This window comes from Dermacentor silvarum, chromosome 3, assembly GCF_013339745.2.
Source record: "Dermacentor silvarum isolate Dsil-2018 chromosome 3, BIME_Dsil_1.4, whole genome shotgun sequence".
Taxonomy (NCBI): Eukaryota; Metazoa; Arthropoda; class Arachnida; order Ixodida; family Ixodidae; genus Dermacentor; species Dermacentor silvarum.
In genome coordinates this window covers 81,250,412-81,394,590 of record NC_051156.1, presented here as the reverse complement: position 1 = coordinate 81,394,590, position 144,179 = coordinate 81,250,412, and positions in this window count along the sequence as shown.

Genomic DNA, 144,179 nt, shown 5'->3' with positions numbered 1-144,179 from the left:
AATAATATCACACATATTGCTAATAAAAAAACCTTGCACTCGGCCGCGCAACGCTTGAAACAGCGAAGCTGTGTGATCGTAGCCCAGCATTTTCCAGAAGTGCGCGCGAACTTTTCATCTTATTACTCATGTAGACGATAATTTCTTTTCGCGCGTCTCGGACTTACGGCCGACACCGCGCGTTGCACAGCGCAGCTTGCAACACCGTTCCAGGAGACCCGCTCCGTGAATGCGTCGCTCTCTCTCTCGCTCTCATAGCACTCAAAACCTCTTCACCTCGCAGAGCACGAGCGTACAAACGCGCCAGCTGTGGACGAATACGACGACGCTCGAACGCAATCATATGGTTAGCATCAATGCATGTTCTGGCAGCGTGGCCGTATAGCCTAGTGGTTCCGACGCTCGCTTTGGGACCGGAGGTACGCGGGCTCGAAGCCCACCTCGGCAAGAAAGTTTATTTTCTTTCTTGGCAGTTTCTTGATACGCACCACAAATTACGGCTGGCTTAAACAGCTTCGCTGTCAAAAAAAAAACGAAGAAATTCGGCAGACACATTTCAAACTGTTTACGTGTGGGTATGCGAAAGCGATATATTCCCTTTGGTGCAGTGTTGTACGGAACGGCGTTCCAGGAACTAGTTCCTTTTGGGAGGAACGGAGGAATGCCACCATTGCTTTAAGGGCCGGTGGAACTGTAACGGTAACTTGTTATTTTTACGAAGGAATGGCAGAGGGAACGGCGTTCCTTCTGTAAACCTTCCACGGCACTAAACAGGTGCACCGACGCACGCACGTAGGCAGCACATCATGCAGGGCGCAAAGAACTACCGCTTGTCTGTCACTTGACTACTGTGCATTTTCTTTCGCGAATTCTGCAGTATATTTTTTTATGACTAGGCTTCAAGATTGTCACGTGACGCTCCCTTCTGTAGTTTCTTTCCGCCATGGCGGCCTGTCGGACACTAACATCGATATGTAACTCTTGCCGAGTTCAAACAAGGGTCTTTACTAAATTGAGAATATATATTGGACATTTCTTTTTCTACTCATACTGCAATATTGAATCAGCATTAATTAAACGCCTAAGTGTTGTTCCTTTCGATGCGGTTTCTTTTGCAAACATTGAGGTATATCCTGCTGATACCCCTTGTACAATACATTGCACATTGCCTCCCACTTGTTTTCGAAATTCACTCGGAAGTGATTACGCAAAATATTCACTCTGGGTTTGAAGTACGATGCATGTGTAACTACTGTAAAGAAGTGGCTTACTCATATTCTTGTCATCCACTTTCGAGAAATTTGACAATAAATTGGTCTAGATCTCTGTGTCGTCCCACACGGCCGAAAGACGTTGAGGCGTATTTCGAAGTCACCGAGATTTTATGAAAATACCGGACGCGGCAGCAATATGGCAATGTATTACACGTAGTTCCATCTTCATCTCAGCTTTTAAACAATGAAATGCAGTTTTTACCGCAGCTAACATGAGGAGATGATAGAGATAGTCATTTTTTTCACTTACACGGAGACGGAGCTTTTGGCATCTATCAGATACCGGCTCAGCCGGGTCTGGAGAACGTGCTCCATAAGCTTGCCCACACAGGACGTAAGGGATATGGGACGGAGATTATCGGGTCGAAGTGGTTTGCCTGATTTGGCAATGAAAACTACCTTAGCGTCCTTTACTTGGGGTTGGGAGGGTGCCGCGCACCTAGCATTCATTGAAGTAGTCGGTTAGGGCTGTGATGGAGGGGGAATCGAGGTTGCGTAGTGCCTTGTTGTGCACTCCGTCGGGACCGGGAGCTGAGGACGTATTCAGGCGCTGAAGTTCTGCCCTAACTTTTGTCTCTCTGATGGTTTTGTCGAGGAGGTCGTTGGGGGAGCCTGTATAGTGGGTGGTCTCCGGGGGGATATGCGGGGAAGTGTAGACCACGAAGCGTCTGGAGGAGTTCCTGCGGGGAGGCTTCGGATGCGTCTATGAGCTTCGTCATGATCTGTGTCTGGTGTGTCTTGGACTGAGTCGAATCAATGAGATGGTGGAATAGGTTCCATGTCTGGGGCAGGCTCATGTTGTGCTCCAGCCTGTTACAGAGGGATCCCCAATTTTGGCGAGAGAGAGTCGCAGCATGCGTCTCAGTCTCCTTGTTGAGTTGGGTCAGCCGGCGTCTGAATGTTGTATTCCAGCGCTGGCGCTGCCACCTCCGCTCGAGTCCCGCCTTAGCTTTCCAGAGCTGCAGGAGATGGGAATCCATTGCGTCCGCGGGGCAGTCCTCTGGGAGGGGACGAGTCACGGCGCGGACGTCGCACTAGAGCTGGTTGGACCAAGTAGCTATGTCTGAGATGGTGTGTAGAGTGCGGGCTGCTCGGAAACTGCGTAACGAGTCCCACTTCGTGATAGCAGCACCACGAGCGGGTCTGCGTGCTGGGCCTGCTTGTAGGAGAATCTCAATAATGTAGTGATCACTACCCAGATTATCCCGGGTGTTACACCACCTGCTTGAGGTAGGCGGTGGGTAAATGTCAGGTAGGGAGTCTACTGTGTCAGGTAGGGGGTCTACTACGTGTGAGGTAGGGGGTCTACTACTAATGTGAGGTAGGGGGTCTACTTGTTCACAGCCAGAGCAGCGGCGTTGCTTGGGAGCCGGGCACACATCCGCGTGGTGGCCGAGTGCGCCGCGGTTAGGGCAGTGCTCGATATCCTTTTTGAGGAGGGAGCACCTATAGAGTACGGAGGAGAGGTAGATGTGCTTGGGCACCCAGTCTTGTTCGAAAAGGATGATGATGGACTCCGTGGAGCCTATGCGTATAAAGTCGAGGATGGGAGGGTTCTGCTCGCGATTGAGACAATCCTGAATGTCTTCGTAAGAGTGGGCGAGAGGGACCCCGTGAACCCCACCGCGGGCGCAGTCTTACGGGGCCGCTTGGTAGGAGTAGTCGTAGGCAGTGTCTTTGATGAGTACGGACTTGATGGCGAGGTAGTGGTGTCGGCGTTGCGGGTCGGGAGTGTTGATGAGGACGACGTGTTGGAGGGTGTTGATGATTACGGTGCTTGGCTTGGCCTCTTGGTGTCCGAGGCGGGCTGCTTGCAGAATGGCATCGCGAAGCGCAACGCTGTTCACGGTCCGAAGGTTGAGGCCGCCATGGGGACGGAGGGTGATTTTATGATCGTCGATGGGCAGCTTGGGGTGGCGTAGGGCAGAGAGTTGGGGCGGCCAGTGCTGGTGCCTCGCCAGAGCTTGAGGCGTAGATGGCTGCATACATTTCTCGGCAGCGGCAAAATTCGGAGTAGTGGTGGGGCGGGAGTTGCGAGTCGAGCTAGGATGAGTTTATCCGGTCGTACGGGACAAAGTCGGGTCTCCTCCGCGCCCCGGAGGCCCGGTTTCGATTCCCGCCCAGATCAAAATTTACCTATTTTTTATTTCAAAGGGATTAGTTTACTTTGTTTACATGAACCTGCCTGCTAAATTTGTCATCAATTCGAGCATTTTTTACGCGTTTTTACTCTTTGCCGTCGGCCATTTTTGGTAGCGTCGCCGACTACAACGTATACGGGTTTTCGCGTAAGGGGGCATATAATGCTTTCGCATTAAAAAAATGAAAAGGAATCAGCCCCCACACGGAGCCTTGCGGCACACCAGACGTAGCAGCAACATCATCTGAGCAACTCCCATTCAAAACAGCTCTTCGACGTGCTTACTTAACAACACGCAGTTACAGCCTGTATATTCATAAAAGTATTCACGTATTCATAGGACGGCTAATCTTACATGGCATATCGAGATTAGTAACAATGCGGATCGAACGTTGGGTTATTGGCTCCTGTACACTTATAATGCCACCATCCTCTCTCATGTTACTACTATAGAAAACACTAATAGGACAAAATTTGAGTATACATCCAATGCGTGAAATTCCATTGTATTTATATGTTCAACTTATGATCGAAAAGCTACTCTAACCCCAAATAAAACTAAACTTGAATTTGTAACCCGTAAACTGATACACTCGAACCCGGATATATCGAATCTGAAGGGGATCACAAAAAGTTCGTTATATATATATAATAATAGGCCCTCAGGTAAACGGTGGCTTACCGATTAGTGCATCCGAGAGCCGCTAACTTACTGCACGCAACTCGGGGAAAAAAAGCAAGCACACTTTATTTACCCGCAAAAAAAAAAAAATTGCTGGTTCACTTTCAACTTCACTCAAAAGTTCAAGCTGATTCTTTTCTTTACACTTGTAGGGGCCATCGCTTGCGGAAATAAACTCATGAATAGGCACTCAACCCACACGACGACGCCTCGAAAATCGGATAGAAGGAATGTTGACTTCCGAGGTAGCATGAGGGCTAGCCGAACAGGCTGACAGGGCTCAACTGACTGCACTATCTCTTCTCCACCTACAGGTGCCAGAATACCTCAAAGTGTACAAATAAATGCACTATGAGGTCTTCTGCGTGGCACCGCGTTCGATATATCGAATGTGCTGGTGAACGAGCGTTCTTTATACGCGTGCACCAGCCCGATACATTTGCATGAAATTTTCAAGGGTATCTTACAGCTGTTCGATGTACAGAATAATTCGTTATAAGTTGGCTTGATATATCCGAGGAAGACTGTATCTCCGTCACCACATATATGGCATCGCATTGATCAGCTGTACAAAATACGTATCAGATGTAGTCACATTAACTTCCTTCAGCTCTTTCTGGCCTCGAACAGCCCTTGAATGGTATCGCCTCCCCAAAGAAATCCTAAAGAGTACTAATAAACGCAAGTTTCATGCAACATCAACTAGCGTACGTTGTGTAATCTGAATTTCTTAATTACTTACTATGTTCCTTTTAAATTCTTTGTAAGGTCAGGTAATATGGTATAATTGTAAAGCTGCCTTCGTCGTGCGCACTAAACTTTTTCCACGTACCACCAGCTAAAAGTATATGATTAGAAAGTTACTTTTTAATAATTGCATTATTTGTTTAGCCTGCTCAACCCACTTCCTTCCGTAATGCCTTCGAGTGCTGACGGCACAAATAAATAAATTATTAAACTGTAAAATATATTTCTTGGATGAGGGGTGGTCACCTCCGGCAATGTTTCATCATCAGACTATATTTATGTCCATGGCAGAACGAAGGCCTCGCCCAGCGATCTCCAATGACACCTATCCTGCGATATATAAAATGTGTGCATTATTTAAAGCTCCATAGTTTAACACTACATAACCAAACTCAGTTATTCTTCAGAAATGACTTGTCAGCTGTTCCTCTTAGCCGCTTATTTTGTCTGTGCATGAAAGTCTCTCGTTTTATTTGAACAAATTACAACCTAATTAACGAGCTCTTGAAACTCATATCGCTTTGGTATATAAGTTGCTATGTGTTTTTGGACTCGCGCTAAAATAAAAAAAAACGTACATTGCTTTATAAATGCAGTGGATGAAATTGCCACGAAAAGACAAAGCCGTGTAATACATTTGAACTTTTCATTACATGCCTATAGCCAGGAAGTTTATGCAACCAAATGATTGTGTATTATTACATTTTCAAATTCCTACGGCATTTACCCTATGTGGAGAAGCCAGTTAAACTTTTAAATGATTCACAATTCGACTTTGGGATGTTTCGACCATATATTCGATAGAGAGAAATGTGCATGACCAATAAGAACATATGTTGGAGGCAAAAATTATTATCAAATTTTGCAAAATAATCTGTGTTTACCAACTGAACAGCATATTTCTACCCTGGAACAGATAGGAAATTGAAATGAATCGCATGCATAAAAGTTTGCAGTGCTAGTATTATGAAGTAGAGTTTCAGTTTTATTTCTTTCAATTTATGATATATGATAGTTCATGTGATGACTTCAATTTCCTGTTTTATGTTTAGGCTACACTGACACTGCACAAACTATATTTTTTCTCATAATACGGAATACAGGCCGCAGAGTGCGGCTCATAAACACATCGGGATAATGAGGTGTAATTTCTGGATTCATTTCTCGCTATGGGTAATATAGGAGCCCCTTTCTCGCAAATATGTCTTGGTTGGGCGCGCGTTTGCTGAAAGTGGACTGATTGTCCGCGCTTTCCGTGCAGCTACCGAAGCGACTGTGACAGCCTTTCGCTGTTTAAAGCTTTAAGCCTTTCGATGCCAAGCGCGCCTTAAATATACACAAACAACGCGCTTGTGCGGAACCAGAAAGGTCGCAAGCATCATGGGAAGGGAGGGATTACCCTTCTACGGGTTAGTCGCGTCCTTGAGCAAAAAGGAAAAAACCGGGGAGTGACAAGTCATTTTTAACTACGGGCTGTCGCTCTTATCGTTATCACAAATGACGACTTGCGCCAACGTACTGCGCTTTGTCGGGAAGCTGTTATGGTTCGTTCTTTAGAAAGGGTATTTATTTTTTGCCGCAACGTAACTTACGTCATCGGGGCAGATTTTAAATATAAAAGTCATGTGTCAGGCGGTGGTACCTAGGTGACATGAACGCCCGAGAAAGATGGACTTGTACAGTCACTTTCTTTTGGAAGCGCTGATAACGTTGCAATTTAAACCACATTAGAACGTCGTACATGGTATTTTTCCTAGCTGCTTAACAGAAGGCTATTCAGTCCTGATATTATTAAACTTATTACTTTTTAGGAGAGACACTCTCCAATGACTTCAATATATAAACAATAAAGGGCTCTGTAATTTCCACCGTGACTTTAGGTAGGTACGTTGGCGCACTTCATGTAATAATCCCAGTCAGCCTACTAACATATACCGCACTACTAATCACATCTACCATGGCCTCGGCTACCTCCCAAGAAGCAATTGCTTACCTATTTTGATTACTTGAAACTCGGTAAGCTTAAAAATTACTGAAGAATTGTACCAGTAATTATATCATGGTGCTGCGATCTGATTCAGCAATACAGTTAGTTAAGAACAGAACAGCAGAATGCCATAGCAACTTTGGTGATTCTAGCCGAAAACAATGTCTTTTTGCAACACTTTGTGGGCATATCTCAAAAAGGGTGTGGTCTGTGATTGGAATCGTTCTCTATTTTTACACGACAAACTACATTAACACGTCCCGGCGTCTTTTCGTATAATTTTCAATACTCCTCTGCGTACGTCGTGGTAAAAGGATATGAAGACCTTTAGTATTTCTGGAATTTCGTAAAGGTACATGGGAATGGCTCAAATGAAAAGACACGTGCGCTGCATATTGAGGATAGAATGTTTATATTTCGAGGTATTGGTTTGTACTAAGCAAAAAAGCTTGTGAAATAATTCGGACAGCCTTCATTTGCACCGAAGATCCGGTACGCAAAAATTCTGCTTTGATATAATGCAAATATACTCAGTCAAATAGCTTCTGTATTCCTTTGTAAGAATACTACGTCTGGGGCTGCAGCCAAGTTTTCTACTTCTGCGTCTTTTAATTGCACACACTGGACACTGTTTATGTTTGTGGTACGTTTCAAGCTGCACAAGAATCGCACAAACACGTCGTTTCCATGACATAACTGAAGACGCAAAAATATTTCTTAGTAATGTCTTCATAAATGTTTGCCTTAAGAAAGAAATGAACTTTCAAAACACGTAACCTGGGTTTATTGTCTCAAATACATTACACCTAAAGTGCAAAAGAAGTTTGGAAGCACGTTCGCATGTTCACAAAACCAGCCAGCAATTTTTTTAGGAAGACGTTGGTATAGTAGAAAGATACGAAACAAGAACCGTAACTAAATTACCTGCATTTGGGAATATGCCATCTGGCGGGAAACCACCAAACTAAGCAGCGACAAAGCGATAAAAAAATAGCGGGGCCGCTGGCTTCGAACCTGCGAACTCACAATCGTGGTATCAGCGATCCTAATCTGTGGTCACGCAGAACGCTCGGCTATTGGTTCGACGTGCCACTGGAAGCAAAAACTAGGTTTATATACGTACCACAATAAATTCTGCGACCTTGTTATGAAAACTGCGATTTTGGAACGACTTTTTTGGCCTTTCAAGAGTTGCTGCTGCAACTAGCTGAAAGCCGAGTCATTGAAGTTGATAAATCCCCAATAATACGTCGATCGATGCAATAGGCTCATCGGAAATTGCTTTTTACTGGCCAAAAAAGCCTCCAAAATTTGGCCTTTTCCATAGACTCCCATACTTCGAACTTCGCCCGCAATTTGGAACGGGTTTTCCGTCGTAAGTAATGGTACCGCTTGCATGAGATGTCGGGCTAAGCTCCTAGAGCCTATTTCCACGGTAATATTTTGAAATATGGCTTCTATGATTAGTTATTTGGGAAAAACGACGCTCTCCCATAGAAAATGCGCATGTTTTCAGAGGCGGCCGCTAGAGGCGCTGTTCGGCGATGTCCCAGATTCCTGGTATTGGTACCTTCAATGAAGCAGAGAAGCAGTCATAAAAATCCTTTATCAGGTCATGTATCTGTTTCTTTTGGGCTTCTGGGAGTCTTGGGTTGGCGGTAATTGATCTTTCGACACTGCAGGTTCCTGGCAGAGCAGTTGACGTTGCCCTTAGGCTGATTCGCTCGCTACACAGAACTCGTGGAAAAAGGCAATAGCTGTTCCTTGTGCGATGTGTTGGAATTCATTTCCGAAATTCGTAAGTGCGACATTTGCACGGCCATTGCTTAAGTGCACAAAACCCGAGTCACGCAAATACCTTTGTTCAAAAAGAGCTCCATGTTTCCATCCCCTATGCCTTCGCGGACGCAAAATATTTCATTCTCCACAAGAACCATTACACTGCAGCGTGGCGGCACAGTTACATCATAATCAACGACGCGGAGTGCAGCAAGACGTCGCTCCTCCGATTCTTCCACAGGTATAGCTTGTTTTGTCGAGAAAGACACACTGGACAGACGTAGGTTAATTATGGCGCCGTTAGCTTGTAGAAAATCCATGCCCAATATAAGTTCCTGTGAACATTCTGGCAGTACAATAAAGTCAGAAACATAAGTGAAGCCTTTTATCGTAAGTCTTGCAGTGCATCTGCGGTCCAGTCCACTGCGTCACAACTTTTTTCAGGTTCTTCGCCATCTTGAAGCTTATTACCGAATAATCAGCGCCGGTGTCGACTAAGGCATTCAGCTCGCATCCGTCTATTATCAACCGCAAATCTGATGTAATCGTTTCGTTCCTGCACCTGTTCACTGGAATTATCTCGTCATCGTACTAGAACCGTGTTGGAGGATCTTCGAAACTCTGGTTATCAGCGGCCTCACCTCCACAAGTCGCTTGCTTCAGTTTTCCTGGCGTGGGCTTGGTGAACGACGCCTAGACAATCTTGGAGACGTGTGTGGGCTAGGCGATCGGTAGCGCATGGGCGACGGTGACCGTGATTCATGTTGGCGAGGAGTAATGGGGCTTTGGCGCGTGGACAAGTATTCTTCGATCTCTGCTGGCCGTTCACCGTTTCGCGGGCATGGTACACTTAAGGAAAAACCTCTTAATCCATTCTTCTTTCTGCGGTTTTACGTGCCAAAACCAGTTCTGATTATGAGGCACGCCGTAGTGGAGGGCTCCGGATTAATTTTGACCACCTGGGGTTCTTTAACGTGCACTACAACGTAAGAACACGGGCGTTTTTGCATTTCGCCTCCATCGAAATGCGGCCGCCGAGGCCGGGATTCGATCCCGCGATCTCGTGCTCAGCAGCACAATGCCTTAGCTGACTGAGCCACCCCAGCGGGTAAAACCTCTTAATCCAGCTTGACGTTACGGGCGCAGGCCCCTGTGTTTCCGCAGTGGAAACACAGAGGCCTGCGCTCCTGGTCACGCCAGACGTCACTTTTGCGGGGCCTTTGTTCCACAAAACGAGGTGCACTACGTGCTGGAGACGGATAGGCAGCCGGTGGTTCCAGCAGACGAGGTGCACTGCGTACTGTCGGCGTGTAGGGAATGGTCGTGGCAACTGCTCCACTACTGTGTACCGCAGGTTGCCTGAGTACGTCGGCGTACGTTGGGGTGCGCCGCATCGGCTGTGGCTCCCGCTCTGGACTGCGTATGACCTGCCTCAGTTCGTCCCGGAGAACGTCGACGATAGATAGTGCAGTTGGTGTCTGAGGTGTCTTCACCTTGTTGAGCTCTTCTCTGATCACTGACCGGATGAGCTCCCGCAGGGCTTCAAGGTCATTCGGCACGCCTCCAGAGAAGGCATGGGCAGGTGCACAGCTTGCCTCCCGGTTGTACTGCCGAGCCCGCTGTTCCAGCGTCTTTTCGATGGTCGTTGCTTCGGCTCTGAACTCTGCGACGGTGCGCGCTGGGTTGCGGACGAGAACTGCGAAGAGTTCTTGTTTTACCCCAAGCATGAGATGGCGCAGCTTCTTATCTTCATTCATGGTGGGATCGGCATGCTTCAACAGGCGGGACATGTCCTCAATGTACATCGCCACGTTGTCGTTTGTGAGCTGGTTCCTCGCTTGAAGTGCAATTTCCGCCTTTTCTTTACGATCCGTGCTGGCGTATGTTGCTAGCAGTTGTCGTCGAAATTCCACCCAAGAGGACAGAGAGGGCTCGTGGTTCTCGAATCACGTTTTTGCGAAGTCGTCCAAAGCGAAATATACGTTATGGAGCTTCTGTCTCTCATCCCATTCATTAAAGCTCGCCACTCTCTCGAACAGTTCCAACCAGTCTTCCACGCCTTCAAACGAGTCGCCATGGAATGTTGGCGGCTTGCGAGGTTGACTTACGACCAGCTGTGCCGGTGTTACCTGGCTTGTCATTGTGGCGGCGTCCGTTGTCCGAGTTTCCCTTGGCATGAGAAGAAGAGTGCCGAATTCGGGCGAGTCACCTCGAAGACGGCGGCTGGTCCGCTGGTGCACAGGTGTCAGTTCCACGGGATGGACTCGCTGGTGGTCGGCGCTACGCTGAATTTCGTTCGTGGGGCTTCGACTCATACCCCGCACCTCCACCAGAAATGTAACGATGTTGAGGTACACAGGTTAACAAAACGACGATATTTATTCAGGGCAAAGCTGTGCCCACGACTTAAGGTCACTGCGGTCGTGAACAATACCTGGCAGCCGCGTCCTAAAGCTGGCGTCCAACCATCTTTTTCTTTCTTCTCGAGAGTGCTGCCTCGTGCGGAGGCGCATGCGAGCCCGGTCCAACCGGGTGCTCGTGCCACGAAGAACGCTGCCTGTTGTTGCTGAACAACACCACGGTACGGCGTGCACATTGTCCAATAAGAGGGGCGCGCCACTTGAATGTGGCCAAGTTGTTGCGGCATTATATATATATATATATATATATATATATATATATATATATAGAGATATATATAGATATATATATATATATATATCTGCCACAGGCAACCTTAAATAAATTTGGAAGTGTTCGCTGAAACACCCTGTATATATATATATATATATATATATATATATATATACAGGGTGTTTCAACGAACACTTCCAAATTTATTTAAGGTTGCCTGTGGCAGATATCCCAATTCTAGTTAATGAGCTGGTCTACTCGCAGAGGCGGACATTACTTGCACAAAAAATTGAAATGCAGAATCGACTAATTACCAAAAATTCACTAATTCAGTTTTTAACTAATTACCTGATGGCGCATATTGCAATTCACAAATTGTAGCAGTGGAGTTCACAAGGCGGATCCACTTAGAATTAATTCTCAGGATGACACCAGTTTCGAGATATTAATTCCTAAACTTTGCGGAGAAACGCATTGGCGTTCTAGTAAATTTTTTGCTATAATGCATAAAGCGACGTTTTGTTAAGAACCTTACTGGAACGCCAATGCATTTCTCCACAAAGTTCGCGAATGAATATCTTGAAACTGGTGTCATCCCGAGAATTTGTTGCGAACTCCACGGCTACAATTTGTAAATTGCAATATGGGCCATCAGGTAATTAGTTAAAAATTAAGTAGTGAATTTCTGGTAATTATTCGATTATGCATTTCAATTTCTTCTGGAAGTAATGTCCGCCTATTTGAGTGGACCAGCTCATGAACTAGAATTGTGCTATCTGCCACAGGCAACCTTTAATGATGATTATTGTGGTTTATTGGCGCAAGGGCCAGATGTGGCCAAAGAGCGCCAAGACGATGGTAATGACTTGTTAGTGGTACATGAACAGTGATTTACATGAACATTCGATGTGGCGTGGCTGTAAAGGGGCCTAAAAACAGTCGCTGTAAACTGCGTAAAATCTATACGTAATAATATTATGGCAATGAATAATTATGTGTACTATGGGCATGAACAATGCATTGCGAAGGAATGGTACGACTGGCAAAATATTAAAGATGCCAGGATTGGCCAGAAGCACAAGTGCCTAAACAGAGCGCTTGAAACACAAGGGCCTGGAGGCATGTACTATAAAAAACTATCGCAGCAACATCCTCTGGAGAGAGGATGTACTACGAACTCATTGGGCTAATAACATGTAGCACAACGTCTTTCAAGAAAGCAAGGACTGCGTTGGTGCTAAAAAGTGGTTCTTTACCGAGAAACATAGCGGGATGGAGAGGGACACAATAGCGATATGCTAGCGGGAAATGTTTCTTTCTCTTTCGGCTTCCCGACACTCCAGGAGGATGTGGAGGACGGTAAGCCTCTCGCCACATCTACCACAGGTTGGATGATCATTACCATTCAATTGAAAATTGTGAGTACCATATGTGTGTCTTATTCTGAGACGACAGAATAGGACATCAGTTCGTCGTGTTTTAGTTGTACAGGGCCAGAACCCTACCTGTGGCTTAATCAAGTGGAGCTTATTATTTGCTTCGGCGTCCCACAAGCGTTGCCAGTGGCTTCGCAGTTTGTTTCGTAGGAAAGGCTTCAGATCTGTAGCAGGGACAGCATCAGGAAGACCAATACCTTGCGATGCTGTTCATTTGGCGATTTCGTCGGCAAGCACATTACCCTCGATTCCTCTATGGCCGGGAACCCAGCATATTATTACATGTCTATGAGATAGGTAAATGTTACACAAGAGTGAGTATAGCTCAATAAAAACAGGATTCTTATGCTTTTGTAAAGATGTTAGCGCTTTTACAAGACTTAACGAGTCTGTGAATATTATTGCTTTTTCTAGTTTTAATTTCTTTAATTGTTTCACCGCAGACAGTACTGCGTAGGCTTCTGCTATGAAGATACTTGTTAGGGGGTTCAATACGTCAGATTTAGAAAAAGAGGGCCCAACAGCCGCGTAACATACGCCAGCATGGGACTTAGATGCGTCGGTGTAGAACTCCGAGCACGAGTACTTCGATTGAAGTTCGCGGAAATGCATTGCAATTTCGAGCTCGGGAGCGTGCTTTGTCACCTCTACAAAGGACAGATCACATTCTATCACCTGCCACTCCCAGGGCGGTGACAGCTTAGCTGGAGGCATTAGGCGATGTTCTAGAAGTGGGACATCCATCTCTTCGCTAAGTTCTCTTACATGCAGTGAGAAAGGCCGCCTCATAGAAGGTCGATTATAGAAAAGCGTTGCACACTTCAAATCATTAAGGGTTGTAGAACAAGGATGTTCACGATCGGAGTGTACTTTGAGAAAATAGGTGAAGCTGATGTATGTTCTCTGGAGATGGAGTGACCACTCATTTGATTATACGTATAAACTTTCGACGGGGCTTGTTCTGAATGCGCCAGTGGCCAGGCGGATACCTAGATGATGGACAGGATCTAGCATTTTTAGCGCGCTCGGGGCGGCGGAGTGATATACTACGGCACCATAGTCCAAACGTGACCGAATGAGGCTCTTGTGAAGATTCAGTAAACACTTCCTGTCGCTGCCCCACGATGTGTGAGATAAAATTTTCAGTAAGTTCATTGTTTTTAGGCATTTCGCCTTGAGATGTTTTATGTGGTTAATGAAAGTAAGCTTCGAGTCAAGTATGATGCCTAAGAATTTGTGTTCTTTGTTTATAGGTATTTGTTGTCCATACATTTTGATAGTGGGATCTGCAACGAGTCCTTTCTTCCTGGTGAAAAGAACACAAGAACTTTTGTGGGGGTTTACTTTGAACCCGTTTTCGTGTGCCCACTTGGACACTTTGTTCAGCCCCTGCTGTACCTGTCTCTCGCACACTGCGAGGTTACAGGACTTCAAGCCTATCTGTACATCGTCCACGTAGATGGATTAAAAAATAGCTGGTGGTAACGAAGCACGAAGCGTGTTCATTTTAACGATAAAGAGTGTGCAACTGAGCACGCCTCCTTGGGGTACACCAGTTTCCTGCACAAATGGTCGTGATAAAACATTTCCAACTCGAACACGGAATGTGCGATTCAGCAGATAACTCTCAATCACGTTTAACATATTACCACGTATACCAAAGTGGGAGAGGTCTCTCAGTATGCCAAACCGCCATGCGGTGTCATAGGCCTTTTCCATGTATAAGAATACAGACAGGAAGAACTGCTTGTGAACAAAAGCTTCGCGTATCTGCGCCTAAATACGTATCAAATGGTCAGTGGTGGATCGACCCTCGCGAAAGCCGCACTGGTATGGGTCAAGCAGTTTGTTTGATTCTAGGAAATGTAATAGGCGACGGTTTATCATTTTTTCGAGGACTTTGCAGAGACAGCTTGTTAACGCTATCGGCCGATAACTCGATACAGACGATGGATCCTTCCCCTGCTTCAGGATAGGGATCACTATGGCCGCTTTCCAGGCAGAGGGGATCTCACCGGAAGTCCATATAGAGTTATACAGACAGACAAGGGTTTTCTTCGTTTCAGGGCGCAGGTTCTTCAACATTTCATAAATTATGCGGTCAGAGCCTGGGGCAGATTGGTTGCAACAGGCGAGTGATGCCTGAAGCTCTGCTAAAGAGAAAGGTAAGTTATAAGGCTCGTTCCCGGTGCTCTTTCGGTCTAGTTTTTGTGTTTATATTGCTGCTTTGTATTTTGTAAATTCTGGAGAATAGTGCGGTGAACTGGACACATGTTCAAAATATGCACCCAGGTGGTTCGCTTGGTCTTCCAAGCTGTCGCCATGTGTGTTTACCAAAGGGAGTGAATACGTTTGTCGTCCTCTCACCTTGTTAACCCTGTTCCAGACTTTGGCCTCATCTGTATACGAGTGTACACCTGATAAAAACTTCTGCCAACTCTCTCTCCTGGCCTGTCGGCGCGTTCTCCTGCCTTGTGACTTTATCTTCTTAAAATTTATAAGATTCTCCGCAGTAGGAGAATCGCGTAGCAACCCCCACGCTTTGTTCTGTTTCCTAAGAACGTTCCTACATTCGTCGTTCCACCATGGGACACAGCGTTTGCATGCCGCACCACTTATTTCGGATATGCATTTAGAAGCGGCATCAGTTATAAAGGAAGTAAAATATTCCACAGCAGCATCAATTCCTAACGAAGACATGTTGGCCCAGGAGATACTACTAGTAAGAGTTCGAAATTTCTCCCAATCGGCTGTATCAATCTTCCATCGAGGGGGTTGTGGTGAAGGCTCAGTTTTAGTTGTTCGCAGTAGTATTGGGAAGTGATCGCTCCCGTAAGGATTTTTGGTAACTTCCCATATAAGTTCAGATAATAGAGGCGGGGAAGCTATGCTAAGATCAATAGAGGAAAATGTTCTGTTTGCGAGACAGTAAAATGTAGGTTCCTTGTTGTTCAAGAGACACGCGCCAGAGGAGAAAGGAAATTGTTCAACAAGACGACATCGCGCATCGATACGAGAGTCGCCCCACAGACTGCTGTGTGCATTGAAATCGCCAAGAACAAGATAGGGTTCTGGCAATTCGTCTATAAAGGACTGAAATTCATGTTTATGTAAGTGGTAATGTGGGGGTATGTAAAGTGAGCAGATTGTGATAAGTTTGCTTAGAAGAACAAGTCGAACTACCACTGCTTCAAGGGGCCTTTGTAGCTGCAGACGTTAACATGCTATGCTTTTGTGGATTACAATGGCAACACCACCTGATGATGCGGCAGCATCATCGCGATCTTTACGAAACGTAACATACTGTCGGAGAAAGTTTGTATGTTTCGATTTTAAGTGTGTTTCCTGTACACACAGCACTTTTGGATTGTGTTGGTAAAGAAGTTCTTGGACATCTTCGAGGTTCCTAAGAAGGCCTCTGACGTTCCATTGTATGATTTGTGTATCCATAATGAAAGTAAATTGGTGCTGTGTGTAAAAAGGAAATACTGCTGTAGATTACAGAGCCCTTTCCAGGCTCCCTAACTCGAGATTTGTCCTTTCTGAAGCGGTCGAGGGAGCCTCGCCGCTCCTTAGGCGCTTGGTGCGCCGTCGGGATTGGTGTAGTGTCCATTGCCTCTTGTGAGGCGCCGGACACGCGCTCTTGCGAGCGAGACGTTTCGCGGGAAAGTCTCGCCGCGAAGGACGAGACATTTGCGCCCACCAGCCCGGAGGTTGATGGGGCTGCCTTTGGGCCTGAGCTGCGCCGACTGTTGCCAGCGCTAGCAGGGGCTGGTGTGGGTGAGGCAGCCTTGACTGCACCCACCGTGGGAGCTGCTGGCGGACCTGCGGGTTCGCTACGCGTAGTGCAGGCTGCCACCGAGGATGGTTGTGGTGCCGGCAACCCTTGGGTAACCGGGCCTGTTTGCTGGTTGGGTGGAGTAGACTTAGCTCCTTCCACCCTGAGGGCAGGAGTAACAAGCGACAGCTCGCTGCGCGCGGGCTGGGCAGGTGGCAGTAGCCGCTGCGACGCTGCCCCTTGACGCGCCGCATCAGCATAAGTAGTGTGGAATGGTGAGCACCTTTTGCGTGCTTCCCTGAACGATATGTTTTCACGGACTTTCAGTGTTAGAATTTCTTTCTCTTTTTTCCAGCTTGGACAAGACCGGGAGTACGCTGGATGGTCACCATCGCAATTAACACAGTGAGGTGTGGCCTCGCAATTGTCTGAGGCACGGCCTTGTACTCCACACTTGGCACAGGTGAGTCGACCACGGCAGCTCTGCGAGCCATGGCCGAATCTTTGGCATTGGTAGCATCGCCTAGGATTTGGTATGTATGGTCTTATACCTATCTTTGTGTAGCCTGTTTCAATGGTTTGTGGCAATTCGCTCAATTCAAATGTAAGTATCAGATGTTTCGTGGGGATTTCTTTGTTGTCCCGCCTCATAACAATGCGCTGCACATTCGTGACGTTTTGCTCCTTCCATCTTTCCAACAGTTCAGTTTCAGATAGGTCAATGAGGTCGGCTTCTGATACTACCCCCCGTACTGTGTTCATGGACCGATGCGGTGAAACGGTAACTGGGACATCACCAAAAGTAACAAGCTTGCCGAGTCTATTGTATTGTTCTTTGTCACGTAGTTCAAGAAGAAGGTCCCCGCTTGGCATTTTGGTAACCTTGTAGCCAGGGCCTAGCGTGTTGGTCAAGCTCTTTGCAACTACAAATGGGGATATTGTTCTTGCTAGTTTTTCTGTTCTTTCACTATGCACTACTTGAAATCGCGGGAAAATGTCTTTAGGTCGCGTGAACATGTTCAATATCTCATCGGTGCGTCCCCTCTTGTGAGGGAGACGATCAAGAAGTCGAGGAAAAGCGGGCGTTCCCATAACAGTTTAGTGTTGTTCGGCAGCAATGGCAGCCACCCACCACGGAGTCCAACAAGAGGACGCTGCAGCACTTAACGTGTAAGGCTGCAGGTGCCAGCCGTACATTGCCGCTATAACCTTATATAAAAAACCCAAGAGAGGGCACCTACACAAGGTTAACCCAAGCCGCCTATGAAAAGTGTGGAAGTAACAGAAGATAAGAGGTGACAGGACAGTGAGGACAGAAAAATAGAGAAGAAAAATATCGGAGAGGGGGACAGGAAAAGGCGACCGCCGATTTCCCCCGGGTGGGTCAGTCCGGGGGTGCCGTCTTTGTGAAGCAGAGGCCAAAGAGGTGTGTTGCCTCCACCGGGCGGCCTTAAAGGTCCAAACACCCGACATTAGCTCAACCTCCAGGATTCCCCTTTCCCCAGACACGGCTAAGGCACGCAATGCTAGGCGTGGGAGGGTCCAACCCCCGTGTGCTCAGGTACGTAGTGGCGCAACTCACCAAACGCCTGCTTGCGCAGACGCCCCTGCGGGGACAGGCAACCTTTAAGTGTTCGCTGAGACACCCTATATATATATATATATATATATATATATATATATCGCCTTTTTACTGGTCGCCGCCCTATGAGCCCCCCTCATCCACTGGGAGGAGACGAAGCCCTGCTCACAGCTATCTAATTAACATACCTCGAAGACAAGGCAAAGTTGCGCATCATCTAAGATCATGTTTTCTAAGTGCTCTCACTCCACTCTAAACACTCAACTCGCCTCGAATACAGCAGAGCTCGCAAAACACGGTAAGCATGCAAAGTGGTTCTGGACTGCCAACTGTTGCACTGAAGCCTTCAATATTTCGCATCAGTGCCTCAGCTCATTTACAAACACATCTACATACACAGAACGCACAGCGGTCATTGAAAATCACTTACCGTGGAGTCTTGGGCGTTCAAAATTGCCAGACACAAACGACGGCAGAACAACGCACCGATGCTGCTAATGGCTGCCGCTTGGTCGCTTCGAGCGCGCACACTCCGAAGACCCGTCCGCGAGTCGTTTCAATTGTTTTGGCTTTGGCACGGCATTCCCTACAGCGTCTGCAGCGCTAAGGCGCGGCTACACCAAACACAAAAAGAGCGCGTACAGCTCTTGCGCGATATATTTCTAATCTGGCTGCAGAAATAATTCTACTGAAATTGTCGCTCGGGGTGACAGCCATGTTGGTCATGGCAGGCGGCTGAGCTGTTCTTTTAGCTGCTTGGCTAAATATGGGCGTATTTCGGCACTCCCTATCTACCCGACGTGAGTTATTTTTTGAAAACCCCCATTTTACTGCCGCAATGTCCCCTTAATGCACTGATGAATGAGGTCGGGGATAAAATAATGATTCTAGCTTATTTGGGAGGACGAAGAAGACGACGCTCGAGCCATGGTCCCGCTCGCATCGGCTCTCGCTTTCCGCCAATTTTCTAGTGTTTTTCACCGAGTGCTCACGAACTGTTGTTCGCTTCGGATCCCTGAAGACGTCAGGATTCTATCGATACCATATTTGACCACAGTGAGTGATTGTCCGCCTATTTATGGACATTTTCTTCTCCTGAGGGGCGGCGCTCTCGCTAACCCTAGCGGGCGGCTCGGGAGACCGTGCTTACGCTAGGCTTACTTTTGCCTGCGGCCGGCCTTTCGGACGCCCGGAACACTTAATTTCTTACTCAAGATGCCCTATTATGTGGATGGGGAGGATATCTTCCCGGAAGAGGTTGCCCAAGATCAAGGTTGGCGGTCCGCGGGGTTTAGAAGAGTTGGCGCCAAAACGCGCACGGCTGACTCTAATGCGCCATTGCCGCAGCCGGGAGCGCGCCGTGGCAAATCGGGTGGTGCTGCACTTAAATCCGAGGTGTTACGAGCGGGAAGGATGCCCTCACTTCCTCGAAATGATATCAAGATTGTGATTAGGCCGCGAAGTGGACTGGATATCTCCAAGATTGGCGCGGTTACGGTATCTGACGCAATACTCGCCGCCGCTGGCATCAGCCAGGAAGATCTATGCCAAGATACTCTATGCCCCAATCTACAGCAAAATATTATGGTTGCCGGTACTCCCAAGCGTGAGAATGCGAACCGCTACGTCCGCATGAGGCAGATACTCATCTCAGGCAAGGTACATGAGCTCAGTGCCTACGAGACAATCCCGCCCTCCACGTGCAAGTGGGTGATCCGCAACATCCCCCTTCAAGATGGCCCTGACGTCATCGATGCCAAGATTGTCAACACCAATAATCCACTCGCCTTAGCAGCCAAGCGAATAGCCCAAACCGGCACGGTCATCGTAGCGTTCGATGGACATCATGCACCGAACTTTGTCAGGTATGGACCGCTGTTCATGCAGTGCTCGCTCTACCGCAAGCAAATCGACGTGTGCTATACTTGCGGCCGCCTCGGTCATCGCGCCGACGTGTGTCCCACTCCCGGTGACGCGATTTGCCGTGGCTGTGGTGCTCCTAGCCCCGATGAGCAGCATCAGTGTACCCCTCAGTGTAAACTCTGTGGTGGCCAACATCTCACGGCTAGTAAGGAATGTGCTCAAAGGTTCAAGATCCCATACATCGTGCGTCGTCGTCGCAGTGAGCGCGCTAAGATGGCTGGTGCGGACACCACGGACGAGTTCCAGGCTTCGTCCACCCTGGGTGCTCAGCGTAGAGGACGCTCCCGTTCCAGGAGCCGCTCGAGAGGCCGTTCCGGATCTAGGGGCCGCTCCACCTCCAGGGGACGTTCCGGCTCCCGCTCCAGGTCCAGATGACGCGCCTGTTCCCGGGGACGCTCCGGTTCTCGGTCTCGCTCCAGCTCCAAGCCGGGGCACGACACGTCGGGGCGGATCAGGTCCCGGTCCCGCACGCCCACCTCCCTTAGAAGCAGAAGCCGACGCTCTCCTGGGCCGACATGGCCCGAGGGGGACGTGAATCCCCAGAGGCGACGACCTGCGTCGCGATTCGCACCACGCGAACGAGCTCGAGAAGTTGCGCCGAGATAACGAGCAGTTGAGGAAAGAAAACGCGCGGGTTAAGCAAGAAATGAGCAGGCTAGCTGCGGAGATGGCGGAGATTAGGAAGCTCGCGCTTTCACCCCCCCGGCGCAACCAGCCTCCGTCCCTGTCCCGGTCGTCATGGATACGTCCGAGGCATCCCACGGGTCTAGCGTGCCCAAGCGTCGAGCAGTAGAGAACAGACAGGAACATGAGGCTATAAAATTACTCTAGGAACTCAATAATGCCGCAGCCAGCATGCCGGCTAGCTTAGAAAAGGTATAGGCAGCTATAGCGCACCCCAAAATGGGATGAGGTGCACTCAGCGAGCGCATCAGCAAATTGGAAGAGGTCCATGGCAGGCCGGCTCCTTCGCAGGTTGCAGTACAATGCAATGTTCTAGCACCACCAACGGAAGGCGCGATTCTGAGGGCAGCCTTATCCGCTCAACCCTCCCCTCAGCCTAGACATGGATAGTCCGGACGAGAACTTTAGCATCTGGCAATGAAACTGCGGAGGGTTTCCCAACAAGAAGCCACTTCTGCAGCAATAATTACGAACCCTCGCAAGTAAACCTAAAATTATCGCTATTGACGAAGTTGTATCTAGTACCCCCATCAATCTCGCGGGTTATCTGGTATTATCATCACATTCAGGAGGTAGGGGAGTTGCTACCCTCGTCAACAAAAGGTACAATTGCCTCTCGCGCGACCTCGGCACAGGTAGTGATGGCATCGAGTATGTCATGACCGAAATCCTCATGGACCCACCCAGAAGGGGCCTCAGAAGAAACAGCCTCTTTATCCTTAACGTATACTGCAGTCCCAGCTACCGCAGAGCGAGAGCGGAGTTTCTCCTCAAGAGGGCCGTCAGCCTGGACGGTGGGCACCCCCTTGTCGTAGTCGGGGATTTCAATGCCCCACACAGGGTGTGGGGGTAAACCTATGACACGTCCAAGGGACGCGACCTGTGACAGACTGCGATGGAAGCGGACTTGACACTCATCACCGATAAGGATTTGCCCACAAGGAGAGGCAACTCCACATGCCGGGACACGTGTCATGCCGGGACACATGTCAAGAAGGTCAGGGAAGTGAAGTGAGTAAACACGGCTCCAGACCTCGGAAGTGACCACTACGTCATCGAGGTCTCCTTCACGGTTGCCCGCTGTAGGACGCGGAAATTCAAGATGATCAACTGGGACGTTTTCCGCAAGATCAGAGCGGAGCGTGCACCGACGGCCGTGACAGATTTAGAAAGTTGGTGCAAAGGCATCAGGGATGATGCCGCAGCGGCGACCAAGGAGGTCGTCACTGACCTCGACGTTGACAAGATGGATAACAGGTTGGCGCACCTGCTGGAAGCCAAGCAAGCCGTCCTTACGAGATGGAAGGGACAGAAGCATAACAGGAGGCTCCGCAAGAAGGTTTCCGAGGTCAACAGGGAGATCGAAGAGCGCTGCAAGAACCTGTGTAAACAACAATGGGAGGAGCTCTGCGAATCCGTCGAGGCCCAGCTCAGATCCGGCAAGAGCTCAAACACCTTCTCGATGAGGGCAGCACCAGGTCCAGCCAGAGACGATGCCTTGCGCAAGCCATCCACCTAGTTTCAGACTCTACCCCGGACGAGTTGATTGAGTCGCCGATAGCTCTGCCCCCACCCAGTTCCCAGACTACATGGGGTGTGATGTGACGGAGTTAGACCAGGATTTCACTGCGGTTGAGATCCGACAGGTCCTCTTCTCCCTGAACAGCAAATCCGCCCCTGGCCCAGATGGCGTCACTAATAAGATGCTCAAGAATCTCGATGATGAGTCGATCGACTTCCTCACCGAAAGGATTAATGAAGTCTGGCGCAGTGTACATGTCCCCACACAGTGAAAGACGGCTTGCACGGTCCTCATCCCCTAACCCGGTAAAGCACCAGGAATAGACAATCTGAGACCAATTTCCTTGACGTCCTGTGTAGGTAAAGTCGCAGAGCATGCCCTGCTTAGCCGGCTCACGGTGCACCTCGAGACTAATGGCATATACACCCACAATATGATTGGTTTCAGAGCGGGCCTCTCGACACAGGACGCCATGAAGCTGATAAAGCATCAGGTCATCGACCGGAGCACGAGAGATACCAGAGCAATCCTTGGAATAGACCTGGAGAAGGCTTTCGACAATATCTCACAAGAATTCATTCTCCCGACTATTACCGGCCTCGTGCGATTTCGTCCGATCATTCCTTAGCCAGAGAACTGCCAAGCTCAAGATCGAAGGATACCTCTCGCAAGAAATCACCCTTGGTTCACGCGGCACACCTCAGGGCTCAGTGAGCTCGCCAACATTATTCAACATCGCAATGATCGAGCTTTCCAAGGAGCTCGCCAAGATTCAAGGAATCAACCATACCATCTACGCAGATGACATCACCATCTGGTGCTCTGGCGGGAGTGACGGCCAAGTTGAGGACGCCATGCAGAGCGCCATCGATGCGACCGAGAGCTTCCTACGCCCCACTGGGCTCAGATGTTCTCCATCCAAGTCTGAGCTACTTCTCTACAAGAAAAGACCCAGAGGTGGTGGCCATCGTGATTGGAAACCGGCGTCCGAAAGCGAAATACGGCTTTTCACTGGTGACGGGTCCCCGGTGCCCAGAGTGGAGTCGCTCCGAATATTGGGGATGTATATCGAGTCTAACGGTGCCATTGGTGCCGCACTCAGAAGGATCATCGCCAAAACGGAGAGTGCTCTCGGCCTCATCCGCAGGATCGCCAACAGGACAATCAAGGAATCAAGGAGGATAATCTCATCCGCATTATACATGCTTCTGAGACCTTTCATACTCGGCAGCCATGCATAATTGGTATGTTGCAGAGAGGAACAAGTTAAATTCCCTCATCAGAAAGGTCTTCAAGCTTGCCCTCGGCTTACCTGGGAGCACTCACACCGAATACCTGTTAAAGCTCGGAGTGCACAACACGCTCGAAGAAATAATAGAGGCACAAGAGCGTTCACAGCTGCTCAGGCTATCCGGCACCCCGGTGGGCCGCAAGATACTTGATGAGATGGACACTACCCTGTCGACCACTGCCCCGACGCCGTGCGGAGTGCGGATTCCCAGCGACATCAGATCTCAACTACACATCGCGCCCATTCCCCGCAATATGCACCCCGCACACAACGTCGCCAGACGTCCAGCGAGGGGTAGAGCTCTACTCGAACATGTCCGTAACAACCACATTGAGGCAAGCTTCGTGGATACCGCGGCATATGTCCAACAAGAGGCGTTCGCCGTCTCCATCGTCGACTCTAATTCCAGGATTACTTGCTGCGCTACAGTACGCACTTCGAAGCCATTAGTAGCCGAACAGGTTGCAATCGCACTGGCTGTGCTCGATGGTCGCAGAGAGGTAATATATAGCGATTCTACGGCGGCCATTAAGGCCTACCAAACCGGGATGGTCTCCCCTCAGGCCCTTCGCATTCTCCAAAGCTTGAAAAGTATCTCTCCGCATTCTCTCATTTGGTTTTGCGCTCACTTGGGGTCGACTGAGGGCTCTCCCTCTAACCCTAACGAGAGAGCGCACGAGGCCGCGCGAGGACTCACTGACCGCGCCGCCTCCGCAGTCGCCCTACCCCGCGGGGAACCATTGATGACGTATAAAGGGATCACCAAGCATTATTATCTGTCAAGACGGGTATTCCCCCTCCCGCACCCTGCCTTATGCAGGGCGTGGGCGGTGACCCTTCGACTTTTACGAGCTCGTGCGTATCCTAACCTTGCGGTTCTTCACGCTATATACCCTGAAAGGTATCCCAGTGCGGTCTGCCCTGCCTGTGGACTAACGGCAACATTTAACCATGTGTTGTGGGAGTGTGAAGCCATCGGCTCCGCCTTCAGCAAGGATAGGTGGGCTGCGCTTTTGGGCAGCCCCGAACTCAACGACCAAACCCTGGCCGTCCAGAGTGCCCGTGATCGGGCTGTCAAGCTCGGCTTGCCGGCCCCTACGTGGGACTAGCCGGGTGGCGCGGGGTGTCCCCTGCGTCTTCTCTGGACCTCAATAAAGTTATTTCACTCACTCACTCTAGCTTATTTTACTCCTCGTGTGAGCACCTATTTTGAGCTTGGGTGAAAAAAGGGCATGCCAGCTGTTAAAACCTCCTATGGGCTAATAGGTGTTTACAGTGTAGGCTAAGCACTACCAAGTCATCCCCAGCATTTACCGCAAGTTCTTGATTAATGATCGATTATTGATTAGGTATTGATTGGCTATCGATTGGCTATCGCAAGGTATTGGCCACGTATTTGGGCTATGCTAAGTACTACCAAGTCATCCCCAGCATTTTTCGGAATTTCTTGATTATTGATCGATGATCGATTAGCTGTTTATTGGCTATCGATTGGCTATCGCAAAGTGAAGCGAGGCGAAGCTGTGCCTAGTGACATCATGGCTAGGAGAGTTTTTGCTAACGCTATGCGGGGAAACGAAACGCTTAAACAGCTCCGCTGTTCAAACGATACTTTATTTTAATGGGGTCCGGCGCAAGCCGAAGCCTTCGCCGCCCTCGTCCGCTTGCTAACGGCTCCCCCTATGCTGGCTCATTACGACCCTACTGCTGCAACTGAAATTCACACCGAAGCCAGCGGCCATGGAATATTGGCTGTTCACGTTCAACAGCAGAACAACGCACAGCGCTTCATTGCATACGCTAGCCGCCTTCTCGCCCATAGAACGCAAGTTCTCTGTCGCGGGACGCGAGTGCCTAGCGTTGATTTGGGCAGGAGCAGATAACTTATTATTGCGATAGCAATTATATGGACACTCCAAGCGGATTTTTCCCGTCATCGTCGCCGTCATCGTCGCCGTGAGGTTCCGTATAAAGTCGAAGGGTGATAAAATCTTCGCCGCGCGCTGTATGCTGTATGTTCGCGTGAAAGCAGGCGAGGGACGCGCGCTTTCACTGAGAGCGAACGCACGGATGAGGGGTGCTTGGCACCCCTCATCTTTTGACATGTTGGGGTCGGCGTGCTTGAACAGCTATGTCATCTCCTCCGTAAAAATAGCGATGTTCTCTTTGGGCAGTTGCACCCTGGCTTCTAGAACTGCGGCCCTTTTCTTGCGCACGACGCTTGGAAAGGTCTGCAGGAAGCCCTGGCGGAACAGGTTCCATGATGTCAAGGTCGACTCCCGATTCTCGAACCAGGTCCTGGCGGCATCTTATAATGAGAAGAAGACATGGCGCAGCTTGTCATCGCTGTTCCAGTTAAATACAGCGACACTTTCATACGTCTCCAGCCTTCTTTCCGGATCCTCAAATGTTGATCCGCGGAACATCAGTGACTCCCGGGGGTGCGGTAACACGATGGGTGTAGGTGGCACTGGTGCTGTCATTGTTGATGTGGTCATGGCCGTGCACTTCTTTGTCTTCTCGGGAAGAAGTCCGTACTCTGGTCGCTGGTTTTGTAGCCTGAGGCTAGCTCGATATTCCGGGACGTGCAATTCATTTTCCAGTGCAGCTGGGCCCTCGGACTGTGGCGCCGCCGCACAGGAGAACGTGAACCACGGCGACGCCTCGGATCTCTTTGTGCCCCGGTGACGCAAAAGAAGCCGCGGTGTCGGGTGCCGACGCGAAGCGGCGGTCGTTGGGGTGTTGCGGAGCGCAGCGTAGCAACACCCCAAATAAAAAAATACTGCTCCAGTCAGGTAGAATGCTCCCTCCCTGATAGTGAGATTATATTTGGATCATCAAAACAGGGATGTGTTTATTTAGGAATAGCATCGATCCCTGCCAGCAGCCCACAGTCGTGCCTACAAGTCTGAGAGGTGACAGTAGTCTGCCTTTTCCCTTCCTTCGGCTATGGTAAAAAGGGTTGGCGAGCTTGTCGTGGTGATAAATACCCGCTGACAAATACGATGGTTGTGATAAAAGTTCGCGTTTGTGGTAAATGTTCGCGTTTGAGTGAGTGGTTCAAGAAAAACATTTTATGAAACAGACAAAGACGTGAAATTTTTCTTCTTAAGAGCGAGTTTGGAAGGCCAAGATTAGATTCCATCAGCAAAACACCGGCAGTACGGGAGTAGTTTGATACGATAAAGCGAGCTGCGTGATTCTGAACAGACGCCATTGCAGCTCCAAGGTTACATAAGCCTGGATCTAAGATAGCATACGCACACTCGAGTTTAGGGCTAATTAGCGTTTGATATAGAAGTAATTATAAATGGCTTGGGGCTTCAGCAAAATTGTGGCGTAAGTATCCTAGTGCACGGTTAGCATTGTTAATGATATTGTGATGAAGAAGAACGCCTAGACTTAGACAGCAGGATTGCCAACAGCATCTTGTGCCGCAGAAGCTCGAGCTTAGAGATTGTGCTCGGTGGAACGCTCGACCCGTCATCGGCCTTTCGTCCAATAAACCTGCTTTATAATTGGTGGAGGTGCTGGGTACCGCTCACCTCTACCATCCTGGAACTCCGCACTCGGACACTAACTTCCACCATGCCAGACGCCGAACCACAGACGCTCCCGCCACCGCCCGTTCTCTGCGCTGGGGTTATCCGCCAGCGGGATCCTACCATCTTCAGCGGGACCGACGACAACGACGTTGAAGATTGGCTTGCGTCCTACGAGCGGGTAAGCACTCATAACAAATGGGACGACTGGACCAAGCTAACCAGCGTCGCTTTATATCTCGCGGGCGTGGCCCATATCTGGTTCAGAAACGATGAGGCGGATTTCCGAACGTGGTCTGCGTTCAAAAGAACCTTTACAGAAGTATTTGACCGTCCCGCCGTCCGCAAACTTCGATCTGAGCAGCGCTTGCGCACACGCGCGCCGGTAACCGGTGAAACATTCACCAGGTACATCGAAGACGTTGTCGATTTGTGCAAACGCGTCAATGCCACCATGCCGGAAGGCGACCAAATTAAGCACATCATGAAAGGCATTGATGATGATGCTTTCCAAATGCTCCTGGCCAAGAGCCCGAACAGCGTTGCCGACGTTATTACCCTCTGTGAGAGCTACGACAAGCTACGCAAGCAGCGAGCTTTGATGAGGCCTTTTCCTGCAACCGATGCGTCTATCTCGAGTCTGGCCATTGGTTCCGACCAGGCGTCGCTGCTCACGCACATCAAAGCCTTTGTCCGCGAAGAAGTCTCACGACCGTTGTCCCTGGTACCCTTCACCCAGGTACCTGCCAGTCCATTGCCATCCACTCTGCGCAACGTTATTCAAGGGGAAGTTGCTGAAGCACTGCCGGTTGCGCCCCAGCAGCCGCTTGTGGCCGCTCCGCTCACTTATGCTGCGGTAGCTGCCAGGCCACGCCACGAGCCGGTACCACCTTTCCAGCAGCCGATGTGCCGTCCTCCTCCTCCCGTCTCTTGGGTCGGCGCTCTTGTTGCCAACCCGTGGCGCACGCACAACAATCGGCCTATATGCTTCGCATGTAGATATCCCGGACACCTCGCAAGGTTCTGCCGCCGCGTGCAAACGATCGGCAATGATCTACAGGCGCCTCGTTACCCGGTCGAGTCCAATGCTGACTACACTCCATCCGACTCACCGCCAACTCGTACTCCGATTGATCGTCCTCATTTCGACCATCGCCGCTCGCCATCCCCGCGTCGCCGGTCGCTTTCACCGATGCGTCGGCGGCCCGTATCTAGCGACGAGGGAAACTAGACGACGCAGTTCCCGAGGCAAGAACTGCGCCAGCATCGGCCAAGTCCTAGTTCCTTGCCTGCCAATGTTATTGACGTGTTTGTCGAAGGTGTCGCTACAGTCGCTGTACTCGATACCGGCGCAGCTGTTTCTGTTATGGATGCTAAATTTTGCCGATCACTTCTTAAGATGACGACGCCTCTTTCAGGATTGTCACTTCCGACTGCAAGTGCTCAACCTATCGAACCAACCGCAGCGTGTACGGCTCGCGTGAAGATTCAAGACGTTATGTACACTGTAGAGTTAGTAGTACTATGATCGTGCTCCCACGCAATAATTCTAGGATGGCATTTTCTGTCTCGCCACAACGCTGTCATCGATTGCGCTCGCGCTGAGGTTGAATTCTTCCAACTCAGTGACCTCGCCTACATAGATCCTTATTCTACCGCTAAACTTGTAGTCAAGGAAGACACCAGTATACCGCCAGGCTCATCAGCACTCGTACTGCTCTCATGTGGTGCTATCTGCTACGGAACGGTCTCCTTCACGCCGTCTGATCTCTTCGTTGCCAGAAAAGCCCTTACTCTGCCTCTTGCTACTCTTGACCTCGCCGCCGATTTCAGCACACTGCCCGTTTATAACCCCCTTTCATTCCCGCTCACATTGCTTCGTCACGAATGCCTTGGCCACGTCGAGACCGTCGATTCTATGCAGATTGTCTCCGTTCCCGACGAGGCGCCCTCTACGACTGTTGTTGACCTGAGCGCCCTTTCTGCTACTGACACAACATCTACGGATGTCTTCACCCCATTCATCGATGAGGCTCTCACGCCTTCGCAGCGATCCCAGCTTCTTGCCCTTCTGCAGCATTTCCGAAGTTCTTTCGACTTCGCCCAAGAATTATTAGGCCGCACATCAACAGTCGAGCACCACATCGACACCGGCTCCCATACACCGCTGCGCCAACGTCCGTATCGTGTATCCGCAACGGAACGCCGCGTCATTGCAGACCAGGTCGACGACATGCTCTGTCGAGGTGTGATTCAGCCTTCACAGAGCCCGTGGGCTCCTTCCGTGGTACTTGTCACAAAGAAAGACGGTTCCATACGCTTCTGTGTAGATTTTCGGCGCTTAAACAAGATCACGCTGAAAGATGTTTGCCCACTGCCACGCATTGATGATGCTCTGGACTGCTTACAAGGCGCCGAGTTCTTCTTCTCCTTGGACTTGCGGTCAGGCGACTGGCAGGTCCCGATGGCGGAGGCCGATTGCTGAAAAACTGCCTTCGTTACGCCAGATGGCCTATATGAGTTCACCGTCATGCCTTTCGGACTTTGCAATGCTCCTGCTACATTCGAAAGGATGATGGATAATGTTTTGCGCGGCCTTAAATGGAAGATATGCCTATGTTACCTTGACGACATCGTAGTGTTCGCCCCTGATTTCCCAACACACCTGCGCCGCCTTCAGCACGTACTCAGTTCCTTGACCAACGCCGGTCTGCAGCTTAATCTGCAGAAATGTCGCTTTGCCGCACGCAAGTTGAGGAGCCTCGACCACGTTGTGTCTAAGGATGGCATTCTTCCAGATCTCGAGAAATTACGGGCCGTTTCTGCGTTTCCTAAGCCCACTACAATGAACGAACTTCGCAGTTTCATCGACTTGTGCTCTTATTTCCGGCGCTTCGTTCAAAACATCGCATCTATCCTATCACCCCTCACGCAACTGCTTCGTGGTGCCAAAGACCTCTCATCGTGGTCCCCTGCCTGCGACCATGCGTTCTCCACCTTGCGCCGTCTTCTCACGGCGCCACCTATTCTTCGCCATTTTGACCCTCAAGCATCTACTGAGGTTCATACCGACGCAAGTCGTGTAGGCCTTGGTGCTGTGCTTGCACAGCGTCATCCTGGCCCCGCAGAATAGGTCGTGGCTTATGCGAGCCGCACGCTCACCAAGGCGGAGGACAATTACAGCGTCACGGAAAAGGAGTGCTTGGCCATCGTCTGGGCACTTGGCAAGTTTCGCCCTTTTCTATATGGCCGCTCTTTTGACGTAGTGACCGACCACCATGCGCTGTGTTGGCTTTCGAATTTAAAAGACCTAGCAGGCCGCCTCGCTCGCTGGACTCTGCGAATCCAGGAGTATTGCCACATGCTATACCGTCGCCTCAGGTATGTGCCCGGCCATGGAAACGACGCTGAAGTAGCGCGCGGGTAGAAAAACAGAGACGACAATGACGTTGCGTTTTCTGCTTATATAAAGTGCTTGTATACATGCTGTACGCCGGCTTCCACGTCTCCTGAGAGGTCGTGACACTGGTGGAGGTGCTGGGTAGGATTGCCGCATGCTTAGCACCCCTTCGCGGAGCCATCCATCGAACGCGGAATCGCCTTCGCTCGTCGAAACTCCTGTTCACCGGTACAGCCGCCGCCTGCTAGGCCTGACGCCCGAGTTCAACCCCTTGCAGGATCCTGCCGGACCGCGTCAAAGTACCACCGCCATGGCCACTGCAACTCCATCGCAGGTGACTCTACAGCATCCTATGGTCCCAGAAAATTTCCATGGTGACGCCATTGAAGATGTCCAAGATTGGCTGGACCAGTTCGAGCGTGTCGCCAGTCATAATGAATGGAGCTCGCGGCAAAAGCTGTCTTATGTCTATTTTGCTCTTCGAGAGAGTGCGCGGACATGGTTTGTGAACCAGGAGAGGAGCCTGACCACATGGGATGCCTTCCGCACCCAGCTGCTGGACACATTCACTAGCAGCGAGAGAAAAGACAATGCGCAGCGCCTTCTCGAATCTCGTGTTCAGAAGCCAAATGAGAGCGTTGCCATGTTTGCAGAAGATATGGCCCGCCTTTTCCACAGAGCAGATCCTGAGATGGCCGAAGAAAATAAGTTGCGCTATCTCTTGCGGGGAGTGAAAGAGCAGCTGTTTGTCGGACTCGTGAGGAATCCACCGACGACAGTGGCCGAATTTACCAAGGAGGCTACCGCTATCGAACGGGCACAGCAGCAGCGGTACCGCCAATACGATCGCGCGAACTCGCCATCATATGCTTCACTGCTACCTGAGGGCGGCGGCACATCTCTGCGTGAAGTTATCCGAGAGATTGTGCGAGAGGAGATCCGGCAGCTCGGAATTGCTCCCATGGCACCAGCGGTGGCTTCTGTCGCTGATGTCATCCGGGAGGAAGTTCGACAGGCCTTTTTTTCGCCCGACTGGCAAGCGGCGCCGCGACGATGCACATACGCGGAAGCTCTTTGTCGTCCACCTCCCGCCACTTCGATGCTGCTGACACCGCCGACCACTTCGACGCAGCCACCGCCGCCATCCCCGTCGCCCTATCTTCGACAGTCACAGCCGCCGCCAGCAATGCCGTATCGCCGACAGCCGATCGCTGCGCCGCGGTCTTACGGAGAATTCCCTGCCGGCTATCCGCTACGAAAAACCGATTTGTGGCGCACCGCTGACCGCCGGCCGCTATGCTTTCATTGCGGTGAAGCAGGACATGTTTATCGAGCTTGCCACTGCCGCGCAGCTGGGTTTCCCAGATTTCCCACCAACTATAGTTACCCTAGGTTTGACGCTCCAAGTACATGCGACGACAATCCTTCCAACTTTCGACCGGAAGGTTCAACGACGCCTCGATCGCGTTCCCCATCACCCTCTCGTTACACCCAACCAACCCATCGCGATTTTCCTGACGCCTCTAGGGGCAGGTCTCCTAGCCCGCGCCGGGGCATCTAGAGGCAGCGACCTCCGGGGGTGAGGTTGCAAACCATCCAACTTCCCAAGAGCCCCCATCACCGACGATCGACAACTCTACGATTCCGACGATTCCAACCACACCACATGTAACACACGCCGTCAGCGCCGCTCTTGTCGTTAGCATTGACGGCCACCAAGTGGCCGCTCTCGTTGACACTGGTTCGCATTTTTCGAAAATGAGTCTAAAGCTAGCCGACAGACTAAGAAAAGTGAAGACGCCCTGGACCGGGCCCAACATCAGAACTGCCGGGGGCCAGTTGGTGACGACGATTGGAAAATGCACAGCCAGAATCATAATCGCCGGTTCAGCCTTCGTTGCCACCCTCCTCAATCTCTTTGAGTGCTGTAAAAAACTTATTTTGGGAATGGATTTCTTGAGGGAGTACGGTGCAGTTATTAATGTCCGCGACCGCATGGTGACATTTGCTACGAGCTCCGAAGACGCGGATGACCAGCGACCGCGTTTACGTATCGCCGACGACGACGTCATAAATCCGCCGCGAAGTTGTTCCCTCGTGTCTGTCATCTGCGATTACTTGCACACCGGGCCTGGCGTCGCTGAACACATCAACGCACTAGTACTGAGTCAGGGCGTTTCCGTCGCCAGGGCCGCAATTATTGTACTCGACGGACATGCTGAACTCCTGCTGACGAATTTTAGCAGGGAACGTCGACAGATTGTTAAAGGCACTGCTGCTGCTTACTTTGACGAAATTGCCCCAATACAAGACTGCCTCTCAGTGCAGCACGCGGCGTCCACCACGTCTATGCCGGCACCTGTGGTTGATGTCAATCGAACTTTATCGCCCATCGAACGCAACAGCCTTCTTGAGCTCATCAATGAATTTAACAGCTGCTTCTCATCTACGTCAAGAGTTAGCCAGACGCCGCTCACCAAGCACCGTATTATCACCGAAGACGACGCAAGACCCATCCCGCAGAATCGTTATCGTGTAGCACCGAAAGAGCGGGAGGCAATCCAAAAACAAGTGAAGACGATGCTTGAGGACGGAGTTATTCGGCCATCTAAGAGTCCGTGGGCATCGCCTGTCGTATTGGTGAAAAAGAAGGACGGTAGTCTGCGCTTCTGCGTCGACTATCGAAAACTCAACCAGATCACAGAGAAAGACGTTTATCCGCTACCGCGTATCGATGATTCACTGGACCGGCTACGAAACGCACGTTACTTTTCGTCGATGGACTTGAAAAGCGGCTACTGGCAAATCGAAGTTGATGATCGAGACCGTGAAAAGACCGCTTTTGTGACACCCGATGGGCTTTATGAATTTCAGGTGCTTCTCTTCGGTTTGTGTTCTGCGCCAGCAACGTTTCAACGACTCATGGACACGGTACTCTCAGGCCTCAAATGGCAAACCTGCCTAGTGTACCTCGACGACGTGATTGTTTTCTCCGCCACGTTCGACGAACACTTACGGAGACTGAAGACGGTCTTTGAGGCAATACACTCAGCAGGCCTAACTTTGAAACCGGAAAAGTGTCATTTTGGTTTTGAGGAACTTCAATTCCTCGGTCACGTGGTTAGTCATGAAGGTGCTCGACCTGACCCTGATAAAATCGCTGCCGTCGCTAATTTCCCGACGCCATCTGATAAAAAGACCGTGCGACGTTTTCTGGGCCTTTGCGCCTACTACCGGCGGTTCATTGCGGACTTTTCGCGCATCGCGTGTCCATTAACACATCTCACCCGCGAAGATGTCCCCTTCGTGTGGGGCGAAGAGCAGCAACGGGCATTTGACGAGCTACGGCAGCGGCTGCAGACGCCTCCTGTGCTCGCACACTTTGACGAAGACGCCCCGACGATTCTTCATGCCGATGCTAGCAATGTCGGCCTTGGCGCAGTGCTTCTTCAGCGGCAGGACGGCACCGAAAGAGTGCTTGCTTACGCCAGCACGACCCTATCCAGAACGAAGACTAACTACTCCACTACAGAAAAAGAGTGCCTCGTGGTAGTCTGGGCCATCCTGAAATTTCGCCCATATCCATACGGTCGCTGTTTCACCGTCGTCAGTGATCACCATGCACTTTGCTGGCTGACTAATTCAAAAGATCCAGCTGGTCGGCTAGCACGCTGGAGCCTTCGGCTACAGGAGTTCGACTTCACTGTTGTCTACAAATCGGGGAAGCGGCACGCCGACGCCGACTGCCTGTCTCGGTTGCCTGTTGAGACTGCATTGCATGACGATGATGACGCGGCTTTTCTAGGCATGGTAGACGCTGTCGCCGTTTCACGCCTGCAACGCGAGGACGCCGAACTGGTTCCTCTTATTGATTAGTTAGAGAGAGAAACAAGCTGCGTGCCGAGGTTATTCGCCAGAGCGCTGCCTTCATTTTGCTTGCGTCACGACGTTCTCTACAAAAAGAACTCTTCACCCAGTGGCAGCAGCTACCTACTTGTCGTTCCCGCATCTCTACGGAACGAAGTCCTACACGCCTGTCACAACCAGCCGACCACTGGTCACTTGGGCTACTGCCGCAAATTATCCAGAATTAGGCTAAAGTATTACTGGCCGAGACTTGCGCCGGTCGTGAAACGGTATGTCCAGACATGCCTGGATTTCCAGCGCCGCAAAACACCACCCGTCAAGCCTGCTGGATTGCTGCATTCTGTTCAGATACCACAAGCGCCGTCCGCACAAGTTGGCATGGACCTTTTAGGTCCATTTCCAGTGTCTTCTGCCGGCAATAGTTGAATAATCGTCGTCACAGATTATCTTCCCCCATACGCCGAAACAGGTGCTCTCCAGCGGGGAACAGCAGCCGAAGCAGCACGATTTTTCATCGAAGCCGTCGTCCTAAGGCATGGCGCTCCCGCAGTGGTCATTACCGACAGACGTTCTGCTTTCACGGCCGCGCTTCTGGATACCGTGTTGCGATTAAGTGGTACAACTCACCGAAAGACAACCGCTTATCACCCCCAAACCAATGGGCTGACAGAACGTTTGAATAAGACTCTGGCAGACATGATGAGTATGTACATCGACGTCGACCACAAGAACTGGGACGAGATTTTACCCTATTTTACATTTCAGTACAACACGGCTCGCCAGGAGACAACACGCGTGACACCTTTCAGCCTCGTCTATGGCCGGGAAGTAACAACACTGTTGGACGCGATGCTGCCACACGAGTGTGGTGATCACGAGACTGGTGCCGAGGAGTTTACGCTACGCGCCGAGGAAGCAAGGCAGCTTGCACGCTTGCGCATCCAAGAGCAACAGAACTACGATGCCAGACACTACAATCTTCGACACAGACCCGTCACGTTCAACGTCGGCGACCAGGTGTCGGTTTGGACTCCTATTCGTCGGCGGGGGCTATCTGACAAGCTCCTGCGAAGATACTTCGGGCCGTACACAGTTCTACGCCGCATCAGTGACGTGAATTATGAAGTGGTCCCCGACAGTCCTTACCGCTCCAAACGCCGGCAGCATCTGCCCGAGGTTGTGCACGTGCTTCGTATGAAGCCATATTTTGCATCATGACCTCACTTTTGCACCATCACTGCACTTTCTTGGGCGCTTGGCGCATCGGGACGATGCTTCTTTCAAAGGAGGGGCAAATGCCACATGCTATATCGTCGCCCGGCCATGGAAACGACGCTGAAGTAGCGCGCGGGTAGAAAAACAGAGACGACAACGACGTTGCGTTTTCTGCTTATATAAAGTGCTTGTATACGTGCTGTACGCCGGCTTCCACGTCTCCTGCGAGGTCGTGACAGTATGGCATACGCGTTGTGTATCGTTCCGGGCGGAAGCATTATGACGCTGACGCTCTTTCCCGCTCACCGGTTTCGCCAGAGGTCACTCGTGAGTCCCCCTGTGAGGGCACGTTGTCATCTCTTGACTTCGACACTATTGCTGCCGAACAACACAATGACCCCTGGACTGCATCATATTTAGTCCTTCTTTCGGATACGTCAACAGCTCCGGCTTGTAGAGCACTTCGGCGCCAGGTTCCACATTTTTCGATCCGTGATCAGCTCCTGTACCGGCGCAGCTATGCCCCTGAGGGACGTACGTGGCTGCTAGTCATCCCGAGAGCCTTGAGATCAGAGATCTGTTCCTCTTTCCCCTCGGACCCCCCGTGTGGCCACGCCGGCGCTTTCAAGACGTATGAATGACTTCGGTACCGCTACTACTGGCGGGGTATGTACACCTTCATTCGAAACTTCGTCCATTCTTGCCGTGAATGTCAGCAACGCAAATCTCCGCCGCACCTCTCAGCCGGTGAACTCCAACCCCGGCCATGTCCTTCTTGACCGCATTGGTGTCGATCTATGTGGGCCTTTTCCTTTGACTACGTCCGGCAACCGGTGGAATATAGTTGCCGTTGACCACTTGACACGCTATGCAGAAACTGCTTCTCTCCCAGCTGCTACTGCGCAGGAAGTCGCCACTGTTATACTGCGCCGTTTTGTGCTTCGTCATGGAGGCCCTCGTGAACTCCTAAGCGATCGATGCCGCGCCTTCCTGTCTGAATTTGTCGAGAAATTCCTTGTTGAATGAGCTATAGTTCATCCCACATGCACCGCCTATCATCCCCAAACCAATGGTACCACGGAAAGCGTTAATCGCACCCTTGGTGACGTACTCTCTATGTACATCGCATCCGACCACTCCAATTGGGACCTAGTTCTTCCATTCGTCACCTACGCCTACAATACTGCTACGAAAGCCACTACCGGTTTCTCCCCCTTCTATCTTCTTTATGGCCGTCATACTTCCCATACAATTGATACCATTCTGCCCTACCACCCAGACGCATCAGAATACTGGCCAATCTTGGATGCCGCAAGACAAGCTGAAGAATGTCGTCAGTTGGCCCGCTGTTTTACTTCGGACGATCAGTCACCAAAAGTCAAAACACGATGCCCGCAAATCGACCCCAACTTTTCAACCGGGAGACCTCGTTTGGCTGTCCGTACCGAACCGCACACCAGGACTTGTTTCAAAACTTCTTTCTAAATATGATGGACCACACCGCATTTTGCAGCAAACTTCTCCCGTTAACTACCTGATCGAGCCTCTGACACCGCCTTCAGACATGCGTCGTTGCAACCGAGAAGTCGTCCACGTCCAGCGGCTCAAGCGGTATCATGATTCTGTCGCCTCATCTTCAGACTATGTCGCCAGGATGGCTCCTTTTTCCGATGGGGCAATTGCAATGAAGAAGAACGCCTGGACTTGGGCAGCAGGATTGCCAACAGCATCGCGTGCCGCAGAAGCTCGAGCTTAGACATTGTGCTCGGTGGAACGCTCGACCCGTCATCGGCCTTTCGTCGAATAAACCTCCTTTATAATATAATTAACGTGAGTATGCCATGAGAGGTCATCCGTAATGTGCACACCAAGATACTTATAGGAGGTTACTTGCTCTAATAATGTGCCTTCGATTTCATAAGCTAGGAATTCAGATAGGTGAGAACGGTGCGAGAATGTGATGCTCTTGCATTCATTAGTGTTTAGAGTCATAAACCGTTCGCTACACCAGTTAAAAATATTATCTAAGTCAGACTGGAGGGCAGAGTGGTCAGATTCGTTAGTTATTTCACGGTAAAAAACACAGTCGTCGGCAAATAACCTTATATTAGAAGTAACTGGGTCATAAAGGTCGTTTATATATATTAGGAAAAGCAGCGGGCCCAAAACGGACCCGTGTGGAACGCCAGTTGTTACGTCGTAAGAATTCGAGTAACAGTCGTTACTGGTTAGGTACTGTAAACGATTAGTCAAAAAGCACTCAATCCATTTTAAGATATCGGGGTGAATATTCCGAATGCGCATTTTGCAAAGAAGTAATTGGTGGTTTACTTTGTCAAACGCTTTGGCAAAGTCAAGAAAAACGCAGTCAATAACTGACCCTTTGTCTAAAGTTGATGCTATGTAATTGGTAAACGATAAAAGCTGAGTATCACAGGAATAGTACTTACGAAAGCCGTGCTGAGATTTGCTGAAAAAATAGTTATATTTCAAAAATTAAACAAGATGAGAATAGATGACGGGTTCCAGAAGCTTACAAGGAATGCTCGTTAAAGAAATAGGTCTGTAATTGTGAGCTGACTGAGGGTTACCGTATTTAAAAACAGGAACCACCTTTTCCACTTTCCAATCGTCTGTAATTTCACAGCATTGTAGAGAGTGTGTGAAAAGGTGCGACAGAAAGATGGCGGAATACACTTCAGTATTTTTGAGAATCTTTCAGTTGATGGTATCAATACCAGAGCTAGATGACAATTCCAATCCAGGAATTAACTTGGCAACGCCTGAAAAATCGATGATGACAGGATCCATGGGAAAAACATCGCAACCGTGAAGTGGTGGTGGTACAACAGTAGAGCCCTCTGAAAATGATTTAGCAAGCACTTCATTTATTACATTGCAACAATCTTCTCAGCGTATTGCTTCGTCATCAAAATTTGTAAGAGATATCTTGCTCTTTTTTTTCGCTTAACGCTATTCCAAAATCTTGACGGGTTAGCGGTCAAGAGGGACGGGATTGTATCAATAAAAACGTGTCTGGCCTCTCTGATAGCGGCGCGATAAGTGTTAAGGATATCACTATTGATGAGCCAACGTGCGGGGTTGTTGGCAGGTTTTGCTAGGCGAAATTCTCTTTTCTTATTGTTTAGCAGCCTTTTTAATCTTGAGGTAAACCAACGGGAGCGCTTCTTTTCAAAAATTATACGTGTTGGCACATATTTATTAATCAGTGATACGAATGTGTTTTTCAAAAGCTTCCAGTCATGTTCAACAGTACGATCAAAGAAACCAAGCCTACAATCCTCTAAACACAATTAAAGTACTGTGTTAATTGAAGTATAATCTGCTTTCGTGTAATTGCGTATTGTTTTAGGGGCACTGATTCTGTGTGTGACAGGGGCTCTTATCAAAAAATGAATGTAAGAGTGGTTGCTCAAACCAGTAAACAAACTGAGTGACTCTTTAATATCTGTCGTAAGAACCAGATCGAGTGTGCTAGCTGATATGGGACCCGTTCTAGTTGGTTGGGAAACGAGCTGCGTGAGATTAAAATCTAGGCATAATCTTATGAAGGCTGCGCTTCCGGGTGACGATTCTGTAACAACGGGACGAGAGATGGACGAATTAATTTTAGGGAAATTGAGATCACCTAAGAGTAATAAAGAAGCGCGGGGAAACCGTAATGCTAATGCTAAGTTGTTTAGCATGTCGTGCAACGTTTCACAAAAACCATAACTTGCACTTCGAGGGCGTAACATGCACAGAGTATCAAATTTTGATGTTTCACTCGGATACTAACACAAACGAGCTCCAACGGAGTATTGAGTACAACCAAGCTGGAAACAAGATTGTCGGCCACAGCGATGAGTGCACCGCCACCAGATCTGACATTTGGATTATAGCGATAAATGCCGTATCTTTTGTCACAGTTAAACAATTCGTCATCACCGATTTCGCCGGAGAGCTAGGTTTCCGTGAGTACAACGACATCCCCCAAGCAGGGGTCAACAAAAGAAGATAAAGCGTCACGTTTGCTTAGCATACTCCTAATGCTTGTTAGTAAAAAAGACAAGCCAACGTTAGGTGTATCACGCTGAGCATTGTTAGTTAAGATACCAACCGGTCACTACTGGAAATCGAAGAGCTTGACGCGCCCTTGTCTGTACTCGGGTCACGGCTCTGACGAAGTTCACAGACGGGGTCAGTAGATGTGGGTATGAGCCAATGCATTGTTTGCTGGCTTTCGGAGGTATGAGCCATTGCTCAAGGGGTATGAGCTGTTGATGATGGTAGTTTTGGACATGCTGGTATGTATGTTGTATGCGTGATTCCAAAGAATGTATCCACCGTTTGCTTCATTTTGATAAGTGCTTCTAGCCTCTGCCTTATGGGGCTATGAGCCGTTGCATTTTTAGCTTGCTTACGGGAGTAAAAGTGCTTGCTGGGGTATGAGCCATTGATGATGATAGTTATCTGTCAACAGACGCGAAATGACCCCCGGGATTTTAGCGATATACAGCTTCGCTCTGAAAAGCTGGCTTCTGTAGCAGCGAAACGCCACCTACACTTCCATTGCTTGCAACGCCAGGTCATGTGTGCGCCTCGACGGAGAAGAGCGTGTGAAAGGGTTCACCATGCTGCGGCGCTAGTCCGCCTGGTGTTGCGTGAGCGGAGAGGGCATCGCCGCGAAGCCACGCAGTCATGTTAAACCCCCTCAAACTTAGTAAAGTAGCGACACGCTTTGAGAGAGAGAGAGAGAGAAATAACTTTATTTAGGAAAAATAGGGTTAAGGGGGCCGGAGGGTGGGTCCTTAGTCCAGGACTCCAGTGGCCACCGCCACACGCCGTGCCTGGTCGAGGAGGCTCAATTGAGTCTCCAGGTCAGTCCTTTGAAGAATGCCGCCTGCGCCTCGCTTGCCCTGTCCGATGCCGACGCCGCTTCGCTATTGGCCTAATGGCATCACGTGGGCCCTCACCGGTTTGGTTTGTTTACAGTCGCACTCCATCGCTGTTTTCGTTTGAGTAGCATCTACCGACTGGCGAGGAGCGCTTCTTGGCGCCGTTGTTCTTCCGTATTGTTTTGCTTTGCGAACGCCATGAACTAAGTTTTGCGGTATGTGCGACGTGGTTTCATTGTATTTTCCATCACCATGACCTGCTGCGCCTTTGGATGCCAAAACAGTTACAGGCGTGAGCACGGAGTAAGATAAGACAGGAGCGCCGACTCCGCTCGTCTGGAAGGGACACATTCTGAAACGCCGGTTCTTGCTTCACAGCGTGTTCGCCAGATGGCGCTACGAATGAAGAAAAACTCTGCAGCGGAGAGGCGGGCCCAACAAACCGAAGGAGCAAAGGCGCGGGGACTCTTTCGCGGCACCTGCTTGCCTATCCGTTTTGTCGCCTGCTCCGCGCACGCCCGGACGCCTGTAGCGCACATGGCTCTTGCGGTTCACGAAGTGACGTTAGCAGGAGAAACAAGTCATATATGATTTTATTTAATTTCTTTTATACAGCCCGAATGCAGGGCATCTGTCAGGTGGCATACATGGAACTTTACAAGGCACAAGAACAGAAAATAAACAAATTACGGAAACTAAGACGGAAAGCAAAACTGTAGGAAATGGTAAGGCGACATAACGGCAGTTCGAGTGGTCTCAAGCAATGACAGACGACAGCGAAAAGAAGTTCTTATGCAGAAGCTGACGTTTATCACTCTTTTTTATCTGAGCACGCATCAAGTGCTAAGATGCGTTCGCTGGCTTCTTTTTTTCTCGCGGTGCTTTTCGTGTCGCCCGGTTCTCTTGCGAGCAGAATCGCCACATTCTCATTAAACATAATAATTGGGAATTCCTGCCAGTGTTTCCTGCTCACTATTTCACAAAAGAAGCTCTGATTATGTGCCTGCATAACTGGGGGAATCATCTCGAAAGCGAGGCTGAGAATTTACAGGGTAGCCAGCCGGTATTTACACTGGCTAACCTCCTTGTCTTTCTTTCCTTTTCTTTTTCTCTCTCTACATTACGGCATGTTTCTGGCCAAGGAAAGGCACCTGCACTGTGTGTAGTTGTAGACAAATTTAAATTGAGCTCCTCTCGTCCTTCCGCATTGGCGACTTCTGTTTCCTCCTGGCATTCAGCATCATTGAGCTACGCCAGGCTTCCCTAAACAAATAAAGGAACGGCTCCGCTTCGAAGTCGAGGCACTTTCTTTACATCTAGTAGGACATCACCTTTATCTTTGCTGAAGTAACTATCAAGAATAAGCTGCTTATCGAAGTGTCGCGAACATATTTTGTCCATTGCTTTAAGCGCTCGCTTACCTTCAGGAATTTTTTGACGCCACTGGTGCAGTAGTTGAAGATAAGATGGTGCCGCGAAGAGCGAAAACATCTCGCGTCATTTGCCATACCCAGATTTACAGCCGGGAACAAAACACTGTCCTGTTGCTCAGTCTCTTCACGCACAAGTATCAAGATACCTTGTTCCGTCAGGCATGAATAAACATACTGCAGACATGGTAAACAAAGCGAGGAAGACAAAATTTTCCCACCTTCGCTTCCGCGCACACGTAGAGGAGTGAAAAACGAGAACTTCTGTTGTGTCTGTTTATATAGCATCATTTACCGTCTGTTTCCTCTAAAGACGTCTAAAAATGTTTCGTACGCGTGCATAAAAGCGCTACCGCGTGTCTTTTGCGCTTTTATTATTTGTGCGCATACATTTTTTGTGTTTGATTGCTGCCAAATTGAGACGGCCGAGGGTCCACGTTTCTAGCAGACGACACGCTCTACATGTGCCGCGCTGCCGGTTCTGTGGCGCCGTCGCCGCTGGTCTCCGCCACTCAGCGCATGCGCACATGGAAGCACGCTGTTGAGTGTTTTCCACGCGCCTCGACAGATGGCGATACGCGGTGTATAATTTAGGTTACACGGTTTGTCCCGAGCGAATGCGTTGCGCGGCGGCGGAGTCGGCGTTCCTGTTTATCTTACTCCGTGGGCGTGAGTCAGCGGGCACGCGTCCCTTACAAAAAATTCTAGTAACTTTCAATAAAATTTTTTAGACAAATGTTACTAAAACCTACGAACGGTCTATTGAAAGTTCTCAAACCGTTTTTAAACTTCCTAAGTACTTCATACCAACATCCTGTCGACTATTGGCCACCGATATTCAATTAAAATTTCATTTACAAATTTTCTTAAAACAATGAATGAACATCCTTCAAACATTAAAAGTAGGGCATGTTTTTACTTCTTAGAAACATCCTAGCAACTTTTTTTCTACTTTTTGCCGTTCACCCTAGAAACATACTTGTAACTTTTTTCCAACTTTCTGTTGCTTGACCTAGAAACTTCCTAGTAACTTTTTTCCTACTTTTTGCTGTTCGCCCTAGAAACATCCTTGTAACTTTTTCCCAACTTTCTTTTGCTTGACCTAGAAACATCCTAGTAACTTTTTTCCTACTTTTTGCTGTTCACCCTAGAAACATCCTTGTAACGTTCTTTTAACTTTCTGTTGCTTGCTCTAGAAACATTCTTGTAGCTTTTTTCCAACTTTCTGTTGCTCGCCCTAGAAACATCCTGGTGGCATTTATCGACTTTTTCCAGCATGTTTTAAAAATTGTCTGGTAGTGCTCTGATGCAACCTTGAACATATAAAAGTATGTACCTGTTAGTGAAACACACCAATCTTTTCAAACACTGATGTTTATTTTCCAACCCTTTCATACATGCCCTAAGAAGCCATAAGCAAGCAGTGACTATAATGTGGTCTGGATATCTCCCGTGTTCTTGATATCCCTCTTGCTGCAAGCCTAAAGGAGGAAAAATGCAATAATAGTTAGCCTTATGAATTGTATCTGGTCAAGATAGCATGATGCAGTAATCCACAAGAAGTTGACTTTGAATGACCCACAATCAAAACGAAGATTTCAACTGACTGCCTTGCCACACATACTTAGAATGGCATTCACACCTCTGGGGTGTAAAGCTTCTTTTTGGGCGACGTCCTTGTGGGTATTGGAACGCCACCTAAAAAGTGACTGAAGCATTGCTGAAGCAAAACTGCTGCACATAATATGCATGTGTTACATGTAGGAATCGTACACTTGTATAAAGTAGCTGTAAATCAGTTGCAGTAAAGATACTCAACAGTTTTTAGAATGGCTTCAGCGAGATATGCCGAACTCAATAAATGTGATGACATGCATAAAGCACTTTTTGCCTAAACCATGTCTTTAGGTGGTAGAAAACATTTTTATAGACCCTCTAGTGCGCATTATTCACAGTTTCAAAACTCAATTTGCTAAAACCACAACAAATTATTATATTAAACAGTGACTATTTCAATATTTCCACCAAGTGCAGGGCAGCTTGAGCATGAAGCAAGGTTCCTTGTGACATCTCAGTAAATCCGAGGTAGTGAGCATGTGGTACCACAAACCACAGATGCACAGATGTTCTGGGCAGTAGTCAGCACTGTTACCATGTCACTGGAAGCTTGTGTATTAGGCAGCTGACAAGTAATATGAAAGAAAAGGTAAAAAAGATTGTTTGCATTTCAGATAAGTGACAGCAAAGAACAAGCTTTATCCAATGTCAACTGGAGAAGGGCAGAGACACGCTGAAAAAAATGCCAATGTAAAGGCGAGCGCTCAGTGTTCAGCTGCACTGTCCTGGCTTGCTACTGCCCGCAGAAAAAAAAGTGCCAATGTAACGGCGAACACTCAGCATTCAGCTGCACTGTCGTGGTGGCTTGCAACTACTGCGCTGTGCGGATTGTTGTGATTTAGCAGTTTGCGTTACCACCTCAAATTTCTGTAACATACAAAGGAGGCCAGCTTCCTGCTTGAAGCCAACCTGCACTTCGGGTGCATATTGAACTTGTCACATTAAAAGGTTATTGGTTAGTTATATGCTTGAGGAATTACCTTCTCACACTGTGGCTAGGGATTCAGCAGCTACCTAATAAAGACGAAAATCTTGCTGTTTGTATGCTAATTTTAGGAGATGAAGTACGGTACGCAATACATAAGTGTGAGCGATTAGAGGGAACAATATAGGCGCAATAGGCAATAGTGTGAGAAGTGAGCTTCACAATACTCCATAATAAAAATGACAAAAAGATACACATCTCGAGACCCCATGCTTCTCAACGATTATCTTAAAAAGGCAAACTGACTAGATTAATATACAGTCTGTACAGAGTTTATCATGCAGTTACTCAAGTCAGGGTTATATTTAGCTCAGAGGAGGCTAGTTAAAGATAAGTTCATTAAACTGAGCGCCCCCCAGATGACCAAAAGTGATATGCAAGTGATTAGCCACTAGAAATCATGAAAATGGCACACACAGTAAAATGATTGCATATTACAGAAACATATCCTACAACACACAATGCAATGACAGTTTTGTACGCACCTTTGTAAAAGCATGCAGATCAGGTGCTTTATAGTGGTGCTCTCCAGCTTGCAGCAGTGCTGCAGATTCCTGTGGGATGCCTCCAGAATCCGCACAGTCTTCAACTGCAATGAATAATTTCTTGCAATGTGAATCTGGAAACCTGTCATATCAGTGTAATACTGAATTGCAAAGAGCCTCACACTAGCAGCTACATTAATGCGCGTCTCGTACGAATCTTTCCATTATATCTCAGGAGGTTACACAGTTATGTTGTAACAAGTGAGATTCCATGCGGAAATGCAGCAAACATAAGACTACCAGAAAAATCACCGAAACTCAAATATGTAATAAAGCAAAAGAGCATTGGATTATGAAAAAAAATATTGAGCACATGAAAAGTCTTTTGAACCCTAGGCCGTGTTTGTTTAGCGATGATATTCCTTCTTGCTCTTCGTCAGTGGTTTGACCGACGCGCCGCCCGTGTTATGAACTGGAATAGCCGGCCGTCCACAGTGGGTGGTAAGAGTGACGTAGGATAGAGCGCAAAGTAGCGCCACGAAATCGCAGCCCTTACTTTATTACTACAAGGCACAGTCATTACCTATGACTGGAAGAGCTCGCATACTGTTCTTTAGATGAATATGTATATATAGTAAAAGCCAGCGTCTGATTGGGATGTCTCGATTAAAAAGAAACCTCGTCATTGCAATATCTGCGTATATCTGCCTTGCAATATAGAACACGACAGGTTCTATAGTTCAATATAGAATACAGACAGGTTCTCGCGATGCGGGCTTTGAAAGTGAACAGTAAACAAAAAAGTCTTCATACAAGCTAATATGTCCGCAAGCGTCAAACATAGCTATCCTGTGCCAACGCGTGAAGCCCATGACACATCGACGTATACACACCTGCAGTGTACTCGCGGAAATGCTTAAATATGGAATAATTTTCTGCCGGGAAACTACCCAACAGTAACTTGCAGTGTTTCCATAATTGTGTTCCCATTCAGTCAGAGCTGTTGCGTTTGCGCACCGCTTATCAGCCGGCGCCCAAGTCTGGCTCATCTGTTCCGGACGATAATCTGTTTCGCTCATGTGCGCTAATATGTTTTCACTCGCCCTTTGATCACGGCGTTCCTTTATAAAGGACTGCGGATCACGCCGTTGGCGCTTCTTTTTGTACACCTTCTTTCGGCAAGCATGCCGCATTAAAAGTACTATCGTGAGCAATATTGTCACGTACGAGTTTGTACCGCTGTGGACAAATGACGTTGGTTGGGTAAGAAGAGGCTGAAGTGTCTCGGAGCTCGGTAGATGGTGTCACCCTGGCCACAGAGCTACAACCCTCTGTATATATTGTAAATACATATATTTTCTCCCCGTAACATTTTGGTGGAAGTGCGGGGTAATCTCGCCACAAGCCGGCCCTGGATCTTCGCAGCGGGCGTCACATCGGTTCCGCTGTTATGGCTACTGACGCTGCCTCCGCCGCTCAGACACCGGCGGAAGTGGTACTAACCCAGCTACGTCACCCGGGAATCTTCACTGGCACTGGCAAGGTCGACGTCGAAGACTGGCTGACGTCGTATGAGCGCGTCGGTAAGCACAACAAGTGGAATGCCACACATTTGCTGGCCAACCTGATCTTTTACTTGGGAGGAAACGCGAAGGTATGGTTCGAGACGCATGAAACCGAAATTACAAGCTGGGACTCCTGCAAGGAAAAGCTACGCGATCTTTTCGGAAGGCCTGTGGGACGTCAAATGGAGGCCAAGCAAGAGCTAGCGTCTCGTGTCCAGACACCAACCGAATCATACGTCGCGTATATTCAAGACGTTCTGGCTCTCTGCCGTAAAGCGGACGCGGACATGATAGAGGCCGATAGGGTTGGACACATCTTGAAGGGCATCGCAGACGATGCGTTCAACCTCCTGCTTTGCAGGAACTGCTCAACGGTTGAATCCATCATAAAGGAATGCCGGAATTTTGAGCAAGCGAAGAGCAAACGCATCGTACAACGCTTCGACCGACTTCCCAATACGGCTGCCACTTCCTCCTGCAACGACCCTCCGGCATCACATCCGCCTGCCACGCCAAGCTTGACACAGGTCATCCGCCGCGAACTTGAGGCTATGGCTCCAAGTTCTCACTGTCCCCATACGCACGACAACATGACCGTCTCGCTCATTCAAGCTGTTGTCCGCCAAGAAATTGCCAACATGGACATCCAGTCTGCCGTCCGCCCACGTCCCACCCCTACCACTCCTGTCATTGCCTCTGCTGCACCTCGCCAGTCGTTCCCGAGTCGATATCGGAACCCATCTGAGTGGCGAACACCGGATGACAGGCCGATTTGCTTTGCTTGCTCCCGGGTCGGTCACATCTCCCTCCAGTGTGTTCATGCCCATGTCTTCGGGATGAAGTATCGCGCCGGGCACAGCTTTCGACCTACTCCACGTTTCTGGCGTGAAGCGTTATTGCCATTTTCCTTTTCCTGCTAGATGAATTTTTCTTCGTGCTTAGATTCGAGATTCATTTCAATAACTTGGACGTAAGATCGGATCCTCCTCAGAGAGGAGAATCCAAACATGGAGAAGTGGGCCAAGTATGCGAGAACATATAAAAAGGAATGGGAGCAAGACCCCGAGCCAAAGGTGGGTTCTGGTGCTTTTACTTCTAGCTGGTTTGCCGTAACGTCATGGATGCACATACTCATTCTGCTAATATCGAAACATGTTTGCCACGAAGACATCAGTGCTCCAGGTCACATGAACTTCACCCACCGTGTTAGCTTAACAGGTGAGGTGTCGTGCTGCTGGCTCGAGGACGCGGGTTTGATTCCCGGCCACGGCGGCCGCATTTCGGTCAAGGCGAAATGCAGGGACACCCGTGTACATAGGTGTACGTTAAAGAACCCGAGGTGGCCAAAATTAATCCGGAGTCTCCCACTGCGTCATGCCTCCAAATCATATCGTCGTTTTGGCACGTAAAGCCCCAGCAATTATTAGAGTTTTATAATAGGGGCCTCAAACGAATTGGGGCTTCAAAGAAATAGCGTCGAAGCCACTGCGCATGCGCAAGACGGAAACTGTGTTTAGGTTTAGCGTCGGGCACGCTATTTCATCGATTTAGTGGGAGCCTCAAAAGCTGCCCCAAAAGCTTTCGTCAACAAACATGGCGGCGCCCATCGAAGCGACGGCTCTAACCTAGCACAAAACTGGGCTCGATTCGTGGTAATGCGTGAAGTTCGTAGGCTAGAAGTAGTGATTGCGGTTATCGCTTTCTCTCAACTAACATGTGCAATGAAGATTGATTCATTATATACGCCACTGATTCCAAATTCAATTGTCGATTTCACGCCTCGTAGGCCTATCACGGATTGACTTGGCTGGGTGAAGGTGCGTAAAGTTGGTTACTCAAAACTAAACGCAACAAGTTGCATGCCGCTAATATAATATGTTCTAAATTGTAATTAAAGGCGAAAACACGAAAGTCTAAATTACTTTTGATATCATAAAATTGTTTATTTTATTTTATTATTTATAGGAGGTTTTCTTTGACGCCGTAGTGACGCTGCAAACGCAACACGCTATCGGCAAACTCAAAACGCCTATTGCAAAACTCTTCATTCCTGCAAGCCCCAACACTAACACCCGCAAAGCTCTTTGGGGCCTCAAACTTTAGGGGCCCCTATTCTAGAACTTTATTAGCCATCAACATGGTTTGCTTTTTGACAGTAACCGGTTTCCACAGCATTACCACTGTTATCAATTTGTTGTTTACCATTGCTCTTTGTGCGCCATCACTGCTTTTACCATTTCGAGCGAGTTACGTTCGGGACGTGCTCGTCGCCGAAAACGACTGCGCGCTTCTTACACTAGTGTGCCGCTTTGCGCAGTAATCTTTTCAAGCTCCGCTTACCCACGGTGAGTGGCATCTGTTGCCTGACCCTTTTCTTAGCGCCATGTTCTTGGCGTGCTAGACACCTAAGATAGCGGCCAGGTTAATGTAAATTGAGAGTATATAGGTAGTTTGTGTCCCAGCTAATCCGGCCCAAGCTAATTGAAAAAAAACGAGAAAATAAGTTAGAACGATGCGAAAAATAACGTGAGATATCGTATCGCGAAAGACTTGTTTTAGCTCATCAAAAAAGAAGCCGTGAGCACGTCGCCGTCGCAGGTCGCTGGACAGCTAAACCTCTATGCTGTAGGCAGAGATAACGTGAGTGATCGATGACCCTGAACATTACTTTGTGTTCACGACAGCTAAAAAGCAGAGTTCGTAGTTAATATTACTGTAAATAACTAGAAATAATAACTTAGTACTATCTGTGATAAAATAAAAGCACTGATTTCGCCCTCTGCAGCGATTCGCTAGAACTTAAGAGCTTCCGGGGCCAATTAAAAAGTGTTCTATGCAAGTATGATGTCGCTGTTGTTGATGTAAAGGGCCGACCGTCACGGCGGCACGGACATTTTGTTACGATGGGTTGTGCAAAAAAGGATTGCCGTAGTCGAATGTGAAAATACGTACACAAATAAAATTGCAAATAAAAGGGCTATATTTGGCTATGAAACATTTCGCACTTTTTTTCTGTTTGGCTACATTTGGGCTACAACTTCTCTAGATTTTGGCTACGCCGCCTCGTCGTACCTGGCAACACTGTTTACAGTGGATGTACATGATGTGGTACATGACGCCGGTTTGGCTCCGGAAGCCTCTATTTCGGGAGATATCGTAGATGCTGACTGGGTGGACGACACGAAGCTTTGGCCACAGCTTCAGAGGACATGTAAATGCGCTTTCGGAGCTAATATAAGCTTTGTCCAAACGGCGCGAGCAGCGTATATGGTGCTTGCTCTAAAAGCGGGGATAAATATGTATGCCAATCTATCTCAACTTTCCGCTCATGATTGGAATCAGGTTTAGCGTGCTTTGCTCTTCGTTCTTTATTTGCCAAATTTATTGAAGCAGCGGCTTTTCACGTTCCTGGCTCAGTAATGTTCGTCGGTGCGGTCACTCTCTAATTATTTTCTGACTAATCGCTCGCGGGCGTGCTCAGTTGCAATATATTTGTTCTTGCTGTACACAAGGCTTGGAACGTAGCTGTTCTGTATTTTGTAATAGCTGATAGCATATATGTATTACCGCTTGTAACTCGCTTACTCCTGTGGGCCATCACGAAACATTCAGCTTCGACCACTCGTATTCTGTCGGTGTAGTCACTGTCACCTATGCTTTGTCGCATTGATTCAAGTGTTCGCCGATTCACAGTTTCTTAATACATTGGTGATGCAGTGTGCGTAAGGTTGCGTGCGAATGGGGGTAGATGTGTGTGGATAACGTGCTCGAAACATACTATAGAGGAAGTGGTGCTACTCCCTTTGTTATTGTTTAACGAGCGGTACTAACTCTTGCTGACCTTCCGAGGTTGAAGTCTTTTCTTTAGAAGTTAGCGATACAGCGCTGGCGGATGAGTGAATTTTTAAAGAGAAACTTTATATGTCTAAGCGAAATAGTATATGGCTAGAGGAAATCGCCTCTGTACATAAAACTATAATCATCAGCATTGGCTCCAGCGTCGTTGTCTTTTTCCGCAGCTGGCTCGTTGGCGCCCTCGGGTTGCGATGGTGCTCGTGCTCGGCACGCGCTCGTGCCACTGCTCCCGCGTTCGTCGTCGTCGTCTTCTTCCACAGCTGGCTGCGTTGCCGCTAATCATTCCAGCGTAAAATTTCACTTCTCTTCTGTCATCGTAATGGTAATTATGGTAATGGCTGCGCTTACGGGAGTATGAGCCATTCATTCTCTCACGTAATGGACAGATTTAATTTTGAAGTAATTTAATGCGCTTACGGGAGTATGAGCCATTCATTCTCTCACGTAATGGACAGATTTAATTTTGAAGTAATTTAATTTCGAAGAATTGCAAGCGGCCGTGGCGGGGAATGCTGCTAACCACGCCGCCGATCAAACTCGAGACATCGAAAACCAGTGACAACGGCGGACTGCGGGCATACCGTCAGTGACGCCGTTCTCTCCGTCGCAGCCGAACGTGTGTGTAATCTCATAATTGAGAAATAGTTTAATAAACCCTAGCGATTAACCCAGTGATACTCACTGGGGCCGCACGTTTCAACTTCGCTGGTTAACGATATTCGCGGGGTGGAAGGGCTGATGTTTCTTTTTTCGTTTTTTTATTATTATTCACGAGAAAAGTCGTGCTTCGAGAAGGGCCGGCAACGCAGGCTGTTCTTATGCATGGTCCGTGAACTTGGTCGCACATATTCATTTCATTCCTTCATACGCCAGTCACTATTTTTGCAGTCAACTACGGCACACGTCTTCTATCCATCGCTCCACATCTTGCAGAGTGATTGGAGCACAGTGCGTGAGTGAAAACTCAGTTCCATTTCCGACAGCTGATCACACAGAAACAAGGCTGAAGCGGTAATGGTTTCGTATTTGTGTGCTTTAGCTGAGGCAACGTGTGGCGCGCCGCCGAAAGCGCCATCTCGTTTCTCGAGAACGAACTGCTCCGCGAAAAGGGTCAATAGAGCCTATTCAACCTGTTGACGCCGTGCACCGACGGCCTGCATAGCGTAGTGCCGCAGAACCGGGAAGTTACGCCGGTGTGTACAGAGTGCAGTTACGTACACTGAGATTCAGAAATGGGCGAAAACATTATGATTAAGAATAGAATCTGTTGCATTATGAGGGCAAATATGTAGCAAATATCAGCCAACACAATCCTGTTTTAGCAACCTTGTTGGCAATGGCGTTAGAGGAGTGATGTCGACTCTTCCTTAAATTCTTTGGCATACTCAAGTTCAAACTACTGCATTTAAAAAGATGGTGGAAAGAAATAAATGCGCTCAATTGCTCGCCCTCTCTGTCTTTCTTGTTGTTAAATGTTAAATTCAGTCCGAATGAGGCAATGCGCTGATCTCAATAGTGTAGGTTTCGCCGAAAGAATAAAAAAAGCCTTCGTCAGCGCCCTCATGGCATGGTATCGAAGGACGAGTAGATGCTTCCATGACAAAATATACAACGGTCTTCACAAAAGTGTGAGAAGTACAGGTAATGTGATGGATACAGCTTTTCCAATGGCACAACTGCTACGTACCACTGAAGAGCCGTCTTTCCTCAATGTGCAAGCCACACTGGGGATATCCAGCACTCGATTCCAAAATTTCACAGCCTTGCTTTGGAATGATCCGAGCACGCCTGCTAGGACGTCTACTGGTGTATTGTACAATTTCGTCCGTCACTTGTTTTTTGCTGGAGAAGCATGGTTGCTAAAACACGATTGTGTTGGCTGATATTTGCTAGATATTTACCGTATTAAAGCAACATATTATCTTCTTAATCATAATGTTTTCGCCCATTTCTAAATCTTAGTGTACGTAGTTGCTTTCTGTAAGCACCAGCGTAACTTCCCGGTTCCGAGTGACGACGCTATGCAGGCAGTCGGCGTACGGCGGCATCGGGTAAATGCGCTCTATTTGGGGCTCGCGTTTTTTATTGGCTAAGCTAATAATGGCTAATAAAGCACTGAAATATGCACTCGAGGAGCTGATTATCTTCTCTAGATGTTCCTCCATTGACTCAGAAAATTTTGCGTCCGCGCAAGTTGTACTTACCGCTAGGATGCTTACCAACGAAAGGGAAACATGTGCAAGCACAGAAACGGGTATAACACAACTTCAAAATTGCTTTTCTTGCTTAAAACAAAAAGTAATTTGATAAAAACTTCTCAGTTTGTAAACAATGGATGTTGCTAATAAATACACAATTTGCGGATTTTTGCCCCGACCACCTCAATGCTAAATTTACGACTAAACATTGGCTAAAACTAAAACTCACTTTTTTGCAACTGTCACCAGATGTAAAGGCCATTTCACGTTATATCCGTCCCAAATTATTTTTCGCTTACAGTAAAACTTGCTGACAATTAGTCACAACCGAACCTTTGGGTAAAAGTTATCTTTCTCCAAAAAATGTCAATATGGATCAAATTTCACATATTTGGGGCCGTATAAAAGACTCACGAGAACGTAAAGATCGATAAGACATTTTTTAAGTGAAAAGCCTATCTTTATTCTCAAGGGAAAATCACGTCCTCGCCTAGTTTATGAAGATCAATTTTTTGGACAATGCGTTTTACGACTCATACTTTTGAGCTTTCTAAAAAACTCGTGATGTTCCTAACGGTGCTGCAAATTTTTTTTTCTCAAAAATGTTTTACAGGAACACTTCTTGCTTTAAATAGATAGTCCTCAATTTTTTTCAAAGAAATCGCTGATGGTCGAGCGCCAAGGTTGGGACAGTTGGCGTGGAATGACCCAATCACGAAAAGCAAAGATTCAGCACAATCATTTTGACAACATTTGAGAATCGAGCGTGAAAACTCACCTTACGAAAGCATTCCTGCCTTTTGTGTTTACTTACTAACCTTCTTTAGAGCGAATAGCTTCGTTTGCATCTTGTGTTCGTGTTCGTCTTTGGCAGTCGCCCGGTGGATTGGCGATACAAAGGCACCGATGAAAAGATTGCGTACTCTCTCGAAACCATGTTACGGAGTGCGTTCGCCGGCGAACGACAGCATCATGGCTCTTTGGGACGTACGTGCTAATTGGCGTGAGCTTTATTGTCTGTGAAATTACGATGCGGCAGTGGAGCACGAGCAAAGAAAACGCGATGTCGCCCGCTCTCTCACTGGCTCGTTTAGTTGTTCGAAAGCTCCTTTAGTAGTTCGCTTGCTGGTTCGTTCAAATGTTAGTTCGTACGGTCGCTATGTGTCTGAGACGCACTTGCTGTAGAACACGAAGGCTGGTGCGTCCGTGTCCTCTACCAACCTTTGAGCTTCACAGCCAATACGCGCCGCGAACTCAAGTGGTAGGGACGGCACGGATTATTTATTGCTGAGGGATTACTGGAGGCCAGGATGTTGGCATTCGATCGTAAACGTGTTATTTACAACCATTCGCAACAACATCTCGCGACACACGCTTGCCAAATGTAGCGCAGTCGATACATTTGGAGTCGTCATGGTACGGCGTTCGCGCTCGTTTAGATACTTAAAAAATGGTTATCAGAACGGGAAAAAGAAGCTGCCGTCACTGAATTTATATATATATATATATATATATATATATATATATATAACCCTTCGTATAGAAATCCTACGCTGTGTACGAAGTTACTCTGAACTAGAACGCTTAAAGCGTACCACATTATGCTTACATTCACTCTACGAAAGGTCGTCTGCTATGCTCAAGCGTTGTAGGTGGCGCCACGGTTGAGGAGGGAGCGCGAAAGAGAGGAGAAACGAGGAGGAGTGAAGGCGGAGAAGGAGAGTGTCGATACTTTAGGAAGTTTTAGGGACATTAAGCCACGTTACCCTCGCTCTCACTCTTGGAAGCATGTGTTATCTGCGCGTTCCTTGTCAAGCTCTCGCCTGTGTTCTAACCGAAAAGGCACACCCATGTGCGGGAATGAGCGTTTACAACTTCGCGGACTAGAACTTGCGTGGAACACGACTCAGATGATCTAGAGTGCGGCGCTCTGCTCACGGCCGGGAAGAAGCCTTCGCAAACTTGGCCTACATCGCATGCATAGACAAAGGGACAGCAAGAATGACGAAAAGCAAGCGCTGACTTCCTACTGAAATTTTATTTCGGATAACATGCATATATAGCCAAGACACCTCGACAATGTGTGCGCTGTAGGTCAAGCTTGCAATGGAATACCAACTAGCCCGTACCCAAATCCTGCTTTAGAAGCCATCACTGGACACACACACACACACACACACACACACACACACACACACAAAAGAGAGATTCTTTGAGTGCATACATTTTGCATTTTCCTATGTCAAGTTTTCTTCGCAGTGATTTCATGCTGCGTCCTTATTTTACGGCTTCCCCAGTCTTTCCGACGTTAGAATTTCCAATATCTCTTACTTTCCTCTTTTTGATCAGTTTTGAGAGTTCGGCGAATTCTATCTGATCTCTTGGTCATGTCGACCGCCGTGCAGTAATCGATGGTCCTGTCCTCATGTGCCCTATGCTCATAGACGTCGCCCTCAGACCAATCCTGGCTGCTTCCAGCCTTAACGTGCTTCCCCTCTGTGACTCGTCTTCATCCCCTGGCTGGCACCTTGTCCTATGTATGGGACTGACTTGTAATCATTGAGTGGCACATCATTAAGCAAAATTATTTTCAAAGTAGATTGATAGAGTTTCCAAAGTGCCTCATTATCGCGGACATCGTGAAAAGTCAAAGGTCTTATGTTTCGCTACAATATACTTACATCTTAGATGGCACAAAAAGAGAACTACTCACTATGTGAGCACTTGTGCTGATTAAAGATATTTGAAATGTATTGGGAAAAATATACTGAACAGCATCCTCAGTATTGTGTAGTCATTATAGAAGTGATGCGGCCCTTCATACATAAAGTGCACTCCGAATAAATATTTGTATTTATAATGAAATTCAGCGGCTAGACTTGGTACATAGGGTTTGCGAGCTTTGAAAATAACAAATCATATGAAATCTCCGGCAGAACCACACTAAAATGCTTTTGCATGTGTTTTACTGCGAAAATGTTAGCCTCTCGGTGCTCAGCCTTTTACTTGTCCGTGTCCGTTAGCAGAATTGTGGGCCGATACCGGTAGCCTTGCAGGGAGGGAGCAGTGGCTCGTACCCTGCTTAAGGCAGAGGTTTCAAGCACTTAGCAAAGTGAAGCAAAAAGCGCATACATTCTTTGGAATCACACATACAATAAGAAGCACAAAACAAGCACCCTAACCCCATAATCGATGACAAGGCGTTCCTGATAGCAATGCGAAGCACGTAGCACTCCCCGGATACGTTTCCCGGTAAAGATAACTGTTGCAAGGGGCCGATAACCGTAACGATAACTGTTGCAAGGTGCCGATAACTGTTAAGATAACTGTTGAAAAGTGCCGTCACCGGTGCCACGGCGACGGCACCTTGCGAGGTGGGGAGTGACGTTTCCAGCCTTTCGTATATAAGAGAATCAGCCTAGCAACGGATTTCATTGTCGTTGTAGTACCGCTATGGGTGCGCAACTGATAGTTAGGACTCCCAAAGAGCAGCGTAAATACGACGCGGCGCAAAGGGAAAACAGACCGCAATATGACCAGCGGCAGGGTGCTGCTAAAATTACTATTGCTCCCATTAGTTTATTACCATTACTACAATTACTGTAAAGCAATAAAGCATTCCACACACCCTTCACCAGTGGCAGTGATGGTTTTCAACAGCTTCGCTGTACAGTCACTTTCGCAGGACCGGGTTGGCGAGCAAAGTTTTACAGCAGAGCCCTATATGTCTACCCTACCGTAGATTTTTCAAACGCGCCGCGGTGGCTCAGTTAACTAAGGCGTTGCGCTGCTGAGCACGAAGTTGCGAGATCGAATCCCGGCCGCGGCGGCCCCAATTTGATGGAGGCGAATTGCAAAAACGCCCGTGTGGTTGCGTTGTAGTGCACGCTAAAGAACCCCAGGTGGTCAAAATTAATCCGGAGCCCTCCACTACGGCGAGCCTCAAAATTAGAACTCGTTTTGGCACGTAAGACCCCAGAAAGAAGATCTTGAACGTCCGCGCTTCAAAACTCCCGCGCCCTCTATGAGAAGGTGTAGCAAGCTAGTAAGGGGGTTGGTGACACATGGCGTAACAAGAGGAAAGCTAGGAAATGGGCAGCGAGTAGCAGTGAAGATCGTGCCTGAGAGGCAGCCCGTAAGCGGTGGGCTCGACAGGAATACGGTTGCCGCGAAGCGGGGAATGCGGCGAACAGACGCAGGTACCACGCTAGTAATTTGGACGAGCACAAGGGTGCATATGCGAAATTTCTGACGGGCTTCCTGTACAGACATTTCGGATTCAGTTGTGTGGTGTGCGACAGACTGTGGTTCGACAACTATTTGATAGTGATTGGTAACGTTCGTGTTGTCGCAAAGCGTGAACGTGATGCGGTTTTGACCAACGTTACTAGAACCAACTCAGTTGCGCTGCTCCGCATATTGGCCAGCGCAAGCATGTGCGCCACGCGTTGGTCGCGCGAACTAACGGCGCTGCGGTCGAGTCCGGCTCCCGGATGGCCGCGTCTGCTGCTGCTGCAGCAGCGCGGCAGCTTGGTATTGCACACGCGTTCCCTCGTCTGCGTCGATTTATTAAGACGAAAGCCTTATGTGTCTCATCTTTCAGTCGACCTTCAACGTCCTCGAGCGAAAATCCTGTTGTCGAAGTGAAATCGTACACGATGACGACTCGGTGTATTAGTTCACTTACTACACCACCCCCGCATCGTGTCTTACCTATATACAAACGCTCACGCAACAATTCTGATGGTGCGCGGATCACCGTCGCCAACGTGGTAATTAAGATAAAGTTAATTAAGGCACTCGTACCCACGACCTTTGGTGTTAATTTGGGCGACGTAAATTAAGGCACAGCTGCTTAAGGTAGCGTCAATCAAGGCAGTCTAACCGGCAACCTTTGGTCGGAACAAAGTAAGGAGTAACGACGCATTCGAATGAGAATGTCAAGTAATTTAATTATTGTCTTTTAAGCGTGCAGGCTTCGCCTTCAGCCTCCTTGGCGTATGCGAAAGTGACTAAATTTTTGCTCCACTGAAAACCTATACTGCCTTCGTAATTAGAGTTCATGGTTTTCACTAAGAGTGACAGCTTCGCAAGCGCAGCACGAATATTAAGCGCGACGTGAAAGCTTTGATTTCAACAGCTATTAGCGGCGAGAAGTTGGAGTGGCGCCCTCTCGCGAGTGCCGTCACGGCCAGGACGCCGCTCGCTCCGGCTGGCTCAGCTGCCGCGCGCGCTCGTTCGCTTCGTGCATGCTCGGTGTATGCGACGCGCCAGCCGTACTTCCTGATTGAGGTTTTGACTGCTTTCTGCTGTCAGGCATAAAGTGCAGTCTCTTTCTCGAAACTGCGTGAATCATGAAAATTAGCTGCTTGGATATTGAAGCTATATAGAGTTGCAGGGGTTACTGCTTTCGCAAAGCTGAGGTCCGCCGTGTCTGTTCATAAAAATTGCGTAAAAACAATGTCTGCAAATTTAGTATGGAAAATTTTTATCGTACGACGCTTCGCTACAACCTTGACATCCCTTTAGTACTTAGTTATGGGAGACATTTCCTTTTACACGGAACAGCAATATTGGTATTTGGTGTCAACTTTATATATAAATCAGTATGTTAGAATAGGATACTGCCTGCGAAGCTTTCACCAAGCTTCTTATTGCTCTGTTGAGTTGTTCTACTCAAAGTGGGTACTGCAGTAATGCGTAAAAAGAAGAGTTAAGCGCGCATGTTTTACGAAAGTTTGCTGCTACTTTCACCTTTCTCCGAAAGAGCCACCCAGAAAAATAATTTTACATGGCTGTTAACACGACTGCGGTTCGTGTCTGTTAGGCAATCGCCCGAAAGAAAACTTTCATGGTTAAGATCAAGAGCCAAGCCATTACGTACGACGTGATGTTTGATAGAGGCTTGAAGCAGTCTTTATGACAATAGGCTAGACACGTCCCGCAATGGAATCTACCGACAATCATTATGACGTTATGACGAGGCGCGTATTGTTCGCGAAACCCTTCCGCTCACTACAACTTCGAATTGAAACCATGAAGGAGTCCTTTACAGCGCCAATTGGAATATCCTATAACTTACTCAAGGCACCAGATTGCGGCTTCGCAAAAGGCAGCTTCGTCATCCATCATCTTCACGCAACTACCGTCTGCATGAGGCTGTCTCGAACCACAATTTTGTTAAATTATACGAACTGAGAACTATTCGCTGCGTCAGCCTATAAAAGACCTCGTATACCCTCCTCATAAAGATACCATACGCAAGGCTCATATGAATTCACGTCCTCTTCGGTCAACGCTGATATTTTCTGTCTCCTATATACCACTAAAGAATGAAGCTCCGGCTTCTTGCTGGCTGCAGCCATATGGTCTAAAAGGCATTTTTCACCCCAAAAGTTGCGCCGAGCAGCTGTGTCAGTTTCGCCAAGCAGATCGGTCAGAACACTTTCCTAAGCAACAAGCAGCGCTAAATTATTCAACGGAGAAGAGCGTGTATCACTGAAATAAAAATAAATACTGGTCCACATGCCTTCCTTATGCGACAAACAGCCTAAAGCCTCAATTAGCTTTACTTAAAATTACCGCCGCTTAAAATTAACCGGTTAAAACGCCATTATTTTACAAGCAGTTGAAAAAGCAAACGGTACTGGCAGGATCCATACTGATGTGTTGTTTATTCCTCGTGCTACTGCCGAACGTTTCTGGGAATAAATGCGGAAATTCGACAGTTTGCCAATGATCATGCTCAAGAGCAAACAATATTTAGCGGTTTAAAATCAAGCAAATGCCGTAGAAGTCATATACTATAGCCAGTGTTGGTGAAATGATTGTTGCACCGCGGCAAGTATGGTCGCTTAACTATATTGTTCTATCCTATGTTTTCGCGTTTATGCTATTGTTACCCACGTGAGCTGCCGCTGCAGAGCGTATTATTATTATTATTATTATTATTATTATTATTATTATTATTATTATTATTATTATTATTATTATTATTGGTTTGAAAACATATATATTTGACAGGAAAGGGAATATGTCTTGAACTGCGCTTGAAAAACGCACACCTCTCCGGACTGAACTTTGTGGCCGGCACTGTAACGTTGCCTTTGAGAAATATATTGCTATCTAGCAAATAAGCTCTTTCAATAACTGTACGAAGCAAGACATGGCCAAAATATATTTGAGAGGACTGTCATCAGTGCACCAGCATAGGGAACGAGAGCGAACAAACGGAAACGTTGCAGAAGGCGCCCAGACGCAGCCCGAACTGTAGCAGACGACAAGCGCCAATCCTTGCCATGACGTCATGCGAGCGGCGCTCGCAGCGCCGCTTTTGTTCGTTCTCGGGGCGAATGCTTTACTACGAAGCTACTCCGACATCACTTGTGAGTGGATGTGTCGGCCACATAAGGCAGTTCATAATTTATTATGCGGGAGGGGCATAAAAGTAGGATTGCTAATGAGGGAAGACATAAAAAATAGAAAACCACCAGATAGCGTGAAAATTCTTAAAAATGTATTGTTTATGTGGTCATCTGCAATTGGAAAGTTCCGTTACATCCTATACATGTGTCCCAACTATAATGCACCATTAATTAAAAATATGTAGCCACGGTCATTGGCAGAACCAAGGTAATTTTACCGTCGCTTGGAGATAATGAGATTGATTTTTTTTTGCATTCTGTTTTAAAACATAACTCATCTCAAATAAATATTCACCTTTTCAAATATCATTGGATTAAAAGTGCAAATCAGAAAACTGTAGAACAGCGTGAAATACTTCCGATACAGCTTTTTGTTGATGAATATATGTTACATTTAGTGTTTTTCCGAGTTTAAAGAAGCCCGCGATTACACGCAAAATTGGAGCATGACTGGCCGCTCCAGACAGTTTTCGTATATTCGTGGGCTTCTTTCGCGCTGCGAAAGACACTTTTATGTGGCACTTATTGAGCAACAGGAAGCTGTATCGGCAGTTGTAACGGCAAATAACATTACCTTGGTTCTGTTCAGCTACGTGGTATTTGGATATTTTTAAGTCTTGGTGCATGATAGTCGGGAGACCCTGTACAAGCTTTGGACTTCCTTGGGGAAAGTTACCGTCGTATTGCGCGCTGGCCCACCCCCAAGTTTAATTGGGATCACCCCTACTATAAGCTTCCCCATGCATTTTCTATGGAGCCCTATGTATCCCTATGGGTATTCCCTCTGATCATTTTTTTAAATTGATCCTTATCTGTTTTACAGCTACCAATAATCTACATATACATTATAATTAATAAACATTTTAAGTTGGGAAATTACGCATATTTGCGCAGATACAAGGCATAACACTTCTCACTTGACGGACCTGTGGTACTCGCCACAGAATGTTTAGGCATTAAAAGTAGTGCTTAGCTGACGACTTGTAGCCACTTGTTTAACCTAAAGTCCCTATATAAGAAAAGTACCGCCATCCTTTGATAAACGCCGCTTCTCTCTCTACTGTATTTCCTATTGGACGATGATAGCGTGCGCTTTTCCCTTTATATTTTCTTTTTTTCCGCCGCATAGCCGTGTTGAAAGTCCTCTGCGCAGCCGCTGCCGCCGGCGGCGGCGGCGGGGCGCGCCCTCCTGAAAACTTCAACGTGGCCTTTCTAGATGCGTCGCCGTCGACTTGGCTTTCGCAAGCAAAAGTAAAGAAAGAAGCAAGCGCTTTAGGAGAGGAGGCGGCGGAGGAAAGAGTAGATGGCGGTACTTTTCTTATATAGGGACTTTAGTTTAACCCGGTTCAAAGCACGTCAGCATATCGCATGCTTGACACAAGCCAGACTTCACAGCTCCGCAGAACAGCGCGAGCCTCAAACCTCCGAACGAACTTCTACAGGACGCTACAAATTCGCACCACTATAACAACCACACGGGACGCAGCCGCAGCAAAGGCGCGCCACCGGAAGCGCTGCCGGTAGCGCGACTCGATCGTAGCGGAGTTAGTTCTCGCGACTGGCACGGAGCCTATGTTTTCAGCGGAGCTGCGAAACTGAGTTGGTTCTATTGACGTTGGTTTTGACAGCTACATCGCCAGGTGCTCGGTTTGGCTGCGCCGTGGCAGCGCTAATGGCCGTAGCGCGCATCGATCATTTGGTGTAGCAGGTGGCTGCTAACAAGGCACCTGCCACATTTCCGCGCCTAGGCAAAGAACCGAATAGGCAGTTTGTATGTTGCGTGCCCTTATATGGAGAGGCCGTGTGTAGTGTATACTGCCGAAGAACAGCTCCACTGGTAGCCCACTATCACTGAGTAGAATGGCTGCGATTTTTTTCTAGGATATTGCTGATATATTCGTCGTACCACTATGATGGGCATTCCGTATCTGTTACTTAAGTCCCCCCATAGAAATTCTAAATATTACAGGACTTAAAAAGTGTAGAAATGCTTGTTATATCTATAGAAATTGATTGGAATGGAAAACAAATGGAATTAGTCAATTGACTTCGTGCTCATTATTTTATCTCCAGATCTTCAACATATGGTCTCTGAAACCATTATCGATGACAAGAAACTTTCATCACGTAAACGAAACTTCACGTAAGCACAACAAAAGGTTGCAGGATGCCGGCCGTTTCGTGCCATGCTGAAAGACCGCTGCCGGCGCGGCGCATACCGTCGTGCGCTCGAGCAGTTACGTACACGTGACGTCTGCTTATCGCTGCTGTGAATTCATCTATAGCAATCTGTTTCTCGGGTTTGTGTGCCTGAATCTAGCAGCGTGCATATCTTACCTGAAGTTCAACTTCTGTCGCGACTCGCTTCCCTTGCGAATGACACCGCGCTGAAACTTCGCGCTTATTTCCTGAACGGCGTGCACGTACTTGGCGTTGCATAATTTCTTGCATTTACGCAGCGTGCCACCCTCAAAAAGTATTCGGCGCCCGATATTTGCTACAGGCCGTGGAACAACACAAGCGAAAGTGGCGCGTCCATATTGTAAATGTGCTTCCCGAAGCAGAAGCCCGAGCTCGGTACTACGCAGCCCAGGGCAGAAAGAGGGTGCTCTTTAGCACCATTTTCGCAGCGCCCCCTGGGCAAAGCAGGAGCTCTCTACGCATTTGGTGTCGCAGCTAAACGTCGCCTCCCCTCCCTCACTCCTATGCCCCCACGGCCTTTCGTACGACGGAAGACTTCACGTTTGCTCTCCGCCGTGCGTTCGCTTTCCGTGAAAGCACGTGTCCCTCGTGCACTTTCACTCGCACATACAGCATACGGCGCGCGGCAACGATTTTGTCGCCGTTGGACTTTATACGGAACCTCACGGCGACAACGACGGCAGAATACGCTTGGAGTGTCCACATAATAGATATCGCAATAAAATAATACAACTGTACTAAACATGAACTTAAGGTGAACCAGCCACACTAGATGTGATCGAGGCGCACTGCAGCTCTCACGGCGCCACAATCAAATCAGTCTGCGGGAGACGTGCGCGGTTCCTCAGGGCACGTTCCCCAGATATTAATATTCGGCAGTTTCGAGATCGTGCTTGCTGGGGATACCAACCGCAAAGCGTCAAGCCTGTTCTTAATTACGTCTCTAGTCATTACAAATTAGCGAAGAGAGCGATTGCTTCTTGCGCCGTTTGTGCATCGTTAACAAAGTCTCGTCCACACGTCGTAGTGAACATGGTAAAAGCGCTGATAGACAGGCTTCGTTCGGTAGGAATTCTAATGTCTGTAACTTTATAAGTTTGCGTAAAGTCGTTGCAAATAGCAAAAAAGCGGGACCATGAAAAACCAGAAGGTCCGAAATAAAAAGAAAACAACAAAAGTTATCTCATAGTTGCCCAATATCGTTCATGGGTTGCAAAAATGTCGGGTCACGATACGGTGCCGAGGTATTCTGGTCATCCGAATGCAAGGTTGAACGCATTTGTAGGATGTCGTACAAGCGCCCCCTCAGCGGCACGCCAGAAAAAAGAAAGTGGACTTGCGCAGTTAATCATAGAAATTATTTTTGTGGAATGCTGCGTAGGGGTTGTATTTGGAATGCCATTCACATGGCGGCCCTAGTTATACAGGCCAAAGCGAACGCGGTCATAACATAAAGCAGAGGGAACACAAAATGTGGAAAGCTTGCACTAGTGGTGCAACGCTGGAGTAAACGATGGGACTGCTGATCGGCCTAGATTCTTCCAGGTGTTACTAGACTTGGCTAAGTTTTGCTAGGAAATGCCAAGTGCTGCTACGCAAGGTATTCCGAATCGGTCAATCGACGCGCTTCAAGATAAGCTGCTTCTTTTTCGGGTGTCCGGGTCTTCTTTGGTTGTTCCATTTCAAGGCTACATGTTACTCGCCACAGAGGTCAACGAGAATTCTGCCGGCGTCATGGAGGCTCCGAGCGTAATCTCCCCGGGAACGTCACGGCCAAGCAGCGCCTTCACACTTGCCGGTGCGTGTCTGATCGAAACCTGCTGAGCCACCGCCCGGGGCGCCTGCTGCAGTCACGGACACCGCGCGCGTTCGGCGGTGAACGCGCGGCAACGTGGACGGCATCGGCAGCAGCGTCGTCTCGCTTGTGCTGCTACAATTTCTCTCTCTCTCAGGCTCTCATTTGCTATTTCTCTCTCCCCCGCATAGCACGCGCCGCACGCATACTCTCCTTCCCTCTCCTTAACGTCCCATGTCAAGGCAACATGTGCACGGCGCGGATGGAAGGCCAAGCACGCGCCCGCTCCGCTAGGTGATTGGTAGGCAACACACGGTGACGTCTTTACCTGAAGCCGTTTTTGTTCGCACTACGCGGTGCAACCAAGGGCCGAAACAGCTCCGCTGTTAAAATAAATTTGTGGATTGCTGTAGGGGGTGTTTCGAATACCATTCACATGGCGGCCGTAGTTATATAGGCCAAATCAAGCGCCGCGTCAGCAAAAGCTTGGGGAAACAAAAAGACGACTTAACGAAAGAACCTTCAACCTAGGGCTGCATTGGAACGACTGCGGCTGTAAGCCGCAGTGTAAACAGGAAATTGTGCTGAATCGCGATCACCATCGGAGAACGCTGGGAAATGCTGAGGCCTATTATTGCTACACGCGTGTGGTATTTGGTTGTTTGAACGATGCGCGCGGCGCCATCACTCGAGAAAAGTAGAGGAACTAGGAGCTGGGCTCACGCTGTGAGTCTAACCGGTCAGCGCGGCCATCAGCTGTTGTAAATACAACCTGTAAATAGTTGGTTGTCTTACTGACTGGTCCTTCGCGTAACATTTCGCGTAACGCGTAATTTGCTCGCGTAACGAGCAAATTGAAGTCGTCGTCCGCGATGCCTTTTAGGATATGGCCCACCTTGTCAACCTCGGTCATGTGCTCGTCGACTTTCCGGCAAAGCGCGAGCACTTCCTGTATGTAGGAGACATACGATTCTGTCGACGACTGGACACGGGAAGCAAGCTCTTGTCGCGCAGCCTGTTGGCGACCTGACGGGTTGCCAAATAGGTCGCGAAGCCTCTTTGAAAGTGTCCCAGCTGGATATCTCAACCTCATGGGTGCGAAACCAGACACGCGGTGTCCCGTCTAGATAAAATAGCACATTGGCAAGCATGATGGTAGGGTCCCAGTGGTGGCTTCGGCTAACACGCTCATATATGCTGAGCCAGACGTCGACGTCAACGCCATTTTGGGCGGAGAATGTTCCAGGATCGCGGAGACTAGGAACCGTAACGTACGTTGTGGTTGGCACCGCAGGTGTAGGTGGCGACGAGGTGTTTCCATCGGAAGCCATGGCTGAGAAGACGACGGTGCGGCCGCTTCGGAGCGCCGTGGCGAGGACGGGGAACGCTCCACCTCCACCAGAATGTTACGCGAAGGACCAGTCAGTAAGAGAACGAAGTATTTACAGGTTGTATTTACAACAGCGGTTGCAGCGCTGACCGGTTAGACTCACAGCGCGAGCCCAGCTCCTTTTTCCTCTTCTTTCTCGAGTGATGGCGCCCGCGCGCATCGTTCAAAACACCAAATATCACACGGTGTGAGCAATATTAAAAAATATAGTGACAGATACGGTGAGTCAACCATCACGGGCTTTACGCGATAAGGATTTCGCGCTTGTGAACATATGTGCACCCTAAATTAGCCTGCTCTTCAATCTATCGAAAATTATTGCCATGCTTGAGTATTTACAAGTTTTTTACTACTGGTTCATTCACCTACTCAGATGACTCGTGTCTCTGATACAGTGTTTAATTAACCTATCACCTTGTGTATATATTGTGTGTTCTTGACCAATAGTCTAGTTGGAAATTAGCGCTCCTGTTTCGTCTTTCGCTCCCTAGCCTTCATTATTTTTTCTTATCTTTCCGCGCTTCAGTATTTCGCGCTGGAAAACTCAGGCAATGAGCTTGGTGCGCAGGGAATTGCACTTCTGGGCTTGAGGTCCGCCCGTTAAATTTCTGTCATGACGGTAAGATTTTGATGTGAGCGAAATTCGAATTGCGCTCGTGTGTTTAGATTTTAGGTGCACGCTAATGAGACTTTAGCTGGTGAAAGCTACAACCAGATAGCACCAATGCCCACAGGTCTCATAATCAAATCCTACTTTTTGGCACGTAAAAGGCAACAATGTATTTAATTTAACTCTCATGCCCCACCGTTACATTCTCATCCTCCGGAAGGACGCATGCGCCGTGAATGTAGAGGAGGTCTGCGCATGAGGGGAAGTCATGGGATACTTCGTGTAATAGCGCGGCATTCGGGCGTCCAGTGACTTGAAAAACGTTGTGTTATCACTTACGTCAGCCGAATCGGCATGCGGCAGCTTCCCCTTGCGCCGTGTGCCACCTTTTCTTCTTTCCCACCATCCTCCTCCCCCCCCTTTTCTATATATTCCTGAGACGACAATAAAACGTCGCATTATGTCTGGAAACGCTGTCTGATTTCCTTCCGGATGTACGGAGTTTCCCAGCGGCTCGGTAACACGTTGTTTATCATTAAAATTTTATCCATTGACGCTGTGTCGTGTCCTAATTTGGGCAGTCCGAATATAACTGAATTACTAAGTGCGCTAGTACTGTGGTCTCGCACAACGGCGATGTATACAAAGTCCCAACAACTTGGCTTCCGCCTCCGTGTGCCCGGAACAACAAGTGAGCATGTTCCTTGCATCCAGCGCAGCACATTTGTATGTTTCCTCCAATCGCGACACTAGACCGCCAGAGCAAGCGTCCGAGGTTTCCTTCAATACTATGGGGCAATCCTATGAGGAAAGGCATGCACGAATGTGATTGCGCCTTTGTGCGTTAAAAAACAAACACGTATAAGTTTTAAGGCATTGTATTCTTCGGACTGGTTGTGAGTGCCTCAAATGCGCTCTCAAGTTTTCTCTTGCCCAGAGCAGAAAATAAAAAGTTCGAAAATTAATACTCATCAGCAGTGGTCCCCTCGATCAATCCTTAAAAATATAGTTATGAAAAGTCATAAAAAGCTAATTATTTCATTGTTGTGTGAAAAGATGGGTGTATAATGCAAGGTATATTGGCGGTCGCATACAGTTTTTGGAGAAGTGTAAGTAGTGATGGATCAGTCTGCAGGCTATGCAAATGAAGAAGTCCACATTCACCACGGAGTCTTGCACTGCTAAAAATTAATAATAGGGAAATAGAAAAGAGAAAAGATGAGGAATTATTACATAGTAAATTAAGAAATCAATAAGAAAATCTCTTCGAGTGCCTCCTCGACTTGAACTTGAAAAATATATTATTCCGTTCAAACTTTGACATTATTATTGCTGGGTCGAGAGCAAAGCAGCTATGACAATTTCCTAGCCAATTTAGGTTGCTCGCACGCCGTAGTGGATGTCTACGGATAATTTGACCCTACTGGTGATTATTATTGTGCGCAGCACGATGCAGACGGGCGCCTTCACGGGCGTTTGTATTACTGCAATATGCGAAGACAAATGCTGTATTCTGATCCGAAAATTTTAGTGGTTGCTTTAAACATCAGCAAATAATAGCTATTCAGTCTAAGTTTATTCGTAAAACGTCATCGCATGCTATATTAGTCAATAAAAATTTGAATTTGATATGCTGCTTTAAATGTCAGCGAGGAAGTGTGGCCTAGTGCACTGTCACGTGCCTAATGACGTACGCACAAGCCCACACCTTCAGTCATCCAGATGGCTGCGACGTGACGTGTGCAATGATACAAGCACTAGGCTTATATATAGTCAGCCAGAACCGTGGAGCCGCCGTGTCGTTCGGGAAGTGCCCTCGTCTTGCGCCCAGGAGGCTCGGTTTCGATTCCCACCCAGACCGAAACGTATGAAATTTCCTTTTCAAAGCCATTGATTTACTTTGTTTATACAAACGTCCCTATGATATTTGACGCCAATCCGAACATTTTTAACATGTTTTACTCTTTGTGCCTTCGGCCATTTTTGGTACCATCTTTTGGTTACGCCGACTATACGACGAATTTTCGATAATGGGGCACATAATGCTTTCGCATTAAAAGCAACGTATAGTAATGTGCACCGTAACATTGCGGTAAGTCCAGGTTGGCCCTCTACCTCAGATGAGTAGTGAACATTCTTCCAGCATATACATGTATTCGGTTTGCATAGGCGATGATTCAGTTATTAAGTTGCTCTAACTATGCACAAACAAACGAAAGGTTTCCCTTGTGTTCATTTACGCCGTGCCTGATTGTTGTTCTAAATACGTCAATAAAATATCACTCTCCGTGTTCCCGTCCACGAGCAGAGTGCAAAACTGATTGGACAAGTATGACACGTATTTGTCAAATGAATGTTCTGGCACACTGAGATGGTTTGAATATGGAATATTTGGTAGCGCGTGGCCGTGAGCTTGTTATATAGAGGGAGTCTGCGCGGCCTCAGTCTGGCCTATATACTTGCAGTCGCAGACATCACAATTAGAGATGGGTCGCTCGGAGCGAGCCGGAGCTTGTGAGCGGCTCTTTCTTAAAAGAGCGCCGTGTATGTCCATAAATATTGCATAAAAACAATGTCGGCAAATTCATATGGAAAATTTTAATTGTACAATGCTTCGCTCCAAACTTAGCATTCCTTTAGTACTTAGTTATGAAAGACATTTCGTTTTACACGTAACAGCAACATTGTTATTTAATGTCAACTTTATATATAAATCAGTATGTTAGAATAGGATATTCCCTGCCAAGCTTTCAAGCTTGTTATTGTGAGTGAGTGAGTCAACTTTAATAAGTATCCGGCAAATTGATGGCCTGGGTCTAGGCAGCGCCGGGGGCAGCAGAGAGACCCTGTCTCTCGGTAGCTTCCCGGGCTTGCTGGATGGCCCAAAGTTGGTCCTGAAGATCAGAGCTAGTCAGTGCGGTTCTCCACCGCGCCCTTAGTTCATCCGGGGGGACTGCAATTCTCCTCTGAACTATTTCACAATCCCAGAATATGTGTTCCAGGGTGGCTACTCTATCATTACATAACTTACATTTGGGATCAGGGTATAAATCTGGAAACATGCGGTTAAGATGTACCGGGTTCGTGTAGGTTCTAGTTTGAAGTCGCCTCATGTCAACCGCCTGAGACCTGTTTAATTTTGGGTTAGGAGGTGGATATATACACCTCGACTTTCTGTAGAATGGGGTAATGTCACTGAATGAGAAAAGTCTAGCCCTATTCATCCGTTCCATCTCCTCCTCGGCCAGACCCCCCCCCCCCCCTTGTCGGGCGCGGTTAGTGAGTCCTCGCGCAACACGATGGGCAGACTCGTTAAGGTTTGGGTTGGCGGTGGATTCGCAGTCTGTATGGGCTGGAAACCAGATGATTTCCTTGTCGTAATATTCCTCAGATGATATAAGTTTGGTTTCACTGTTTAGAATTTTTGCAGCTTCAACTGATATCCGTCCTCTGGCATAATTTCGTATAGCCGATTGAGAGTCGCTAATAATGTATCTATATTTGGGAGAAGCGATAGCCAGAGCGATGGCAACCTCCTCCGCAACCTCAGTGACACTGGTTTTGATTGAACACGTGCGTACGCTTTCTTGCTTTGTATTAATTGCTACTGCTGTAAATGCTGGGTGATTTGAATATTCCGCGGCGTCCACGAACAGCGCTTCCTCATCATTGCCATAAGCTTTGAGTAGAGTTTTAGCTCTGCTCGTTCTCCTGCCCTGATTGAATTCCAGGTGCATATTTTTGGGTAAATTGGGGATTTTAATCCTGCTCCTGATCTCTCTGGTCAACGTAACCTTCGGACATTGCTGGTTATGGTAATTTATTCGTAATTTGTTGAGTATACTTCTGCCAGTCGGGCTGCTGGCGAGTCTTTCCAGCTGAGCTATCTGCTGAGCTTCGATCAATTCTTCTAAGGTGTTATGCATGCCAAGCTGCATTAATCTCTCTGTACTGGTGCTGTCGGGAAAGCCTAGGGCCTGCTTAAAAGCTTTCCTGATGAGCGTATTGATTTTGTCCTTTTCTGCCTTGTACCAGTTAAGGTACGCAGCTACGTAAATGATGTGGCTTATCGCAAAAGATTGAATGAGCCTAACAATGCTAGCCTCTTTCATTCCCTGATACTTGTTCGTGATTCTCCTAATCAGCCTAATACCGATAGTGACCTTGGTCCCGAGCTTTCTAAGGGTTTCGCCGTTAGTTCCTTTAGACTCATTATTGAGTCCCAGGACCCTAATTTGTTCAACGATGGGGCCATTCTTTGTACGAATGTGTATCTCTTCGTACTCTCTCTCTTTGATGTACCCCTTGGGCGGCCTGCTGCAAGCCTCATGTGAATTCACTTGATTTTTGACCTCCTTCGGTGAATGCTGATATTTTCTGTCTCCTATCCCTATTGAAAAATCCATATGCCCCATTATTCCCATATCCAATAATTCGATATGAAACATATAGGATCCCATACAAAAACCTGTCTTTCCTATATGTCATATGATGTTATTGGATATAGGAGTTATGGGAAATACGGTGGTTTTTCACTAAAGAATGAAGCTTCGGCTTCTTGCTGGCTGCAGCCATATGGTCTAAAAGGCATTTTTCGCCCAAAAGTTGAGCCGAGCAGCTATGTCAGTTTTGCCAAGCAGATCGGTCAAGACGCTTTCCTAAGTAACAAGCAGCGCTAAATTATTCAACTGAGTAGAGCGTGTAGCACTGAAAAGAAAATAAATACTGGTCCATATGCCTTTCTTTGTGCGGAAAACAGCTTAAAGCCTCAATTAGCTTTACTTATAATTACCGCTGCTTAAAATTACCTAGTTAAGAACAGCATTATTTTGACAAGCCGTTCAAAAAGCAAACGGCAGTGGCAGGATCCGTACTGATGTGTAGTTTAGCCCTCGTGCCACTGCCGAATGTTTCTGTGAATAAATGCGGAAATTCTATATTTTGCCATTGAACAGCTCGTCATGAGCAAACAAGGTTTAGCGTGTTAAAATGAAGGCAAATGCTGTAGAAGTCATATACAATAGCCAGCGTTTGTGACATGATTATTGCACCACGGCAAGTACGGTCGCTTAACTAGATTGTTCTATCATATGATTTCGCGTTTATGCTTTTATTATCCACGTGAGCTGCCGCTGTAGCGTGTATTATTATTATTATTATTATTATTATTATTATTATTATTATTATTATTATTATTATTATTATTATTCGTTTGAAAACATACATTTGACAGGAAAGAGAACATGTTTTGAACTGCGCTTGAAAAACCCGCACCGCTCTCGACTGACCTCCGTTGGCCGGCACTAACCTTGCCTTTGAGAAATATATTTTTTTTCTACAAAATAAGCATTTCCAATAAATTTTCACGCACGAACACATCGTAAAATATATTTCAGAGGAATGTCATCAGTGCACCAGCATAGGGAACGAGAGTGAACAAACGGTAACGTTGCAGAAGGAGCCCAGACGCAGCCCGAACTGTAGCAGACGACAGACGCAAATCCTTGCCATGACGTCATGCGAGCGGCGCTCCCAGCGCCGCTTTTGTTCGTTCTCGGAGCGAATACTATACTGCGAAGATACTCCGACATCAATTGAGACTGGATGTGCCCGCCTCATAAGGCAGTTCATAATTGATTATGCGGGAGGGGCATACAAGTAAGATAGCTAATGAGGGAAGAATCTAAAATAGAAAACTATCAGCGTGAAAAACCTTTAAAATTATTGTTTATTCGGTAATCTGCAATTGGAGAGTTCCCTTACATCCTGTACATGTGCTCCAACTATAATGCACCCATATTTGAAAATAAGCAAATGCCATGCTGCTGGACAGAACCAAGGTAATTTTGCCGTCGCTTGGAGATACTCAAAACTTTTTTTGCATTATATTTAAATACATAAAGCACCTCAAATAATTAATCAACTTCTTATATATTATTTGATTAAAACTGTAAATCAGAAAATTGTAGAGCAGCATGAAAAACTCCCGATACAGGTTTCTGTTGCTGAATACGTGTTGCAATTAGTGTTTTCCCGAGCGTTAAAGAAGCCCGCGATTACACGCAAAATTGCCGCGCGACGGGCCACTCCAGACAGTTTGCGTATATTCGCGGGCTTCTTTCGCGCTGGAAAACACTTTTATGTGGCACTTATTGAGCAACAGGAAGCTGTCTCCGGAGTTGTAACAGCAAACAACAGTACGTTGGTTCTGTTCAGCTATGTGGTATTCGGATATATTTAAGTCTTATTGCATGATAGTCGGGAGACCCTGTATTAGCTTTGCACTTCCTTGGGGAAAGTTACAGTCGTATTGCGCGCTGGCCCACGTCCAAGTTGGCCCACGTTTCAAATTCGAATTGGCCCACCCCCAAATTTCATTTGGCTAATCCCTATTATAAGCTTCCCCATGCATTTTATATGGAGCCCTATGTATCCTTATGGGTATTCAGTCGGATAATTTTTTTTAATTGTTCCTTATATCCTTTAAAGCTACCAATAATCTACTATAATGAGAAATACGGGCGCGTACTATCACTACATTTATATTGTAAGGATTAAACATGTTAAGTTCGCAAATTACGCATATTTGTGCACATACAAGGCATTACACTTTTCATTTGACGGACTCGTGGTACTCGCCAATGAATGTTCAGGCATTAAAAGTAGCGATTAGCTGACGACTTGTAGCCACTTGTTTAACCCGGTGCAAAGCACGTCAGCATATCGCATGCTTGACACAAGTAAGGCTTCCCACCTCCGCAGACCAGCGCGAGCCTCAACCGAATGAACGTCGGCAGGACGCAACAAATTCGCACCACCATAACAACCACACGGGATGCTGCCACAACAAAGGTGCGCCACCGGAAGCGCTGCCGGTAGCGCTACTCGATCGCAGCGCCGTTAGTTCTCGTGACCGCCACGGAGCCCACGTTTTCAGCGGAGCTGTGAAATTGAGTTAGTTCTATTAAGGGTTGGTTTTGACAGCTACATCGCCAGGTGCTCGGTTTGGCTGCGCCGAGGGAGCGCTAATGACCGTAGCGCGCATCGATCATTTGGTGTAGCAGGTGGCTGCTAACAAGGCATCTGCTACATTTCCGCGCCTACGTAAAGAACCGAATAGGCAGTTAGTATGTTGCGTTCGCTGGTATGGGGACGCCGTGTGTAGTGCGTACTGCCGAAGAATAGCCCTCATGCACAGAGTAGAATGGCTGCTTTCTTTTCTAAGATATCGCTGATATATTAGTCGTACAATAATGATGGACATTCCGTATCTGTTACTTAAGTCCCCCCAGAGAAATTCTATATATCACAGGACTTAAAAAGCGCAGAAGTCCTTGTTACTTCTATCGAAATGGAATGGAATGGAAAACAAATGGAATTAGTCAATTGGCTTAGTGCCCATAATTATATCTTCAGACCTTCAACATATGGTCTCTGAAAGCATTATCGATGACAATAAACTTTCAACACGTAAACAAAACATCACGTAAACACAACAAAAGATTGCAGGAGGCCCGCCGTTTCGCGGCATGCTGAAAGACCGCTGCCGGCGCGGCGCATACCGTCGTAAGCTCGAGCAGTTCCGTACACGTGATGTCTGCTTATAGCTGCTGTGAATTCATCTAAAGCAATCTGTTTCTCGGGTTTGTGTGCCTGAATCTAGCAGTGTGCATATCTTATCTGAAGTTCAACTTCTGTCGCGACTCGCTTCCCTTGCGAATGACACCGCGCTGAAACTTCGCCCTTATTTCTTGAACGGCGCACACGTACTTGGTGTTGCATAATTTCTTGCATTTACGAAGCGTGCCACCCTCAAAAAGTCTTCGGCGCCCGATATTCGCTACAGGCCGTGGAACAACACAAGCGAAAGTGGCGCGTCCATATTGTAAACGTGCTTCCCGAAATAGAAGCCCGAGCTCGTGTACTCTCCAGCCAAGGGCAGAGGGTGCTCTTTAGCACCATTTTCGCAGCGCCCCCTGGGCAAAGCAGGAGCTCTCTACGCATTTGGTGTCGCAGCTAAACGTTGCCTCCCCTCCCTCACTCCTATGCCCCCACGGCCTTTCGTACGACGGAAGACTTCACGTTTGCTCTCCGCCGTGCGTTCGCTTTTCGTGAAAGCACGCATCCCTCGTGCACTTTCACTCGCACATACAGCATACGGCGCGCGGCAACGATTTTGTCGCCGTTGGACTTTATACGGAACCTCACGGCGACAACGACGGCAGAAATGCGCTTGGATTGTTCATATAGTTACTGTTGAAATAAAATTAATACAACTGTACTAAACATGAACAGAAGGTTAACCAGCCACACTAGACGTGAACGAGGCGCACTGCAGCACTCACGGCACCACAATTACATCTGTCTGCGGGAGACGTGCGTGGTTCCTCAGGGCCACTCGTTACCTTCCCCAAATAATATTATTGGGCAGTTGCAAGATCGTGCTTGCTGGGGATACCAACCGCAAAGCGTCAAGCCTTTTCTTATTTACGTCTCTAGTCACTACAAATTAGTGAAGAGAGTGATTGCTTCCTCCGCTATTTCTGCATCGTTAAGAAATTCTAGTACACGCGTGGTAGCAAACAGCGTAAAAGCGCAGATAGACAGGCTTCGTTCTGTAGGAATTCTGAGGTGTGTCACTTTATAGGTTTGCGTTAAGTCGTTGCAAATAGCAACAAGGCCAGACCTTCAAAAACTAGAAGGTCAGAAATAAAAATAAAACAACAAAAGTTATCTCATACTTGCCCAATATCTTCCATTGGCTGCAAAAAAAGTCGGGTCGTGATACGGTGTCGAGGTATTCTGATCATCCTCATGCAAGGCCGAACGCATTTGTAGGATGTCGGACAAACGCCCCCTCAGCGGCACGTCAAATAAAAAACACCGCATATCCACAGGGTGAATGATGATGAGTGGGCGAAGCTCCGGAGGGAATCATCGGTAAACCGTGAATCTTCCGTGTAATTCGCCCAGTCTCGCCGCACATAATCGAACGATTGACTTCCACCAATGACACGCGCCATATGTGGACGTCATTCCTATTTTATAACAGCGCCCTTCATTATAATTGCACCATCTCCCGCTTAAGGGGGACACTAGCACAAACGCAGGTTAGAAACGTGCAGTACTCTCTAGTAAGGGGGGAGAGGCCACAGCGTCTTACGCAAGCCGTTTACACATGCCGGAACGTGCACCGCGTTTGCCGACGCCATCACATGACTGCTGGGAGAGTATAACCCCCGTATTCATAACGCTCCTCGACTATGAACTTGACTTGCCACCGCCTTCAACGCGTTTCGAACGCGCTGCCCAGAGGCAGTGGCAAGTCAAGTTCAAGTCGAGGGAGCGTTTATGAATACTGGGGTAAGGCGGAGAGGCCACAACGTCTTACGCCAGCTTCTTACACGGGCCGTAACGCGCTAACACAAACGCGTTAGAAACGCGCAGTCTTTCGTTAATGTTGGGTATTTATTGTCATCGTGGTGAGTGTGTCCAAGTGCGCTTCGTGGCGTATTGGTTAGCGCCGCGCGTTCGGAAGCGAGGGGTCCCTAGTTCGATTCCGCCCTACGGACAGAACTTTCGAAATTTTTTTTTCATAAAAGTAGACGCGGCTACCTACTACGACGACGACGACTACTACTACTACTACAAAGGAGGGCCAGACCCACACCCTAAGGAGCTTCGCCCCTAAAAAAGTGTACTTGGGCAGTTAATCATAAAAAAAAGCTCCGTCGCATGCCCCCGCGCGAGGGACACGTGTAAATGCAGAGCATAGTGGGGCTCCGTGGTGTTGCACGAGGCGCACACCGCGAACGCCCGGAACCGTTCCAGCGAAGCGGCGTCCGCGTCGTCGATGTTGCTGACGACGGGGATGACGCGCGCCAACGCGACGGTGTCGTCCAGGCATCCGCCGCCGTTGTTGCCATTGTTGTTGCCGGTGCCGTTGTCGCCGCCGCCGCCGCCGTGGACGACGAAGGCGCTGAACCCGTCGTTATCGTTGACGCCGTCGCTGACGTTATCGCCGATGTTGTCAGGCTTGTTGTTGGCGGCGTCGACGACAAACGCGCTCCAAAGAACCCGCAAGGCGTTCGTGCGATGCGCCGCGTTACGCATGTTCCCGACCGTGGTTAAGTTGTTGTCGAACCACAGCCGGACGCACACGTCGCAGCTGTGCCCGAAGCTCCGGTCCAGGAACTCGCGTTTGAAGCGCGTGTCGGCACCCCCAAAGTCCCGTTGACGTTGCCCGACGGCATCCCCGCCAGCACCCTCCGGGGCGACGGGCTCCGCAGCGGCGGCGGCGCGGACACCGCGAACGCCCGGAACCGTTCCAGCGAAGCGGTGTCCGCGTCGCCGATGTTGCTGACGATGGGGATGACGCGAGCCAACGCGACGGTGCCGTCCAGGCATCCGCCGTCGAGACTCAACTACGACGCTTCGCGCGCTGCACATGTGCTGCAAGCGTGTTACGGGAGAGGATGAGTGGGGGAGAGGGCGCACCTGTGCTCGAGCTGTTGCGGACGGACGGCGCAGGCTACATGTGAGTTAAAGAAATGCTCTGCATTTAAAATGATTATTATTGCGATAGCAATTATATGGACACTCAAAAGCAGATTTCTGCCGTCGGCGTCGCCGTCGCCGTCGCCGTGAGGTTCCGTATGACGTCAATGGAGATGAAATCGTCGCCGCGCGCCGAACGCTGTATGTGCGAGTGAAAGGGTGCGAGAGACGCGCGCTTTCACGGGGAGTGAACGCACGGCGGAGAACAAACGCGCGTTCTGCGCTGTGCTCCCTTAAGGGCTGCAGAAGTAGGTGTCTCTTTCCTCCTCTACAATCACCATATATGTAGAGCAAACGTGCCTTCTTCCGACGCACGAAAGGCCGTGGAAGGGAGGTGACGTTTAGCTGCGGCACCAAGTGCCTATTTATATCAAGAGGCTCCGGCAACAGTCACCAACGCCGCACGCATTTTGAGCGAACGCGGGGCAAAACGCCGACGGCGTCGACAACAGTTCTGCGTGTTGCCGGTGCTGCTGCATGTCCAAGTTATACAGCTGATAAAGCTGCTATCATTACTCCGTATAGCTCTCTTCAAATTTGCTATCGCAATTGATGCTTCGCCTGTCAGGGTGAAACTGCAACAACTTTGTTTATGCCGGGGTCCACCAAGACTTCACTGACGTATTTCCGTCACGGAAATACGTCATACGGAAATACGGAATGACGTTCTTACAATGTACACGAACATAATACAAAGAAAGAAACCAGAAGAAAAGTTCCACAAACATGCAAAATTTGGTAATCGAACCCACGACCTCTCGGTCCGCGACGATAGATCGCCGAGCGTTTAACCCATTGCGCCACAAACGCATTTGCAGAGAGCTACACAGACGCGCCTTATATATCTAACACTCCTCCGTGTACCCGCGCTCTTGCTGGGGGCGGTGCCGCCGCCTACGAGCAGAAAGAGAAGTACTGCATTATGACACTAACGCGCACCGACAGTGAACGCTTCGGTGGTCTCAGCACTACGACGCCTCGATGCCAGCATTCGAAGGGACGCTGGCATCAAGAAGCACTACCAACGCGTTCTCGCAGAAGCACTACTAGGTGGCGTTCACCGTACTCAGCACAGCGGAGCGTCGCCTCCGCAATTAGCTCTGAAAATGTTTCTGAAGTTGATCGCGGAGGCTGCAATTACGACGCGCTGTACGCGCTGATTGACTCGGTGACGATTCAGTTACGTGCTTTGTCTTGCGCGTTGTATTACTGTGTCAGTTACGTGCTTCGTCTTTCGCGTTGTGCTAGCGTGTGCAGCGTAGTGCAGCTTCCATATGCACGACGGTTGCTCATGGTCATCGACGTTGGTAGTCGTGATGGAGGAGACGTGCCACCAGGCGTCAGCGTGGGTGCATCAACGCCTAAGGGCGCTTTAGCCACAAACAACCAATAGACATTATATATCAATGTGCAATAACATTACACTACTTCTGTGAAGACACGTTTCACTTCGTGTTCTATACCGATTCCTATATAAGAGGGATCAACCACATTTTTTTCAGTCCTTTAGAAGACGGAATTTTTGATTTACAAGTTTCTATGTTGCTCGGCATTATCTCTCGCGCGTTCTGCCGCGCCAGCAACACGCTCCCATGTTATCACTCTTGGAAATCGCCCATCGCGGTTTCGACAGGCGTGAGTACCGATAGGAAGGTATATGTTGTTGCGGGGCCAAAAAAACGTCACAAACTTGTCCCTCTAAGATTCATTACACGCCAAACTAACTTTGTCACCACGGCCGAGCTGATTATCGCTAATTGCGTCACAGCGCGCTGCGCGGCCAGTGTGCCTCAACACAACCAAAATAAGTTACAATAATCCGCTAGGAAGCGTCGCAAACATGTCCCAGCACGATTCATTAACTCAAAAAACTGCGCCAGGACGGCCGAGCTGTTTTTGCTAACTGCGTCTTAAGTCTCGGTCCCGTGCCGTAAGCCTAATTGCGTCGTAAACTGTGACAGACAAACAGACAGACAGACAGACAGACAGACAGACAGACAGACAGACAGACAGACAGACAGACAGACAGACAGACAGACAGACAGAGAACTTTATGAAGCTCCTGATAAGCTCCGTTGCCCCCTCTCAGGGAGGCGACGAAGCCGCGGTAGACTGTGAAACAAAATTTCTCCCATTGCCGTAGTCCAATAGTGCAGTGGTGTCTTGTCCCAGTGCAGAAAGAACGCAAGAATATGCTGGGAGCCCAAGAAACCAGGCTACATTAAAAAAAAAAGTAGATAGATTGGGTCACCGCGGGCGAGCGCTCAAACGCGTGCGCAGCCATCCTCGCTCGCTTCGCTGGAGTGTCTGGCGGATGACGCATGCATCTGGCTCGTCATTGGCTTGTTGCTAGGTAACGCAAGAAAAATAGGTCGCAAAGTTTAAGTTCATTTATACGCAAAACGCTTTGGTTTTCGCGGCAAATAATAAAAATATAAAACAATGTCTGTTAATTTAATTTCACTTTATTTTTTTCGATACTCGCGGCAACTAACGTTCGTCATCAATACTATAGCTTCATGTATGGTGACGTGTTTCCTGTTGCCAGTTTTCTGCCGAGTGTCCGCTCTTGTTGAATTTCTTTCTGCATGGGCGTACGCACATCGCATACAAAGGTCGGAGCCGTGTGGAGATCGCTTGCAAGATACGGTGCTCGCGACAACACTGGTAGCCGGCACAGGCGCAAAGTACAAGAACGCATTAGTTGGAAGAGTAGAAGCTGCCCCTCCCACTTCCCCCCCTCCCACGCAGCCTTCCCGCTTTGCTCCTTTCGCGTGGGAGATTGCGTCTGATTGCAAAATACTCATTTGGTGCCGCAGCACAGTGTCGCCCCCGTACCTCCCTCCCATATCCCCACGGACTTTCGGGCGACGGAAGTCGCGTTTTCTCTTCGCTGTGAGTTCGCTCTCCGTGAAGGTGCGCGTTCCCTGCGCGCTTTCACTCGCACGTACGGCGCGCGGCGACGGTTTTATCGCCCTTGGACTTGATACGGAACCTCGCGGCGACGGCGACGACGACAGAAATCCGCTTAAAGCGTCTATGTAATTGCTATCGCAATGAAAGAGCTCGTACATAAGCAGCAGCTCTTTTATGCTTCCAAGAGACCATCAGATGTCAATCTATGAAACACCTGACTCGATTCCATTTTTCGAAATTAGCACGGCAAAGGCAAGAACCTCCAGTGACCGCGGAAAAAGACTACGAAATCGACCAATCATGCGGCTACACCGGTAGAGCGCCCCATGCTCGCTCTTGGCGCCCAGCAAAGACCGACAAGTGCTCTAAACAAAAGAGAATACTACGCTCGTGTACGCAGAAAATTTCCATCTAGGGGCGTTTTTACGTGCGAGAAAAGAGCTTCAGCACTGTTTCCCGGTGCCGTAATTCAGCCAGACGACGTTCAACGCGACACAAGGCTCGTCGAAGTGGACAAAACGGCTTTCCACTGATCGCGAAGATCTACACCGGTGCTCATATCACTATCGTCCGGGCTTCGTTTGCTGGAATTCCTGAACACCTCCAAGTGGCATAGGAAACTGTTTTAGGCCCGAGCGGCAAGGCACGCCAGGTCATCGTAACATATAACGTCATGATCACGTAGAAGTCCCGCAAGTCGGACCAAGCCGTCTACGTTGTGTAGCAGCTGAGACATGCGCTCCTCGGATTACTGCAATCGAACAATTGCGGCTCATGAAGTTTCTGTGCGCCACGGACTGGCTCAAGTGGACGGTACCTCAAGCCTTTCCATTGACTGGGACTGCTGCCGGCCGTGTACCCGAGTCGCCTCAATCCCACGACTGTGCCGCTTTTCGTGGCCCTGGCAAGTACAGCAGGAGCTGAACAGCATGCAAGAGCAAGGAGTCGTTCGTGCTGTAAAAGGCCTTACGGACTGGTGGTCCGAAATTTTTCCAGCAGTGGAACCCTCTGGAGATGTCCTAATCAGCGTGGACTTTACCCGTCTCAACTCTTCTGTCCTCAGGGAAGGGTTTCCGGTCCCGTCAGTTGAACAGACGCTAGCGGTGATAGGTGAAATGTTACAGGTGAGACAAGCGTTTTTTTTTCAAGACTAGGCGAAAATTTCATCTTCCGCCAAATACATCTCACCTCGGCGTGTCAAACGCTGACCACATTCATAACGCCCATTACACGATTTTCATTTCATTTAATTTTCATTTTTATTTGGGCCCATTTACAAGCAAATGTTTGACGATAATCTTATTCGGCGTACGGTCAGCACAGGAATAATTCCAAAAACGCATGTACCAAATCCTATGCGGACTATCAGGAGTCCTCAGCCTCATATACCACGTTCCAGCTTTTGGCCGCGATCAAACCGAGAACTACAGAAATCTTGACACGACGTTTAGGCAGCTTGCCACGTTGGGAATTGAGAGTTTTTTTTTCTGCGACCAGAAATTGCAGCAAGAACAAAAGGCAATGCCTAACGAGGTTCATTGCTCCAAAGGCAGTTGGGCAGTGTGAAGCTCAGGGCTACAAAATATAAACACCCACAGAATACTGTATCAGCCCAGTTGATACACAGGAATCATAATAAAGTGACTTAGGAAAAGTAGAGAGGAAGAAAAGAAATAAAAAACACAAAATACAAAAACAAACTTAAAATAGGATAAGTACCTTGCATGGCACGAGTTTACTCATTATGAAAATGTGCACAAGTAACACAAAGCGCGAAATCAAACATGTATCTGATAGGCTTCACAGATAGCCTAGTGCTAGCCGTGCTAGCACTAGGCTATCTAGGCTCACTAGGCTAACTATAGCCTAGTGATAGCCGTGCTAGCCTAGTCGAGCGGAGTGTCGCCGTCGCCAGCAATTTGACCTTCATGTGCCCACAACTGAGCCGTAGTCTTGGCAACGTATCATGTGACTTGCCGCGCCCAGCTCCCCCGGCGTCTGACAGGGATCTAAAAACCCCGCAAGCGGCGTCTGACCCCCCCCCCCCCCGCAGATAGCGCCCGACGAGATGCTTTGCTGGAGAGGGTCCGGAATGCAAGAGCGCGCAGCTAGCGTCGGAGACTGAGGAAGAGCGAGCCGTTCGACTCGGAAACCGCTTGGACTTGTCGGTTTATAATTTATATCCGGCTTAACGAAGGGTGTATACCTAAGTATACGAATTACAGCTACATCAAAAGATTACGAAGTGAAACCAAGACTTAACCAGGCTAAACGAAGCTTTCCTTTGCATATCCCCGGTTAGCTGAGCTAAGCCGCGGCCACTTTTTTCTCAGTAGTTTTAGGAATATTATGAGTAAAATCAAACAGTCGTTTTCTGCAATTTAAGAATGTAGTCTCTGCATAATATATGCGTTGTCGTCTATAGTTTGCTATTCTAGGGATCACCCCAATGTGAGTGTGAAATGCACATTTGTGTTTTTATTTGTGACTGATCGGTGCAAGAAAGGTGGTGGCTTTTGAATGTGCTGCTGCAGCGTGTAATAATAGATCTGATTGACTTTTAGCATTAGATGCTTTGTGAATAGCGGAGCTGTATGTGTGGGTTGAGGAAGCCCAATATAGTTTTCACAATTGCGCAATACGTTTTACAGCGAAGCTGTATTTGTCTACCCTCCCGTACATGTTTCAATGTCCGTGCCTAAAGACTCCTGTGCCCTCTATTAAAGGCAAATCAAACTAAAGGCATGTGCTGACACCTTGCGCAGCAAGTGGGAAGCTAAGAAACTACCCAATACTACACAACGCCGCCATCTATGAAGTGGCGGATCAAACCATTAAGGCATGCGCTGACACCTTTCGCAGCGAGAAGAAAGCTAGGAAACTGGCGGTGAGTAGCAGCGAAAATTGTGCCCGAGAGGCTGCCCGTAAGCTGCGGGCTCGTCAGGAAGACGGGTGCCACGAAGTGGAGAATGCGGCAAAGCCACGCAGGTACCAAGCCAGTAAATTGGACGGGTATAAAGGTGCGTATGCAAAATTTCAGAGGGACTTTCTGGACAGACATTTCGCATTCAGTTGTGCGGTGTGCCACAGACTGTGGTTCGCGAAGGATCTGATGTTCGAGATGTTTGGTATGACAGGTGGTTGCGCACAAGCCAGGTGCATTTCTGCGCCTGCACAAAGAACCCAATAGCCAGTCATAGAGAGGAATGACTGCGATGATTTTATTGCAGAACAATTAACAACTAAACAATTTATTTCTGGGGTTTTACGTGTGAAAACCACGATTTGACTGTGAGGCACGCCGTAGTGGGGGACTCCGGAAAATTTCGACCACCTATAGTTCTTTAACCTGCACCGAAATCTAGTACACGGGTGTTTTCGCATTTCGCCGGCATCAAAATGCGGCCGCCGTGGCCGGAATTTGATCTGGCTACGTCCTGCTTTGTAGCCCAACACCATAGTCACTAAGCACCCACGGCGGGCAATTAACTCACTTTCAACCTTTCTAATAGCACCTTCCGTGTGAAGAAGGTGGCTTTCCTGGGCTGCGTCATCAGTAGCCAAAGAATACGTCCCCACCCTAAAAAATGTAGGTAGTTGCACTAGTGGTGCAAGGCTGGGTCACAGTGAAGCCTCTAGTTCCGGATTTTAATACCTCCCTTCCACTCCGTGAGATGGTCGAACAGCGAAGCTGCGTTAGTTGCACCGAGTGTTACAGGTGCATGTGTTGGATGTGATGCAATTGCCTAAACAGATCTACACTACGAACCTATATTATATTGCAACGTTGTGAGGAGAGGCAGCGACTTCCGACGCTACTCGACGAGTGTCCAGTTGTCTGGAGGAAACCTGTCAAGCCACCGCCAGATGCATCGGCGGGAGTGACGTACTCCGCGCGCGTTCGGCGCGAACGCGGGGAAACCAGGACGTTTCGGCCGCAGCTCTGCGCGTTATCCGAAAGGGTACACCGCACAAAGACACCTTCTCTTATACCCATTGCCTCTCCTCCTCGCGTCCAGCGCAGCCTCTCATTGATCGCCTAATCCCCGCAGCGCGCCTCCCCTCCTCTGCTGGTCACGCGACCTACCCTCCCCGGGCGGCGACTTTCGAATTGCTAGTAGGTACAGCGGGGGCGTGGCACTTCGGGTCACGTGACTTCCGCTTAACACGTGTTGTCATGCCAATCGTGAAATTCCTAGGTGCTTAGCGACATAATCGCTTAGGGACTTTTGAGGCACTGGTCTGCACGCGCGGCGGCTGCTAGTTACTGAGCGTGGCTCTCTTATCTCCGGGACCGGGCTTAGCGACCTTGCTGAGCGCAACTCCGTGCGTAGGGAGCGAATCGTTTAGGGCGGGTTGAATGTAGGACGGTGTCTGGGCCACGCCGGCCGCGCTTTATTATTGTAGCGTTTGTTCTAGTGGCGGAAATCCTTGCAGTAGTGGTGGTGTGGCACGATGGCGTTTGATCTCGGTGAACTGTGGTGGTGTAAACAAGCGGATTTACAGGGTGCGAGAGAGAAACGATGATATTCCTAAATAAATGCATCACTGTTTTGATGATCCAAATATAACCTCACTCTCAGGGAGGGAGCAGTCTACCTGACTGGAGCAGTATTTATTTATTTGGGGTGTTGCTACACTGCGCTCCGTACCCGCCGGGGTGGCTGAGTCAGCTATGGCGTTGCGCTGCTGAGCACGAGGTCGCGGGATCAAATCCCGGCCCCGGCGGCCGCATTTCGATGGAGGCAAAATGCAAAAACGCCCGTGTGCTTGCGTTGTAGTGCACGTTAAAAAATCCCAGGTGGTGAAAATTAATCCGGAGTCCTCCACTACGGCGTGCCTCATAATCAGAACTGGTTTTGGCACGTAAAACCCCAGAAAGAAGACGAAGACGCTGCGCTTCGCAACACCACAATGATCGCCGCTTCGCGTTGGCGCCCGGCACCGCGGCTCCCGTCGGGACACCGGGGTACAAACGCGAGCAGTATTCGCTTGTTTACACCACCACAGTTCACCGAGATCAAAAGCCGTCATGCCACACCACCATTGCTGCAAGAATTTCCGCCACTAGAACAAACGCTACAATAATAAAGCGCGGCCGGCGTGGGCCAGACAGCGCCAGACATTCAACGCGCCCTAAACGATTCGCTCCCTACGCACGTAGGAGCTGCGCTCGGCAAGGTCGCTGCGCCCGGTCCCGGAGATATGAGAGCCACGCTCAGCGGAGACCAGTGCCTCAAAACTCCCTACGCGATTATGTCCCTAGGTACCTAGGAGCTCCACGACTGCCATGACAACACGTGTTAAGCGGAAGTCTCCGTTGTACCTACTAGCCATTGTAAAGTCGTACACGGGCGCGACTCTCATCCTCTCCTGGGCACGTTACCTGCGTGACACCGGCGGACGGACGGACGGCGCAGCCTCGACCTACAGCAGCTCCGCTGACAAAACCTGACCTGTTCAGACCAGTGCTTGGCAAAGTACTTATCGGGCTATCTATCCTACGATACTCCCAGCAGACGCATCAGCACACGACTTGAGTGCTGTACTGCTGCAAGTTCGTGCAGATAGGAACGACGGCCCATTTGCATTTGCCTAAATATAGCTAACACCATCCAAAATGCGCTATGCTCAAGTTGAAAAGGAATTATTGGTCTAACCTGGGAAGATGAGTGGTGAGAAGAATATTTGCGTGGTATCACGGCAACTTTTCAAACAGATCGTACTACTTGCTCACACTGCTTCGAAAAGTCTCGATCTGCTGCTACCACTAATTCAACACTTCCGCAGGCACTTCATGCGTACCAGCTACGTGATGTAGTATGTCCCATAGAAAAGCATCGGCAGTGTTGACACTCTTTCGAGGGCACCAACTACAAGCAGCACGGCTGCAGCACTTTTCACTTGTGATGAAGTGAACGCCTATGTACCGGGAGTAGTCATCAGCCTGCAAATTTCCACCTTGGAACCGGTGATGAAAGCCTAAAAATGGTTCACAACATGCATTCTGCAGTGGTGGAATTACTACAATGTTTTCTGGTGATCTTATAGACTGTCTAGTAGGGGACATATAAATGGAATATATTTCTCAAGCTCTTTGTCGACTTGCGTGAAGCGCTTATAACCACATATTATTAGTTGAATAACTGGACAACCTTAGCCTTAGGGGGCCCTTCTCACAGTTTTGTGAAAACTTATTTATCCAATTGCACTCAGTGTGTTAAAATATCTGATTTCTTGAGCGCGCCGTCAGATATTACTCACGCTCTGCCCTAGGAATCTGCCCTGCGATCAATATTATAGCGATAGCAATTATATGGACATTCCAAAGCAGATTACTGCCGTCGGCGTCGCCGTCGTCGTCGCCGTGAGGTTCCGTATGACGTCAGTGGAGATGAAATCGTCGCCGCGCGCCGCCGAACGCTGTATGTGCGAGTGAAAGGGCGCGAGGGACGCGCGCTTTCACGGGGAGTGAACGCACGGTGGAGAACAAACGCGCGTTCTGTGCCGTGCTCCCTTAAGGGCTGCAGAATTAGGTGTCTCTTTTCTCCATTACAATCACCATATATGTAGAGCAAACGCGCCTTCTTCTGACGCACGAAAGGCCATGGGGGGGAGGGGGAGGGAAGGCAGGCGACGTTTAGCTGCGGCATCAAGTGCCTATTTATATCAGAGGCTCCGGCAACACTCACCAACGCCGCTCGCATTTTGTGCGAACGCGGGCAAAACGCCCACGGCGTCGACAACAGTTCTGCGTGTTGCCAGTGTTGCTGCATGTCCAAGTTTATACAGCTGATAAAGCTACTATCATTACTCCGTATAGCTCTCTGTAAATATTCTATCGCAATTGATGCTTCGCCTTTCAGGTGAAACATCGACAACTTTTTATTTTTACACCTACATGAGTTATCTAACATGACTGAAAATTACTTCAAAGGTTTACTTTATGCTGATGATACTGCACTTGTTTCACCTTTTACAAATTATGAGGCAGGAGCTGGTATTCCACAGCCGCATATTATGTGCATTTTAGATTAGTCTAATCTACTCGGTTTCCATAGTCAGTACAAAGCCACGAAAGCCTTCGCATCCAATATTCATAAATTGCTGCAAGGATTGTTCTTACCCTCCCATCACGTAAATGTACAGTGCTAAATATCTAGGTCTTCTTTTCGGTGATACTTTACCCTGGAATATCTATATCGAATACATTGCAAAGTGGCTAGGATTAGTTCGTGTCATATGTTTAATTTAAGGTATGTTTGTGATGTCTCCCTCAGGAAGGATGTATATAAGGTGTTAGGCTAATGTATTGTTATGTACAGCGCAGTTTACAGTTGTGCAGTTACAAGTTCAAATGATTATATTATACGTGAAATAGCGGTTCTCCTAGCATATGAAACACATTATGGAGAAAAACCATTACACAGTATGAACTGCTTCAAAGCTTGGTGCACTAGACAATATGCATTTGACACCATAATAAAATTTCAGAACCCTTCCACCCTGTAAAGAGGGAAGTCTAGCGAATCTGGCAGTCTGGTGGAATTTGCTATGTTGGGGTTTAGCTGTATGGGGAATTTCCTATGTAAAATTTGGATACAAAATGGTAAACCAAACCCTTCGCTACGTACTCTGGAAAGAGGCTTCGGTACCAGCTCCTAGTAGCACAATGGGGTATTTTTTACACTTAGACGATGGCTGTACCACGGCCCCTTGATAAAAAAAGGGTGCGGCCCGTTGTGTGGCGCCGAAATGGCGTCTCGGGTCTAGTTTTCCTAGCGCCCGCTCTGGCGCCACTGCTAGGGTACAGCCGTTCACGGAGAAGCATTCCCACAGCCGCGTTTGTACGCGCGACAGTGCACTCTCATCAGACCGTAAATAACGCGTTTTATAGTCGCTCATTACAGGTTGAATTTTGAAGTCGTTATTAGAAGTGCCGATTACGCCACATATGTGAAAAGTCTGCTCTAGGAGTGCCAATCTTTCGTGAGCCTCAATGCTCTCCATGAAGGCTGCCTGCTCGACTCGCCTGAAATAAAAAGTTATCTATTACGAATAATCGGGAGTGGATTTACGTGTTTCTTCAAGACGACTTGAAGACGGTGGATCGCGTTTATTTACAAGATGATGAATGCGAAGGTATCGCTCGGCGAAAACAGTCCACGGTGCCGCACCCGATCCAACCCAGCTTCGTTCTTCTCTTCAACCGAACTCCCCCTCGCACGTTTCAATATTCTCTTTGCGCTGGCAGTGGCACGGCCGCTAGGTAGGTAGGCAGTAAAATTTATTGAGTTCCGGGAGAATTTTCACCCCGTTTTCATAGGGGCTAGACTGCAGGCCGTTCCCGCCTTGGGATGGGAAGGCCAAGCCGCCCCGTCGTTGCGTGTCTAGAGTCTCCCATTGGGAAGATCGCAGGAATGCCAAAGGAAGGCCGTAGGGACATCTTGATGTGGCAACAGCATTGTATACCCTGACGGCCAGTTGCGGTGAACACGAGCGGCCTCGAGAGAGGAGGGAGCGCGCGGTATTTGCTACTTTAGTTGAGCCCTTGCGGAGAGCAGCTACGGCTGGTTTCCAGCTGAGACTGTGATCAAGTAGGACGCCCAGGTAGCGAACTCTGGCTCACCACGGGAGGAGTACACCAGGCCGACTGAGGCGGGGAACGTGGTAGCGCCCGTGAAATTGGAGTGTAGGAGTAGGGCCTAGGTTTTGCGAGGAGAAAGGTTAAGGCCTATGCCGGTGAGGTAGGAGTCGACAGCGTTGATCGTGCTCTAAACGGTTTGAGGCACCTGCTTGCCGCTTGAAGTGCGTCCAACCGAGAGGAGAGCCAAATCATCGGCGTAAATAGCAAGGCGTTCATCAAAAGGGAGGGTGCGAGGGATATAGTCAGGGAGACGAGCCAAACCGAGGTTAAAAAATTAGCAGTGGCTTAGCTCGGCTATGCCAGGATATACGCAGCGTGAGCGAAGGTTCAGCTGGTTATTCTCAGCTTTCCTGGTTGTCTATGATTAGCTTGAGTACCATGCTTACTGCTGCTTCAATGACACACACGCGTTATACGCTTATGTGACACATGGGTATATATTTTTTGCAGAGCATGCTATAGGAGTGCAAACATCAATACATAGACCTTAATCCCGTGACCCTCTCGTCGAGATGGCACGCCGCCCTGCGCAGATCCCATCTCGACGACCAACTCTGGGCTACCGAGCAGGCCTACGAAGCGGCGAAGAGGCAAGACCTCGACGTCCCATCGTGGGAGGCCTAGGCCCAGCCGACTAAACTGCTGGTTCTAAATAATGTTCTCTCTTTCTTTCTCTGAACATATGGCTGCTTCTTTATTGCCACAAAGACGGCTTGGTGGTCAGTGTAGTAATACGCTGCCGTCTCTAAGGTCCCAACGCAGTATTTTGAATTGATTGTCTGTCTCTGATACAAAAGATCAATGGTGGTTCACGGAAATCCAGGTTAAATGTGTCCTTCAAGGGAACACCAAGAGAGTCTGGAGCACGATTCAAGTCACCAGCCGCCACACACAGTTCGCTTGCCGCACGACTAAGTATAGACGTAACCACTACGTCTATAGTGTATTTAACTGAATTGTTTGGCGACACGTACACGGCTTCGATGACCACACCACTTTCGTCAAGCTGAACCGCACATGCTTCACCCTTGGGCACCGCTAAGTTTGGCAGTTCACCGGCAGCAATCCCATTCCTCACATAGATACAGACTCCAGAAGTTCTGGTAGCGTCAACACGACTGGCGTAAGGAACCATGCTAAACTTAGTGATTGTGACAGCTTGTGAACCCGTGGCAACATCAACCTCTGTAAAGAGGAGAACATCAGCACTGGTCAAGAGACGGTCACCGCAAGCGTCCGCTATATGGCAAATCAACGATCGGATATTGAGCAGGGCGATTGTGTAGACCACTCTTCTGCTTAACGAGAAAGTTCTTGCACGTTGTACAAACCCCCACCACAGTTTCACCCCACTCAGGCGGCGCCGCTAAACTCAACGTTTCACGCATGGCACTACTTACCGGCATCAAGTCTTTCATGTGCCACAGTCTTTCACACACGTCGCACACATATCCAAACGGATTGTTTACGAAGTCCGTCTCGAAGGTCCGAGTCGCACTGGCGCTTTCGCCAAGTTTCACCGTATAGTCAGTCCATCGGCAAACCTTGACGTCATCGACGGCGTCTTGTTGTTGCTGCTGCTGAGATGGTCGGGCACGTCGCTCAGCCTCCCGGCAACGCTGCTTTGCGAGACGTTCCTCCCTTTGCCCCGGTGTGTCCGCAGCACGTTTACCCTTCTGTGTTCCTTCTTCCTACGCTCAAACGCGAATTGCAAGGCTACTACTTCGGGATCCGATGAGTTAAGCTTCTCCACTCTTCTGCGCCGCTGAGCAGCAATTTCGCTCTCCTTCTCCATGGCTATACTACACTGGCAAACGCCCAGCGCAAACGCAGGGCAAACGGCCGGCGCGCCAGCTGTGCGCCATGTGACGTCACTACTCCTCGCGCATGTGCAGCACGGCTCTCCAGGAGCCACGCGAAGCTGCTCAACCTCGGCCAGTGTAGCTTACACTACAAAAGAAAAGGACTCAGCACGCTGCCCTGAGGGACGCCAATGGAGATGGAGCGAGGTGAGCTTAGAAAGAGTCCCAGACCCGAACGCGAAAAGAGCGGCTGCCGAGAAAAGCGTACACATAGGCGAAGAGGTCTCCCACACACGGATGGCGCGGAGTGCGTCCATAATGGCGTCACGCGGGAGAGTGCCAAAGGCGCGTTGGATGTCGAGGAGCACAATGTATCCCAGATACCAGAAATATGCAGCTTGGCTGTAAAAGCGAGAAGCAATCATTGTTGCCTGAATAAATAGATTCGTATGCAAATAAGAAAAAAGTGTCGAAATTGGCGAACAATTGGGGAGGTCAACGTTTTACCAGACGATAATACATCTAGTTTCAATATGCTGTAGTCGGCAGTATAACTGCATTCCATATCGCCAGCGGTAAATGTTGTGATGTCACCAGATAGCTATAAATATAAACACTTTCGTAACTCGTTGGCTGCGGGATTGCGCGTACACGATCGCGTGTCAAAGAGGAGAGCATGCAGCGAGAGCGAGTTTGGATCGAACTGGGCACACTGGTTGCTGTCATTTTGTTGCGAAATCGCCTGGTAACAGACGGGCCGCCGTGCGGAGTTCCCGGCGACAAGGAAAATTTCATCAAGCAGCCGGAAATTGATGTCTTGAGATGCTGTCAGTTGTGTCCATACTCAGCTACTGGTAGTGCCATCGCGTTTTACGCAAGGAGCCCCAGTACCGGCAGTTGGGCGCTGTCTTACTAACTGATCTTACCAACAGCACTAAAGGGCGGTGATGAACGTCCCATCTCATTGCTCTTGGCGGGTGATTTGAGTTGCGCTAGGGGAATACGGGCACTTGAGACGCCATTTTCTCTTAACTTAAGGTAAAATTGAGTTAAACATGCGCTGAGGTGTTTCTGGAGTCGTAGTTTGACAGTACATGCTTGCCATAATGCGTCCCTTTAGTGTCCCAACAAAAAGGACATAAATGGAATGCAGAGTAATGCCCGTATGGATCCCGAACTAACGATGTTTTTGGAACAAATAAAACCAGGTAAGTAACCTCCTCAGTAATAAAGAACCTGTTATTGTTATTATTTGAACACTCGTCTTTCGCGTTTGATCTTAAATCCATGAAGTCAGCGGCCTAGATCAATCAGCTAAAGATTAGTATGAAGTATTCATATCAGCGTTTATGATGAACAGCTCCACGTTGGCGCCGCTCACAAAGCCGGCTTCGTACGTCATCTTAATTCTCCAAGCAACGACCCCAGGGTTACACCAACCCCATTGCTGCAGCTCACCTGGGCTACCACGCACAAACACTATGGACACAGCTCCCCGACTATGCCTGTATTTTTCAGCGCCATCGGGAATGAATTTCGACGGGGTCGCCTCACCGCTTCACGCCTATTGGTTCCGCTGCACAGACTGCTACATAAGGCCTCCGAATGCGCGATAAATGCTGTTATGTGTATGCGCGCGCACCACTTGTTCATCCTTCCCTTAGTCTCACTGTTAATTGTAGGGAGATCAAGAAATTGACCTCTTGTGATGGTAGTATGCGCATGCGACATGTGGTCTGCCAGCAGGTACATTTGACAGTTCAGGTGTCATTGTGTGAGTTGTAAGTTCTCGCTATTCCTGTCGTCTTCTTAATCTGGTCCCTCCTGTGCTTCGGCTTGTTCTTTAACCATTTTGCAATGTACCAACTGGCCCAGTTCACCGCCTTGCTACTTTCCTTTTGCCTTTCGTTCTCTGCCCGCTCACGGCTCCTATGGCGTATTGTAGCAAACCAGGTGCAACCTGGTTCACCTCCCTGCCTGCCCTTCGTTTCTCTCGCTTTCTAATTTAGTGAATCATTCGACTCACAGCCTCTAGTCGGTCCGCTACATTTCTTCGCAAACCGAGAATTTAGAGAGTGGGCCTGCTCCAGCATCTTGTGCGCGCGCAATATTCAGGGACCCATTTTTCAACCTTCTACGCGTTACCTATGCCACGTACTCGCATCAGCGATATCCACTAATGGTAGCAACCATTACGTAACGTCTTAACTTATTTACGTTGCCTGAGGCAATTCACCTGACTGTATCCTCACTTCTCATATGATTCCTCTTGATTCACTTTCTGGATCACCGGTACGCTTTACTCTACACCAGCACCAACGACCGTACCCAGCTTTGAGATAACACATTGTTCACCAACGTGAACTGGCGCTGTGTGATCTTACAAGGCATCTCCTAATATCATCATCAGCAGCAGCCTATATTTAGGTCCACTGCAGGACGAAGGCCTCTCCTTGTGATCTCCAATTTCTAGTAGTCATGAGGGAGGTAGGGGCGGAATACTGCACCAGGGAGGCCAATTACTGTTCTGGTGAGGGAGTGACTTTGTGGAAGCTTAGTGGACGTCCCTAATTTGGTTTCACCTGGACTAGTTTAGCCCCACTAGCTCTCGGCGATATTTTCTTGCCGGTGTCAGGCGTCATTCCGAAATAATATATGAAATGCGTAATATACGGGCAGAGGGCCCACGCACAAATGGTCGATACATGATGTGCACATGTATGTCACGTACGGACGCATGTGTCCGAAAGTGCAGAATACATTCACAGTGTCCTAGTGCCTCTGCAAAGCGCAATTGGATTATTCGAATAATTGAATTGGTCAAAGTAAATTGCGTCAGAAAAGTCGTAAACTACGACTTATACACGAGCTTCATACATGATAGCTTCGGATTGTAATTTGAATATACGAGGATAACGCGGACAAAAAAGTCGCGGCAAACTAGAGGCTAGCAGCTTCACTGTAAAAAGCTTCTAAAGCTACGTCGGGTGGCCGCACGCGCAGTCCATTTCGTAGTTTTGAACATACGCGGATTCATAAGGAGAAAGCTCTTCCGCAACCGCATTCTGCGAAGCTTTGCGCTGCCTTTTGAATAGAGTGGTTTGAATACGTACAGAGCTGCTTATCATACACGCATACCCTCCCGTCATGAAATGATCTAGGTGGAGTCCTACGCAAACAAGGAGGAGAATCTACTTACCGTAGAATCTACTTATCGACTGCAATCAGAGCTAGCGCCGCGGAGGGCCCTCTATTCTAGCGAAATAGTCGTTCACAAGTGGCTATATATATTAGATAAGGTATACATAAAGTGAATGTACAAAAATTGCACCAGAGTCCGCCTCAAAGCACCCAACTATCAAAACAAATATTTCGACAGAAGGTAGAAGAGGTTTCAAGCAGTGGTTACTATTATAAGTAGAGAACCCTTTAGCCAAGCGCCCGCAGTTTTGTAGCAATAGCATCTCTGATTTGTACGTTGCGGTGCAAGGTTCTATTTCCTGTCGCGTTTTTTTTTTCTTTTTTGCAACAGTTACTGTGACGTGGCGAGACACTTTCGCCACTTAGACCTGATAAAGTGAAATGACAGCAAGGAACGCGTTCTCCCTGCCGCTCGAAAGCCAGGTATAGTGCAAAATCGGGTCATGCATATAAGTAGGTCCCTTGCGCTGTTTTAATACGATTAGCAGTTCTTGCCTTCTTAAGCCGTGTTAGATCTATCCATCAACGTATCTATCTAGCTTCTTAAGCCAACCCCATCGCCCAAGTTGTCTACCAGTTATGCCAGAGAGTGAGAGAACAAATATCTTTATTAGGTAAATGCAGCTTTGCAGAGGCCTCCTCATTCCAGGATGCCTTGAGCTCGGGCCGCGTCCTGGGCCGTCGCAATCAGGAGTTGCTGATCCTCGAGGTCGAAGCTGGCCAAGGCTCTCTCCAAAAGCTCGTTGATGTGATAAGAGTTCTGAAGATTTAGTGGTGCCTGATTTAGTAGATGATTGCATTCTACCGGTGCTAACATATGGGGCAGAAACTTGGAGGTTAACAAAGAAGCTCGAGAACAAGTTAAGGACCGCGCAAAGAGCGATCGAACGAAAAATCTTACGACTAACGTTAAGAGACAGGAAGAGAGCGGTGTGGATCAGAGAACAAACGGGGATAGCCAATATTCTAGTTGACATTAAGCGAAAGAAATGGAGCTGGGCAGGCCATGTAATGCGTAGGATGGATAACCGGTGGACTATTAGGGTTACAGAATGGATACCAAGAGAAGGCAAGCGCAGTCGAGGTCGGTCAAAACCAGATGGGATGATGAAGTTAGGAAATTTGCAGGCGCAAGTTGGAATACGCTAGCGCAAGACAGGGGTAATTGGAGATCGCAGGGAGTGGCCTTCGTCCTGCAGTGGACATAAAATATACGCTGATGATGATGATGATGATTTAGTAGTCCACACATGTGCCTGAGGGACTCGGGCTCTACCCAGAAGCGGCATTGCGGAGAGAATTGTGTAAGGGCTATGAGGTGATTTCTGATTGGGTTGGGGAATGTATTAACCTGTAGAGCTCGGAGGAATTGCTCCTGCTCTCTAGGTAGTGATTTGTCTGGTGGTGTGTATGTTTTGCGGTTAGCTTGTTGTGTTCTGTGATGTCTTGGTACGAGACTAGAGGGTGCATGCGCTCTTGTTCAGATACCTCGTCGTCGGCTCGGTAGGTCAAATCTCGATCCACGTGGTTGGCGACCTCGTTGCCAGGAATTCCGTGATGAGCTGGCGCCCAGATGATCATGACTGATCTCGTTGGCGGCTTTTGATTGATGATCTTGAGCGTAGTGGCCAGAATTCTGCCGCTAGCGAAGTTGCGGCGCGACTGTTGGGAGTCGGTCACTATGACTTCAACCTCTGTTTGGGTGAGCGCGAGGGCTATGGCTGCTTCCTCGGTTTGGAGGGGATTGTTTCGGGTGAGCGAAATGCTGCTCCGATGCTCTTTGTTGACGATTACGGTGGCTGTTGCGGCTGCGCGTCTGGGTAAGAACCCGCATCCGTGTAGGCTGTAGAGGTTTGACTCCCGTATTGCTTGTGTATGGTCCGGGCCCGGGCTTTCCTTCGCTGTGCCTGGTGCACTGGGTGCATGTTGCGAGGTAGAAGAAGTAGGGTGATGTTGCTCCGGATGGCATGGGGAAAGCTCACAGTCTGAGGCGCCGGATGGCAGAGTGAGGCAGAGAGCCCCAGGCGTAAGAGGTTGGACCTACCCGCTTCCGTAACCGCCAAGCTTGTTAGCTGGCTGGATAAATGTGCCTCTATCAGCTCCTCGGCCGTGTTGTGCACTCCTAGTCGTAGTAGGCGTTCTGTGGACGTCCTGATCGGCAGGCCCATTGCCTGCTTATATGCCTTTCTGATCATTGTGTTGATTTTCTTGAATTCCATCGCGTTGAGTAGTGCGTATGGAATAGCGTAAGTTATTCGAGACCCGACGAAGGCTTGAACAAGCCGAAGCGTGTCCGCCTCCCCCATGCCTCTTGTATTGGTTGCTTTTTGCCGGATCATGTGGGTAACTTGAGCTGTTGTATCCTTAAGCTTGTTAATTAATATTAAGTTGGTGCGGTCCGACTGGAAAACTACTCCCAATATCTTTACGCTCTGAGACGGAACGATGGCGTGTCCCTGCAGTTCTATGTTGATTGTGGGCGAGCCGGATGCGTGCTTCTTTTGCGGTGAGACCAGCAGTAGCTCCGACCACGTCTTCCACTTCCTGCAAGCGAACCTTTGCCCCGACGGGCGCTGTGGACGACCAGATGGTAATGTTGTCGCCATAGAGGCCATGTTGGATTCCGGGGGTGTTATTGTGGAGCGGCGGAAGGCCTATTAGGGCGATATTGAAAAGGAGAGGGGATACCACTGCTCCATATGTGGCGTCCCGCGCCCGCCCAGTAGAAATGGTTTTGTGGCTTGGTCCCCTACGTTTAGGATGTCTTTTCTATCTGAGCGGCAAAAGAGAACAGCGTGTTTAGATTCTGAAAGGTGGTTGTATGCTTGACGTTATCGAATGCCCCTTTAAGATCTAAGACGAGGATAACGGTGGGGGAATTGCGTATCGCTGGTGCAATCACCTTCTCTTTCAGCTGAAGTAGGATGTCTTGAGTTGAGAGGTGTGAACGGAATCCTATCACCCTTCTTGGAAGTTTCGCAGAGTCCTTCAAGAATGGTTGTAGCTGCTTGAGAGTGATGTGCTCTAGGAGCTTTCCTACGGACGAAGTGAGGGATATCGGTCGCAGATTCTCAATGGCTGATGGCTTGCCTGGTTTTGGTATCAGACGAATATCGGCCATCTTCCAGTCCTCGGAAAGGTTTCCTCCCCCCATACTTTGTTAAGATGAGCGGTAAACTCTAGCAGCGAGGGGTTGTCAAGATTGAAAAGTGCCTTATTAATAGGTGATTTGGTACATTCCCAGGCCTGTGTGGCGTCTCAAGCCCATTGTGGCCACTGTTACTTCATGTAGGAGCTTGCTTGGGGTGCCGGTGTAGGGTGGCAGAGGCTCCGATTGCTGTGTGGGGAAGTACCGGCCTTTGAGAGTCAAAAGGAAGTCCACCTCGTTTCCTGGAAATTGGTGGATTACTCGGGTCATACTGCGGTGGGATTCCGTTTTGCTGCTGGCCGGGTTGATTATATAACCTCAATAACTTCCACGTCTTAGAAGTACTCAGTCTTCCTCTCAAGCTGTCGCAGAGGGATAGCCAATTTTCTCAGTATAGCGCGGTAGCTTATTCCGCAGCCTCTTGTGTGTGTAGTGCGATTCACCTCTTGGGGTTGCGATTTAATACTTGCCTTTTCCAACGCTTCAGCAAGCGACGCCGGGCTTCCCATATGTGGAGCAAGCCAGCGTCGATGCTCGGAGTGGTGGCGGATGTTTCAAGCATTTTGGTGTGCGCCATAACATCCTGGTGAAGCTCTGTGATCCAGTCCTTATTTGACTGAAGCTGCTGGTTCTGTTCGTTTGTAGCTGTTTGTGCTCTTATCTCCCGCAGCTTGACCCAATACGTGAGGCGAGCAGCGCCTATCCTGGCTTTCTATTCGAGCCGATGGAGAGTGGTGGCCAGAAGCGCCTGGTCGCTACCTAGGTACACTTCCAGATTGGGAAGCCAAATGGCGACCCTGGACCAGGCCCGGCGAGCCGCCTCGGCCAGTGGGGCTCTACAAGAGGGCTCCACCCGAGATTAACCACACCACTCTTAGTACAATAAAGTTTATTCATTCATTCCAGATTGGTCCAGCAAGCTTGGGGAATATTTATGGTGAGGGTTAAGTCGGGGTTCCTATCTCTTGTAAGGCTTGTACCGAGCTTCGTGCTATTCATTGAATCGTTGACAAGTGTGAGATCCATATCCTGAATGACTTTCTGAAGCAGGTTTCCCCTGCGGTTGGTGTACGTATAACCCCAGAGGGAGTGGGCTGCATTGATGCTATTAGAAGCGGATGGTTGCCTGCTGCCTGCGTGGCTTGCACCCAAACTTTTTTGAGGACAGATCGCGCTCTTTTCGGCCGGCAGTAGACGTTTAGAAGGAACATGGGATACTTCTGTGTTGCCTTCGGGATAATTTCGAGCAGAATGGCAAGCTGTTCGGATTGTTGCAGAAGTTGTTGAACGGCCACTAGCTTCTTACTGACCAGGCTGTGAAGGCTGTCACCCGTCGTGATTGCTTAATGACTATGGTGCTGGCATTTACCTTCACGTCAACAAACCCCAGCTGGTCCAAAACATTTCGGAGTCTCCCTCTAAGGCGTGCCTCATAATGAAATCGTGGTTTTGGCTCGTAAAACCCCATATTTTTTTAGTTCAGGCCACTAGATATGTGCTTGTGGTTGTGATGCTGTCGTGGTAATTCCATCGCCGTCGTTCGAGCTTCGTGACCTGATCATGCTGTCATGGTTACGCCTTCTACGCTGACCGAGTGGCCTTTGTGTAATAATTTTATACACTAGGCTTGTGTTTGTGGTAGTGATCGTCTTTATATCACCTTCATTAAAGCTTTGTCATCCGAATTTCGTCATGCCGCCATGGTCACGCCATCGTCGCCCTACAGCCGTCATGCATAATTTGTCACTTTGCTATCCTGACGCCGTTGTGATCGTTCCGCACTCGTGACTCCAGCTTCTTCGTCCAACTACGCTCACGCTGTCGCCTATGCAGCTTCGTCATTAGACTGTCTGTGCCATGCCATCGTCGTAATACACTCTTCGTCATTCCGTCTTCTCCTGTCGTCACCGTCACGCTATCTTCCTTATACCATCATCATCACTTTAGTAACGCGTTCCCATTGTCGTCATGCCGTTGTCGTCACAGCACCTTCATCCATCCGTTGACGTCATTGCTTTGTTATTCTATCATAGTTGTGCTGTCACCTTCTAACTGTAATTATGCCGCTGTTGTACTGCCATGCCGTGTCGTCGTCAAACAGTTGTGATCATGCACCTGTTGTCATAACGTGATCGTTATGCCATCGTGATTTTGCTATTGTCGTCGTTTCAGCTTCGTCATCCGGTTTTCCTCATACGGTCGTCGTCACGTCATCATCGTCATACACTTGTCGTAATCTCATTCTCATGTCGCCGTTCTCACGCTGGCATCTTTATACCATCGTCATCACTTAAGAATCACCACCTCTTAGTCGTCACGCCATCGTCGTCGTCATGTCGCCTCTTTCGTTTCATCGACGTCATTCCTTCGTCATTTTTTTTCGTTGTCATCGCGTCGGTGGCAAGCCGTCGTCGTCATGCCACCAAAGCTAAATAAGTTTTTACACAGTGGACTGGGTCCCAGGTCCGTACCTCTGGAGGGCATCTACTAATTCCCGTGGGCAGATGCACCGCTCAGGTAAATATTCGTGGATTTACGTACGTCGGGGACTTCATTGTTCTGCCCATCTGCTCGAGGGACTTGATACTCAGCATGGACTTTCTACAGGCGAATGGAGCCATAATTAACCTGCAAAAATCAAGCGTGACGTTCTCTACAGCAAAAGCCATAGCAAGTGACACTGGCGACGAGAATCAAACCGAAAACGCCTTGCGCATCAAAGACGGCATAACGGTACCGCCAAGAGGCAGCCTGCTGACCCTGGTAACGTGCGACGCATTCGACGGCTATGAGAGCATCGCCGAGGCAAACATTTCGTGAATGCTTGAGCGGAACATCTGCATTGCACGGGGACTCGTTCAGCTTCAGCACAGATGCTCATTAGTCCTGCTGACAAACTTCAGCAATGAATATTCAACAACGTCAACAACGAGGCTAGCGAAATTTCTGAAGACTGCCCTTGAGAAGTGCACGTTAAAAACATTCTTTTGGACGGATTTAAAGGTCACACTGCATTTGGATAAAAGGGTCTCCGAAGAAATGGAAGCCATTCGTCGGGAATAGGGTGGCTGAAATTCAAGGCTATTCCGACAAGAGCCAATGGCGACATTGTCCTGGGACTGATAACCCGGCCGATTACCTTACACGTCGAGTTCAGCCGCAGTTTCCCAAGACAAATGCAATGTGGTGGAAAGGACCATCATGGTTGACAGAAATGTAAGGTGCATGGCCCATGCACACCATGGAGGCAGATTTACGTAATAATGATATATACTTCACTGAAGCAAAAGTCGTCGTGCAAGTTGTACATGTGAGAACGTTGTTGCCTATTTTGTACCTTCAACGCTACTGAAGCCTCACAAGCGTAGTACGAGTAACAGCGTGGGTATTTCGTTTCATGAAAAGCTGCAAAAATAAATGCATCGGGGGCCAACCACAGCTCACAGCCGAAGCCATTAGCGGTGCTGAAAATTACTCGATCAAGGTGACTCAAGAGGATATTTATGCAGAAGAAATCAATCAGCTTGAAAAGGAACTACAGCTGAATCGCAATTCAGATCTGAGAATGCTTAATCCTTTTCTCGACATAGTAGGACGGTTGCATGTAAGTGGACGACTGCAATTCTCACAGGAAGCAGAAGTTTGCTATTTTGTAGCCTCCGCTTCACCAACTGACAAACCTTTTCTTGAGAGACTGCCATAAGCGTACACTTCACGGTGGTCTGTTACAGGGGCGTAGCCAGAAATTTTTTTCGGGGGGGGTTCACCGGCCCGACGGGGGGGGGGGGGGGGGCAAGCTTCTGCTTTCCTCTACGTCACGTGATCGATAATAAATATCGGTAGTTTAAGCAAACGCTATACATATATATCAAAAACATGGGACCGCCCCCCCCCCCCCGTCCCCCCTTCACGTGTGTGTGTGCTTGTGAAGAAATTAAGTAAAAAGTAAAGTAAGCTCAGTAAATACTGTAAGGACGACAGGTACAGTGGGCGTTTGGAGCAACGGTCTCTGAATGTCTCTGAATGGACCAGTCTTCGAAAACGCATCATTGAGACGACCCGTGCGATTGGAGAAGACATCATTAATTGTTAATTTCCGTTAAGCATAGATGGCGTCGTCCTCGTCGGGGCGAAGTGCATTTCACAAGTCAAGGACGGCTATACGCGTGAAAATGCACGTGTGACCAGGCTATACCTACTCCCATAACAATAGCTTGTTCGCTGCGTCTTTACGCTAGAAAACTTAAATACGCGCAAAAACGCGTAAGGATTTTTTTCCGAAGCTTTCGTCGCCCTGCTCCCTCATACGAGAGGGTTGCATTTCCTGCGGCAAGTGCATGGGCCGCTGTGTCTTCTGCTTTGTGCGAGCGTGCAGCCGTCATTGCCTTTACGTCAACAGATTCAGAATTGTACAGAATATTTCACCGCACAGCATAGATATGGCATGTGTACGCATTTTAAGTAGTGCGTGCAACTCATTTCTGCTTCACTTACGACGGTGCAAACAGGAAGCGGCCTTGTACCTCACAGAATCTCGACTGATTGGTGTACTAGTGATGCAGGAATGAACTCCGGTCTTGTTCAGTGCATAGTGCGCATAATCAATTTCTCAGGACGCGTTAACTCCGACGAGAACTGTCAGCGCCTGCAACAAGAATTTACTCACGCTGTACTGCGCACAGCAGTAATTCATGCTTGTCGGCTGTCTGTTTCGTGCATTCTGTTGCGAGTCGGTGGAATTTCACTGCTGTCATCAACCCCTTCGTGTGTACATTGCTGGTTTGGGATTCCACAACAAAACAGCAACTACCAGCCTTCCGTAGGGGCGCAATCGCAAACAAGCGACGTTTCTCGCGCAGACTAAGCCTACGTTCACACTTGGGAAGCGGCAAGCGGGCGGAAAGACCAAAGCGGGCGGAAAATTTTTTCCGTGCCTGTCCAAGTTGTTCACATTTGTTTTGCTACCGCCGCGGCCGCCGCTGCCGTTTTCGTCCAGATCCATCTAGTCTGCGTAGGTTTGTCGGCGTGGTGGCGCTCATTATCGCATTATTTCGAGCGGTATGTTCATTCATTGACCCACGTACCGTCATCAAAAGTGATCATTTTATGCAAATTCACGTGTCATCTGCGACCTTCGGTAAATTCCTCGTTGGCGTTCCGTAATTCTCCTCACACGGGCGCGGTAGCGCTGAGTCACAGGTTGGTGCCTGGGCGCGATAATATTTCTTTAATAGCTTTTATTTACAAGTTGTAATAACATTTCATCATTTCATATTGTCGGCGCCTCCAGGATACCAAAGGGGCAACGGGAACACCACAGCTAAAACCCGGACTGGCCCTTGTGTTGGGGCTCGCCAAAGCCTGCGCGTCCTACGTGAGACCTACGCTCTCAATCTATCGTCGCGACGAGAAAAGCACCGCGCGACTTCTGCAACATATCGTACACGTGCGAGGAGAATTATGGAGCGCCAACGAGGAATCTGCCTAACTAGTGTCTGCCATGGAAGTGGAAGAAGAAATGGCTTTTTTACTTCTACCTACTTCTTTTCTAGAAATTGACAATTCTACGATGGACCATATCCATGCCATCAATCAGGTAATCGAGAAATCTGCGGAGTACAATCAACCTCTCTATATGGCTTTCATAGATTATGAAAAGGCATTCGATTCAGTAGAGATATCAGCAGTCATAGAGGCATTGCGTAATCAAGGAGTGGAGGAGGCATACGTGAATATCTTGGCAAATATCTACAAGGATTCCACAGCTACCTTGGTTCTCCACAAGAAAAGTAGAAAGATACCTATCAAGAAAGGGGTCAGGCAAGGAGACACAATCTCTCCAATGCTATTCACTGCATGCTTAGAAGAAGTATTCAAGCTCTTAGACTGGGAAGGATTAGGAGTGAGGATCGATGGCGAATATCTCAGCAACCTTCGGTTTGCAGATGACATTGTCCTATTGAGCAACAATGGAGAGGAATTACAACAAATGATTGAGGACCTTCATCGAGAAAGTGCAAGAATTGGGTTAAAGATGAATATGCAGAAGACAAAGATAATGTTCAATAGCCTGGCAAGGGAACAAGAATTCAGGATCGCCCGTCAGCCTCTAGAATCTGTAAAGGAATATGTCTATCTAGGTCAATTACTCACAGGGGACCCTGATCATGAGAAAGAAATTTACAGAAGAATAAAATTGGGTTGGAGTGCATACGGCAGGCATTGCCAAATCCTGACTGGGAGCTTACCACTGTCGTTGAAAATAAAAGTGTACAATCATTGCATTCTACCGGTGCTAACATACGGGGCAGAAACTTGGAGGTTAACAAAGAAGCTCGAGAACAAGTTAAGGACCGCACAAAGAGCAATGTAACGAAAAATCTTAGGAGTAACGTTAAGAGACAGGAAGAGAGCGGTGTGGATCAGAGAACAAACGGGGGTAGACGATATTCTAGTTGACATTAAGCGGAAGAAATGGAGCTGGGCAGGCCATGTAATACGTAGGATGGATAACCGGTGGACCATTAGGGTTACAGAATGGATACCAAGAGAAGGGAAGCGCAGTCGAGGACGGCAGAAAGTCAGGTGGGATGATGAGGTTAGGAAATTCGCAGGCGCAAGTTGGAATACGCTAGCACAAGACAGGGGTAATTGGAGATCGCAGGGAGAGGCCTTCGTCCTGCAGTGGACATAAATATAGGCTGATGATGATGATGATGATGAAACGGAAGACGCGGACACCTCGGAAACGGCGGTGGTGGGTTCGCCTGGCTTTGCAAAAGCGCGAGAAGTTGGGTCACGCCAAGGCTTCGTTGCCGCACCTCCAGTCGCGCGATGTTGAATACTATCGCGAGTATTGCTGACAGTACGTTTTAGTGCCCCTCTTGTCGTAGAGCAAGGGCTGGTTCTTGATCGCGCCGATCAGCATTACAGCCTACACTTTTGGTGCCATGTTCAATTTTACGACCGGTTGTTTACATGCTAGTGTAGCTTCCAGTGAAGCAGAACGACTTTCCGCTGCGTTTCCTCTTCGCCATGGCGAAAAATCGGCCCGAGACCAATTTGGCTCGCAGCCTGTTTTTCTGCCTGTTTTGCCACCTAGGCGGGCGGATTTTTGCAAGATTTTGCCGCTTCCGACAGCTTCGAGACCAAGTGTGAACGTAGCCTAAGATCCTGCGCGAGCGCGGCCTAACCGGCACCTGAAGGGAAGCGGCGGAAATGTATACCGGAGATTTTGACCACCTGGGGTCTTTAACGTGCACCTAAATCTAAGTAAACGGGCCTCGAGCGTTCTCGCCATCATCTAAAATGCGGCTGCCGCATTTGTTGCTTCATTTGTTGCGCATTTGTTGCTTCAGAATGCGGCCGCCACATTCTCGCCCAAAACTTCATAGAGTGACAGTTTTTTCCATAGTCAGACATGATTCTCTGTAAATTACCAACCCAAACGGAAGCGCCCAGGAATGAAATTGTGATAGTAGCACCGGTTTCATGAATTATGTCAGCGCGAAGCGACGAGAAAAAAGGGTGGTAAGTGTGTGTGTGGGGAGCGGGGGGGGGGGGGGTTGCGGAAAAAATTTCGGGGGGGGGGGTTTGAACCCCCCCAACCCCCCCCCCCCCTGGCTACGCCCCTGGTCTGTTAGATGCCCTTGCCAAGCTTAGAGAGAACTTTTGGGTACCCCGCGGATGAGAAACTGTAAAGAAAGTCATCGGAGGATGCAACGCTTGCATCGAGACACGCTTAAAGCCCTGCAGCGCACCTGTTCCACCATTACCAAGTGAACGAGTACGACGATCTGATCCCTTTCAAGCGGTTGGAATCGATTTTACTGGAGCTCTCTATATGAAAGACAGTTCGTCGAAGGCATACATAGCGTTATTTACTCGTGCCGTCACAAGAACAGTAAACCTTGAATTAACCACCGGACTGTCAGCAGAAAGTTTCCTGCTCACATTTAGGCGATTTTTATGGCGTCGTGGATTGCCTGACGTAATACACACAGACAACGCGCAGGCTTTCAAAAACGCGTCAAAGGAAGTCGCCTTCTTGGCAACAGTATTGTTCAGTGGAGACCTACAAGAGTATTGCTCTCAAAGAACAATAGAATGGAAGTTCATCGCAGAAAGAGCTGCATGGTGGGGCAGCTTCTGGGAGAGATTGATAACAACTGTGAAAACCAGCCTCCGGAAGATCCTTGGGAAGGCAAAGCTTACGCCAGAAGAATTAACGACGGTATTGTATGAGGTAGAGTCACTAGTAAACTCCAGGCCTCTCACTTACTTGTCAACGTCACCAGCAGAAATAGAAATACTTACTCTGGCTCATTTCTTAACCGGTAAACGACTAACAAGTCTTCCTTACCACGAAGAAGATGTCGATACTTCAGGCCCAAGATCTACGGTGACAAGAAAGTGGCTTCATCGTAAGCAGTTACTGGAACACTTTTGGAGAAGATGGAGGAGAGAATATCTTATTAACCTGCGCTCAGCGCACTATGCAAATGTTCAAGTTTCGAATAATCTGAAAGCTGGTATCTTGTGCTTTTTACGAATAAAATGAACGACGGCAACAATAGAAGACATCGAGGACGTGATGAAAATATCAGAAATTATTTGGTGAAGCTTCCAAACAGCTCTGTAATACGACGACCTGTCCAACTTCTGTACCCAATTGAACTTTCTGCGCTCTTACAGACTCGAACTGCGCGCATTTCCAGTAGGGGGGGGGGGGGGGGGGGCGGAGAGTATTGAATATTTACCCTTCTGCGAAGAGCTAGAGAAAAAGAAGCAAACTGCACTGCACGCGGGAGCACGGACGCACGGAGAAGACAACAAAGTAGAAGAAAAAACAGCGTCCTCCATGGACTGCATTCCATCCAATTACAGTAAATACTGTAAATGCAGTTGTGTTTCACCATAGGCCGTGACAATTTATTCTATAATGCCTTTCGATCGCATTTCGAAAATAAGTTAAAGGCAGGAAGGTTAATAAAGCAAGTATTTCTAACTTTTCTACGCATACCTTCCAAATGATAAGCTAGGCAGAAAATGGCAATGTACCGCCATCTCACGGATTTGCTTGACGTACTTACATCGGAAAAATTTTCGGTGGGGCCTGGCATAAAACGCACTGTTAATACGGATGGTTGATCGATCTATTAAGGCCAGTGACGTTGGGTAATCAGCAGTAAAGCCCCTATATAGTAAAAGTACCGCCATCTACCCTTTCCTCCGCCGTCTCCTCTCCTAAAGCGCTTGATTTATTCTTTACTTTTTGCTTGCGCAAGCGAGTCGACGGTGGCGCACCTAGAAAGTCCACGTTGAAGCTTTCAGGCCGGGCGCGCGCCGCCGCCGCCGCCAGCGACTGCGGCTGCGCAGTGTGACTTTCAAGATGGCTCTGAGGCGAAAAAAACAAAATATAAAGAAGTGAAAGTGCGGGCTATCATCGTCAAATCGCAGATACAAGAGAGAGAGAGAGAGAGAAGCGGCGTTGATCAAAGGATGGCGGTACTTTTCTTATATAGAGACTTTAATCAGGAGATGTCTACGGCGCCAGCTACCGAGTAATTCTCCTTCGCACGATTGCACCATGCGCCAAATGTCCGATTTCGCAGCAAAGGCTTACAGTGGTCACAGGAAACTACCCGCCTCCGCTTAGGAATAGATCACTCTTTGAAGCTGGTCATTCCTCCTGGCGCTTTTGTCGTAGGGCGGCGTGCTTGGGACACTCCTACAGCAAGGGCCTGACGGTTGGCGCAGCTGTCGTGTTGGACGCCTAGAATAAAGTTTAACAGCCTGTCAGTGACTCTGGGTGTCTTTGCGACTTTTGCCATAGTAGTATCTTGTACCTTATGACAAACGATGCTTGGCACAATACACCCAAATGCCGATACTGACACATGACTTGCTGGATGTTTCATTACATTGTTTAACATACCTAAATAGTATGATAATATAGCATCCAAGTTGCATGTAACTTCGATACTGTCAGGCCCTGCTGCGACACGCTATTGACCGCGCAGATTAACGAATCTGAGGCGCTATATCATAAAATTGGTCGAAACTATTCTTGTTCCATTTCTGTAATCAGACGTTCACGATTGGTCAAAATTGTGGTGGGGCCGAAGCCACATCGCCTCTCAGTCACACGACATCACGAAAACCGCGAGAACGCCCGAACTGATATGACGTGTACACACTGATTATGCATGATTAGACCAAACAAAAGAAATTATTTCCGATTCGACAACGTTTTTGCCATTAGCACTCCTCAATTAGTCAACATCTTTTCGGTTGCGCTCTCGTCGGCTGTCTGGCACGCGACGTTACAAAACTGCGAGCACAGATCACATCAAAGTGATGTGTCCGCGCTAAAGATGCGTTTATATGCCGAACAAAGCGGCATTTTTTTCGCAGTAGCCGACGACTGCCACGTTCCAAAAGGTATAAAAGATGCTTGCCTACCGACAGCTCAGACACTGGCTACTCGGAGCTGCCGGAGAGCATGAATTTGATTCCGTGTAATAAAAATTATTGCGTGGCCGTATAACGTCGTCGAGCCCTTTCGGCACGTTTACGACATCGCTGAGGATTCCTTTTAGCGGCATTTTAAGCCTACCGTGGCAAGCCGCTGCGATTTTCGATCAGCCACTACTAAGTGCAAGGGGAAGTAGGCCAATCGCAGACAGCGGCACAACCTTTCTCCTCTGGTTATCTACTTTCACTGCGCTAGCTCGGCCCACCCGAAACTTTCTCCACTGCTGCCGGCTCTTCGCCTCTTGTCAGCCAATTTGATAAGAAAAAAACTTGTCAAGATAGCGAAGCGATTTATTTTGAAAGCAAACAACGCTGACCTATAAACGAGGATTGCGTTTGATTGGTCACTTCAAACAACGATGTGGGTGATCGCCCGATGATTGCGTCTGCGATTACGTAAATTTGACGTCAGGAATTTGGAATAAAAACAGATTGGGGGAACATTTTTGCGTTATTGGAGCCCCGAGCTCGAAGCAATGCGTGCCAGTCCTCGCTCTCTCCATCTTGAGCTTGTAGCGAACCCGCGCGCGCCAGCATTGCTGTGGTGTGAGACGGTGGCGCTTACACTTCGTACATATATTTATGTCGCCAATCGACGCCCCGTGACCCACTCTCTACACAACATCCGCCACCCACGGGTCAGAGCTACAAAACGCATCAATGCTGAGCGCGATGTCTTGCAGCGCCGAACACGGGTATGGTTCAGTGGGCCCGCACTTTTGTGTCATGCCAGTACTCCAAACTGGCGCCACCTCCCCCCCTGATACTTTTCTACAGCCCGGCCGGCTTTTTTAAACACATTAGCCTCAAGCTGTATGAAGTGTGGACATCACTGCCCCGAGACTGTTGCCCGTGGCTTTGTCGCCGCCTGGATCTCCCGTTTCACTTGCCCTGATACAGTAAGAACTCACCAGGGACGCCACCTTCATCTCACTTGTCATCTTGGCACCAAGCAATGCCTCACTGCAGCTGCTCAACCATCTCTTTATTTATTATTTGTCTATGGTACTATACAGTCTGATTTTCGTCTGTTGCAGATGTCGAGGGCCGAACTAGCCTTTGGCGCTCCCGTGCGGTACCCTAGCGGAATCCCAGTAACTTCATTGCCTCCAGCGACGTACCATCACACCCCCAGCGCTGCCTTCAGCGTCTCCACGATTGTATCAAAGCACCATCATCTGTAGTACAGACTGGTCCTACCAAGCTCTTGCGGCCGCAACTTTTCCGTACGCCCTTACTTTGCGTCAGCCATGCACGTTTTCCTCCGACGAGAAGCGGTCTCTGCACCACCTATGCCTGCCTATATGACGGGGCCTTTCACCTCCAGCAGGTGTACCACTAAGTCTGCTATCATTTTCTAGAATGGCGGAAAGGAGTTGTGAGCCTAGATCGCCTCAAGCCCTCTTATTTCGAGGCGCCTTGCAACGATATGCCTCTCGACAGCGTATTATCTCCGCCACCTTACCACAAGCTGTCTACCTGACACCACCTCTTCTCCGAGTACATTTCAGCATACCGTCTAGGCGGATGCTGTAGCGCACTTTCTCGATAAGTTGAGGAGGCGCACATATGCGCCCGCAATAGAAGAAGACGAAACTAAAGGTGCGCGGTGGGTGCCGCGGGGGTCAGCAAGGTACGGTGTAATGAGTGGGTGGGTAGTTCCGGACAAAAGGGACTGAGGTGTACGGAAAATTCAGGACATGGAAAGCGCTGACTTTTCTTTAAGAACGCGCATTCGAAGAACCTGTCATCCCATACGCTTGGCAGAATGCCAAGCGGGTTGCCGCCTTTTACTGCACACTAAACACAAATAATCCCCGATGGCAGTAAATGCCTCGTCGCCTAGCGCATTCCTGAATGAGAGTTTAATATATTCCATTCATATGGAGTTTTAGTTAACTCCATCTCTCAAAAGAGTTTTTCTGGGGTTCAAATAAGTGTAAATATTACTTCAGTTCTCTCGGGAGTTTTAAGGTGTTCGAATTGGAGTTAATATTACTTCATTTCCGGAAGGGGTTGTTAGGTGTCCTAATTGGAGTGAATATTACTTCATTTCTTGAGGGAGACTTTAATGTTTAAATTGGTGTGAATATCACTTCATTTTTTGAGGGAGACTTTAAGTGTTTAAATTGGTGTGAATATTACTTCATTTCTTGAGGGAGTCTTTAAGTGTTTAAATTGTAGTGAATATTACTTCATTTCTGGAAAGTGTTCTGGAGGTGTAGCAAATGCAGTAAATACTAATCCATTTCTGAAGAGAGTTTCTTGAGATCCTGCTACATTATTTATACTCTTTTCCTGCAATGAATTGAAGCAGCACCTTTCGTGCCATGGCTTTACGACACTTATTAATGACTGATGAAGCACTGCAGATGCTATGTTTTGTGCCAGTAACAACCTTTACCGTAGGTTATTTTGTTTTCCACCTCCCCAGTTAGATTTTGATTGTATATATAATACTTCACTGAAGACTAATATAGAATTGAATTATAGTAACAGCATTTATGTACCCATTTAATTAACTGCCCCTTCACGGCTAGTCAACCCTGTTCAATAACGTAAATCGAAACGCGAATTCAGCACAAATAAAACGACCGCATTTTCGCTTTCACGTAAGCGAGAGTATGTGACATTGACAAGGTTCAAGTTGGCACGACGATTTTTCTTGATACCATTAATATTTCGCAGGAGTACAGTCTCGCCTATCTATTTCTTGTTAGCATTTCAAGGCACGTTATGATTTAATGAACAAATAAAATACGGCTTTCCGAGCGGTACAAACTAGATTTTATTATCTGTAGGCATTGAAACATCACACGGGAGACAATACAAAGATGGAAACACAGCATTTAAGGAAAATTACGCGTAATAAGAGCATGTTGCTTGAAATTATACATATCAATTAACAATAATATAAGGTATATACCATACATCAGCAAGGCCAAGAGTCCAACATAACACACATTCAATATACAAACGCGCACGAAAAAAACACACTGCAGATGTACTGATAAAAGGAAGCGTGGACAACATTGAATGACAGCACGATGCGCAGCCAACTGTAACAACAATTTAATTACTCGAGCGAACCATATAGACTGTCGCTTTCGTTAACCTGGGGGGAACCACATTTAAAGCAAGACATGTAATCCACTTACAAAAAAAAAGTAAAACAGCTTAACACGGCAGCCGGCCTACACACTTTTGCAAATGGTTTTTACTCAGCTGTGGCATTGTGAGAAGTCCGTAGATAATCCCGTATTTCAAAATTGGATGGAGCTGGAGTCTTCCGAGATCATCGACGACAGAATTCAACAAGCGAGCACGCCCAAACGACACGTACAGAAAATTTGACTGCCTAACCGACGTGCAAGTTAACGATCGCGCCATTGACCATGCCACTTTTAGGATGCCTGAATGGTATCCTCCTCGCCGGCAGAGGGAGAACACGCAGTCACGCTAGCGAAAATGGACACGCCGCAATCCGGTGGGTCAGTGTCCACAAAACCTGCCAAACGCGTGTCGGAGTGACCAGAGACGACGATTGTTCCCGCCTCCCCACCTTACTTGCAGTCTCCATGCTACGCGGCGCCTTGGAATTAGTAGCGCGTCTGTGCCTGCCTGCGCGCTGACCGATGTCAAAACCCCACAAGCAAGTGTATGCAAGCGCTGTTGCAACAAAACTATATGCACACGGACACACATGAAAGCTTTCATGCGTAAGCTTCCACGAAAAAGCACCGACGAACGCACACAGTAAAAAGCACGCGCTCACACACACGCACACACAGTCAGGCAAAGTGCGCACGCGCCCTTTCCGACCGCACTCACACCCAAGCAGAGACACGCTATTTTTTCGTCATAGTATCGGCCCAGATTGTATTATTCTAATGGCATTCTCAGCTTGAAGCGAGTTGCTAAAGAACACAGTAGCGCCACATTAGAGGCACCTCCTTCGATACGTGTAACATGTAACGCGACGGCCGAAACTTTCAGGCTCACCTGGTTCATGCAGCACATCGCCCGCCATTCTCGAACAATATTATTCTTGCACGCTGGACCAAGGCGTCCATTAGAGCACAAGTAAACGCCACAGCTCCGAATGCAAGTACCACTAGCTATCTACATCACGCACGAAAAATCGTTTCACTGCGTTCACCACGTTTCCCCTGAGGAGACTGATGCGAGGTTGGCTCCGCTGGACGAGACTCGTCGGGCGTGACTGACTGACATTGCGGCTGCCCGACCTACAGCAGTCGACGGATGTTAGACCTAAAATCGCGTATTCATGCCGTCGTCCACGATGCGGTCAGAATCTCCGTCGTGTGCGGCGTGCTGAGTAAGACATCGAGATGTCGTTGCTGTCATCATGACGCCAAAGGCTTGTAGAAACGGCCACTGATTAACCAAAATAGTATCCATGAGTTCAAGAGCACGAAAGAAGAAAAAAATTGCAGAGCCGTAAAGGACCCGACTGTGCGTAGGATGCGACTGCCGCTCTAGCCTCGATTTTACTCCATTTACATATGAGATTTCTCGTGAGGGCGAAAACTCCATTTTAAGACCGATTTTAGTATGTCTATGAGTATTGGGAATGAATTCATGTTTTTTATATTGAATACGTTCCCGCTGATGAAATAAGATTTGGCGCCGAGGAGTTTAAAATGTTGCACGTCGTATCTCTTACCTATGCCGCCTGTAAGTTGTGTTTACAGTGCACGGAGGAAATACATTTTCACTCCATTTCACGGCTCGACGTTTTCGCACTGGTAAACTCCATTTTGTAAATGGAGTGATATCAGATAATTCCGTTTTTTTACTCCATCATTTCGGGAAGGGGGTAAAAACCTGGTTTATATCTTTTTACTCCATGGTGATGGAGTAAATCTATTGGGCTATGGAGTTTTCAAAGGTATTAAACCAAAAAAAAAACCCATTCGGGCTCATTTGTGTTTACCGTGTGGTATGCCGCCAGTAAAAGCCGATGATTTCGAGCCGCATGTCCCCACAAATGTTCGGCCCAAAAGATAGAAGTTGCATTTTCGCGAGGAAGGTCCTCTTGTGCTTGGGTTGTAAACGCACCACTGGGTCAACCACGTTTTTAATGATGTGGCTGTCCAACTGCATAAACCAAGAAGGGCTGATTGGGCGACATAGATTTTCTGGAGACCATACCTCCGCGGGATTTCTGCTTGCACACTAATGATGCCGTCACACTTGCCATGTATGTCTGAGTTGCTGTGCGGACGCCGGCATCGTTGACTTGGTAGTCTGTGTTGACCAATTTTGTTGAGGCGGCCGAGGAGATGGCATCGCCGTGACCGTGGTTTGTTGGCGCTATCTAGGCGTTGTGGTGAAGCTCCCGGGGAGCGTCAAGCGGATGCGCCCGCTTAGGCCGAGCGCGCTAGCGTATTCTGGGGCACGCGAAAGTGCAGGCGAGGTGTTTCATCCCCAGCGGCGCTAGGATTCTTGTGGCACTACGATTTATTGCCTACAAAAGCACGTACCACCCAAGTTCACCATTAAAAGATGGGTTCCGTTGCAGCATCTTACCGAAAGGCTAGTGTGCTTCAAGGACACGCAATTTCTTACGATGTTGTAAACCTTTGACTGAAGTAGAAGGTCCATGTTTATGCATCCGTAACCCTGCACCAAAAACAGACGTCGCTCTTATGTGAACTTCATCTCAAGCGGACAAATTTCTGTGAACAACCAAAGCGGACAAACTTGGTATACCAATACATATTTTACGTGAATTTGCTACAATGTTTACAATGGTTCTGCAAAAAACCTCCTGCCATATTAGTGGTACATTTGAGAGCCATGTATAATACATCAATTTTGGCTGCTTTATATATAATGTTAGATTGATAGAATTGTGATATCAATTTTCATTGCTGAATTATAATATTGTAAATTTGACAGTTTTAGTTTTAGAAAGCTAGCGATATTGAAAAAAGGTTTGTCAGGAAGTGGACGGCCTAAATGATAAATCCACTTCGAACAGCCACTAGATTTTAACTTATTCTTTTAAATGCAACAAGCTTCATACAATTTGGTGGAGTAGTTCCCAAGAGAAGCAAGTTCTCTTTTCCAGTGTATTAACATAGCAGCCCTCAAGCTCAAAAACCCCAAATTTCCGTCGATTCCAAATTCTGCTTGCTACTGTCTCTACGATTTTTCTTCATCTCTCAAATGCAGGGAACTTAATTAAAATTGACCAACCTGTAATCTCTTGGAAGCATTTCTGCGTTTACATGCATTTCAAATGCGGCACCAGAATTTGGCCCGAAGGAGAGCTTGCCCAGCGTGCCCGGCCGCTGCGGGCGAAGTCGGATACACCCACGGCGGTGGCTTAGTGGCTATGGTGTTGCACTGCTAAGCACAAGGTCGCAGGTTCAAATCCTGCCGCTGCGACCTCGTTTCAATGGGGGCGAAATGTAAAAACGTCTGTGTTCCGTGATTTGGGGCCCCGTTAAATATCCCGTGGTCGTCGAAGTTATTGCGGAGTCTACCACTGGGGCGTGCCCCACAATCCAATCGCGGTTTTGTCACGTAAAACCCCAGAATTCAATTCAGGAAAATTTGCCCCCTGTATACTTCGGCGCTTTTAACTTGTCCCGAAGCAGTGAGACTATCCACTGCTGCCTCAGCGCGTAGGAATAAACGCACGTAATTTTAGGCGCTGTATTATATCCGGCTACCTGTCATTTGCTGATCGTTTTTTTCTTTATTTATTGGCAAGGGCGGCCAGGAGCTGTCATGTCTTGGGTTCAGTAACGTTTTTTTCGGTGTAATGCCTTTACTTTATTCATTTTTATGCAATCACGGGCGAACGCGTTATTTGCGCTACATTTGTTTACACCGCTCTCTGAGCCTAGAATGTCCATGTCTAGAAGGTCTATATTATCTTAGAGAAAAGACCTAATATCGTTAGTCACTCGTTCACGTTGCGGCTCAGGATGAGACGTTCAGCTGCGAACATTCTTACGGAACATATGTAGACCATTCACTGATCCGTATACTCGGTAATTATATTTACGATGCTATTGGCCGTACCGCCGTTAGAAAGTTGGTTTTAAGGCCTCAGAAATACAAACTGTGCTTTACAACAATAAGTTAATAAAGTACAAAATGGGTGTTGCAACAGTAAATTACATCAATGAAGTTACTGTCACAAAACAGGTAAACACGTAACACACTGGTTGGCACACTCGTTAATTTTATTTACGGTACTATTCGCCATAAGGCCATTACAAAGTGGGTTTAAAGCATCAGAAATATAAACTGGATGTATCAACAATAAGTTATTAAAATATGAACTGAGTGTTAGAACAGCAAGTTACATCATTGAAGTGACAGTCATAGAAAACTGGTAAACAAATGATTTTAACAGCAGCATAACACTTCGGCAAGCAATTTTGTAAATTTAATTCACGAGAAACACTCAAATTCGTAAAAGAGACCATGCATACTATATGGTAGCAGCTGATAAAAGAGTATGTATAATATGTACAAGAACGGAAGCAAACAAACATTCGAGTTTGTAACGACGTCATTATGCATTTTTCGAAGGTTTCAGCTGAGGTGTACTGCATAACCGATGATGGCAGGGCGTTGCAATCTTTTATAGTACTAGGTAGGAATGAGTTTGCATACGCGTCTATATGTAGCTGTGGCACAACGAACATTGAGCTATGCTTTTTTCTGAGAGTTCGCTTTATTTGGGCAGCTAAGCAGGATGCAATATCGACGTTATAATGGTGGTTAGAGAGGGACATTAGGAATTTTATTCTTGTCACTAGACGCCACTGCGACAGAGGTGGTAGGTGAAGCAGCTTTAACATCTCTGCTACCGAGTCGGTCGAGGAATATTTGCACAAAATAAGCTGTGCAACCCATCTTTCGACCCTTTCGAGGTCGCTTATTAGACCCACTTGGGACGGATCCCATACATTGTTTGCGTACTCTAACGTTGGCCTTAATTAGGTTAGAAACGCAACGTGATGAGTGCACACGTATTTAATACGTGACTGTGAGTCTTTGTGAGTGCAGAGGACCTGCGAGAGAGCGGAGAGGCTTGGCCTCTCGATTCCGACATGGGAGGAGCCAGCAGCGAGCCGGGGGCCCCAACGGGTCTCGGCCGGCTAGTCCCTCAGGACCTAAATAAAAGTTCATTGTCTGTCTGTCTGTCTGTCTGTCTGTCTGTCTGTCTGTCTGTCTGTCTGTCTGTCTGTCTGTCTGTCTGTCTGTCTGTCTGTCTGTCTGTCTGTCTGTCTGTCTGTCTGTCTGTCTGTCTGTCTGTCTGTCTGTCTGTCTGTCTGCTGTCTGTCTGTCTGTCTGTCTGTCTGTCTGTCTGTCTGTCGTCTGTCTGTCTGTCTGTCTGTCTGTCTGTCTGTCGTCTGTCTGTCTGTCTGTCTGTCTGTCTGTCTGTCTGTCTGTCTGTCGTCTGTCTGTCTGTCTGTCTGTCTGTCTGTCTGTCTGTCTGTCTGTCTGTCTGTCTGTCTGTCTGTCTGTCTGTCTGTCTGTCTGTCTGTCTGTCTGTCTGTCTGTCCTGTCTGTCTGTCTGTCTGTCTGTCTTCTGTTGTCTGTCTGTCTGTCTGTCTGTCTGTCTGTCTGTCTGTCTGTCTGTCTGTCTGTCTGTCTGTCTGTCTGTCTGTCTGTCTGTCTGTCTGTCTGTCTGTCTGTCTGTCTGTCTGTCTGTCTGTCTGTCTGTCTGTCTGTCTGTCTGTCTGTCTGTCTGTCTGTCTGTCTGTCTGTCTGTCTGTCTGTCTGTCTGTCTGTCTGTCTGTCTGTCTGTCTGTCTGTCTGTCTGTCTGTCTGTCTGTCTGTTCTGTCTGTCTGTCTGTCTGTCTGTCTGTCTGTCTGTCTGTCTGTCTGTCTGTCTGTCTGTCTGTCTGTCTGTCTGTCTGTCTGTCTGTCTGTCTGTCTGTCTGTCTGTCTGTCTGTCTGTCTGTCTGTCTGTCTGTCTGTCTGTCTGTCTGTCTGTCATATGCTTATGTTTGCGTTAGCACCAAACAATGAATGTACTGGATTAACAAAAAGAGGCAACGGGAAATTCCTCTCTGAGAAGACCGATAAACAAAGTGCACCGCAACTGGAGAAATAACGCTATTGAAATGTCCAGTAATTTTAAAAAGAAGAAGAAATTGATTGAATCGTCGCGATGGCACATCACGAGTATAGCGTCGAAGACTCCTAGTTATAAGGAATTATTTTTGAACAGCTCTGATAGCGTCCACGCAACAATGGTTGCTTGTGTACTGACAAATGTTCGTATGCTGCGGCCTGAAGCTCACGGCACGGTACGAAAACGCGCTTGGCAGTGAAAGCGAAACAATTTGCGGGCACATGAATGCAGACGCGTAGTCGGTCGCTGCGAACGCGTGTGATCGCTGCATTGAGGCTTCATTCTGTTATGCTCCTTTTCGTCATACAGACAGAACACTATAAGAACATATTTCACATAATCTCGATTGCCTACCTTTCACGCTAGACGCTGGTTCAGGGGACTCCATAGCGGCGACTGCGTGCAATTTGCGTTCACTGTACGTATTCGGTAAAGAGATCGCGCCTGTAAACTATTCTGCGCTTTCTGCTTGCCCAACATTATTGTTTTGACAGTAAGAAACTTCCCTCGTTTGGAGAGTACTTACAGAACTGACCAGGAGGGCTCTCGCGTGGTGTTTTTAGTAAGCGCCCACAGCCAAACCTATGAGGAGCGTGCCGCGTCATCCTTCATACTACGCAAGCGAGGCGCATCCGTCAGATGGCGACTCTGTAAGTCCTCGCCCCCAATACGCTTGCTTAATGTTTCAAGGGAGCCCGGAATTTTGGCGCTTCTGCGCTGGCGACAGAAGTCGGCCGAATAGTTGCGTTTTTTTTCACCTGTCTAACTGGCGCGTATGCTTCGAGATGGGTCGACTTTGTGCTGTTTGTGTGTGCAATGTTTAATTATGTATGTAATGCAGAAGATCCTGTACAGTAGACCCGTTAATTTCACTCGGATAATTTCAATTGTTCATTTGATTCGAACCCGACTGAAGACCCCAGCCAGGCCACGCATTTCTATGCGTTCAAACATTTGTTATTTCGACCCTAAAGTTAGCCTCTGCCGGATAAGTCGAACATCACCAGTCAGCACGCACGCGCCTGACCCATGTGGTGACCCAAATAAGGGACCCCGTTAGTGGCAGGCTGGCAGCGTCTGTCTCTGCGGATCATGTGTGTGTAAGGGGGGGGGGGGGGGAGGTCGCGGACAGTGGATGTGTTAAACGGGCCCTGAACCACTTTTTATCCAAGGGGAGCAGGCATGTGAAGTGAAAATATTCTTTTTCAGCAATACTTTGCCGCAATACAGGTATATCAATGCGTTCTATTGCAAATTGGTGTCATCTAGGAAATTGATTTCAAGTATAGATACGTCTTGTACGTTCACTAGCTACAATGCATAAATTACATTATGTGCCATAAAGTAACTAATTCATAAGTTAATTAGTCAATTTTTGCTAATTAGCTAAATATGTGTTTCGAGTCCGCGTGCTTAAATTCCGCCTCTTCAAATAATCCAGCTCAAAGACAAGAATTATGCGATACGCATTTTTTTAAATTCCGTATAACTTAAAAATTATCACTGTGTGTATTTGATTACTCGCGGAAAATAAAAAAAAGTGTGAGTGCTTGTTGTCATCTTTCCTTTCCTTGTCCCGGTGTGTGCCGTAATTCACAGTATGATGGACAATAAAATGTCTACCATATTTAGTACTCATCGTAAAAAGGCCCAATTTTACTGTTCGCTCCAGGCGATGTTTGTTTAAAATCCGTTCGAATAGAGAGAACAACACATGCATATGCTCAATACTCCATATTCCGTTTTGCAGGTGACTAATATTTAGCATGGAAGGAAAGGTCGTCACTGCATACTTGGAACGTGCAAGAAGGGAAGATGCATACATGATGGTGGCGGCTTCTGCTCTGTGTACTAAAATACGCTGCCGAACGGCTCATAGTAAAATATTTCTTTAGAACATACATGATGAAATTTATATCCACTTCATACATGTGATGCGAATTACTATTCACTTCACGCCGATACCATTGCATTTGCCAACGATGTGGGACGTCAAGGTAGTTGGTATTCTATGACCCGACTTTTTTAGATAGCAGAAACCATTGAATGGATACTATGAAGCTAAAACAAGCATAGGAGCTGGTGTTTGTCTTATTTGTTTTGTGTTTATGGCTTCTGCACGCTAAAAAAATGTTTTAAACAACGAGTTATGGATGCGATGCTGTAAGCATACCCCCAGAATATTGCCACGTGTCTAGCGCGGCGATGACGACGACATAAGACACATCGGCACTTATCAAAAACATAGAAAGAAGAAGAAGCAGTGACTAGTGCGCGGTATTTTAAAACCGTCCGTTCTTGTTACTGCCTCTGCCGACAAGTGCGTTACGTTTGTCCCTCGAGCTTTCGACGTCGTGACACTGGTGGAGGTGCTGGGTACCTGATGCTCGGGACGCCTGCTCGGACCCGTACACGCAGTCCCGAGAATCAACATCTCGACATTACTCCAGTGCACGGATTCAGCCGCCGCCTGTTAGGCCTGAGCCCAGAATTCACCAGCGTTCCAGCTCCGACCAGCATGGACACTCCTACATCGGCGAATCTTCCTCCTTCACAGATGACGACAAGCGCTTCCCAGGTGACTCTTCAGCATCCTCTCGTTCCAGATATATTTCGTGGCGATGCGTTTGAAGACGTTGAGGACGTCGTGACAGTATTAAGCACGCAATTTATTAACTCCATTTCTTCGCTCATCCTCAGAGCACTAACCTCAAGAATCGACACTCCCATTTCGCCATAAGCGACATGGAATGCCACTATAAATGCTCTTCTATTCACTGATGTTTGATGAGAACCATGTGTACATGCGCAGCAGTCGTGATCTAGTATTCGTGAAAGCCGTTGTAAATGGACTCCTATTGGGTAGGCTTGCGGTTTTTGTTTCTAGGGTTGCCCGATTCGAATACTGTGGCAAAGCGCCTGCAAGCTCTTCGTTTGCGCCGAGGCGCTCATTGTATGGTACCTTCTGCTATGGTGCAGTTGTTATCCATAAGAATTTATTTTTTAGTTCGGTTATAGTGCTATCGTAACCATGTTAAACACGCTTAACAAGTATCAATTTACTTGAATTTGTTGTTTTGCTTTTTTGACACCATAAATGTGGTACAAAGAATTGCATTTACTAGACAGCGCCGTGTAAGCGCAGGAAGTGTCAGGGAAATTTGATTAAAATAATATTTACGTGCTTTGTGTAACTATAGCAATGACGTAATTTTTTTCCTCGCCAGACGAAAGAATAAATGATCGCCTAGGTGTAGAGCATTGCCTTTGTGTGCGAGGGACGTACTTAGTTCGAATCCCGTTGCTGCCAGAAACCCAACAGCTGTCTAATGGGTAAAGATGTCCACCCGCCTGGTGCTTCATGTGCGGTTTTGCATCTCGAAAGGGGGCCCAATGTAAACTTCTAGGCGCGGTGTCTGGCGCGGTGTCTGGGCGCGCTGTCTGGAGCTGCCAACCGGTACCGAACTGGTACGTAGGTACAAGCCTGCTGCAGGCCTAGGGATGTCCCATTACGAAACCTTGACGCTGGAAAAGGGGTATTTCTCTCCAACCTGAGGCATACGCTTCCTCCGTTTTTCTCCTGAAGATGGAGGAAGCAAATCATCCTCCGTCTCATGGTGTCTTCTTTCTGCTTTTCAACTTTTTGTTCTTTGCCTCATGACGATTTACCCCCCTCTTAGAAATTTAGTCATGACAAAATCTGCTTCACTGCTCAAGGTGCGATGATCCTTGTGACGTCAACAAAGTAGCGTCGCGCAGGCAGTGCGACCAGACACACGAACACTTGTACGCTTGCACGTTGTCTCTGAAGACATTCGCGCACGGCACATCACACGCACACATGCTCCTTCCAAACAAATAGCCATGGCAATGATGGTTATTGCACGTTGTAGGAGCCGCTAGTCGTGTAATAGAGTAATATAAACTATTTGAGTATAATATTTCGACCTGTTTATTTGCAGTTCTGATGACATAATATGTGAAAAAGTAGCCTAGAATAGCCAACTAGCCTACGCGAAAGTTTTTCCTCCAGGAGCCTTCGTACGCAGCCACATTCGGCACAAAATAGGCAAACCTGGCAATCCTGGTCTTCGTGATGGCGATGATGATCAGCGAAGCCAAGGATTGAGGCGTCCCCTTTGAAGCGGCGAAGCGACAAATAGTGACCTAGCCTGCTTAAGTTAATGAAGTATTCTTTACACGCTTTTTTTATTCTACCGTTTTGTATGCATCCCCATAATTTCTTTTGCTCCTCCTCAAAACTTCTATATCTACCTTGTAGCGCTACCGATGAAAGAAAAGAACCCGATCTTATCAATCCCTTCCGCACTTTTTTCCACAAGGCACTAGACATCTCTTGTTTATCTCGGCTTCTGACCGGTTGATGCTTCCATACACTTTAAATCCAAGCGCTTCTGGTAGGTGTACGGCAGCTATGGATCTCACCGGGTGAACATCTCCACATTCAATTAGGATATTAATTTGCAGCAGACACATGCCTCACTTTGTTGTGAATATTTGTTCCAGTAGGTGTTTAGGCATGAAATTATCTTAGCTACCGTTGTCGGCGACCTTCAAGTGACATTGCGCCAAAAGCCAGAGCCGTAATCTGGGCCCTCAAAGGAGAACGTCCGGGCATCGTTGCGAGAACAAAACGAGACCATCCGGGAAAAAGTTAAGAAAGTGCGGACTCTGGCCCCCAATCCTTTGTACAGGACCACATTATCCCCCCCCCCCCCCATACGCCATTTACTTCCAAACAAGCTACAAAACAATATTGTTTCCGATTTATTCATTATGTTTGTTCACAATATCACTCAAGCTGTAACTTCTAGTACGCTGAAGTTTTATTTGTCATTTCCAGTAGCGACGTTCAAAAGGCAGATAGAGGGCACCATACCTTGATTGTTATTTTTTGGCGCTGAGAAAGGGTTGCCTGAGCTCTTTTGAACGCCAGCTCAAAGTCGCGAGCGGTCCGCCACAAGAACAAAATGTAGCGACAGACGCTAAGCGCGCTCCATTGTTGGAAGAAAAAAAAGGCGGTTGAAAGCGGTGGCACCGCAGGCAACAAAAGAAGCCATTTGATGGCCATTTTATGCTTACATCTAATCTCGATTGTGGAACAGCCAGTTTTTGTCTTTAGGCAACCCACTAGAGCCTCAAATTACAAGGCACTTTCCTTCGTGTTATCATACAGATTTCCCTTCTAATTTCTTTCTTGCCATTCTCGTAAATCTCCATGGTGTTTTATTACGATAATAATTATATGGACACTCCAAGCGGATTTCTACTGTCGGCGCCTCCTTCGTCGTCGCCGTGAGGTTGCGTGTAAAGTCCAAGGACGCTAAAATCATCGCCGCGCGCCGTATGCTGTACGTGCGAGTGAAAGCGCGCGAGGGATGCGCGCTTTCATGGAGAGCGAACGGACAGCGAAGAGCATACGCGATGTCTTCTGTCGTGCGAAAGACCATGGGGATATGGGAGGAAGGGAAGGAAGGTGACGTTGAGCTGCGGCACCAAATGCGTATCTTGCCACCGGGCGCAAGGGGGACTGGCGAGTCAGTCTCCCATGCGAAAGAAGCAAAGCACGCAGGCAGCGCGAGCGAGAGGGAATGCGGCTTCTACTCTGCCAGCAACTGCGTACTTGTAGTTTGCTCTGCTACGAGCGGCTGCGCGTGGTCGCGCGCACCGTATTTTGAAAGCGATCTCCACACGGATCTTAGGTTAAAAAACATTTTTTAACCTTTGTACGCGCTGTGCTTTCACCGCTCAGTTTCCGTTCACGTGATAGACCGCACGAACCTTCGCTCACTGCCGCAGTCGCGCTTGCTCATGCCAGCGTTTTGACAAGGGTTGTCTGCGGTCGTCGAGTGTAATCTATTCATGTTTTCTTGCGTGCACTGACACCATGCTTGTTCATTCCGTTAGTAAGCGAATGTGTCCAAGTTTATGCAGCCGATAACACTTGTGTCCCTACTCCGTATAGCTCTCTACTAATTTGCTATCGCAATTGATGCTTCGCATTCCGGGAGAAACTGCGACATTTTTTTATTTCTATTCTTTGCACCCACTTTACTGTCTGTGTTTCTCTCACTTCCTTCTTGATGACTCGTTGGCTTCCGATGGCTGTCCATTCATTCAACGCAGTTAGAAGGCGATGCGCGTGACAGACAACTGGTTGAACTTCACGGTGTAAAATACGATGGTCTTGTCAGATTTCTTAAGGTAATTGGTTTAATTCGTGCCTAAGTACCGTCGCTTCGCGGAGTGGTGAAGTGTTCAAAGTAGCGCTAACTTGGTACGTGTACCAGAAGAACGCGTCAGCGTGCGCTTCGCAACTCGCGCTCTTCATCGCCTCTCCTAAGCAGCGGATAGACGTTTTTTGAGCAAGCATTATATATGCCAAATTTCAAAGCCCTTCAATCAGTTCATCGAATAGTGCCGCGTGAATTCGCCTTGGATAAATTTTTTTCATCATAGGGTGTCTCATATGTGACCTCTTCCGTACGCCACCTATTTAAAAAAGTATGTGCGCCGTGCACATGGTAGGCTATTGCTGTTACCGTGAGTACAAAACCTGTACAAGGTTCAGTGTGCATGATTTCAATGAACGTAACGCAGATAACAATCAGAATTGCCACTGCGTATTGCAAATTCTTCCGTACTAGAAATAGTGATTGAAAGCCCAAGTCAGATTTATGCAGGGGTTTGCGAATAACAATTTTTGAGACCGAATAAAATATGTGTTTGTTAATGCCAGAAGCCAGTCGAATCCAATATCGAATTGTTTTCGAATAATCAACAGCCGTTATCACAATTAATATAAAACGATGTTCACATCCTAGTATCCTTGAATTTAAAGTGTCTGTCATATTGCATTGTACGTTATGAATAGTTGTTTATTAAAAACACAAATGGAGCATTAGGAGCAAGCAAGTAGTTTGTTCACATGCTCAGGGCTCTTCACAGAAGGCCAATTATCGTTGCATAGCATGTAAAGTAGGGCCACCTAAGCAATGTAACCGGCTCCACTACGCAAGTTCTCATGTTTTATGCTGATACTATGCCCGCGGGAGGGGGGTGGGGGGTATTTACTGTACTTGTGCTCCAGTTTCATGTTTAATTTAGCGCTATTGATGGTTTGAAACATCCTAAATTATTCTACTACTCGCATTTATGAATAGTGACTATTCGATTCATTATTGAATAGTTCGACAGTTATGCGAAGTTTACGTGACATGGTTATTAACTGAGTGCTATAAAATTGACATCGATACTGGTACCTGTATTTTTATTCTGTGCAACATCGATACTGGTACCTGTATTTTTATTCTGTGCAACATGCTGGGAAGAAGAAGAAGCCGATGAGTGCCGACGTGGGAACTTCGGCTCCCGCTTCTTGACATGTTTTCGACCGGATATTTTGCTCACAGCGTCAAAAAGTTGGTGTCACTCGACGCCTAACGTTCTCAGGATCACGCTGATACCAAGTTTGCTACGGTGGGTGGACTTTTCCCCATTTTCAAGAGGACTGTCAGTGTGACCACGACGCGGGCGCGCTAAGCCTAGCGCTCTCCGGCGGATCCGCGCTCGGCGTCGCCGATTGGCCACGTCACGATGGCGACGGCCATGCAAATCACCGTGGAAGGGGAGGACATCTCCTCCGATGAGTTTGAAAACAGCGTCGGATGGACTACGGCGGTCAGCAAGCGCAAGTCTGCTACGAAGAACGCGCCCAGGCAAGGTGACCGCGCCTCGCCCGCATCACGTGGCGAGAAACGAAGCCGTACTCCGGCTAGTGTGAAGAAACGTATCACTACTGCTTCGAGGCTGCCCCACTTGCCAAGGGAGCACATTCGAGTCATTGTTCGCCCCCGCGGAGGCCTGGACATCAAGAAGGTGGGACATCTTAGGGTCGCCCAAGCCCTAACCGTCGCCGCAAACCTACAAGCGATTGATATCACGGAGGACATCATATGCCCCAACATGATGCAAAACATCATGATCGTGAGCACCCCCTCGAGAAGTAACGCCATGGCGTACGCAGGGGTGGAGGCAATCACCATTGGCGAAGCCAACTACGAGCTTAATGCTTACTTCGCCGCCCCCGAGAACTCATGCAAGGGGGTCATCCACGGCGTCGATCCCGCCATAGAGCAGGAAGAATTACAGCGCCTCATCATCCAGCCCAAGAACCCCAGCGCTCTCGAGGTGCGGCGAATTAAGAACACAAGCACCGTCATCATTCTCTTCGACGGCCTTAAAGTGCCCGATTACATCAAATGCGGCCCAAGCCTGATGAAATGCTCACTCTATCGCCGACAAACCGACATCTGTTACGTCTGTGGTAGACTAGGTCATCGAGCCGATGTCTGTCCGGCACCGGAAAATGTCATCTGCAGGGGGTGCGGTATGAACAACCCCGAAGATAATCACGTATGTTCTCCCAAATGCACCCTCTGTGGAGGGCCTCATATCACGGCAGACAAGGCCTGCAAGCAACGCTACCAGATGCCCTACGTAGTTCGTCGACGCCGTAGAAGACGACGACAAAACAAGCAAACAGTCCGGCTGACGAATTCGCCGGCTCCTTTGAAGTCAGCGCTAATCGGAGGTTCCACGTCACGGAGTCGTTCACGTGACCGCGTCTGCACCTGCGGCGGATCCCGCGGGCGCTCGGCGGAGCGCTCGACTTCCCGGAGACGCACGGCTTCGCGAACCAGATCCGGCTCCAGAGGGCGGTCTCGCTCTCGCGTTCGGGCGCACACCAGCAGCAGCGGCGGCGGCGGCAGTCCGGGATCCAGCTGGGCCGACCGAGTCAGGAACCCGCCGCCCCCACCGAAAAAGGTAACGGGGGGTACATCTCCAGAGCATAATAGAATCACACAACTAGAAAAGGAAAACAGATTACTAAAGCAGGCACTTGACCAGCTCCGGTCTGAAGTAGCCGCACTCAAAAAAGACGATCGGAAGACGGGAGAAGAGTGCACCAGTCAATCTGCGCTGCCGCCTACCCCTGTGGTCGAGGATCCCATAGAAGTTCAAGTAGCAGAACCGGTGATCCCAGTAGAAGTTCCAGTAGCAGAACCTGTGGTTAATGGTCAAACCAAAAAGAGAGCACTATCTCTGGCGGGCGGACAGCCGAAAAGCGCCCTCTCCAACCGCTTTGACAAATTCGAAAACGCCACCAACAGTCGTTTAGACAAGCTTGAGGCTGTATTAGACAAGGTTGTAGAAGCAATACATACCCTAGTGGCCAGGTGCGACAAGCTGGAGACGGCAGTCTCGAACATGTGCCTGATGCAAGGACACCAGACTGGTGTCAACACTAACACACAACATGGCGGTACACCAAAATAATATGGAAATATGGCAATGGAACTGCAGAGGCTTCCAACCAAAAAGGAATGTCCTCCAACAGTTCATTCGGTCCACAGTAAAAAAGCCACACGTCATTCTACTACAGGAAACCCTCATAAACACGGTGTCAATACCCGGCTATACAACACACACATGTCAGGAGGTAGGAAAACGAGGCGTCAGTACCCTGGTAGCCAATCAATTCACTTTTATCGTACACGACATTGGCTGTAACTCCAACAAGGTCGATCATTTGCTCATTGAAATTATTCCTGGGAGGTACCTCAAAGAGAGCATCTTCATCCTCAACATGTACAGCTCGCCCAACGATCATAAACAGAGATTTACCAACATCATCAATAAGGCAGTGAGCCGGGCCAAGGCGTGTCCGTTACTGGTGGCAGGGGACTGCAACGCCCCGCACCAAGCGTGGGGCTATCCCCAGTCCCGCCTCAAAGGGATAGACTTGTGGCAGGTCACAACCAACCACAACCTCCTCCTTCTCACAGATCCGGCGTTCCCCACAAGAACCGGAAACTCCTGTACGCGCGACACTACTCCCGACCTGTGCTTCGTCAGGGGCTTCAAATCGGCCTCCTGGACTAATCTCAACGAGAATCTAGGAAGTGATCATAACATTCTGGTCACAACCATAGAGGTTGGATGCAAACCTCTACGTGAATTTGTGTTTACTGACTGGGAAGCCTTTAGAAAAATCCGGAAAACGCGCTGCCAGCAAGAGCACCAGAGCACGATAGTTAACCTGGATCAATGGACCGAGCAGCTCAGGGCAGATATTAAAGCGGCGACTAGGAAGATACAGACCAACCTCGAAGTCGACCGGGTGGATAGTCGGCTGGCACACCTACTCGAAGCAAAAACATCGCTACTAAACAGGTGGAAAGGGCAAAGGCTCAATCGGCGGCTTAGAAAAAAGATCGCAGAGCTTAACAAAGCCATTGAGGAGCACTGTCGGGTACTAAGCCAACAGCAGTGGGATGAAATATGCAATTCGGTTGACGGACAAATGAGAGTGGGCGCCAAGTGGAATCTCCTCAAGCACCTACTAGACGCAACCAATGCTAGATCCAACCAAAGTAAAGTACTAGAGAGAATCGTACATGAGATCACTCGCCAAGAAGACGTGTCGAAAGCCCTGGATAACCTCGCTTGCCGGTACCTCCCCCTGGGCTTGGCCAACCCAGACGACTACCCAACGTATAGGGGCGGTTCGTGCCCAGAGTTGGACGCCCCCTTCAAAGTCTAGGAGGTCAGGGAGGCCCTACACTGCCTCAATGCCAGGTCCGCGCCAGGGCCTGATCAAATCACCAATAAGGCTCTTAGAAACCTTGACGACGACTCCATAGCGTGGCTTACAGAAGAAATCAACAAGGCCTGGCAAACAGGTGAAGTCCCACGAGGTTGGAAAGAGGCTCTGGTAATCCTCATTCCGAAGCCCGGCAAAGCTCCTAACCTATCCAACCTCAGACCGATTTCCCTTACATCCTGCGTAGGAAAGGTAGCGGAACACGTAATTCACAATCGGATTTCTAAGCATGTCGAACAGAGCGGTCTCCTTCCCTACAACATGGTGGGCTTCCGACCAGGCCTCTCGACACAAGATGCAATGAAATTAATCAAGACTCAAATCATAGACCAAGATACGAGAGACGTGCGGGGAATTCTCGGGCTTGACCTAGAGAAGGCATTCGACAACATATCACACCGACATATTCTGGAATCCATCTCGGATCTTAACTTAGGACAAGCCTTTCACGGTTACGTAAGATCATTCCTGGAGAACCGCAAAGCCACGTTAAAGCTTGGAGACCACAAATCAGAAGGGTATTCACTCGGACCGAAAGGCACGCCTCAGGGAGCAGTGCTATCGCCCTTGTTGTTCAACCTAGCCCTCAGGCAACTGTCGGTATCCCTGTCGGGAATCGAAAGAGTTCACCAAACGATATACGCCGATGACATCACTATCTGGTGCACCGGCGGCAGCGAAGGGCAAGTGGAATCGAGCCTACAAGAAGCAGTCGACCGTACTGAAACCTTCCTCGATGGCACAGGCCTACGATGCTCGACAACGAAGTCTGAACTACTACTCTACAGACCGGTCCGCAAAGGTCCTAAACCCAGGGGTTGGAAGCCCCTGGACGAAGTTCACATAGAACTACACACCAAAAGCGGGGCGAGCATTCCTAGGGTCGACACACTAAAGGTGCTGGGAATGTTCATCGAGTCTACCGGAGGTAACATCACGACGCTCAGAAAAATCACGACCAAGACGGAGTGCATGATTGGATTAATCAATAGAATCTCCAACAAGAGGAGCGGTCTAAAGGAGGACAATCTCCTACGGCTATTCCACGCATTCTTAATGAGTCACATAATTTACGTGGCTGCAATGCACAAGTGGTACGCTTCTGAAAGGCACAAGCTGGACACGCTCATCCGTAAAAGCATCAAAAAAGTGATAGGAGTACCAATAAACGCCAGCACGGACCGCCTTCTTCAACTAGGTGTACATAATACACTCGATGAAATCATCGAAGCTCAGGAAACGGCTCAAGTATCACGACTCTCTAGCACCCCTGCTGGGAGGGAGATTCTCGCGGTCTTAGGAATCGGCTCCACTGTAGCGATGGAACGCACATGTGAAATGCCAGATTACCTACGGAACAACATTACGGTTGCTCCTTTTCCCAAAAACGTGCATCCACAACACAATGCGAGCAGGCGCAAAGCTAGGGCTGTGGCATTGCTCCGGAGCATAAAAGCCTCGCCTCACACGGTCACTTTCGTTGACGCGGCCCAGTACGAGCACACATCGGACTTCGTCGCAACGGTGGTCAATCACGACGGACACGTCACTTGTGCGGCCTCCATCAGAGACAGCACCCCGGCTAGGGCAGAGCAGGCTGCGGTCGCTCTTGCACTTCTCGACGATGAGAGAGCTGAAATATTTACTGACTCGAGGGCGGCGGTTCGGGCATTTGCCTCTGGTGCCATTGCCAAGGAAGCTCATCGAATTCTCGAAGGCAAAGTCATCCAGCCACATACAATCACGTGGTTCCCGGCCCATCTCGAACCCCAACTCGACTCCCTCCGCAACCTCAATGACATCGCACACGTCCAAGCGCGCGAACTAACCCTCCGCGCTGACGCCACTGCAAGTCGAGGCTCCGTCGATTCTGGGCTCGTCGAGTTCCGTGACACTCTCTCCACCTTCAACGAGGTTACCAAACACTACTACCTTGGTAGAAGACTATACCCTCCCCCACACGGGACACTAACCAGACCTCAAGCTGTCACACTACGCATGCTTCAGACGGGATCATATCCCAACCTGAATTTGTTTCACTACATCAATCCAGACTGCTTTAGTCCAGACTGCCCTAGCTGCGGACAATGTAGTACTTTGGAACACATGCTCTGGGGATGCCCCTCGTTACAGAGGGGCCCGCATCGATGCACTGCAGAGGAGTGGAGCTCTGCTCTTCGGAGCTCCGACCATTCACGCCAATTTTGGGCTGTCCAGAGAGCCCACGATGCGGCGCTGGAGCTTGGTCTCCCCGTCCCGACGTGGGTGCGGCCCGCGGCTTCGTCGCCTCCCTGAGAGGGGGCAACAGAGCTTCTCAGGACTTCCATTAAAGTTCTTTGTCTGTCTGTCTGTCTGTGCAACATGTCATCTCATGCAATGTTTGTTTATATAGCATCCAGGTCACAACTTAATTCTCATGCAATGGTTTCATCTATGTCAAATTACGTTCACATTTGTGTCCAAATGCAAACGTTCAGTTCATTCATATACTGAGTAAACGGGGCTGAGACAACTACTTCGCAAAAGATAGTTCTAACCTCCGTATTCAGAAAGGTATCCTAACTTGAAGCCCGTTTTTGACTAGATCTAAAGGACACCTGTCGTGAACGCGCTGAAGCAAACGCAATGCGCGTCGTGGGCACATTTACACTAGGCATAATTTAGATCAAGATTTGCATAAACTTGCTCTCGCTCACATGTTCCGCGTGACACACGCACCATGTGCCGATGTGACGCACGTCATGTGACCTCCGCCATTAGGAGATGTGATGCACGTTTGAAAGAGCTATTTGGCGTTCCACGACAGAACAGTGCGCGCGACTGTGTCCTAATGGTAAGAACGCCGTGCTCTTGTGCGAAGAGACGAAGGTGCAATCCCACCATCAGGCACGTAGGCGTATTAATTTCATTTTGCATGTTTCAGCTAATCAGCAAAACAACAGCGGGAGCAGCAGATACGGTAACCAAAGAGCAGGATAGTCCGTTTAGAAACCTTCGCTTTAAATGCGCATGACAAATGACTGAATTTCTGTAAGGACGGCTTACAGTCAGTAGCAAAATGTAGTAAGCGCGGTAGAAGGATTACTACTGACTATTCGTTCCGTTCCAGAAGTCGTTGCGCTACCTCGTTGTACATCATGCAGGTCATAATCGTGTGAAGCAAAAGTGAAGATTGGCACAATAGGAATGCACCGATACCATGATTTACCCCATGTATCCGGTGCTTAAATTTTGGTACATGTAGTACATTTAAACTATCGACTTAAAGAAACGAAAGTTCTCGCGTCCCATTTGGCGACATGGTAAAGCTGTTAATTGTTGTATGCACTAAGTTTACAGTTTACGTTTATAATTACGTCATGTTTTGTAATACGAGGATGTGTAAAATTGAAATGTATGAAAGTCCAGTTGGCATTACGCTTCAAAAATATTTATTTTCTTGGAGGTAACGAGCATTGTGTTCACATACCGAGCCTGTTTTTTTCTGAAGTTGCAAAAACAAGCTTGAAATATCTAGTAGGATGCGAAGAAATTTGTTTATTCATGAAAACATTCGGAAAAAAAAGAAACTGCAGAAAATGACAGCAATTTGAGCTCTTCCCGTTTTGTGACCAGCCCTACAACAACGCTCATCAAGCCGCACACAAACTAGTAGTAACAGAAGACACAGAAATTCCGCCGACAGTAGCTGTTTTGCTTCCCGTGTTCTGCAACAGCATATGTGATGAACCTGCATTCTTTGAACCAACACGCCTTCTTCTAAGTCGGGAGCCACTTCTGCGTTATTCGGCCATCTCCATTTCGAATGGAACAAGCGCTCTCTGCCTGATAAATCATCTTCCGAATTCCATCAACTGCTTAAAGGTGAATCCCTTGGATGCGTGCAATCCATTGATATCGGCCAAATTTTTTCCGTGCAGCAAGACACATCACGACGCGACCTCGACGCCGTCACTGCTATTAACCGTTCTGAGGTACCAGGTGCCGACCTATTAAATTTGTCGATCGCAGACGGACTCTCGCCATTTGAACGCCCTGCTCGTCTCCAGCTGCTCTACCAGTTCCGCGACTCTTTCGGTGTTGCCCAACGTGCCCTTGACCGAACTTCTACCATTGTGCACTACATCGAACTGGCTACAACTCGCCAGTGCGACAACGCCCATGCCTTGTCTCCACCGCGGAACGTAAATTATTACCGACCAGGTTGACGATATGCTTAAACGCGACGTTATTCGCTTTTCACAAAGTCCGTGGGCATCGCCTGTAGTTCACGTTAAAAGAAAGATGGATCGATCGCTTCTGCGTGGATTACCGGCACCCAAATAAGGTCACTCGGAAAGACGTGTACCCTTTACCCAAAATTGACGACGCCCGTGATTGCTTACAAGGTGCCGAGTTTTTTTTTTCATTGTTAGATTTGCGTTCCGGGTATTGGCAGGTACCTTTAGCATATAAGGACCGTTAAAAGACAGCCTTCGTCACGCCTGACGATCTATATGAATTTATTGCCACGCCCTTCGGCCTCTGCAAGGCGCCAGCCACCTTCGAGCGCATGATGGATTCGGTTTTGTGGGATTTGAAATGGAACATATGTCTCTGCTACCTCGCCGAAATTGTTGTCTTTGCGCCAGAATTCGCAACCCACCTCGAATGCCTCAACCATATCCCGACGTGTTTGTAAAAACGCTCAGCTCCAACTGAATTTCAAGAAGTGCCGCTTTGCTGCGCGAAAACTTACAATTCTCGGTCACGTCGTATCAAGGGATGGTGCACTTCCAGACCCGGCTAAACTGCATGCCGTCACCGAGTTCCCCAAACCGACGACTCTAAAGCAGTTACGAAACTTCGTAGGGTTATGCTCCTACTTTCTACTGTTTGTGCGCATCTTCGCCTCTATAAATGCGCCTTTGAGCCAGCTTTTAAGCAGCGCCACCAATCTCTTGTCGTGGTCTTCTGAGTGTGACCAAGCCTTCTCCACCCTTCGCTGTCTCCTGACATCACCACCTGTACTGCGCCACTACGATCCTACCGCCGCCACTGTTCACATAGACGCAAGCGGTGTCGGCCTCGGTGCTGTTCTCGCACAACGAAAGCCTGGTTTCTCAGAGCATGTCGTCGCATACGCCAGCAGAACGCTCACTAAGGCTGAGTCAATCTACAGCGTCACCGCGAAAGAAAGTTCAACTGCTGACGTGCATAAATTAGCATGCCTGACGTTTTTACGCCCGCAATTAGAATTTGCATCCATTATATGGTCACCATACCAAGAATATTTAATAACCATGCTTGAACGCATACAGAACCGAGCTGCCCGATATATCACTCGGAATTGTGCTCAGAACTCCAGTATAACGCAGATTAAGCTCAATATTTCTGTACAGCGCCAAGTCATCCGCCGCAAGGTTGCTTTGCTCTGTCTACTTCACAAATATGTTCATTCCAATAAGCCATGCATATTACCCCAGGCGGCACGTCAGCTCGGACCAACGTTCGATACCGATTGGCACTTCCTGGCCGAATGATGGCCTAAGGTTAACAGCGTGGTTCCAATATGGGCTGTGCCATTCTGATTCCTGGCCGAATCATGGCCTAAGATTAACAGGGTGGATCGAATATGGGCTGGACCATTCTTTTAGGGATCCAACACTGGCCCTCTTTGCACATGCAGTAAACAATATTAGCAGTGCCGTTCATTGAGGCTGGAATTATTGGACCGACATTCCTGTGGATGTGCCAACATGGGTTACTAAGTTGGCTTTCTTGGAACAACATAGGGCTTGTAGTGTGCAAGTTTTTTGTTCCCAAATTTTTCAATGTATTTTTTGTACGACTTGGTAAGCTTAACTTACGTTTAATAACGTCAAGACAAACGTAATATCTGGGGTTGTAGGTGCTTAATTCAAAATATGATTACGATCGAGACACGTCGTAGTGGGGCACTATCCTAACCACCGGTTTTTTTTTCCATGCACCCAATGCATGGCACGCGGGCCTTCTTGCACTCCGCTTTACCGAAATGCGCCTCCCTAAAAAAGGGAAATAACGGTACGGCTTGCGCATTTGCCGGCGCATTGTACGTTTCGCATGCGCGCTCCGCGGCTTTGAAGGATCAAGATTCTGGGCAGAATCAAGAATTGCGCTGCCAGAGAGCTGATGTAGTCATTTTAAGTTGCCTCGGGGAGGGGGGGGGAGGGGGTGGTGGAATGCATGTGTTAGTGAAACTTCTATTTATTTGTTTAGCAGCTAGGAAAGGTACTTTCGTGGCATGTTGTGATGACATTAATCATGCTCCTATTTCAATGAGTTTCTTTATCGCTTCATTGCGCATGCGTGGTAAACTCCTTATATGGACGCCTCGGAGTGAAAGAAAAAATTGTTTAAAGTTTGCGCTTGTCCGTGTTAATACCCTCTCGTCCTTGCCGGTCATTGGTGCATTATGTTTCCTTCGTGTTTTTTTCTGTTTACTTTTTCGTTCTTCAACCTTGCCAACCCCCGTTTTTTCCCTCACACACCTGGTCAGCGCTATGAAGGAAGCACTCGGGCAGCTACATGCTGCTAAGTAGAATCGGCAGCGCGTGCAGGCACGGCGGACTGCGGGGGGGGGGGGGGGGGGGTCACTATTTTCCCCCTTGTCTCCCTCCGTCGCTGCCGCCCGAAGTTCGCGGTGTGTCTACGTCCTGAGGGGGAGAGTGTGGTGTTTACGCCGCTTTCTTCATTCACCCTTTCCTCGTACCCTTTCCTTCTATGCATAGCTAGCATACTGACGGGTGGCGTGACTGCTTGCAGACTTGCCAGTACTTGTCAGCGCACAGGTATCATGAAAAAATGCTCGTTTGCGGTCTTCATTCCTACTGCAAAGCCTACATCTTAAAATATGCAGTAAAGTTGCCGCGGAGTTTTGCGAGTATTACAGCTAATGAAAAAAAAAGTCGGCGCTGGCGGCAACAGTCTTCGATTTGGGATCAACTCGGAAACGCAGGAACCTGGATCTTACAGCGGTGAGTGCATTTATTTTGCGCATGTTGCTAATTTTCTAAGGTGCTAGATGGAGTAAATTAGGAAATGGCGAATTGAGTTGTGTGTTTTACAAGCGAGATTGTTTCAATGAAGTAAATTTCAGGATACTACATGTTGCCTTAAAAATTATGTCCAGCTACCTAAGCGCTTTTTCTTGGTGCTTTAATTCCACGATTTGTGTGCATATTACTGTTGAAGTTTTACCATATATTATAGCTCTGTTGATTCCTTAACGTTGCACTTTTTTTCCATTCACGTTGCTCTGCACTGCATCGATTTGTCGATTTGGGACGGCCTGGAGCACGGTGTGTCATGGCGATTACAATGTTATGTTGCGTTTACCTGCTATAATCTCGGGGCAGTGATGTGTGGATTATAAATTTAGGTTGACTAAAAATTTAAAATAGCTATTTATGTGGAATGATTACATTTCACATGTGATTATATATTTTCCAATGCCATTTATTTACACGAATACATTTTCATATAACTGCTAGACCGTTGTCGAGCTCGCCGTAGTGGGGGAACGCAATTATTTCAGGAAAAAGCTGACAATTGAAAGTAAAATGGTGGTCTTCACTGCTACAAAATGCTGCTATCGCAGTAAGTGAGCGCAGCGCCAAAAGAATAATTTAAATGTGCTATCTTGTTTTATTTATTTTTTGCCCACGTGAATTTAGGCGATGATACATTTATAGTGTATATCAATCAACGTTTACTGAAAAGAAACGCTATGAGCTGGATTGATAATTCTTTTATACTGTATTACGATGAATGCTATTAACTGCTGCCAACCCAAGCATTATCACGCGATATATATTCTACTGAAACACCCCTCACTAAGGTAGAGTGCCTGTAATTGCCTAACTTATTTTATTAACAGCCTTTGAACAGTGCCCAGCGTAGAACATGTGTTAATCCCTGTTTGTAAATTTCACCCAAATTCCAGGACTTTGATTTTATCATGCTACGGCTGCTGCCTGATCCTGCTAGTGAATCCGAGGAACTGGGCTTGTTCTCACTGTTCTCGGCAAGTGTCATTTCCCGCAAGCGAACGCGGCAGTATTTTTCTTTCTTTTCGTGCAATTCCTATTTTCGCTAGTGCTTCCTGACGCAATTTGTCGAATTTCATATGTAAAATTTTGCACGAAGGCCGCATTGTATCTACACTATTTTAAACTTGGCATTTTATGCTGTAATAAGTTTTGTTGCACTTTAATTTTCAAGTGCTACGTTGACTATGTGTGGGGTGTAAACAAGACGGACGGATCCTGAGTATTTTGTTTGTTGTAAATCTTTTCTCGTAACATATTCTACGAAAGATGCCATATATGTTGGAATATTAAATAATGTTGCCTCAATTTTTTGCCACAAATTTACTAACTCCGAACTCTGCTCAAACTTCAGTTCCCCCCCTTCTACGGCATTCCCGGGGGTCTCGCGCGCCCCGCATCAGTCATCCCCGCCAGCAACGCCGTCGCCACCCCACCCGTCTGTCAAGACGAGGTGCCCTGTCAAGTGTCTCCCTACCGTCCGCTCTCCCCCCTCCCCCCCCTCCTTTTTTGACAAAGGATATTTTTTTAAAAGCTACCAGCTCCGAAGAATACCCCCTGAAGAAGAAGCCGAATGGACCCCGAAACATCGGTATTTGGTTGGAGTCACTCTCAAAGTCCTAATTATTTTCCTAACCCGACAGGTAATTGTGTCGAAATGCTTAGCTTCAATTCTATTCTTGCAGTATGGTGATTTGCCAACAAGAAAACACTGCCACATACATTTGTCATTCCGTCATCTCTGATAATATTTGTTTTTATTTTCCAGCTCAAGCATCTGCTCCAAATAAGGGGGAAGTCGTTGTGGGAGGTGGCAGCAAATGCAATGAAACCACTGCATTATCGCGGTCCTCAGGGGCCTGACCAGGCCGCCGTATTCCGAGCGCTGACCAACCAGCCTACCCACGTCAGCTCCCTGCCCTGAAAGCCCTGGCCAGCCCACCGTCCACGGCACCTTGCCTAATTCTTATCCTCGGGGCCTTCCCTAATCCACCGTCATCCACCTAGCTTCACGAGAGATGGCTATTTGGCAATTGTTTGCAAATAAACTGTTTTAACACAACCCAGCGTCACCCATTTAGGGCGATGGAAAATGCCTGTTTGTGCTTATTTATTTGTAAATAAACAGTTATAAAATTGTCTTTCAGTATTCTTTTATGATTATTTGCATGTGTAGAGGACGTCTGATTCTTGACCTAATATATTTATATCGCGTTTTCCTAGCGACAATTGATATAGCCAGTATGGGGACAATTGCTCTAAAAATACCACTAGCAAAACGCTCGCGGTAATGGCTGCAATGTCTAGAGCCAGCATATTTACGAGATTCGTCACGCAAGGGGGAGTGGCCAAAAGCTGGCATTAATAATGGCAACGAAATGGCTCATCGCTGGTACTACGCTAGCAAAACAATGGCTGCTGCATTGGCATAATATTCGGCCTATCTTGGTTTCAACTCGGGGCCAGCCTTGGATTGTGTTGGACTTTGCCAATATGCCAGCATTGGTTAAAGGCTGGTACCAATTTCTGCGAGAATTGGACCATGCTTGGACCATTGCTGGTGTGCTGCCTGGGACCCCTCGAAACCCTCGCCCGTACGGCCTCAAGATTGCAAATCATCTTAGCTTCAAGCGCATTTTTGTTAAAACTGCTGCTTTCAATTTATATGCTGTACCTCGTGCCATATCTCACAGGAATGGTCTTCTCGATGAAATCGTCTCGATAACCGACTGTAAAATATTTCGTGAACGTCTGTGCGCGCTTTTTATTCAATCTTCTTCCTCTTATTTGCTGTTATGTTTGAGCATTTTGTGCTTTGTCTTGTTTTTTTAGTTTAGCCTCAGTACAGTTGTGTTACAGTTATTCAATGCCCGACAGGGTCTGTAAGGTTTTTTCTAAATAAAAAAGTAAATAAAGTAAGTTACACGACGCATCCAAAGACCACTGCCTATCTATCGCAGACAAATGGCCTGACCGAAAGGCTCAAGAAAACGATGACTTACATGCTGTCTATGCACGTAGATGTAAATCAGAAAACGTGGGATGAAGTACTTCCGTACGGAACGTTTGCGTAGAACACCGCTACACAAGAGACCACACGCTTCACGCCGTTCTACCTTGTTTACGGTCGTGAAGGCCAGACAAGGCTTGAAGCAATGCTTCCATGCGACAGCTTTGATCATCTTGGCCAAGACGCTGAACTCTTCGCGCAGCGCGCCGAGGAAGCACGCCAACAGGTTCGCACGAACATAAAGAATCAGTAGTGTATCGACACACGCCACTACAGCCTCCACCATCGATAAGTCGAGCACCAAGCAAGAGATTGGGTTCTGGTCTGAACTCCTGTCCCCTGCAAAGGCCTATGCTAGAAACTTCTCGCATAAAGCTCGATAAAACTAGGTGGGGTCGCCAGCTTCGCTGTGTGCCCCCCCCCCCTTCTTCGCCCCCCCCCCCAAATTCTTTTATTTATTATTGTCGTAGAAAATCATTGCCGTAGTGACCTTACTGTGCGTCAGTAAGCGTTAGGGTTGGTAATATCGATGAACGATTATTCGATTAAAAGTATCCCGCAAAATGATTATTGGTCATCCATTTCCACCTTTCATTTAATCGACTTAATCGATTAGGCCTGTTGGATTAATCATTTTCGAGAGTTCGATAGAAGTGGCACCAGAATTTTGAAATCGTACTGTAATGGCGGCCCACGAGCAGTGTCTGTGCGGCTGGGGTGGAGCGACTGTCGACTGTCGCCGCAGGCATATTTTTAAATATTACAGACTGCATAGTTCTACAGCATGCCCCTCGTATGCGCATTGTGCTAAATTAAAGTTGATTTGCTGCTGGAAATGCCGAGGCCAGCCTTCCTCTCCAATTGTGCGATTAATGATTTAATCATTATTAATCGGTTTATGTGGCATGAGCAAAGGCAGGAAAACAGTTATTGTTGCACTGCTGCATGCATTACCCCAAGGAACTGCACACGATGGTCACCACCCTTGTTCGACTAAGATTTTTGGCAAGGCATACTGTTTTATGAGCCACCTCAGCGTGAAGCTCAGGTGAATTTGTGAAGGTTCACCTTGGTTTCTTTAGGTTACCATTTAATTTTCATTCGTTTAGTTGTACATTATGATAGCTGTGTTATACCAGACACATGAAATGTTGTCCACTTTTGCAGGTAAGTAGGTGTGAAACAATAAAATATATTGTTGTAGTGCCTGAGGTTGTCAATGCAGCAAGGTAACTAATGTTCTGTGTTGCAGCTAGACTTATTTGATCTGAGCTAACATATCTTTAATCCTTTACTTTCCGATTTATTCTTGAAAAGAGATTTCGAAAATGCCGATTTCCTTGAAGTGCTATATTGTGATTTGGCACGAAATTCAACATTTCCTTGGTACTTCTAAGATTTATTTTCGAAAATACATTTCCAAAATGCTCATTTTGTTAAAGTGCTTGATGGTGAATTGGCACTAAATTCAACTTTTCCTTGGTACTTCTATTCTTTGACATGTTACACTGTCGGATCCTGTGTGTGATGAAAGTTTTCACTGATATATATATATATATATATATATATTGTAACAATGTTGAGGTACACAGGTTAACAAAACAACGATATTTATTCAGGGCGAACCTGTGCCCAAGACTTAAGGTCACTGCGGTCGTGAAGAATACCCGGCAGCCGCGTTCTAAAGCTGGCGTCCAACCGTCTCCTTCTTTCTTCTCGAGAGTGCTGCCTCGTGCGCATGGCGCATGTGAGCCCGATCTAACCGGGTGCTCGTGCCACGAAGAACGCTGCCTGTTGTTACTGAACAACACCACGGTTCGGCGTGCACAGTGTCCAATACGAAGGGCGCGCAACTTGAATGTGGCCAAGTTGGCGCGGCATTATCCCCCTCCTTAACGCATCGGCCCGATGCGTGAGAGAAAGTAGTGGTTCCTGTGAGCTCTCACTTTTTTTTCATCATCTCTGGTGGTAGGGTTTCATCCGGACGATATGTACAACTTCCGTGGGGTTGCGCCGTCTTGAGCTCTCGTGTCCAGCGGATTTCACTTCGTAAGTGACGTCGCTTATAAAACGAAGTATTTCGAAAGGGCCGAAGTAACTGTGATAACGTGCAGCGCATGCTGGCGCCGAGGACGTGCTCTCTGCTGCCATGTCGCTGTGCTGCGTCACAGGATTTTCGAGTCTCGACATGAAATTCTCTACGCTTTCACCTTCGTGCTGCGTCCGCTTATTAAATCTACAGCGTTCCGCTATCACCGAGCTTCTTGGACTGTAATGCTCTTTTAGCAAACGCTTGGCTTCAACGTAAGTTGTCTCGCTTGGGGAAGCTGGCACTATATACAATGTTCTTCAAGACTTCATAAGCTTCAGCTCCTATCACCGTCAAGAACACCGGTAGCTTTTTTCCTCCTTTATGTCATTCGCTTGCACAAACAGTTCAAATCGTTCTAAGTAAGATTCAAAATTCTGTAACTTAGGATCAAACTCAGCGATTTTGCCTAAACGCGACATTTCTGTCCGTCAATAGGAACCGTAGAGTCACCTCTGTGCTGTTCCTGTTGTGGTCGTTGTTGCAGACTGGTTGTGCTACGTTGCTCCTTGCCGGTCTGCCCCGCGTCGCAGGACCTGTTGCCTGAAGCGTTCGATGTCGTTCCCCGTTCTCCACTCGGCTGTCCTCCGTAGTCCCTCAGCATGAAACGCCGCTTGCTGCGTTCATGTTGGTTGCTGTTCACACAGTGCGGGTGGCGTTGCTCGTGCCTCGCTGAAGCGTTCGATGTCGTTCCCCGTTCTCCGCTCGTTGCAAGCTGCGGTGTCGTGCTCCGAGAGCACGTACTTGATAGGAAGGCTTCTTCAGTCGCCAAAATGCACCTAATATTCTGCCGTCCGGTTCATTCGCCGCATTTGCCTACGGGGTTGATCCCATCCTCGTCGCCAGTATGCGCTGCACGTTATCACAGTAACGGCAGAGAAGCTTTTCAGACAGTCCACGGCATCGCACTGGGGTCCATACCCACACCTTGTGCATCAAGGTGTGGGTATGGACTAAAAATGCGCATCACTACGTCGCTGGTTGTACCGGCAGGTCTATGCGTTGTTGGCGGCGTATTCGGTACCTTGCCATCTGTCGTGCCTCCTCGGCTCTTTGCAAGAAATCATCTAGGTCAGATGAGTTATTGTTTTCTTCGTCTAACGGCAACATAGCATCCAGAGTTGTGGTTACTGCTCAGCCGAAAACAAGTTCAAATGGGGCAACTCGTGTTGTTTCTTGAGCGGCCGTATTATATGCGAAGGTGATGTACGGCAAAATTTCGTCCCACAGCATATGTTCCACATCGACATACATCGAAAGTATGTCAGCCAGTGTTCTGTTGAGACGTTCAGTTAAACGGTTTGTCTGAGGGTGGTACGCAGTAGTTCTCCTGTGATCAGTGTGTGTCATTTGCAACAAGCATTTCATTAGGTCCGCAGTAAAGACTGTTCCACGATCGGTAATAACAACTGTGGGAGCGCCATGCCTGAGCATGATATTGTTGACAAAGAATTTTGCAACTTCGACAGCCGTTGCACTGTACAGGGAATCAGTTTCTGGGTAACGAGTCAGATAGTCCGTGGCCACAACTATCCACTTTTTGCCTAAAGATGATGTTGGGAAGGGTCCAAGGAGGTCCATACCGACTTGTTGGAATGGGGCTTTTAGTGGCTCTATTGGCTGGAGGAGGCCTGCCGGTTTTACGGACGGAGCCTTGCGCCTTTGACACTCGCGACAAGTCTTGACATACTGCAGCACTGTCACCTTTACTTGGGAGTGTGGAGAGTTGCGTGCATGCGCTACTCTCGATGGAGGCGAGCAGGGGCGTAGCCAGAAATTTTTTTCGGGGGGGGTTCACCGGCCCGACGGGGGGGGGGGGGGGGCAAGCTTCTGCTTTCCTCTACGTCACGTGATCGATAATAAATATCGGTAGTTTAAGCAAACGCTATACATGTATATCAAAAACATGGGACCGCCCCCCCCCCCGTCCCCCCTTCACGTGTGTGTGTGCTTGTGAAGAAATTAAGTAAAAAGTAAAGTAAGCTCAGTAAATACTGTAAGGACGACAGGTACAGTGGGCGTTTGGAGCAACGGTCTCTGAATGTCTCTGAATGGACCAGTCTTCGAAAACGCATCATTGAGACGACCCGTGCGATTGGAGAAGACATCATTAATTGTTAATTTCCGTTAAGCATAGATGGCGTCGTCCTCGTCGGGGCGAAGTGCATTTCACAAGTGAAGGACGGCTATACGCGTGAAAATGCACGTGTGACCAGGCTATACCTACTCCCATAACAATAGCTTGTTCGCTGCGTCTTTACGCTAGAAAACTTAAATACGCGCAAAAACGCGTAAGGATTTTTTTTCCGAAGCTTTCGTCGCCCTGCTCCCTCATACGAGAGGGTTGCATTTCCTGCGGCAAGTGCATGGGCCGCTGTGTCTTCTGCTTTGTGCGAGCGTGCAGCCGTCATTGCCTTTACGTCAACAGATTCAGAATTGTACAGAATATTTCACCGCACAGCATAGATATGGCATGTGTACGCATTTTAAGTAGTGCGTGCAACTCATTTCTGCTTCACTTACGACGGTGCAAACAGGAAGCGGCCTTGTACCTCACAGAATCTCGACTGATTGGTGTACTAGTGATGCAGGAATGAACTCCGGTCTTGTTCAGTGCATAGTGCACATAATCAATTTCTGAGGACGCGTTAACTCCGACGAGAACTGTCAGCGCCTGCAACAAGAATTTACTCACGCTGTACTGCGCACAGCAGTAATTCATGCTTGTCGGCTGTCTGTTTCGTGCATTCTGTTGCGAGTCGGTGGAATTTCACTGCTGTCATCAACCCCTTCGTGTGTACATTGCTGGTTTGGGATTCCACAACAAAACAGCAACTACCAGCCTTCCGTAGGGGCGCAATCGCAAACAAGAGACGTTTCTCGCGCAGACTAAGCCTACGTTCACACTTGGGAAGCGGCAAGCGGGCGGAAAGACCAAAGCGGGCGGAAAATTTTTCCGTGCCTGTCCAAGTTGTTCACATTTGTTTTGCTACCGCCGCGGCCGCCGCTGCCGTTTTCGTCCAGATCCATCTAGTCTGCGTAGGTTTGTCGGCGTGGTGGCGCTCATTATCGCATTATTTCGAGCGGTATGTTCATTCATTGACCCACGTACCGTCATCAAAAGTGATCATTTTATGCAAATTCACGTGTCATCTGCGACCTTCGGTAAATTCCTCGTTGGCGTTCCGTAATTCTCCTCACACGGGCGCGGTAGCGCTGAGTCACAGGTTGGTGCCTGGGCGCGATAATATTTCTTTAATAGCTTTTATTTACAAGTTGTAATAACATTTCATCATTTCATATTGTCGGCGCCTCCAGGACACCAAAGGGGCAACGGGAACACCACAGCTAAAACCCGGACTGGCCCTTGTGTTGGGGCTCGCCAAAGCCTGCGCGTCCTACGTGAGACCTACGCTCTCAATCTATCGTCGCGACGAGAAAAGCACCGCGCGACTTCTGCAACATATCGTACACGTGCGAGGAGAATTATGGAGCGCCAACGAGGAATCTGCCTAACTAGTGTCTGCCATGGAAGTGGAAGAAGAAATGGCTTTTTTACTTCTACCTACTTCTTTTCTAGAAATTGACAATTCTACGATGGACCATATCCATGCCATCAATCAGGTAATCGAGAAATCTGCGGAGTACAATCAACCTCTCTATATGGCTTTCATAGATTATGAAAAGGCATTCGATTCAGTAGAGATATCAGCAGTCATAGAGGCATTGCGTAATCAAGGAGTGGAGGAGGCATACGTGAATATCTTGGCAAATATCTACAAGGATTCCACAGCTACCTTGGTTCTCCACAAGAAAAGTAGAAAGATACCTATCAAGAAAGGGGTCAGGCAAGGAGACACAATCTCTCCAATGCTATTCACTGCATGCTTAGAAGAAGTATTCAAGCTCTTAGACTGGGAAGGATTAGGAGTGAGGATCGATGGCGAATATCTCAGCAACCTTCGGTTTGCAGATGACATTGTCCTATTGAGCAACAATGGAGAGGAATTACAACAAATGATTGAGGACCTTCATCGAGAAAGTGCAAGAATTGGGTTAAAGATGAATATGCAGAAGACAAAGATAATGTTCAATAGCCTGGCAAGGGAACAAGAATTCAGGATCGCCCGTCAGCCTCTAGAATCTGTAAAGGAATATGTCTATCTAGGTCAATTACTCACAGGGGACCCTGATCATGAGAAAGAAATTTACAGAAGAATAAAATTGGGTTGGAGTGCATACGGCAGGCATTGCCAAATCCTGACTGGGAGCTTACCACTGTCGTTGAAAATAAAAGTGTACAATCATTGCATTCTACCGGTGCTAACATACGGGGCAGAAACTTGGAGGTTAACAAAGAAGCTCGAGAACAAGTTAAGGACCGCACAAAGAGCAATGTAACGAAAAATCTTAGGAGTAACGTTAAGAGACAGGAAGAGAGCGGTGTGGATCAGAGAACAAACGGGGGTAGACGATATTCTAGTTGACATTAAGCGGAAGAAATGGAGCTGGGCAGGCCATGTAATACGTAGGATGGATAACCGGTGGACCATTAGGGTTACAGAATAGATACCAAGAGAAGGGAAGCGCAGTCGATGACGGCAGAAAGTCAGGTGGGATGATGAGGTTAGGAAATTCGCAGGCGCAAGTTGGAATACGCTAGCACAAGACAGGGGTAATTGGAGATCGCAGGGAGAGGCCTTCGTCCTGCAGTGGACATAAATATAGGCTGATGATGATGATGATGATGAAACGGAAGACGCGGACACCTCGGAAACGGCGGTGGTGGGTTCGCCTGGCTTTGCAAAAGCGCGAGAAGTTGGGTCACGCCAAGGCTTCGTTGCCGCACCTCCAGTCGCGCGATGTTGAATACTATCGCGAGTATTGCTGACAGTACGTTTTAGTGCCCCTCTTGTCGTAGAGCAAGGGCTGGTTCTTGATCGCGCCGATCAGCATTACAGCCTACACTTTTGGTGCCATGTTCAATTTTACGACCGGTTGTTTACATGCTAGTGTAGCTTCCAGTGAAGCAGAACGACTTTCCGCTGCGTTTCCTCTTCGCCATGGCGAAAAAATCGGCCCGAGACCAATTTGGCTCGCAGCCTGTTTTTCTGCCTGTTTTGCCACCTAGGCGGGCGGATTTTTGCAAGATTTTGCCGCTTCCGACAGCTTCGAGACCAAGTGTGAACGTAGCCTAAGATCCTGCGCGAGCGCGGCCTAACCGGCACCTGAAGGGAAGCGGCGGAAATGTATACCGGAGATTTTGACCACCTTGGGTCTTTAACGTGCACCTAAATCTAAGTAAACGGGCCTCGAGCGTTCTCGCCATCATCTAAAATGCGGCTGCCGCATTTGTTGCTTCATTTGTTGCGCATTTGTTGCTTCAGAATGCGGCCGCCACATTCTCGCCCAAAACTTCATAGAGTGACAGTTTTTTCCATAGTCAGAC